Source organism: Tachypleus tridentatus, chromosome 6 (genome assembly GCF_004210375.1).
Source record: "Tachypleus tridentatus isolate NWPU-2018 chromosome 6, ASM421037v1, whole genome shotgun sequence".
NCBI lineage: Eukaryota > Metazoa > Arthropoda > Merostomata > Xiphosura > Limulidae > Tachypleus > Tachypleus tridentatus.
The window spans coordinates 136,434,713-136,576,578 of NC_134830.1; the positions used below are offsets into that span (position 1 = coordinate 136,434,713).

Here is a 141,866-nt window from a genome sequence, read left to right on the forward strand (position 1 = left end):
CATTTGTGGTAAACAATAAATCTCAAGTTTCCTTCGTGGTTGATCTTTTGTCATTTGTATAGAAAACCAAGTAAAAAACATTCAAAAAGTTCTCTCTTTTGGTACTTTACTTGTTATAATCCTAATTAACTGAACAGGGTTTATCCAATAGACCGACCCCTTACTGGAGAAGGTTTGTTAACTACAATTCAGATTTACTATATGTATTTATACAAATATTACAAACGTTTAGTAAAATGTGAAAGCCTCTTCTATACATAAAATCAGATGTGTTGTTAAAGTATTTGTAATCAAGATTAGTTGTCAATTGATAATGTTATTCGTACTCACACTTTGACAAGCAAGAATGTAAAGTGATGTTCAGTTAAAAGTGCTTTTGTGCATCAAGTAATTCGCGAAACTGCTAGAACCTCTTAGATGCATATCTATAATATCTGAAATGTTACTAAATCAGCAATGTAGAGTAGAATGAAAGATAGCTCTAACAACAATTACGTGGTACAAGAAAATACTATGTTAAAGGTCATGGAATGCACACTTTGCTTCCACCCGTAAACGTGTGGTTAACGTAAAAAATTGAACCTCCTACAAGTGTTTCTCCAGCATTTGTATTATTAACAGTCTTGACCTCTAAAGAATTTCTGACTACGACTGCAGTTAAAAATTTTCCATCCTTGAAACCCATATTCCTAATCAATAAAGATTCAATATCTTAACTACCATTTTTTACATCTTCAATATTATAAGAACCTGGTCATCAAGTGAGCTTGTTGTTGGATTGACTTTATCATCAATCACGCTGATTTTATATTAAGTTGAGGAATACAGTTGTGATTGGAGCACATAAGTCACTAACTCGAGGAAGTTTCTGGTTAGAATAAAGAATTAATTCAGAGGCTGAGGTTCAGAATAAATTTCAATGTTTAATTTAACAATTTCTGAATAAACTTACACTACTTTCTAATCTCTCATCCATATCAACAACTCTCTATTAATGTGTTAATAATCTTGGTTCATTAAATGATACATTTGGGTTACTATATGTTTCACACCAATTTCTAGTTATGTTATTCAATTCAAGAGGTAGCATTGATTATTTACATGAAGATCAAGTGATGCATAATTCTCTGGCTCTTTCAAGGGACACACTTGCATGGCTGTTCCGTACTTTATATCTCAAATTGACAATTTTTCTATGTAGACTAGTATCCTTGCAACTTCCTAAATAGTTTACATGCCAACCTGTCACTCAGCTGCCTGTTTATATGTATCTACCTCTTCTTCTGGACATCAATCCTACTTTAAAGGTTCTGACTAACCTCTTACTTGAAAGTTTTTCTTAGTTAATATAAACATCTATCATAACTTTCTCTCTGCTATATTGGTGGCAGTCTATCAATATGATTTTCATATTCAGTCTCTAATGAAATTTGGATAAACATTCTCACAAACCTTTTCTCTGCCATGATAACAATGGTTCAAACATCTCTTCCCAAGTGCATCATTTACATAATTTTCTTTCATAGTTAAGTGTCTTCAATGCATCAGCTAACTGTTGCATAACATTTCATAATAATGGGCAATTCACACCATTCTAGGCATATATTACTCTATTCTTGAAGCATTTTAAACAAAATACCTCAAAATACTATAATGCTTCAGTACTAATAAGCTGAAGTTCATCCATTATATCAACATCCACTCCACATCTTCATTTAAAAGGATATTATTATCGAATAACTTATATCCAGGGGGTGTAATTCTGCCAGTACTCCCTGGTACTAATACTGTAAGTTACTGCTTAAGATGGTACCAGTACTGGGACTTATTTAAGCTGATTTGTCATTTTTCATGTTCATGCAAATATTTTTCCTTTCTTTCAAAAACAGGGCCCACTTCACCCAGCTGAGCACCCCTATTTTTTGTTTCGACAAATTCAACCCTGCTTATATACTGAAATTTCAAAATGATTCCTAGCGTCACTGTTTAACAAATCTAATCAAGGTTTAGTGATTCCTACCAAATCACAATCTTTCAATTCATTTGGAGCCCTGAGCTCATCCATTTTGTTCTTAGTACCAAAATAGTAGCAACTAAATTTATCTTTAAGTATGTCACACTTATCTTTAAATGTATAATTTACCTTGTTATGCATTTAATCAATGGTCCATCATTTTTTTACTCACTGTGTCAGTTGATACGATAATCATCAAGCTAAACGTGAGGTATGGGCTTGTTAGAGAATAAAATTCTCATTTCTCCCAATACAGATCTGTTTATTTTTTAAATATCTAATCATAGTTCAGGCCACATGTTGGGCTGTCAGGAAACTAATGTAGTCCATGAGGCATCTACTAGGGGCTGCTGTTCTAACTTGTTTTCTAATCTTGTTGTTTGGCATTTTATGGCACAAAGCAACTAGGCAATCTGTGCCAAACAATTGGTAAGAAAATAAAATAACAGTGAAGGTATTATAAAGTGTAAAATGAAATTAAGTTAAAACAAAAACAGTGGCCCAACATTGGATAAAAATTTAAGTAGAATTAAAAAGGCCAATGGTCCTTAAAAACTAAACACATTTGTAAGGTGGACAGTGTCATTGGCAATGGTGACAGGGGTAAACCCATGGTAAAAAACGAATCTAAAATGATGTCGTTGCTCACGCTCATAAAGACGGCACAACAATAGAATGTGGGCTGTTGTGACTTGAGTGTCACACAGACTACATGTTGGTGCATCAGTCCCAGATAAAAGGAAACGATAAGTTAAAAAACTGTGACCAATGCATAGCTTAATTTGGACAACTTCCTCCTTCTGATCCTTATGGAAACAAAATGACCCAAGTCCTAAAGAAGGTTTTATCTGGAAGAGCTTGTTATCACGTTGCTCACTCCAAGTCGACTGCCAACTGGCGTGGAACTGAGCCTTGAACACAGTATCATAGTCCATGTATGGAATAGGCATAGCAGTGACAGCACCAGAGCCTACAGACTCAGCAGTAGTGTCAGTGAGCTCATTCCCATGAATACTAACGTGATCTGGTATCCAGGAAAACTGAAAAGAAGTAGATGATAAAGAGAAATGAGCCAGTCAGTTTTGAATATCAATCGATGAGAATAGGGTGATAACTAAAGTGAAACAATTCCATGGCCAACAGAGAGCTAAAATGAGTTGGTACAAATAGTACAGTTCATGTACTGTAATAACTTCTATGTGATCCAAGGCAAGAGAAATGACGTATAATTTAGTAGTGAATGTACAGACTGTAGAGGGAATCCTGTGTGCAACCATAAAATCACAACAAACCATGGCAGAGCCCACAGAGTCACCTGATTTTGAACCATCTGTATAAATGAGAATGGAAGGATGTTCAAAAGATGTTTGTCAAAAAGAAGAGGGTACTTCCAATTGGAAGTATTCGCATTCCTCAGAAGATTTAGAAAAAGGTCACACTTAGTGATGGTAAAAAGTCATAGTGGGATGGACTAACCGGTAGAGATAGCAACATCATCTAAGGACAGATCCAATTCAGCCAACTCTACCTGGATACAAAAGTTTAAAGGAAAATGGTGGACCATCTATTCTGAAAAAGTACGGTTCACTGAGGAAGGAAAAATAACCACAGGTGGGATGCTGTAGTAAGGATCAAAGATTTGAAGAAACAGTAAAGACAGCTGCAAACAACAGAGATGTAAAGGAGGTTTATGAGACTCTGTACAAATTCTAGAATGAAGAAGTGCAGAAAGCCCTTATGCAGAGCCAAAGCCCTAGATGGTGAACGGGTTTCCACATCTTCAAGATTGAGGTTCGGGCAGAGTTACAGACCAGAGACCCATAGTCCAGCTTTGATCAAATGAGAGCTCAATAGGTTTTAAGCAAATAACATCAATCTGCTCCCCAAGACTTGGAAGAGAAGACACAGTGGATGATTAGTGCCCTTGTACGCTTGATTTGTGGAAAGAAAGCTAACAGTCAAATATAAGCCCCAAGAACTTTGCCTTGGGGACTGCAGAAAGCACAATTTCACTGAGACAGAGCTCTGGATCAGAGTGGATACCCATTCAGTGGCAAAAGTGCATGCAGGCGGTTTTAGAGAGAGAAAATGTAACTGTTTGCTGCGGTCCACTTCAGTAAATGATTGAGGGCAGTCTGTAGCTGCTGCTCAATAAACCTCATGCTCGACGACTGACATGAGATGTGGAAGTCGTTGACAGAGAGTCCATTTGAAACTGTAGGGGGAATTGTCCAGTAATGGCATTTATCTTTATAAGGAAAAGTGTGACACATAAGACACAGCCTGAGGAACTACAAGTTCCTGTGGGAAAGAATGGGAAAATGTCAAACTAACACAAATTTGGAATCACCAGTTCATTGAAGATGTTTTGATAAAAATGGACAAATGGCAACGCAACTCATATGATAGTAATACCTCTATATAGTAGCATAAGTTTTCTCAAGGTTAAAACAAAATGAAACAGAAATAGCATATTGTCGCTTGAGAAAGGCTTCCCCAATTGACATTTCAAGTTGAATCGGGTAGTCTATGATGGAGTACTGTCGTCAAAACACTGGGTGGGCGAGAGAATATTGTTTGATTTGAGAAACCACACAAGATGAATATTAACCATCATCTCTGAGATCTTACATAAACAGCTTATCAAAGCAATTGGACAGTGGTTTGTAGGAATCTTATGACCCTTCTCAGGCTTGGAATAATAAAGGGCAATAGCCTGGCACCAAGCATCAGGAAAAGCACTCTCCTTCCAGATCCAGTTAAAAACAACCAGAAGAATAGCAAGAGAGGCAGGAGAGAGATGGTGCATCATCTCACAGTGAATATCATCAGGTCTGACTGATGTACTGACAGACAAACGAAAGAGCAGGCTTGAGTTCCACCAGCATAAAGGGGTGATTATAATCAAACAGATGATCAACCATAAAGGAAAGAGATGATCGCTCTGCCCAAGTCTCAATGGTTAAGAATGTAGAGAATGAAGCAGATATACTTGATGCATGAGAAAAGCTTGCACTGAGAGTATCAGCAATGCTATGAGCAACAGCAACTTCCTGGCCATTAGAGGACAGAAGTATACTGTCCACTTAACTTCCAAATCTTGTCCCATGTGACTTTGAAACTAGTAGTAGAAGAGATGCTTGTTGTGAACTTAATCCAAGATTTTTTCTGTGTATAGGCCCACTGGAAAGGAATGTTATTTAAAAGTGTGGGATATCTACAAAAGGTATCCCAAACCCGCTTTCGAGCCTTCCATACCATGTGGCAGACAGGATTGCACCACGGACAAGGATGCTGTGTAAAACAAATAAACATTTTAGGAATAGATTTAGTAGCAGCTTGGACAATACAGTCAGTTACTGCTGCCACACAGTCATTTATTGATGGCTTACAGATGATGGCAAGATTGAGTTCTGAGAGAGCAGTGAAACAGAGCCAGTTGGCCTGGTTCAGCTTCTGCCTAGGGTGGTGGGTCAAGTGGTATTGACCATGGCCAGTCTCTCTCAAAGTAATAAGAAAATTATTATGAGCCTGTGGGTTATTGTGGACCCTCCAAGAAAAGTGAAGGGGAGCAGATGGAGAAATCAATAGCAGTAAAAGACTGACTAGGTGCATAAAAAATAAGTATAAGAACCCGTACTGAAGAGAGAAGAGTTGTGATCTGAAAGCATATGCTCTACAGAATAACCACTCCCATTAATACCAGGACCACCCCAGAGGTGATTATGTCATTAAACTCCACTAGAATTAAGTAGGGAAATGGTAACTGCTCAATGAGAACATCAAGGTCTGACTGATCATAGATCTTTTCAGGAGCCAGACAGAGAGAACAAATAGTGATGGTACAACCCAGGGAAATATGGATGACTACAGTTTTCAAGGGTGTACAGAGCAGCAAAGACAGGGTGGGCATATGCTGATCAACCAGCAGTGCCACCCCTCCATGCACTCGTTCATCACACAACCTGTCATTTCTGTACAAAGAAAACTGCCAAAAGGTGACTGCATTGGCATGTTTCAGAAACGTTTCCTGTAAGGAGAGACATACAGGATGATATGAATTAATCAAATCCTTATGTCGTCTACATTCGAATGAAAACCCTGACAGTCCCACTGTATTAAAGTAGCCATTTTTATTTATTTAGAGGAGAATGGGGCAAAGATTCCTTCTGTTTTTGACCACTTTTTTCTAAACTGGATGGAGGTCTATGGACCTCCATGGATTCTGCCCTGGGTCGAGTAGGCAGGTCTCTCTCTGTGGACAAGAATTCCAACAACTGAAGATGTGAATGAATAATCATTTTGTATCTTTGGGCTGGAGAAGAAGATGAACCTGAGGAAATTCCAAAGGAAGTGGGCACTGGCAGAATCTGGAAGGAGTGGTTGGAACAGATGTGGGGGTATATGTACACTCGTCAATTCTTTTAACCATGGAGAGCAAACAACTCCTCTGAAGGCACAGAGAGATCAATCTGCACCAGTATATGTATGAGATAAGAGTAGGGAACAATGACTTCCAAGCCTCTGGGTAGGAGATATTGTTCAGTCTTCAAGCATTGCACCTCTTTCTCCTACACCAACATAGGGCAAGAACAAGAGTAAAAGAGGTGTGAACCACTATAGTTAACACAGTGTGGTTCCAGTTCAAACTCATATGCATCATGGTATTTGCCACCACATTGAGCACATGTTAAAGAACCACAACATGATATCTTCAAGAGTTCAAACTGCTGACACTGGAAGCATTAGAGAGGGTTGGTAATTTATGGCTGTATCTTACAATTCAGATAACCTGTCTTGACTGTGGCAGGTGCATGTGGTGATGTAAATATCAAAATCAAAACATTAGTAGGCACCAAAATTCCATCTTTGTGAGTGGAGATTCAGTGCACTGCAGAAACACCTTGGCTGGAGATACTAGTGAGAATCTCAGACTGAGGAATGTTCTTCAAGTCCCTCTCATAAATACTTCCTCTTGAGGAACTCAGGGTAGCATGAGGAGTTTTCTTACCTCCTCACTGTCCTAGTTATCTATCAGTTTGTTTATTTCCAATATCTCCATCTCTCTCACTGCTATTCAAACACAGTTCAAACAATTTTTAGTTTTCCTGAACACCTCACATAGCCTACTTTAAGTGGGGCCCATCTCTAGAATATTTAACACTTGTATCCTGAAAACTATGCCACTGATCCAATCGGCCTACCTGTTATTTTACTATCCTTAACCTTTCATTGAACTTCAAGATTTGGATCCTTTTAAGTATACATTCTTACATTTTGCCCAAGGGAATAACTCCAAAATGGCAATATTAATTTCTGTTTTTATAAATATCTTAATATTTTTTTTATATTTTTAAGTATGTCTTTTGACTTACAATTTCCAACAGTTGCAACTACATGCATTGCATAATGTGAATATTTTTTGATGCAAGCAATTACACTGTTAACACACTTTAATGCTGTATACGTTAGGAAATTACTAGCAAAATCTTGTTCAAGTATTTCTCTGTTCTCCATTCAAAATAACCATTCTTTATTGCAAACAGCCAAAGGTTGAAAAATATTAGATACTGAAACATGAATGTAAACTCAACCAGTCTTTGTAACCACAACTTTTTTTTTAGCTTGAGTGCACTCTTAAATTTAACACTTTCATTCTAACCCTTCCCCAAAGCAAATTTTACTGAAACTTTATCTATTCTCCATTCAAGATAACCATTCTTTATTGCAAACAGCCAAAGGTTGAAAAATATTAGATACTGAAACATGAATGTAAACTCAACCAGTCTTTGTAACCACAACTTTTTTTTAACTTGAGTGCCCTCTTAAATTTAACACTTTCATTCTAACCCTTCCCCAAAGCAAATTTTCTGAAACTTTATCTATTCTCCTAATCTGTTTTCTCCCTCTAATAACACATTTTTCCCTAAAGTAACTTCTAACTTATTAACAAGTAAGCAAAATCCAGAAGTATTATGTATTGTAATTTTCTGAGACTTCTGAGAATCACAATCAAGCTCATAATTCTCAAATGTTCAAAGACTTTAAGAGGTCATAGAAAATATTTTATTCTCTTACTACCTATTTTCTTAAGCACAAGTTTAACTACATTGGTTTTTCTATAGTTTGAAAAGAAAAAGCTTTTTTTGGTAAAATAATTGTCTTTCGTGATTATGGATTGGATTTTACAGATCATCAAAAGTTTCTTTTAAAAGATATGAAAACTTCATTGTTAGCTTTAGATGCAAATTTATAACTTATATAAATCTCTGGAATTATGTCTGAAAAAATTAATGTGACATACAGACAAGGATCCATTTTGTCCTTCAAGGATGTTGCTGCACAACCACAATAAAGTAAAACTTGAGGATCTTATGGCTGATAAATAACTTATAACCTTGAATTTCAAAATAATTCCTACTCTCACACAACATCATCGGGAATATATTTCCATAAATTTAAAGCAAATAAAAGTACTTCCTTATACTAATTATTGATAATAAGATTATTAAATGAGCAGCAAAAAACAAAATTTAAATGTTAGTATGATGACTATATACAGTTCAGCTCAATTGTGATTTTTGTAGCATTGTACTATAGCCTGTAGTACAAGTAATGTTATGCACTATTCAGTAGTTGGTACGATTAAATGATTTTTATTGATACAATTACAAGCAAAGTACGAGGACCTTTTAATACCTATATTATGGTGCTGTAGTAATTAATAGTCCAAACTTCATTGCAAAATTATGATTAAGTATGCTTTAAAGTCAAGATAAAATTTGAATTTGAAAGAATAAACGTCTTACCAAATTTCTTTTAAGTTTTGACAGAAAATAAAAACAAAAATTATGGAAAATAATAATAAACCAACTAAATTCAACTAAACATATCTAAAACTTTGAATATATGAAAAGCCTCAGAGGCCCCACGTGAACCACAATGTACGAGAAAGCAACATTTTACATGTGACCCTGAATATCCAATCACGAGTATTGTCACTTTTGCGCCATATTGTGTTCATTAGAAGCTACCTATGTATATGTGTGACATATGTTGACTGATAGTTAGGGTTAACATTTTATGTATTTTAGTAAGTTTAAAAATGACATAGGCGGTTCATTATAAAATTTAAAACAATATTTCGCCATGGAGTGACCATGACGCATCCCAATTTTGTCTCAAACGGGGCGAGTCTTGAGGACAGTCATACAAATTTCTTTGCACTGGTAAGCTTCAGTTCCTAACGTTAGAATTTTAAATGCTGTACTACGACGTTGTGTTGCTTCCTTCTAGCTCTATACTGTTCACAACTGCCACTACCTGCAAAACTACGTGCTATTACTAGTCTTTAGTAGGCTTAAGGATTAGTACTTTAATAAGCTTTTCTCTACTAGAATTAGGGCACGCTTTTCGTTAAGGTAAAAACTATATGAGTATCTTTTTTCTTTATATTTTATAAATTGGAAATAAGAGGATTCTTAGAAATTTATCAGAATAAGTCCAGTTTCGTTCTTTTAAGTTCTGTGGAAATCTACATTTGTTACATTATAATAAATAAAGGCATGCTGCATATAGAAACTTTTTTTCAGAAGTCAGTTGCTAGTCAGAAATTCATATAAAATATAACAAAAACTTAGCCGTTTAACCAAAATTTCATTTTAAAGTATTGAAAATAATAAGAGTTTTATATAATATATTAACAATGGCACACTTAAATATCTGATGGCATTTCTCCAGTGTGCAGTAACAAAATTACCATATAATTAATTTCTGTATATGAAATCTAAACACATACACAGATATAATTATTGTTTTGTGTTATATTCTTATGAGTTTAATCAATTACTTATGAAATAAATTTAATTTTTAAGTTGCTAGCTATTTTATACCCATGATTTTTTTTAGAAGTGCATTTTATTTTCTACTTGTGGTTTTTTATTTCAGTAGATTTTGGATATATTTAATAGGAATATGAAAGCTTCACTTAATTTAGGCTTGTGTTATGAAATTATTTTGTTACTTTTGACATATTGTAGTTGGTGTCACTTTAGATGATGCTTTAGTCTTATGCCAGACGTATACAATTTTGAATACTTTTTGGCACATATTGAACTAATTATTGAATTTTGTGGGGTTACTTTTTACACACATTTCATAACCGGTGAAATTCAAAACATTCTTTTTAAGGCATGAGCTGTATTAGTAGAAAGAAGGTTGATATTCTGTGTTAAATATTTATCCAGAGTTTTGTTATACTTTGGTAGTAGTGTTATTGTTACACTGAGTTTTTCATTTTTATCATAATCAACAATATGTATATATAAGTAAAATGAAACTAATAGTAATCTAAATTATTTTCACTTGTACACATTTCTTTAAACAGATAGTTATAATGCCTTATACTTGTAATTCACAATTAATTATATTTTGAAGTAAAAAGCTCCTTTATTTTCAGCTTACTAAAGATACCAATTCACATATATATTAAATTGTTTTAGATGCTGGATAATAAGATTCACAAAGAAATTAGTGTTTGTCAGTAAATTTAACAGCTGAATATCTTGGAACATCTTGTTAGCTCACAATTTGACTTGATATTATTCAAACAAATTCTGTTAGAGTTTTAAGAAAGTACCAGTTTTTCCTTTAAATTATTCATTATAAGCTGCTTTGTTGCTATCTTGTGTTTGTTAAGAAGTAGAGAAATTGTACAACTTTTGATCATAAGTGGCAATTAGAGTTTATTTTAATTCTGTAACTGTCTTTTGTTTATCAAATTTTCTTCATTCTTTGTTAGTACATATTTATATGAATATGAAAAAAAACCTAAGTTATCTTTGTTCATGTTATATATATATGTGTGTATGTATAAACACGGTTAAGAACATGTTATTTCTTACTTTTTTACATTATTCAACACTTTTAAAGTATAATATTCTTTGGTTTACCCGTTACTCAGTTTACATGCCTTTTTAATTTAATTATTTAAATGTTCTGAAAGTTTTACAAGCAAATTCTGTCAGATCCAATACTATATGACATTATTTATATCAGATTCATAAATTAAGCAATTTATTTTTCATTTTATATCAGTTTATTTCTGTAGGTATGGTTTACCATCATTGGAGCATGAAAAAAAGTTTGTAAATAGGCTTAAACCTATCTGAAATGTGTGCATGAATTTTTTATTTGCTCTATCAAGTTATATGTAACTTGATGCTTTAAAATATAGCTTGGACTTTTTTTTTGTTTGAGACCTTGTGTCATGTAATCCTATTGCATACTTGAATAACATTTTTTTTAACAGCAGGTATATTTTAAGCCTAACATAACAAATTTGTAGTTAATATTTTGCATAGAATCAAGTGCCTGATTAGTTTAAAATGAATTTTTTGTGAAACCGTACCATAAGTATCCATGTTGGCAAATAATGATATCAGGCAAAAAAAAAAGTATATAAATTATACAAACTGTTTTTTAAAACACATTCCCACCATCTTAGTTTTTTATTTATGTATATGCCTGTATGAACAATGAACATTCAGTTATCTTGGACCTAGACTGGAAAATTGTGTGTGGTTTTGTTGCCCTGACTTGAGGCACATTGAATTGTTGAAAAGTGTTCAGAGGCCACCTTTTTTTTAATATATATACACACACACACTAAGTTTCTGTTACATTGGTTTACTTCTCCAGTTGGCAATTAATCTGAGAAACAAGTTAGTGTCTAATAGTTTTGGAGGTTGAAAATTTACAAGACTGTTAAGTAATAAAGGTTAATGAATGTGTGAAGGATGATAACTAGATTTAATAATTATGTTTTCACTTTTTTAATGATTTTGGGAATAAGGGCCAAGAAGGCCTCTTTTGACCATAGTTTATAATTTAAATAATTTATAGCTGTTTAAGGTTTTTTATCCTTTCCTCTTCATACTGTTTAAGATTTGAATATAATTTTTAAAAGAAATAGACAGGATACGAGTAAATTTCATTAAGTAATTTTAAATGTATGCCAATATCTGAATTATTTTTTTAGTCTTCATTCTCATTTTTACAACATTACTTAGCTCTGTCCATGTTTTCATATTATGGCTCATTTTATTTTATTTTTACATATAAATTTAAAGCACTTTTCAATTAAACCTGTATAAAATATAACTAATTAAATATACCAAACTATGAATGTAAATTATAACAAGTTATGATGATTAACATGTGCATTGATTCATTGATTCAATCACTTTCATTAATATTTTTTGTCTTTTTTTTTTAACTTTTCTTTTTCTAAATTTTACTTGAAACAGATTTCTGAAAGTATTTTTCTAATATTTTTGTTTGTTTACTTGGATTTGTTGTAAGAAAGCCTGTCATTGTAACATTAGGCCTAATGATAATATCTGTTGTTAAAAAAAATGACATGTTTATAGCCAAGCTTAAGACTTTCATAAGCATTAGACCTATTGGTTTCTAATACTTTGCCAGTTCTCAGTGTTTTTTAAGAGTTGTGGTAAAGATACATCTGTATTTTTTGCAGTTTTTATCACAAAAACTATTATCTAAGCTTTAATTTGTTTATTTGCAACTAATGTCAGTTATTAGAAATTCTTTCAAGCTAATAAAGTACGAAATACCATTATATAACATTTTGAGGGTGAATATAATTGGAATGAAATTAATTTCAGTAGTCAAAACTAGCACAATTATAACCTAAATTTACAATACTCTTTTGAAACACAACTTTTTAAATTATTATTATTATTTGGTGAACAACAAAAAAATTGGTTTATTGAATCATTAAAATTATGCTGTTGATAGTAACAGTGTAGACTGCACACTGTAGTAATACCATTAAGTTTTAAATATAAAGGTTATCTCTGTACTGTATTTTTTGTTACATATTTCACTCAAAAACAAAAGCATATTGTGAAAAAAGAGTCTACCCTGACTGAACTCTTATCACAAAACATACTATTGTAACAAAAAGCTTATTAATGTAAAAAACTAAATTAGTTCTAAGTATTAGTTGCCAGAAATCTAGGCTGTATTGTAAAGTATATTACATTTGGAACATTTGTATTTAATTGAGGTTGAATTCCTTTTTCATACACTGCACTGAACTTTGCATTTAAGTTTACAATGTAATTGAATTTTTTATTGAGAAGATAGAAATAAAAATATATTTAATTAACTATGCTGAAGGTAGCTTGGTTTCTAGTTTCACTTTGAGTACATAGCTTTCTCTTATTGGAAGTTATTGTTTTTAAATACTAAAATACTCCTGTTGTTACTCTCATTTTGAATTGGTTTTAAATTTTTGAACCTTTAAGTAATGCAGTGTTTTTGTTTTTTTTACTTAATGATTTGATAAGGTTATTTTTATTACAAAGATGTGATTTTGTTTCATTTTTTTTCTGTTTCTTTTTTTTATGTAACTACATCATGTTGTCATTAATCACGTACTTGTATTGACTTCAAGTGTCTGTACCTTTATTATATAGAACAAGTAAGTGATTAATATTTTTCTGTGACTTAGACTGACTTGTGTGGGATAAAATGGCGACGTTTGTTTGCTGATGGAGTACTGTGTCTAGATTCGGAACCCTTGGAGGACCCAGTGCTTTCATCCTACAGTAAATGTTTAGCTGCAGGTCTTCTTTGTGTTTGGAGAAAAGTACCATCAAAGTCTGGACATTCTGAACCTCATAGGTTGAGAGATAATCAGCATAATTTTAGTAAAGAACTGTGGATTTTTTGGTATGGGGAAGAACCAGACCTATCAAACTTGGTTTCAGGATTAACAGGTACTTTTCCAAAGCACTGGTGTCACTGTTAATTTGAAATGTATGTTTTTGTAAGAAACTGTAGATAAAAATTGTCTTGCTGCTAAAGGCAAATTTTGTTTTTGATTTTTGAAATAAATAGCTTGCAACATGTCACAAACTGGAAAATATAAATAATATTTGAGTGGAAGAAAATTCTATAATCAGAGTTAACCAAAATGAGGTGAAAAGGATAAATATATCAACTGTTGGTTAGAAAAATGTGTATGTTCACATTTTTATTTTTATCCTGTCAAGAGAGTGCATGGATAGTATTTTCCAGCATCTGGTATTTTTAAAGTATACACTAAAACTTGTATCCAGCTGCAATTTTCTGAACTAGTATGGTTAACAATGATATGCATGTCTGTTAGTTGCTACCTGACTTACAAAAAATAAAATCCATTGTTCCTTTTACTTAACATTTGCAATTTCTAGCAGTGTACTTTGTCACCTGTTTAAAGTCACAAGTTGTTAGCGTGCATCAGTTAATACTTAATTTTTTATAGATATGCAGACATAGGCGAGATTTACTTTTTATGTTTGTTTAGTGAGGGCTGATTGGTTAGGCTTTGTGATTTTGTAACTTTCCTCTCACATATGGTATGTTTCTATGTAAACTTATTTTTGGAATTTTAAACACTCAATTTTTTCTAATCTGGTAAATAATTTAGTTCTGTGTTATATGTCTTTAATTAGTTTAAAGGGTTGTCTTAGTTTCTTTTTAACTCTGATGAATATTTTAGTTTTTTGTTTTATATGCATTTCAGTTATTTTTAATCTGGTGAATATTTTAGTTTTCTTTTTCATAGGTCTTTCGATTGGCTTTAATCCAGTAGATACATTTGGTGACCATGTAATGCAATTTGAATTTCCCTCTAGAAATTCTATCAAGTGCATAAAATGTGTAAACAAAGTCTACTCTGCAGAGGTGACAATTCATATACAATGTGGTGTATAAACTTTTGAGGCAGCTTGAATAGGTAGTGAAATAAAATGTTATAAATGTACATTTCAACCAGCTTATGTCATCAACATGATTTTAAGGGGCACCTCAGTCTCTTTAATATGTTGGATGAATATTTTTGTTTCATATATCTCATTTGGTTTTAAGGGGTACATTAGTCTCTCTTTTTAATGTGTTGGATGAATATTTTTGTTCTGTTAGGAATGTAAAAAAAAAATATTCATCCAACACATTAAAAAGAGGGACTATTTTTATTCTGTTATGAATGGGCCTGGTATGGCCAAGCGTGTTAAGGTGTGCAACTCGTAATCTGAGGGTCGCAGTTTTGTATCCTCGTCTCGCCAAACATGCTCACCCTTTCAGCTGTGGGGGCATTATAAAGTGATGGTCAATCCCACTATTTGTTGGTAAAAGAGTAGCACAAGAGTTGGCGGTGGGTGGTGATGACTAGCTGCCTTCCCTCTAGTCTTACACTGCTAAATTAGGGACGGCTAGCACAGATAGCCCTCGAGTAGCTTTGTGCGAAATTCAAAACAATCAATCAATCTGTTATGAATGTCTCTTTGTTTTAAGGGGCATCTCAACCTTTTCCTTTTTAATATGTTGAATTTTTGTATTTCATATCTCATTTGGTTTTAAAGGGTGCATTAGTCTCTTTTTAATATGTTGGATGAATATTTTTGTTTTGTTTCATGTATCTCATTTGGTTTTAAGGGGTGCATTAGTCTTTCATTTTAATATGTTGGATGAATGTTTTTGTTCTGTTTCATGCATCTCATTTGGTTTTAAGGGGTGCATTAGTCTCTTTTTAATATGATGGATGAATATTTTTGTTCTGTGTTTCATGTATATAATTTGGTTTTAAGGGGTGCCTTAGTCTCTTTTTAATATGTTGGATGAATATTTTTGTTCTGTGTTTCATGTATCTCATTTGGTTTTAAGGGGTGCATTAGTCTCTCTTTTTAATGTGTTGGATGAATATTTTTGTTCTGTTAGGAATGTAAAAAAAATATTCATCCAACACTTTAAAAAGAGGGACTATTTTTATTCTGTTATGAATGGGCCCAGCATGGCCAAGTGTGTTAAGGTGTGCAACTTGTAATCTGAGGGTCGCAGGTTCGTATCCCTGTCGTGCCAAACATGCTTGCCCTCTCAGCTGTGGGGTGTTATAAAGTGATGGTCAATCCCACTATTTGTTGGTAAAAGAGTAGCACAAGAGTTGACGGTGGGTGGTGATGACTAGCTGCCTTCCCTCTTGTCTTACACTGCTAAATTAGGGATGGCTAGCACAGTTAGCTCTCAAGTAGCTTTGTGCGAAATTCAAAACAATCAATCAGTTATGAATGTCTCTTTGTTTTAAGAGGCATCTCAACCTTTTCCTTTTTAATATATTGTTGAATTTTTGTATTTCATATCTCATTTGGTTTTAAAGGGTGCATGAGTCTCTTTTTTAATATGTTGGATGAATATTTTTGTTTCATGTATCTCATTTGGTTTAAGGGGTGCATTAGTCTCTTTGTAATGTGTTGGATGAATATTTTTGTTCTGTTTCATGTATCTCATTTGGTTTTAAGGGGTGCCTTAGTCTCTTTTTAATATGTTGGATGAATATTTTTGTTCTGTTTCATGTATCTCATTTGGTTTTAAGGGGTGCATTAGTCTCTCATTTTAATATGTTGGATGAATATTTTTGTTTCATGTATCTCATTTGGTTTAAGGGGTGCATTAGTCTCTTTTTAATGTGTTGGATGAATATTTTTGTTTCATGTATCTCATTTGGTTTTAAGGGGGTGCATTAGTCTCTTTTTAATGTGTTGGATGAATATTTTTGTTTCATGTATCTCATTTGGTTTTAAGGGGGTGCATTAGTCTCTCTTTTTAATATGTTGGATGAATATTTTTGTTTCATGTATCTCATTTGGTTTTAAGGGATGCCTCAGTCTTTTTTTTTTAACCTAGTGAATATTTTATTTCTGTTCCATGTCTTTTTTGATTTTAAGAAATGCCTTGGTCTTGTATGTGTGGAGAATGTTTCGTGATTTCATGTCTTTCAATTGGTTTAAAGGGATACTTCAGTCTTTATATATATGTGTGTGTGTGTACATGTATATATGTATGGGAAATATCTTGATTTGTGTTTCACGTCTTTGGATTAGTTGTAATTCTGTACATATCTGATGTGCATCTTAGTGTGAGTTTGTAATTGTCATGATTTTAAGAGATACCTCTGTCTTAGTCTGTAAGGGATTCTATGATTAAGAATTTCAGTAAGATTTATTATTCCAGCTGATTCAGTGGTAATTGTATTTTTCTTTGCATCAGGATATGATTTACAAATTTTTTATATTTTATGTAATGTGAAAGGACTTGAGAGCATACATACAACAATGAAAAAATTTTATTATAGATATGGTGAGAACAAATTAGGGGTTAACATCTAATATCTTGAATCTTTACCATGAGAATTAATTTGTTTTATATTAACTAAATTTAGGATCAGAACTTTTTGTAAATTCTGCCAGGTCTGTTTCATTAATTTATCATACTTTATAAAACTTTAATTTTCGTAATTTTGTGTATAATAACAAGGTGTGGATTAGTTTTTCTGTGAAATAGACATAAATGTCATATCAGATTCTGCCTCTATCTGTTAAGTAAATCTGGATTTGTGGCAGAAGATGACAGCATTCGCTTGGGTTTAAGTAGTTTCATAATTTAGGTGGGGCTTTGTGACTGTGGTTTACATGGTTTATTGCAAAATATGCTATATTTGTAATCTGAACTTGTAACATTATGTTCACACAATCTGACAAATCTTGTGGTTGTGAAACTGACTTTGTTGGAATATCTTATAAAATATGAATTTATTTCTGTACAGTAGATATTTCTTGCAGATAGTTTGTTGTAGTCACATTAGTGTGCAAGTGTTTCTTCTTTTGAATAAACATACACATATATATGATTTGTTGGCAACATTCCAGGATCTTTATGGTAACAAGTTGGCCACACTGTAATGAATGGTATTGTATGCATGCTTGTTCAAGTAGATAGTAGGTAAACCATACAGTATTTACTTAAGAGATAAAATAATTTGCTTACAGTGTGTTATAAACTATAAAACAAGGAAGCACATACTTTGTGTTGTTAATGTTTGTATGATGTAATGTTAACTTGCTTACATGTATTTTATTCAACATCCAATATCTAATCATTGTGATTTTTCATACAGACTATTTGCTTATTTCCCTTTTTATGAAAATTGTCATAGTTTAACAAATTTAGTGGTTATTGTTAGAAGAATAGACAGGGTTATTCATAAAGAACTATGAAACTTTCTGAAAGAAACTTCCATTTGTTGTCCATTAATTTCATACTTTTGTTAAAATGTACCTTTCTAAGTATTTGGGTTAGAAAGATAAAAATATTTAAAATAAAGATGATATAAATTCAGTGTAATAACAATATTTATTAGCATTACTTTTTGATCAAACATTTCATTAGGTATAATTGTTAGAAATAATTTGTTCTGTGGGAAAATGTCAACATTCAATCTTAATTTGAGCTTATAATGATGCAAAAGATGTTCACCAGCAGTTTGTAGTATTAATGGCATGTTTTTTATTTAGGAGAAAATTTAGGTGGGGGGAACGACAAGATTTGAAAATTTTAGGGATACCAAATTGCAATTGTAGGACGTAAATGTTTTCAGTCCAGTGTTGGATTGTTGTCTACTTTTTTGTTATTATTATTATTAAGGACTACACAGCCAACATATTCATAAATCGGTAAGTAAATTAGTGAACGGATAATGTTGTCAATATGTTAAAAAGCTGATGAGGAATGGTCTTCATTGATAATTGTAGGATTAAAACTTTCTTTTATTATGATCTAGTATTATTTCTTGTATTGTTCCTTGTTGAATAACATTAGAAACTTTTCAGGCCAAACCGCACCAAGTTTAAAACGTGAGTGAAAGTAAATAACAATGTGAACAATATGTCAGCCACACTGTGCTTCGTATGTCTACTAGTACAAGGTCTTTCGTCTTTAGGCCGGCTCGGATACGACAAACACAGTAGTGGTTGAGACACTATTTATATTATCAACTTACGTGAACAACAACCGTTATAATGTGAACTAGATTAAGTTGGTGAAGTGTGATTTTTGCCTATTTTATTTAGTCGCTTATAAATCAGAATTGAAGTCAGTAAGGCTATATAGTTTTGTTTTTTTCATATCGTTTAGACTCGTACGTTTCCCAAATGTAATTTTATAATTTAAGATGCTTTGTAGCATTTTTTCCATCATTTTTAAACGACAGTTTTCAAATATATTGAAAAAGATTGTACATATATCTGGTCAAAGAACATAAAATATGCTTCGGAGGCATTAATCTTAAAAGTTAAGAAATAGGATATTTGTGGAACTTTTCACAAATAACAGCATTAACACTGTAGGCTTAACGCCTCAGTAGCGTAGCGTTGTTTTTAAGATTCCTTTGCTTGGGAAAAGTTGTAGAAAAACTATATCTGTCTATTGTATAATGTATCTGGGTCGGTCAGCCAACTGAAAAGACCTCGCCGACTCCGTTCGTTGGTTCCTTGTCCGGATCGTTGAACTCCGCAATTCTGGCTTTGTAAAGTTAGAGAGTAGGTTATCCCTCAGGGCAAATACATGTGTTCATGAAGACACATTTGCACGTGAACGGAATAATCACCTGATTCCGGTGTGTGATATAAATAAACTGAACATTCCAAGAATTTCTGTAACTTTGTTTGCGCCGGTTTCGTATTATTATCTTTACCCTTCAAATGTTTTAAATTTCCGCTTGTTCTGTGAAAGGATAGTAATGTTTTTTGTTGTTTGTTTTTTTTACATATTTGCTATATTTAAAAGAACAACAACACGTGCAGGAGAGAACATGTTGAACCAACAGACACAGCTATAAAGTCTTTCAACAGGTGCGTCTGTCTTCTGGAAGAACAGCTTCACCTGTTGAAAACGGCAAGGCTTTATAATTGTGTTTATTATTGTTATTTCGAAATATAATTTGTCATTTGTAAGTGTCAAAGTTTAACTAGATTTCGTATTTGAAAACTTCTTATTGAAAATAAACTAACCAACCATATAGAAGAGAACTGAAAAATAGCTTATTAGTTAAAGCCAAACCCGTATAGGAAACTGACTAGACGAACTTAATGTCATATGTAGGTACTGCACGTGTACGGAAACGTATAATGAATAGAATTGCATTGACTCATCATTTGGGTAACCTCGCAGTTGGTGGTATTTTTGGCTGTAATCTCAATAAAGTTTCGTGAAGTTCGACCATCTTTGGTGATGTAGTTTGTTTTAGCCGTTAATGTAAATAGTTTCACAAGGGTGGGGAAATACTCTTCAAAACGTTGTTCAAAATCATAGGCAATAGGTTTTATTGAACTATTAAAAAAAAGAAAGTAATATGAATCTATGGTTCACACAGTTTGAGTATATTGAACAAGTACATACAATTATTTGTGGTAATGCACATCCAACAATAAAACCTGGAGGCTAAGAAAAAAAATTAAAATGAAAAAATAAAATCACATAAATCGCCTGTTCGTGAATCCTGGTGGCTAGGTGGTTCAGGCGCTCAACTTGTAATCCGAGGGTCGCGGGTTCGAATTCCCAACACAACAAACATGCTCGTCCTTTAAGCAGTGGGGACGTTATAATGTTATGTTCAATCTCACTATTCGTCGGTAAAAGAATAGCTCAAGAGTTGGCGGTGGGTGGTGATTACTAGCTGCCTTTCCTCTAGTCATATTATACTACTAATTTAGGGACTGCTAGAGCAGATAGCCCTCGAGTAGCTTTACGCGAAATTCAAAACAAACAATCGTTGAATCTACAGAAAAGCGTGGCACCAGACTTAACAGTTTTCCCAAACAACAACGATTCTCAACAAAAACAATTTTCGTTATCCTTACTATGGAGCTTTAATTAATTTGACGTCAACGATGAACGACTTCTGACATATGTCTGTTTTGTAGTAACTGGTAGATACAGAGAGTTAAGCACGTACAACGTTACGTATCAGATTAGATGTTTAATTATAAACTGTCTTTTCTTTGATATGTTATTAAATGCAACCACCCTTCTGATCCCACAGAAAAGTTTTAACGTACGACTGAGATGAGTGTTTATCTGAGACTTCATGAGAGATAAAGATGCTGGATTTATGTATTTAAAGAAATAAGAAATTAAATCTAATATATAATATGGCTCGTGAAATTCGATAATCAACTTACTTCAATATAGGGATATCTGTAATGGAATGTTGGATAATAAGTGATGCCTGTCCATATGTCTAAATTTGTATGTGTGAAAATTAAGTAGGCCATAGTATAAGCTGTAAACAAGTGTATGGAATTTATTGATGACGACCTATTTAACCTCAAAGAAAAATCAAATGTTAAATAGCCTGTTTAAAATGTTGTATTCGAACATTTTCAAGCTTACTCAACTTGTAGTATCAGTTCTTTGTAAAATAACGTTAAGAAAAATGCATTTTATCTCCTGTTATCTCGTATTTATTGTTATAACTGTGATATTTTGCGGGATTCGTAAAATATTCCTTTTCCACATTTATGTTGTAGCATTTTACTGTTGGAAAACTTTACACAGTTATAGAGAATAAGTTATGTAATGTCATTTTCTGAGAATAAATCTTAAAAGAAAACTTTTACGCCATCAAACACAACATTTTAATGTTAAAACAAGATAATTGAAAGAAAAAGAAATAGATTATAGATAGGTTCCTTAAAAAGAAAAATAGTTCATGTGTGACTTACAATAATTCAGTGTACGAATAAGATTTTTGAGCACTTTGATATCGTGTAGTGACATAGCGAGTGTAATGGTAGCGGTGTGAATCTCACACACATACACACACGTTTATTAACACTTCACATGTTCAGATAATTTCCCGAACATGTTTGTTTTTTGCACGAGAGGCTCGTGCTTGATTACTATATGTACGAATCTGTTTCGAGGAAAATGATCGTGCTTTCCATTACGTCTTATCTCTGTATTCGATTTGTATCTGGTTTGACGTTGGGTGGTTGTTCCTTTACGTCATAGTTTCGATATTACTGTTGACAAATAACATTTAATAGCGCCAACTATCGAATTAATGTTTTTGATCAAATAGCGAATGAACAAATAGTATCACATACTACTGTAAAAGTATCGTAATATTATTTTATTTGACATTAAAATCACAGTAAAGAAACTTAATGAAGAATTATCGTAATAAGTGGTGACTTTTTATTACATTTTAATCATCACACAGTTACGGACTTTTCATTTTATAATGTAAAATGGGTCAAGTTTATGTATTTGAAAATCGTTCAGAGTGCAGAAAATTTCAGGTATCTAAAGATGTGTTTTATTACTTTTTTACATATTTGTGTGCAGAGGGTTTTATATATATTATTAACGTTTTATATAGCAATTTCTCTCAAACGCCATTTGTTCAAGCTCGTTAGGGAAAGTGGGTCCCAAGCTTTCTTTAGATTTTACTTCGGGTGACTTGTGTGTTTGCTGCACGTGTCATTACCGAAAAGATGAATAGATAATCGTAAGCAATCTGTTTCGATTCTCACACACGTGCATTTTTTGCGAGAGACGCGTGCTTGATATTAGCATGAATCGGCTTTTAAAGTATTGATTGTATCATATGCGCTAGTAAAGAACTAGTTGTGACGTGTTTTGTATATAATACATTTTCATTTGCGTTCGAAGAAACCATATACATTTTATTGAAAATAATCGATATTTCAAAGCTGTTATTTTAAAAATGTCAGCGGAATTACATTCAAATGCATCTAATACGTAAAGGCATTAAAGAAAGTGTGAAAAGGTAAATTATACAAATTATGAACTGTAAAGAAAACTGATCCATATTTAAGTACATATGATTTAGTTTCGTGAAATACTGTTACTTTTTACTAGTCAAATAAAAGATGTAATGATTTCTTAGTGTATATATACATAGAATAAAATATTGAAGGCAGAAATTTTATCTTGAAAGAAAGAAAAACATTGCCCCAGCTTTAATTGTTAGTACTGTATGAATTATAATATTCGAAAATTTAACGTTGTGTGTATATTATTATGATACTTAATTTGAGAGATGGATTTTGTTGTATGCAGTTTGAAATTTGATAATATCTAATTGTTAGAATGTTTTATGTTAAGTTTTCTAATATTTCTGCCCTTGCAGAGAAACTTGTCCTTCAAGTAGTATTTATTACTAATTGCTGAAGGAAGAAATAGTTTAATTTCAAATTGACATATTTTAAAAGTACAATTTCAGAATAATAAAAATAGTGATTAAAGGAATATTTTTAAACCAACTTAAAAAAATCTATTTTATATTTATCTTAAAGTGGATTCTATATAAGTTATATAATTTTTTCTAAATTAAAAAAAATATATATAAGTACTTTGTATAAAACTGATCAGTGTTAGATATGATGTGCTTAAACAAACATGTATTAACTAAGTTACAAAATAAACCCATCATTTTCTTTCCAAGGCTTTTAGAAACAGTGTTTACCAGTTGTTGTTTTTCTTCTAAAGTGGATATCCTATTGTTTATAAAGTGACATAATACTAAATCCATGTGATACCACAAAATATTCTCCCATTCTTAAACTGTAAGAGTGTTACTAGTGGCAATCAATCCATTAGAATGGATTGACTGCCTTCACTTTGGTCAGTAGTTCAAAGTTAAGAATGGCAGCAGGTATCCTTAGTAGCTTTGCTATAAATACCAAATACTAGTTCTAGAGAAATGTTCTAGTCAGTTATCTAAATAATTGGTAGATACCAACCCTTACCCTAAAATGAGTAACAAACATAAGATTCAAGTGATACAGGTATGTTTCTGTAGTTATACTGTTATGGTTAAGCTTGGCATGGTCTAGTAGCTATAATCCTTTTGTCATTAAATTATACTTTGTACTTTAGAGCTGGAACTGTGGGTAAGTTGCAAGTAAAATAGAAATTCTACTATATGATTAGAGAAGTCTTAAGTGTCAACAGTAAATACTTATGTAGTTTTGTTTTGTAATTTAAATTTATACATGTAAACAGTCATAAAACTGACTGACTGGGGATTCTATGCTCATTTCTAATGTTCTTTTTTAAATTTACACATTGATGATAAATCTTGAATAAATTTTCTTAAATGATATGTCAATCTTCCTCATAACTGACATGCATAATCATTTGAAGTACTGTTACTAACCATGGTTTGTTGTGATGCACATGTATCTGCTAATGGTGTATCAGTATACCATAAATTAACTCTGTCATAATTACTGCAACTGTTTTTGCTCAGCATTTATTTATTCTTAAAAGTAAAAATATTTCCCACTTATTGAGGTATTAATCTTCCCTTTTTTATGTTGTATTCTGATACATATATATATAAAGTGCATACATTTTAAAAGCTTTAGCAATGTATCTGCTGGCATGAAGGGGAAAAAAAATTAGATTTTTGCTATGAAAGAATGTTCTTATGACTGTTCTAGACATATGTAACATATTATTTATCATCACTGGTTATATAGTAAGCACACTGGAGCCGTGTTAAGTGTCCTTGAATGGAAATAAATTTAACTTGCCATGCTTCAAACTGTTGTGTTCTTGTCAGATAGTAGAATAGTAACATATTCTGATTCTTCTGTCTTGTAGATTTTGCCTTCAAGCAAATTAAAACATTGTTTATATAACACAACAGAAAATTAATTGAAGCTGTATTAAAGACGTTTTCTGTTCCTAGCTTCTTGTGAATGAACAAAAGGGAAGTTTAGGGTTCATAATTTCTTTTTATGAAATTTGCCAGCTTTTAACCAAACAAAAAATTACTTTTGTTTGTAAAGTATTGTAATTATGTTAATGAAATCTGTATAACCTAAGTGGTGAGAGTTATCAGTGTCTGAGTAGAACAACAGTTTTTTTATATGAACTTTATCACCTCATAAAGAAACAAAAAGTGTCCTCATTTTGTAGAATCTTGACAAACTTATGTAAAAGAGAAGTAAATGCTGAGGTGGCTGTGATGATAGTTAGTGTAAACATAATTGTATAAAGGATAAGGATAATTAGTTTTAGTTTAAAAGAAATGGTATAGAGAAATATGAGACCTTGTTCTGTGTGAGAGTCAAATTCTGTGATATCAGTGTTTAAAACCAATACATTTTAACTTTTTTTGTTTTTGCTAAAATCAAATTTTGTAGATGTGATAAAGGTGTATACTCTTGAGATTTAATTTTGTAAGCTAGAAATTTAGTAACTCTTCAATATTTTGTCCTTTAACAAAAGAAAATTCTATTTTAACCATGCTTTATAACCTCTTGTCAAAATGTAATTAATAGCTGGTCATTATTTTCTCTATTTATATAATAACCTCCTTGCTTTGTTTTCAGGGTACAGTGCTGTTGTAGACATTTACCAACAACAAATGGACCTTATTTGTTTCTAAACTTTACCATTGTTGGAGTAAATAGTATTTGTTGTACACAGATGTTTACATTTTCATGAACCCTGTTGTCCTAACTCCTTGTCTATATAATATATTTATTCTCAGTGCTTGTAGTAAATATTTATTTTGCTCATTTTCTTTACACCGTATTTGTTCATTGTGGTATGGTCTAAAAACGTAGATCTAGATATGCTGTGAGAAACAGAAGGTAGATAGAATGCATAAATATATATTATTTTGTTTTTAAGAAGAGTGTAATTAAAGAGTTTTAGACATGCTCGTATAATGTTAATTATGTTTTCATACAACTTTTCTGAAACAACAGTGCAGTTTAAACATTTCATTGTGGTAAAATATTTTTATGCATGTTTAGTATTATTGTTTCCTTTGTTGTCTTGATGATGTCAATGGTGCTATTAAACCATTTTGTTAGGAACAGTTGAAAAAAATACAAAACGTTGTGCACATCCCTGATAATGAATTGAGCATAAATCAGGTATTTGTTTATTGTTAAAATATTTTCCCCAAAAGTTTGATGTGCTCATACATTAGATCTAGGACTCTTTCTCGACAAAACAATACAGAAGGTTAAATTCGCTTAGTGAAAGTACAATTACTTAATGTTCTAGCAAATATTCCAACAACTCAAATCCTTATTTATTGAATATTATTGTTACCTTTACCATATTAGAATAATGTATTTAAATGAAATACATCATTATTTATTCAAAATAAACTATATTTGTTAGATATAAATTTTTAACAAGAATTAGAAAAAAAAATTTTTACCTAGTCTTATCTGATGTCTTTTAATAGGTGGATAGTAAGTTAAAGTTAATTGTACATGTTTTTTTCTAATCATCAGTTTTAAAAAAATTGAAATTCTAAGATGAAAAGTAATATTTACAACCAAATCAAATAATGTAAATTTCCTAAGTCAAAACTAAATGCTTTTGTCTTAAATTTCACTTCATTTGGTTACATTTTTTTAACTCAGAGAAGGTAAAAAATGTCAGTCTGTCTCAGTGGATCAACTAAATTTGAGATACAGTGTGAATTAAGTGCTATGTTATCCCATATCATTGCCATTGCATCAGAAACTTGCAGGGTTAGTAGAGTAACTGGATCCTCTCAGTGTTCTTAGGTATTCTTCAGAAAAGATGTGCACTGAAGTAGAAAACTGTGTGTTTTTATTTTTTTATACTACTGTATTGATGAGAGAGAAAAATGTCATGGCAGATTATAAAGCATGCAACTATATATTCTATCACAACTGTCTTTTTCTTTCAGAAGGAGACCCAGGATCCTTAGAGAATGGAATGTCTTATGAATGTAGAACCTTACTTTTTAAGGCATTCCACAACTTAATCGAAAGGTAAATAAACATAGTGTCCAGAATACAATTTATTGACTATGTTACTCATTCTCAAAACCTGGGTCAGTAGATCCATTTCATTTTCATACCTTTTATATGGTAATTGTTAATTTTCTACAAACAAGTGAAATTGTATCTAGAAATTAAGTAGCTTGTAGAAAATTAAAATGTATTTCTTTTCTAAAACATTGATACAGTTTTGTTTATGTCAGGATTTTGAATGAATTGAAGTAGTAATAATAATACAATTAAAAAAAAACAGTTACATAGTTGTTCCTATTACACATTTACCACTTTATTATCAACGTTTAAGTGCACTTCTAAATCTATCAGAAGTATACTTATGACATAGAAATATGCCACAGCCAATGATTCTAGTTTTTTTCCCAGTTTATTTTGTGTCAAGTTGATGTGTGTTCTAAAGAGGCTGAATTGTTTTTTGAGTCTTATACTGTTTTACCCTATGTTATTGTTTTTCCAATACTTTTTCCTATTTTTCCAGTGTGTGCTTCATTGCAAGAACACAGAATTTCATAAATGACTTTTTTTTTTTTTTTTTTTTGTATTTATCGTTGGTAGGTTTCTGTGTTTTCACTGGAGTGGATCTTAGTGATTTGAGGGATTTCCACTAGAAATCTATGTTAAATATCTTGGCTGTGCATTTGAAGTTTACACAAAAATCTTGCAGATAAGAGGTAAATAGTAGTAGTGGTGGTGGTAGAGTTTTACTTTTCTTTCTATTGTGGTCTTCTTCAGGGAGTTTTTGGGGAAGAAATGTAGCTGTTTAAAGCAATTTATGATCTTCTAGTTTTCTGTTCTAATGGATGTCTTATTGCAAATATTTTCTGCTCTCTTATTTGGGCATTGGATTATACCACATTTTATTGAGATTGGGTGATAGGACTGGAAGAATAGGTATTTGTTCATGCAGGTGGGTTTTTATAATACAGTTGTAATTTTTATACCACAACACCACACACACACACACACACACACACACACACACACACACACACACACACACACACACACACACACACACACACACACACACACACACACACACACACACCTCCTTTCAGTATCTTTTCCTCCATTCTTTTTATGTCAACTTCAGTCGCTTATATTTTATTCAAGTCTGGTTTTTATCTGGTCCCTGGTGAGTAGCCTTATTTTTGTTCCAGTAGGATGCTTCATTTTAAACTTGTTTCAATTGACCCTTCTTCCAGGGATGTTCATTAGTGCAAGTGGAGTGTTTTCCTCTCTTAGTCTTTGGGTCATGGGTTTTCACCTGCTCAACTTGCTGTTCATTGTATTCCAAATTTTCTCAGTAAGCTTTTTGATCAGTTTTTTGTCTTCTTAGTTCTTGATTATTGGGCTGCCTTATCCCACTCTTTTAATTTTTTCAAGGTTAATCATCCACTCCAGTGTGCAGTCCTTCCAGATTGGATTGTGAATGTGATTCTTCACTGCCTTACTTTGCCACTCTTTGAACCTCTATTCTCTCATTCTATTTTTCCCTTATCTCTTTCAAGACTTATTGCCTTCTTCTATTAGCCTGTGGATGTTGGTGATTGGATTTATTTGCCATCAGCATTTCCTGTACTCTGTATCATTTGACATGTATTTTCCTTTATCTGGATTGATATTTTTTTCCCAAAAATCCTGGGGCTCAGAGCAATAGTTCTTCCTTTTCTCCAATTTCTCCTCTTTCCAGCACCCCCTTATTCTTGGTTAGACCTGAATAGGCAACTACATCATGTTCATGTTCTTTGTTGTTATGCAGCTGCATGGCTTCCTTCTGCAGTGTCTATTCCTACCTATTACTCATTCCTTGGCAGACATCCTCTGTTTGTAACCTTTTTCCTTCCACCCTGAACCAGTTTGGTTTGGCTTTTAATTTGACTGGCTTATTCTTTCTTACCTTATTCTTCCCATAATTTGTTTCAGGTGCCTTCTCATCAGATCAAGCACCTCACCTTTTCCCTGGCATTTCATCTCCATGATCTCTTGGAGGATATTCTTCAATCAGACATGTTAACTTTCCCACATACATTAACATCTTGCTCTCTGCATCATATTACTACATCTTCATATGTAAGAGGTTTTTCCAAACCAGTGGTGGTGTTCTGTACTATCCCACCACATTTTATTCCCCATTTTTCTTTCAGTGTAGCATGGGAATCCTTACCACTTAAAAATTCCAAGCTGCTAGGATGTTGGACCATGGAGGCATCATGCTGAAATTAATAATGATATATGATACAGATAATGATACAACAATTCACTTGAAAGTAAGGCAGTTGTGTTCTTATGGTGTAGATGATGCAATATCCTCCATCTCTGTATGAGTTTACCTGAGGGAGAGTAGTAGTTTTGGAGTGAGCAGAATAAATTGCAATTCACTCCTTTGACTGGGATCCCTCATCCTATCTTCACACATGTGGATTTTGGGTTCAGAGCTGAACCAATCAACATAAGTCCTCAAACATATATTATAGGTGTTTTTTCACCCAATTTTAATCTTGTTCTCTCCACCTGTGTTGAGGGACATAGTGATGGAACTTGCAGATTTATGTAATTCTTCCTCATATGCTGTCCCTCAACATTTTTCTTATATATTGAGGATGTTATTGCATTGGTGTTGGTTCCTATTGGATTGGTTTAGATTGGGAAAGTTTACATTACAGAGACATCTTTATTACACTAATCAATTGGATGTCAGGTTCCTGGATCTGTCAAACAATTTCTTACATTTCTGTCTTTTGTCCTGTTCATAGATCAGGGGGACTCCAAAATCTCCTCAAGTCTAATAAACTTGAAATGAAGACATTATTATCTGGGTTTTGGATGCAAGTGACTTGCTGTGTTCAGTCCATCATGCCTAGCCACTATACACCTAGAAGCACATCATTTTACTCACACTTGCATTGATGTATTCTCAGGGGTTGATATTCAGATATGTGGTTTGGATCACTGTCCAACCATTGTTCTCTCTCTGGGTTGTGTTTTTCCCAGTTGACCTATATCTGCAACATCTCTTTCCACACTAGATGAAGAGTATGCCTTGTCCAGAAATGGTATTGTTTTCCATATGTAATCCTCTACTGCAAGGATCTACACTCATAGTCTGTTCTTTGGACACTTTTGAAGGATGCTTCTTTCTTTCCCTTACACCTGTCCCTTAATGGAGGTTTCTAATTATTTATATGAGCAGCGATAATGTAGTGTATCGGAAGTTATAATTTTTCTTTACTGAAAATATATTTCTGATAGGTACTTACCTCCTCTCACACTTACCACCCTTCCTCCCACTGAAAACAGGTGCTTCCATTTTGTGCCAAACGTGGAAGTGATAGTTTAGTATAATTTAATAGAGAGAGTCATATGCCTTGGGAGAGTGTGCCACACACTTATTTGGGGAGTGTTGTCACACTAGGATTTGTGTGCAAGATGTATTTGAATTGCTCCCCAGTAGCATATTGGTCTGTCTGCTGACTCCTACTTCTAGAAACTGGGTTTTGATGCCCATAGTGTGCAGAGCACAGATAACCCTTTGTGTAGCTTTGTGCTTAATAACAAACAACAACAGCATCAGTATTTGAATCAGTTGATTGTAAGGTATGTGGGTGCTCAGGGTTTTTGCATGTAGAAGGCATCACTGAACAAGAATAGATATATATGTGAGAGAGGTAAGTAACTATTGGAAACATATTTTTCAGTATAAGAAAATTATAACTTTTGTGAATTGTTTGATTATTCATTTAATGTATGAAAATAGACTATGTCTTACAACTATCTTCATTGTTGTAGATGTCTTCTTTCCCGAGGCTTTACCCGATTAGGAAAATGGTTCATTCAGCCACTAGATGATCGAGACAGATTGAGTAAGAGGTAAGTTAGTTTTTGATATTCAATAAACTTTAAATTTTACTAGAAAGTTACTGGTTTGGTGAAAGAGTTAAACACAAAGTATCTGTTACAGCTGTTAAGTGCAGTTTAGGGTATTTATGTGTAGCAGTGTTGATGAAATGTTTTAACTGTCACTTAAATTATTAAAAATAAAGAATGAAACCAATGCTTTTAAAATCTTTTCATATATTTGCATGAAAGTGACTTAAAATTATTGAAATTATATTTATGTTGCACACAGACATTTCTATTATGATAAAAAAAACGTGTTAGATTGAAATAAGATTTATCAACAGTTAAAAATCCTATTTTTTTAACTGTACAGATAGTTTTTGTTCATATTATTAAAGTACCAAATATGAAGTCTTCATTTGGAGGCACTGCATATCCTCTTTGTCCCATACTGTGTGTATATATATTACTGTGTCTGTGTAAACTGCTGTACCTGATGATGACATAATCTTGTTGAAAAATTACACATTTATAATAAAGTTTTCTTCATTACACACACACTCCAGACTTTCAATATAAACTAGGTTTCCTGTGAATTTATATTTATGATTCACAAATGCATTTCTGTTGTGTAAGTTGAACAATTGGCCTGTGAATTAACTGAGTCCTGTTTTCTAAAGTTCTCTTATACACTTAATTTGTGCTTCATGTTTTATTTGTCAAAATACATTATTTTGTGACAAATTAAACTTGGGCAGCCTTGTAAAAAAGAGGAATATTTATGAATGCATTTGTGCAGGGTTAGTAGAAGACATTTTAGTTTTTGGACAACAGCTGCTGTAATGCAGTCCTACTGAGAAGATACTTCTGTTCTTCAAAACCTCTTAAATTAACTCTCCTTAACTCAAATGTATCAATCTTGAAGCTGCTCTCCCAGTGTTAGATTACTAAAGGTTCAGATTGTTACTATTAGTGCAGCAGGTGTGGATGTCATCATGTTGAGACACCGATGACTGAAAAAATAAGTTGTGAAAAAGAGGTCAAAGAAAGTTCATCTCTGAAAAGGGTAATCTTAAAAATAAATGCCCTATGCAATGAACAGTATTCACATACCGACAGGGTATCTTAAAGGGAGGTCCAGAAGAGGATCATAATCATGAAAAGAAGAAATTGAAGAAGGATTAAGAGGTAGTAAACAGTGTAGGTGAGCTGCTTACAGAGTTTAACTTGTCTAACTGGTAATCATCATCCACCACTGTTCAGCTTTAGCTTTGCATAACTCATTACTTTTACATCCTTCATCCCTTCCAACTGTAGCAAAACACTTGAACAGTTGCTCCCTTTGTCTCTCTGCAGTTTATACATACATTTCCAGATTTGTCAGGGACTTTATCTGGGTAGTAAACTATTGTAATTTTCATGGTTAAGTGAGTGATTGCTAGTTAAAAAGCAAACAAACATTGGGATTTTATGTAAATGCAGTTATTAGCAACCTTTTTACATAGTCATCAACATATAGCATTTCAGCATTTGAAATTTCATAATAAATAAAATAGTTTGAACATTGAGTCAGAAAATGGAAGAATATTTAATTCCCAATTATAACACTATTTTTCTTCATCTACCTGTTGCAAAGCCTTAGTCTTTGTAACAAACTTATCGATACTTCTGTCATTGCTGGAGCTAAAACCAGAATGAAAAGGGAATATTTTTATGGCCTAAGTATTAATAGTAGTGAATGAGAAAACTTCCTGTATTTTTAATTTATAAAAAAAAACAACTGAAACAAGGTATATTTCAGTTCACTTGTTTTACACCAATTTGTCAAGTTGAATATTACAATTTTTGGTATTGAAATATGGTTAAAAATAAAAGTTTGAAATAAGATTGAATTTGCAAATAAATGTTAGAAGTAATCTTTATGGTGAAAGGAAGAGCTGAATGAACTCTTGTATCTCAGAACAGATGGTGTGGGTATTAACATTGTTATTGATAAGCAGAGAACAATATTTCAATCTTCTTTTGTCATCTTCAACTTTTGTTATTCTAACTTCAGTACTTTTTTATGGTTTAATTTCTTTCTCCTTGATTAACTCAAAAACAAACAAGGCCAATAATAGTTGTGACTTTAAAATGTTTATAAAGCATTAAAAACATTTGAAAACAACTAAGGTGATTTTCAGATGCAAAGTCAGTTGATAAATAAGATGAACCATAATGCATACATTGAATTAGACATTTTCAGGGACTGTTTCAACTTTTTTTTTTAACAGTTGGCAGTTTTCTTTTGCTTTCAATTTTTTTGTCCATGGGGAGAGCACAGTGTGCACAAGTGTCGATGTCCGGCATCCTCCAGCTGTTTATCGTCTTGCCAAGCAACATCTACAAGCCGTTCAGACCCACCAGTCAGAGGTTACAGGTAAATGGCTAACTATTCTGTTAAAAAAAAATAATGAACAGTGTGATTTGGCCATATAGGTGAATAAAGAAACCCTAAATCAATTTTAAATATAAATTTTCACTGGATCACTAGATGCATTATTAGAAACTAAGCTGACAACAATCTCTAAAATGTGCAAAAAAAATTTAAATAGAAAAAATATTGAATCCAATCACGCTGATTACATCAATAGTGATATGACCTCTACAGAGGTGTACACATAAAGAATCAAAAAGTTTTATCAAATTCCTTGGAATTTATGAGGATGCAAATTATTATCAGTATTATTATTATTCTGAAGTAGTAATTATCAGTAGTTCTTAGTTAATTTTATATGTGATGATTGTAGTAATAGAGGATATTGGCTTTCAAATTATTTGACATTACAATAACTGATCATTTCTGCATTTCTATTCTTAAAATTAATATCTTGCAAGTGTCACCATGTGTGGACAGTTTGAAATAATTAATAACTAATCACAGATGTAAGATTTTTTAAAAAAAATTTTAATAGTTACTTAAAACATTAGTTTTAGGTTAAATTTTGCCTGTTTAAAACACATGAAATTTTTTTCTATGACAGAACATCAAATAAACCTAATTAGGTTTAGTTTATTATTGTTAATTTAAATATATTCAAACAAATAAAAGTAACTATAATATAACTTATTATTTATTGAAAATAAACTATGTATTAGATATAAAGTGATCTCAACCAAGAGTATTACTACCTTGCCTGAAAAAGATAATAGTGTTACTACATTATTTTCTGTAGAGAAAATTGTGTATTTCACTTCCAGTACCATCTTTATTCTCAAAGGAAACAAGATATTTCTTGTTTATCACATGTATTCTTTTGGTATTGTTATTAAAGCACCTAAAATTAAAAAAAACTAGAAATTTTGTACATTAGATAAGGTTAGGTTAGTTAAGATAATTAGTGGTAATAATTTCACAAGGTATGATCATGAGTAGCCTATGCCTTACATATTTTGATAGCCAAGCAATCTAAAACATCTGTGGCAGGAATACTAGCTAGACGTGATTCAAAGGGTAATAAATTTTAAATTGAGACAGATGTATACTGTTATGATATTTAAGGTATTTTGCATAAATAGATGTGGTTTCATTTTACATTTTCAAGTTATTCTAGAAAGGAATGGAGGGTAATTTAGTTTTATTTTTTTATGATGGTTATGAGATTGGTCAAATTGACCTACTTTGTATAAAGTTAGAATAGAGAAAATAAAAGTTAAAACAAAGATTTTCCTTAAGGAAAACTTCTTAAATTTATTTTAGAGGTTTGAAGTTAGAGGTTATGAAGATGAAGTATGACCATTTTCAGATAAATTATTTTAAATTTTGATATAAAAGTTACTTTGCACTCAGGTGGGAGGTCAACACTGTGTTTGTATATTAACAAAGAAACTTTAGTAAAAATAATTCATTACAAACTTTTATGTATATATACACACACACACACACACACACACACACACACAAAAAATACCCTTAATGCTTGTTGATAGCCTTGGAAAATATTTTGTGAAAATACACAGAACATAACAAAGTATAAAAGTCGATTTAGAGTTGTGAACTCAATTCGACTAAACCAGTAGTGAGAGAGTTAATTCTTTTGTATATGGTTAGTTTTTTATACAACCTCTGAATTCTGAATATTAATTACTTCTTTTTTGTAATTACTAGATGCTAATCAGATTATATCCTGTGTTTCAGTTTCAAATCCTTAAAAACCATATTCTGTGAAGCTTGACAAGGGACATAGGGATCAAGATTTAAACACTGTTTTTGTTAGGAAAGTGTGGACGTTATTCGCTTAACTTGGATCACTAACACACAACCATTACAGCTTGACTAAAGTATCTGTTTGAATGGTTTCATGATGGGCATCTGGAATTACTGAATTCTATAATGGTTGACTTTGTTATTAGTTAGTCATCTTAACATGGTAAGCAGGAGGGCACAGATACCACAACTAAAAACCATTCAGGTAGTTAATTGCATCAGGCTATAATGGTATAAGACCCAATTCAAGTGGATAGTATATATGCTTTTCTATCAAGAAGACTTGTAACTAAACCATGGCTCCTATCACCACAAATAAAGGTGGCAGTAATAATAAAACAAATTAGCAGCTAATTATTAATAGAACTGATGACTTAAGTAGTTATGACAATAGATGATATCTGATTAATGTAAATACTTAACTTTTGATAAGTGACTTTAAATTGTGTATAGTGAAATGGTCAAAGTTTTTAATTAATGAGCTGGTTTATAATTAAAATTTTTCAGTCATTCTCAGCCCATATGGGTTAGCAGGAACCCTGACAGGACAGACGTACAAAGAAAATGATCCTGAAACACAGCACCTGTTGGTCGAGTGGCAACAGTTTTATCCACTGGGTTGCGCAGAATTATACAGTGATGATGACTTACCTTGTTTAGTGGAAGTCAAAGTTGGTATGTGTGTATCATTAGGAAAATCTTTAGTATTTAAGTAAATAAAATATATCTGTGGTCTTAGACTGCTTTTAATAAGTTGTTCTTGAGTGCCATTTTTCTAGGTCTGGTTTTACTACTCCGTCATTTGAAATATTTGTTATTAGACCTATGAAATATGTCATTAAATTATTTTATTTTTAATTTGATCAAATTCACAACCTGACTTTGGTCTACAAATATTACATTTGTTTTTTATTGCAAGCGAAACATAAATGCAATATTTTCTTGTAGGATATTTTGACACTTGATTAGTTGTTGCTGACTGTCAGTATTTGAAATACTCTTGAGTATTAAGTTCATACTGTGAGTAAAACATTACACCAAGAAACTTTTACAGTGCTTTTGTTGTAATATCCTCTTTCAGTATGGGAGAGTGCATTTAAGTTTTGATATTTCAAAGCAATAAATAACTCAAGTTGTAAAATGATAGGGCTTCTGTCTGTTACAGTACACGCTAATTTCTGAAGAGAAACCTTTTTGTCAAGGTCTTTAGAATCTGTACAGGTGACAATGTATTGTATGCTTTTATTTAACTTGTTTTGTAATTAAATGAATAATTAAAAGTTATGGTGGTTTCAAAATTGTCTTTTGTTTTGCTTATTGTTTACTTAATTGTAAGTTTTACACGAATGCTAAGATTTTGAAATAATGTCACAAACATATATCCATGTATGGTAAATAAAAATATAAAATCATACACAGAAAATTTCATATTTATTAAATAGAAAGGCAGCTGTTAGAAAAAAAACTTAGAAAGCATAATTTTATGTAACAGATTTTATTTTATGGAATGGTGAAGTTTCTAAATTGTTTTTCTTGCTTGGGTAGTATGTTTAGTTTTCATAAAATTAGAAAAAGAATGGTTAGTGATTACTGAAAATAGTAGAAACTATACAGTGAAAAGTATCTGATTGCATCAATTAGCCTTAATCTGTCATTCTTTAGCTTGTCTGTTCCAAATCTTTCAGATTTTCAAAAAGTTAGAACCCTTGTTACTGATTTTTGGTTAATATGCTGTTTTTAAAACTTTCATAATAATTTATAAAGTCTTGTATGTAGAACAAGTTTTTTCACACAGCTTTATGCTATATTTCAGCATATTAAAATACTATCAATTTATGTATTGAGTGGAATAGCTTCTGCATTTGTAAGGACGAGCTGCTGACCAAAATAATATGAAAAGTTTGTCACTGAATATCCACCACTAGTAGTATTGAGGAGAAAGTTTATTCTCAAAGTATATTAAATGGAACATTCTTTGTTGGTTTTGCAGCAGTATAATTAGATATAATTATGTATGCAGATTCATATTTACTGATTCAATAACTAGAAGGTATGTTCACTTCTTTTCAATATAATTTTACAACATTTCTAGTCAGGATTGGACAAGGTCAGCTTTTGAAACTTTTCTTTGTATCAACATTTAATACCATTTTAGTTAAGTATCAAATTTATTGATGCAATGTAATGATGTGTGTATTTCTTGATAACCTGTTTAGCTGGAGTGAAAATGAAGTATCCGTCCTGTTATGTGTTTATCACTGAAAGTGATGAAGCAGTTAGGACAAATTTTTCTCAAGGAGGAGCTCCAGCTGCCAGTAATCACACCCCATCACAGCCTTTTCAGAAGTCCAGTGGCCTCATGGATATCTTGACTCCGCCCACTTCACCTTGTGACACATCTTGTTTAGCCAGTACTTTACAAATTACCCCCAATTGTGGTGTCCCTGTGCCTGGTTGCGTCACCCACATACCAAGTCACCAACTTCCTTTCTTTTCCGAAGAAACTTGTACCATCACTACACATCGACTTAAGTCTGGTGCTTGGCAGGACAATATCATGCATCATCATACTCCAGTCCAAGAAAATTCAGAACCTGAAGATTCTTGTCTTATGGGACAGTGGAATTTTAATGAACCATGTACTCAAATTGGATGTTTCTGCTTTCGGTACTTACATTGTTCATTAATCTATTCTTTTACATAAGAACTAAATATTTAAGTCATTCTTTATTAAATTGTTGGTTGTCTTCAAGGCCTTTTAAGAATTAATCACAATTAGCTCTTAAGTTTTTAGAACCCGTACTTGGTTATTTCATTTTACTGTTTCCTTCAAGTTTTGAATAAGTCATAGTTTTCTCTTGAGTTTTCAGAACCCCATACCTTATTATTTTATACTATTGTTTTCAAGGCTTTTTAACACTCCTACGAAAAGTGGGGCCTAATAGGCCCCAGAGCAACTTGAAAGGTTATTAATATTAGGCTAATAAATTTGTATTAGGCCAAATTTATTTATTATTTAATTAAATTATTATTTATTATTATTAGGCCCCACTTTTCGTAGGAGTGTTAAGAATCAGTCACGATTATCTCTTATTTTCAGAACCCATAACTTGCTATTTTATTGTACTGTTGTCATACTTATTTCTCGTTTTCTGAACTTGTGCCTTAGAGTTTTATTATACCCTCTTTCATTGGCACAGTGATATTTTTTGCAAACTTGTACCTCAAGAAACGTGGTTTCGATACCTCTGGTGGACAGAGCACAGATAGTCTTTTGTGTAGCTTTGTGCTTAATAACAAATAAACTATCTTATTATGCTGTTATCTTTAAGTCCTTTGAAGAATCCATCATGATTATCTCTCAAGTTTTCAGGCTCCAATGGTAAATGGTTTTATATTGATACTACTGGTTTTATTTTAATTGGCGAACATTGAAATTGTCTGTATATCTAGTTTACGTGAAATATAATAAAAGAAAAATGCAGTACTTCAGTGATTTAAATCAAAATTATATTTAAATCTTCATAATAAAAACAATTATATTTTATTCTGTTAATGTATCAAGAACTGTATAATAACTTGCTATATGAACTGGCAGAATAATATATTTGATTTTTTTAACCAGTTGGTAATAGTTTTGTTTTATTGAAGTCTTTTTATGGCTAAAGAAATAATTGTCTTTCAGGTGTAAAACTAAAAAGAAATCATCAAGTGGAAAATCTGGATTATGTTCAAATGTAGCAAATAATGTGTGTTCTAATTCAATAAACTCAAGTGTAAACAACTGTATGGCTTCCAACCCTACGCCTGTGTCACGCAGGGGAGACAAGGAGAAAGGACAACAACGATCGAGAGGTATTGTACCATACCATAAAAGAAATAGCCTCTCAGATCACACTGTGATTGAAAGTTTAGGCAGCCCAGCCACAGTGGTGTCCTCTGAGTTTTCAGCAATGAACTCCAGCTGTATGTTCATTGCAAAGAACACAGGTGCCATTGGAGAAGTTCCCACTACCTTACCTCAGTTACAGACATCATTAGGACAACTTGTGGCTGTAGAATCATCACATCCAGGAACTTCCTTATATCATGAAGGTATCACTTCGCAACCATCTTCTTCGGACCCAGCTATGCCTACGCTCTCTCCTCATCCACCTGTTATCAAAGATGACCCAGAAACTAAACAGCAAAATCATTATCCTCAGAGCCCTGCAGTTGGCACAGCTATAAGTTTAGGAAACACTGCAAAAGAAAAATATGCAATGGACCAGGTATCTTAAAACGTGATTATTTTATATGGCCACTGGTAAAAAAATCTGGTTGGCCAAAATAATAAAATGTATACATTTGTAGAAACTCAAATGAAAAATTTAATTCATAAGTTGTGTAGTAATTATAAGTAAACATTTTTAGAATTGCTAATTAAAGACTGATGGAAAGCTTAGTTCACTACTTTCAATATTTAGTTAGTTTCTGAATTAAAATCTTTTTATAGGAGTGATAGTAAATTAAGTAAAGTGACAAACCATGTATTGTTAACACCTAAAAACAGTAGTTTTCACTCAGACTATTGGAGGTTTTGCTTTTAAAATTGTCTGCTTACTGTTATGTGTAAATTAACTATCTCAGTGATTGATTAACACCATGTAACACAAATTTTGTTTCTGGATAGTATGTGTTATTTCTTAATTGCTTATGTTGTAAAAGTACAGAAAATGGCCATTATTCCCTTCAAACTTTGCTTTTTTGACCTGGATAGTGAAATTTAAAAATTAACCTATTTTCATGTAAAACAGGCAAATTTGCACATTTTCATTTACAAAACAACATATAAATCAAGATTTACATATGTTTATACTAAAGTTATACAAAAATGTTTCAGAAGTGAGTAGTTTTTCAAGATTTGCGACTGTGATGTAAATCACTTTCATGTATCAGCCTCCAAATATAGTCTCCCATCATGTTTTCATTATACGCTCCTTGAATGAGTGCCACTCGTTTGGGTTATGGGCAATTGCAAATGCCTTGCACATTGTGGCAGAAGAAGAGCCAATCTTGATGAGTGAAAAAGTTTGAAAAATGTTGGTGATGCTTCCTCTGACTTGCAACTTGCACACTTTCATCTAACAAATCCAACTCTTTTAGTCTAGATGTCAAATGCTCGGCATTTGCCTTTGATAGACCAAGATCTCTGATCAAGTCATTGAAGTTTCTTTGGCTGGTGTATTATGGGTTTCTCTCACCAGCTGCACCTCTGAAAGAGTAATTTGGATCTTCGAAGTCTACCTCTTCTTTTGATTTGCTGCTCTCTTCTAAGGATGGCTGCTTTCTCTCTGGCAGAGTGGGTACAGGGAGCTTAGAGCAGAGTGGTACTGGGGTGATGGATAGTGGAAAGTCCGGATACATGATAGCAGATGCATTCTTGCCAGCCCGATGTTTGGAAGGATCCACCATGTAGAAGTAGCAATTGCTTGAGTGGTCAGTGGGTTCATGCTGAATTCTTGAAACAACAAACTTCACAGCTCTCTTTTCCTTTCTGTACCATCTTTCAAAAGAGTAAAATAAAATTGTTATTATGAAAAATAAATTTATTTCATCCACAGTTAATGTGTAAGAGGTTCACATAAAATATTTTACATGTAATACTTTTTCTATGCTATTAGAAATTAAAAAATAATAATAAATTAAAAGATATTTAAATTAGTTTAAAATTTGTATAATATAAAATCTTACTATTCAAGCAAGCAAAAACTGTCCTTCTTGATGCCATCTCTGATAAAATCAAATAGGTCTATATGTTCACTTTGGCAGCTAGAACTAAACTGAATTGGTGAGTGGTGAGCCTCTCTATATATATTACTATGGAAAGTTTTAGAAAATTCTGAATGGTTCTTGAAAATTCTCATGAGTTCGAGAAAATTCTTTATCAGCTACTCAGCACTGAATCTACCTGGAATGTTCTGGAAAATGAGTAAATTTGAAAATTTCATTAACAAAGTCACAAAAGCAAAGTTTGAAGAGAAAAATAGGTCTCTTTCATTTACTTTAGGCATAAGCAATTCAGAAATAACACTTTCTGCCCAAGAACAAGAAAAAGTGAAAATGTTGTTACATAGTGTAATTTATTTTCAAGGAGATGGTGAATTTTAAAATATGTAAAAACACATGGATGCACCTTCCTATGTCATTTTTAGGTTAACCTTTTGTTCTCTACTCATCAGTAAAATTGTTAATACCCATACCAGCTGTTCCAAGATTCATTTTTGATGGGTTTTTCATCATCAAGAAACAGTTTCCTTGTCTTGCTTGGTTTTATGGTTTTTCTGTTGTTGGTCATTAGGTAACTTTAATAGCTCAAAAGGAAAAAATCTATATAGAAAGAAATAAAATAATTCCAAAGTGAATCATAAGTATAATAATTTTTTTAAGTGTTTACTTTTTACACACAAAGTTCCTTTTTTAACCCCCAGCTGGTGCTTGCTGTAGATGAAGAAAGTAATCATTTTGTTCAGCTTTTTCATAACTCTATAAATTCAGTCTCAGCAAAAATAAATTTCATTTTTTCAGGCACAATCACCCTACCACAATCCATTAGTTCAGTTTGATAATCACAGAGTATCCGAAGCGTTACCCACTACATCTTATAGTAACTTGTCTGCCGATGATCAAAAGTCAAGTCAGTCTGCATTGTTAATCTTTCCACCTCATGTATCCCCTCATCCAAAAGTTTCTGCTCAAGTCATCAAGAGACCTGTATTATCCATCCACGAGGATGAGGATATGGAAGAGGCCGAATTTCAAAGAAGGAAGTGTTTTTATGACTTCTCGAGCCTTCATAATACAACCTGGTAAGTAGTGTTTTAAACAAACAGGAATATTTTTTCACATCAACATCAGTCTGTTAATTTTAGGACTTAATTTGTGTAAACAGTTATAGAACTTGAAACAATTTCTCTCACAATTTCACTGTAGCTTCTGATAATATTTTGAAAAATTATTACATACACATTATTGCCGACAAGACAGCTGGTTTACGTGTGAAGGGTCGGTATATAGTGGCACAAACAACCCCTGGGACTGTTATCCAGGGCTTATTAATATTTTTTTGTGTGAGCTTGTATACCTGCTGTGGTTAACAGGTTGAAAATTAATGGTTTTACGTATATCTTGTATGTAATTTGTGACTACAAATGAGTTTAACTCATTTGTAAACTGAAAGTCTAGAAATAAAGTGAGATGTAAAAAAAATATGGAACGCTATTTATAAAAATCAAAATATTTTCATTAGCTCCCAACCTGTATTGCATTCTTTAAATTTATTTTTATGCTAAATGTTGTAAAAGAACAGTTGGAGATAGAAACCTCATGGCATTGTTAAGAATGGAACATTTTAGTCCTGGATCTGCAGTCTCTGGGTAGATAGACAGGAAACACCACCATATACCAGTCTGTTAATGTGTTGAAACTTGCAAACAGTGATTAGAGTTTAGTTTATTTATCCTTTTTACCATACAAATAAAGCAAAGATATGAAAAATAATAAAAATTACCTGTTTTATATAATAGTGAAGTTATTAGGGGAAAAAAAAACTTTTTGTTGTGTCTCACCCACTGGAGTATCCTGCTCTTTTTTTGGCAGTGATGACATAAAATAAAATCATTCAAAGAACATCATATTTAATAGTTGTTTTGATAAAATAAATTTGTCTGGTTATGTTGTCTGAAGCCAAGGTTGGCTGATTTGTTTTACAGGGAACCAAATGAGAAGAAGAGAAAACAGTTCGCTTGTGGTCTAGGTTCTGAAGAAGATGGTTTCTCGGGAGACAATTTTCAACAGTGCCTCAAAGGTCAACCAAAAGAGTCAGTTTCCCAGACCTCAAAGCCTAAAGACCCTTACGAGTTTAGTGATGAATTTGAAGAACAGGCTAGTCCGTCCTCAGGTGGATCAAGTTTCAGAAGTCGTGTTGATTTGTTTATTAAGGTTTGGTTTTATTTGTTTTAAGATTGTGTCTTAAAAAATGTTATTGTTGAAGTTGCATAAATAAAAAATAATATACATTAACTTTATTCCATAACCACTTGTAACTTTTGAGATGTCCTTTGTGTGCTGCTGAGAAGAAATGTATAATGTCCCTCGGAAATATTGAATATTCCTTGTTTAGTAATACTTTAGTGTTGTTATAAAGTGTTCAACTTTGTCTTTTTAGGAAGAAGAAAAGCCAAAAGAGCCAGAACTCATTCATCCTCCTCCTGTGCCCCTTTCAGGAGATCTTTCTAAACCAAGTATCATAAGTGAATGTTCTTCTATCACTTCCCCACCTACTCCACGCCTTCAGAGTACTAGTTTTACCAGAGAAGAAGACCTTCAAGTTACAGAACATGATTTGGAAAATATATTTGAAATGTCATCCTCAGAAGACAGTAATGATGAATTGGTAGGTTTGGTCACTTGGAAATATAGGTTAGAAGCCAAAATTAAGACCTGGACAGAGAGTTTTTATCCATTTCAACACACGTCAAAGGCCATGTCATCATATTTGTTGACTTGCATTAAAAAGTTTTATTGAAGTACTATTTTATGAATCTATGTCCATAAGTTTGATATCAAATTGTAGATTATAATTCAAATTTTGATTTTATACATTGGTTAATTTCTTGATTTGAATGTAAACATTTTTTTAAACAAAAAAACACTTAAATATTGAATTTTGTGTGTTGCATATTATGTTAAATGCAGCACTGTTTCAAATTATATGATTTTGATATCCGAATACATACAAAGTCTATAACATCTTACAAATAAGGAACTCAAATTATCAATATTGACAAGTTAGAATATCAAATAAGAACCTCCTGTTTTTTTCTGTTTGCCAAGATATTGCTACATTTATGAAATCAAATATAGTGGCCCCACCATCCTCTTTATATTTTTTTGAAACAACAAATTTATGCTTAATTCTGTCTATGATGTGTGAATAAGCAGTCAGAAACTAAGAAAGAATGTTCATTTCATGGCTTGCTCAGTCCTTTTGAAATATTCAGATGGCAAACTTTCTCTTTTGTGCTAGTTTTGAAATGATTAGGTAAGACTTAATTGATTTTAAAATTTCATATTTTTAGCCTCAAAAACAGCTTAGTTACTGAGTTTGATATATTATAGTGGAATTATATTATATCAATATAGTAATTTATGATTTTTGGTTATTTCATAATGTATATATAAAACCTTAAAGTATAAAATTCACATGCACAATTTGATAAGGCTTAGCAACCTATAACAAACAGCGACCTGGTATGGAGGTTATAACTAGAAGAGATAATTGTTTTCTGTTGATCTTTATTTACTGTTCTATGTTTAAGAAACTTTAAGTTTAAGAACTTCTTTGTAAATAATAATAATAACTTATTTATATATGTATAACTGAAATGTGACTGTATTTTAAAAAATACTAGTCCACTAAAACATAGCCAGGACAGGTCATTTTGTAAAGGCTAGTTTTATGTTCTTGGATACAGTTACATAAGTGCATGTGTGCCACATCATTGCAACTTCTGTAATGTTAGCATGGCACAGCTGTAAGGTCAATTTAATAAAAGTAATAAATATATATATATATATATACATACTGTTATAAGATTTTAAACTGTTTAGATTTATCATTTGTGTCTTCACATTATAATCTGTAATCATTCTAGAACACAATGCACAATGTGTATTTCCTAATTTTTTTTATGGTGGTTACAAGGTTAGTCAAATTGACCAAACCAGTACAGAGATTAGATAGTGAAAATAACAGAAAAAATATTAATTTTTTATTTTGAAAAAAAAAAAATTGATAATTATCTGGAGGTTATAATGATTTTGCATATGAAATTCAAAAATGTTTTGATGCATAAAAGTATTTTTAATCTTAAAATCAAAATTACTGGCATGAGGAAAACATTAGTTAAAAAATCTTAAAACATAATATAAAAAAATGTAATATTTTGAGTATGAAAGCCTTGCAATGTTCACTGACAGTCTGCAAAATTTTGTGAAGGTAACCTTACAAAATTAAAAGTTATAACATTAAAACTTTAACAAACAGAAAATGGTTATGAGGTCAATCCGTGTGACAAAGCTTATGCTGAAATTGCTAAAGGATAAAAATTGATATGCGTATAAATATTTTAGGAGTTCGGTAAAGTCTCCAAACTATCTCTGAATAACACCATACCAGAATATTTTATGATTATGTATTTGCTTCATTTTAATTAATATTTCATTTGCATGAAGCATTAATAATGGGATTGTTTTGCAATATTTGTCAAATTTTCAAATAAAACAGAAGTTAAATTATTTGATATACAAATAGATTTTATTGGTAATATAAAAAAAACATGATTTTATTTTTATCAAAACTTGACTTTTCTTAAATTTTCTAATTATATCTTTTCCTTTGGTAGTTTCAGCATCCAGCTACACCAAACTCTGTAAAGATGATGAATCATTATGAGGAACAACAGCCTATCGCAAAATGTAACAAAGATAATACATTGTCAGTACTTGGTAAGAATATTCAGCATTTTCCCCATTTCTAAAAACTGCTGGTAAGATATAAATAGTTTTAAGTCTTTACTATTTAAATTTGCTAAACGACCTTTCTTTTTCTGTGTTATACAATATTCATTTTTTATTTTCTGTGATATTACTAAGAAATATCTGGAGTAAGAAAAAAATAAAAGGCATGTAAAACAGCTTCTTCATCCCAATATGCTCTTGTTAGGCTTGTAAAGCTAGATTGTGTTCTGTAGTTGTATGGAACACCATGCAGATACAGAAATAATGGTCCTATGGTGAGACAGCTGCAAGTCTACAGACTCAATAAAATTTGTGGTTAGATTCTCCTTGGTAGATACAGCAGATAGTCCAGTGCTGTTTTGCTTTAAAAATACCAAATGAAAATAATGTTGAACAATAGTAAAAAAAACATTGCTTAGCAAAAAGTATTTGGACTAGTTTTACACTGCTTCTCGCTTGAAGATAATTATATATTAGGGCTTTGCAAACAAATCATATAACTTTTCATGGAAATATTTAGATTGAAATGTGCACATTGGCACTTGATATTTCTTCGGTTGAGTATATTTTAATTGTGTTCTACCATTTTAGTTTGTCTTAAAATTTACTAGCCAAAAACAGAGCTGGAAAAAAAAATACAGAATTCTTCCTCAGAACAGTAAATAGGTTACCTCTCTGGCATTTATAGGTCCATGATGTTTGACTCATATTTTCTCTTATGTCATGAGCATCAAAGATAATTTTGTGGCATGTTAAAAAAGGAAATTTTTAACAAAATGTTTGCAAACTTTGCATATGGAGAAGTACGAGTAACGTAAGAAATACATAAAATCTATGTTTGTAATAGAAAAATTGTTTACGTTGTAGTTGTGCTAAACATGAAGAATTGGTTTACATTTTTCAGTAGTGAAATATGTTTTAAAGTGCAAGTTTTTTGTTGTTTTTCTTATTATAAAGAAAACTTTTCTGACTACCATATGAAATGGCAACTACAAAGTCCATGTTATACTGTAGTTCAGTGATGTATAGGATAAAAGCAAGTATGACAGTGTTTAGTGGTATTTATTGTTGAATTCACTTTAAGAACAACATATCTAGAGTGGTTCCCTGTTTCAAAGGAGTTGGTGATCTATGCACATTTATAAAGATAAAGTGTGTGTTTATATGAACCCTAACTCCTACCAGCCTATTGGGCCAACCTCAATCAGAATTTGTGTGTAAATTCTATAAAATATGAGGAATGTCCTAAGGTGGTCAACGTATTGAATCAACCTCAAATAGTCTTGGCAGTTTGATGCTGTAGACAAAGTTGAATATTCTAAAAGGATTTAAACAAACATGGGTTTTCTATGGTCACTGAGATACAGGGTGTTCAAAGGAGGGGGATCACCTCAAAATCTTTTTTTTTGTTGATAGATGTAAAGTACAAAAGTGGTAAAAGTTTGAGATAAAGTTTATGGTCAAGATATTACTTTGAAATATATGATTGCTGTTAAACTTGCATTGTTTTAATCAAGTTTAAACATTCCCCATCCATTTACTAGTATTTTAGCATGTGTGTCATAGAACTATAATTTTCTTCTAATATATTATTGTTTTATTCTTTAGGGTCAGCAGATCTGATTAGAATGTTCCCTACACCCCCATCTTTAGAGCATCATGTGACCCCTTCCCCTTCTGGGCCTGTGGGGATTGTTGATGGCACACTAATGGATGGAAATGACTCATCAACATTTAGGGACAGAATAGATGTTTGCCCTAACTACTATGACAGCTCAGGAATGTTTGAGTCAATTAGAGTAAGTAACAACATTATTGCAGCTTGAAGTAATTGAATTCTAAACTTTTTGTGGTTTATTAGCCAACATTTCTTATATTTGTTTAATTAGAAAAGACGTTCTCATAGTTCTCATTCTATTTAATGGCTATTATGAACGTACAAACTTTGGAATGTATAAAGCTTTCAGATTAAACTACATTGTATTAATCTCTCAGTGAGTTAATTTTGTAAAATATAGAGTTAAAATTTGCAGGGGAGCATCCAGTAGCCAGAATTTTGAATAGAACTTTTTAAAACAATTGCATGTTATATCCTCTGAAATACATAGATATAGTTTGTAAATTGATACTTTGTGAAGAATGAATAATATTAAGGGAACTTTCGGTAACTTCATTTAATCCAAAACTTCTAATGTGATGTGACATATTTTTGTAACTGTGTATAAAAGGTAAAATTAAAACAGTCTTTTCAATTTAACGTAAAAGTACTCTTTCTTAGTATTAAAATGCAAGGTCAGTTGTTTAATAGTATGAATTTTATTTGGCAAAAACAAGATCAAAAATCTTCTTTAACTGTTTTATACACTGTTCTGAAGGATACATCATTATAACAAGGTTAGTGCTTGATATGTTGTAGAAATGTAACTTCAGGACACTAGAAGGATCCACAAAAACATTTTATCTTTTATTTTTGCATAATTGAAGAAATAAATTTTTGTATTCAGAATCTGTGTTCCTTAAGTAGAATGCGCATTTTTTATTATTTCAGGATTGGTCATACGTTTACAAGCCTGTAGTGCAGTACAAATTGTTGGGTTCTACGAAATATTCTTCAGTAAACAACCTCCCAAGCTCTACACTACCCCCTCTCAACTTGCCTCCAGAAATGTTGTACAAACCTTTTTTTATGCATTTAAATTCAAACACCGGAATAATGCACAGAACATGTGAAACTGTTTCAGATAAACATATTTCTAGGTAAATTCTGTTGGATTTGCTTTTAGTGTATACATTTTTGTGTGGTTAATTTTTGTCTCAAAGAATGCTTAAAATGAATAAGAACTATCACTAGTAAATAATGCATGATGTATGAGACAATTTGTTTGTGTCAGCAGTCAGAGAACCATCAAATTTGTGTAGAACTCCAACACTACTGGCTTGGAAGCATCTCACATTTATATTTGTTCCCCAGCATGTTTCACTGTTTATTTTGTATGTTGAAAGATATTGTTGTCTTCTCTACTGTTCAACAAACTAGCACTGATTATCTCCAAAATATTTGACTTCATTTGTAAAGAGCACCCTCTTATGGCTTTGCTCATCCCCATTGTCTGAAGTCTGATACCCAGTCCATCCTTTTGGTTTCTAGTGAGTTTTGGTACTCTTAATTTGAAGTGCTTGAAAAGGGGCCCTTTTGTGTGTGTGTGTTACAGTACTTGAAAATATAATAACAGAATATACTTACCTTTAATGCATGTTGTGGCATTGAAATGCAATAGTCTTTCTTTTCTTTTTGGTCTACATTGATATGTTGAACAGATAGGAGTTATAAAAAATTTCAGTGGAATGTGATTTACTTTGATGCAGATTTTAACTTCCATAAAGTGCTTGAAATTGAACTGAGCAATTCATCATGAATCGTGTTATGCACATCTTACTATTTTCTAGGTAATATTCACACCTGTACGTACAACTAGGTAATTTGCAAAATTTATACTAGATTGCTTTTTATCACATGGAGAGCGTAACTTGAATTACTTAACATGATTTGTGAAGAGTTTGAGCTTTCTGCTTTGACTGCTTCTGTTGTCTACAGTACAAGTTTTATCAACCCTTATCAGTTTCCATGCATCTCCTGTTGGAACATGAAATATTAAAATTTTACCTTGATCCATTACATGGAAGAGAGCAATCTTCACTGACTATAACTTTTGATTTCTTCAAGTTTGCCCTGTGGCATTTCTGTCCTGGAAACCTTAGTCACCACACTAATGCTGAATACAGTATAACTGTGCATTTATTGGCATCTATAATGGTTTTGCATTGTCTGATTTGTTGAATGATAGCCAGTCACAGTGTGACCTGTCAATATGAGTTGAATGATGTTAATTTTCATATGGGACTGGCCAGGAAATCTCATAATCCCTTTTATACCCACTTTATGCATTGTTTCTGTGAGTATTTCAAATATGTATATTGTTTCTTATCAAATGTAGTTGCGGTGTTGTCAAACACACTTCTTGATTCAGATGTAATTTTGATGTAATATCTTACACATTACCTACTAATATTGAATGAGTATAATGTCATAGAGGTATATTTGGTGTCATTACTAACTTCTTGAAATTTTATTTGACTATAAAATATTTTAAATTCTGGGTTGTTTTTGGTTTTGTTTTACTTCCTGAATGGTAATAAGAAAAGCAAATCATTCTGACTTACCATGTCATTTGAAGGATTTCACATCACACTGATAAAGACTAGTGATGTAGTACAAAAATGTTAACCAGTTTTTTTCATGTTTACAAAGCAGAACTATCATTAATGTGCACAAGAAAATATGCCAAAAACTGTTTTTGCACTCAGTAAAATGTTTTTCTTAGTAGCACAATCTCTGTCTGTGGTCATCTAAGTTTACTCTTTTTCTTTCTTTATAAAAACATTTGATCTCTTAACGTAATGCTTTAATACACTGCTGGCCAAAATCCTAAGGCCAATGAACATAACATAAAAATATGCATTTTGTGATGTTACACTCAACCACTTATTTGAGTAGAGCTTTGAAAGATGAAAATAAGAAAAGGGAAAATAAAACTAAAAAAAAAAGTTATCATTTAATAGGGAAAATGTGAACACTATGAAATTAGCCTAAGTACTAGCTGGTCAAAAGTTTAAGACCATACCAAAAAGAAGTCCTAAACATGGTAGAAAATGCCCAACAAGAGGACTCGGTAGTGAGTTGCACGGCTGTCATTGCGAATAACTTCAAACATTTGCTTTGGCATGGTCGATGTAAGCGTTTGCAGATGGCCGGCTGGAATGTTATTTCAAGTGGTGAAGATGGCTTCACGAAGATCATGCACTGTTTGGAATTGATGTTCATTTCTATAGACTTCCCTTGCCATCCACTCCCAAACATTTTTAATGGGTTTCAGTTCAGGTGAACACTCTGGATGGTCCAAAAGAATCACGTTATTTGCCATGAAAAAGTCCTTTGTCCTGCGGGCATTGGCATTGTGGATTGCAGCATTGTCCTGCTGAAAGATCCAGTCATTTCCAGAAAAGCGAGGGCCTTCAGTCAATAAGGATGCTCTCTTCAATATGTCAATGTAGCCAGCTGCTGTTTGACACCAGCCAAATGTATAATGTGAAGCTCCATTGTTCCATGGAAAGAGAAAGCACCCCAGATCATGATGGAACCTCCTTCACTCTGTCACATAGAAAATATCTCCAGTGGGATATCCTGATCGTGCCAGTAACATTAGAAGTTATCTGGACCATCCAGGTTCAATTTTTTCTCATCAGAGAACAAAACATTTGTCCACTTTTCTACATCCCATGTATGGTGCTTCTCAGCAAAGTTTAACTGAGTTGTTTCATGGTGTGAGAGGAGGCGTGGCCTTTGAAGACGTTTACAATTTATAAAGCCTTTCTATCGTAGATGCCGTCTTATTGTTCTTGAGCTACATTTTGCATCCATAGGGCCTTAATCTTGTTCGACAATCGGCTGGTGTCTTGTCAGACAACCCGTTGAATTCTCCTGCTCAGCGCTGGCAAAATTTTCTTTGGCCGACCACTTGAAATATTTGTTCTGTAACCCTCAGAGTCGTTTAAGAAATTTGCAACAGCAGTTTTACTATGCCCAATCTAAATAGCAATTGCACATTGAGAGAGACCTTGCTTTTGCAGCTTTACAATTCTGCTGTGTTCAAACTCTGTCAATTTTTTAACCTTTGCCATGTTTTTACCCAATGTAACACAGGAGATGTTGACAATGCTAAATGCTTGAACACAAATGACTAAATTTCATTACGTGTTTACCAATTACTGCTTCATTTCAGTATGGTCTTAAACTTTTGACCAGATAGTATTTAGGCTGATTTCATAGTGTTCACATTTTCCCTATTAAATGCTAAAAACGTTTTTTATTTTTATTTTCCCTTATTTTCATCTTTCAAAGCTCTACTCAAATAAGTGGTTTACTATAACATTGCAAAATGCATATTTTTTCTTTATGTTCATTGGCCTTAGGATTTTGGCCATCAGTGTATATTGATTTTGATTGTATGAATTAGTAGTTGTGGCAAAGCATTTGGCAGTGTTTTTTATTGCTTTTGCTCACATTTAACATGAATTGTACGTGGAGTGAAGTGAAAAACTGTTTTGTTTGAAACTGTGTTGTTTGGTTTATTACTGATATTAGAAAGAGTTATTAAAGAGCAGAATTCAATTGCTGCAACATTTGCAATCAACAAAAGTGCCAATTTTTTAGGAAATGTTTGAATCTTTTAGTATTACTACACAGAAAACAAAGTGTTGTTAGTAATTATGATAATTCTGTTTTCATAATGCAGTAAACCACGAGTGCCTTTAGAATTTCACATTTTATTGATTTAGAAATGAGATATAATTTTAAGAAGGCTATCATCATTTTTAAATGTTATTTTTATTAAAATGAAGATCTCCCCTTTTTATATTAGCTGTTAACAATATGTTATAATACTTCTGAAATGTTAATCTTACAGTGAAATACTGCATTTTCAGCTGTTAATAGTTGTGTATATAAAATATGTAAAGTAATCAGAGTTATATTTAAATGGGCTAAATGGAAAGTAACTTTGCAATAATTAAGTTGTGAGGACTAAACTAAGATTTGGTGTTTGTCTTTCATCAGTACTTTAATGATAAATGTTTTATTTGTAATATAGCTATCATCAGTCGTTGCTTCCACCTTCCGAACCCTACATGGTACTTTCTGAACACAGGTCATTTCCAATGAGTTATGAACTACAGTCACCTGCTTCTAATTCATCATCATACTTAAATAAGCATCTAGGTTCAATCGATAATAGCACATCTGCAATACCTGAAGCAAACAGTTTAGTTATAAATCTTGCTCTATCTGATTCAATGCTTAATGTTTATAAAGACCACAATTTTTCTAGTTGTACTGTATGTGTGTGTAATATGAATATTAAGGGCACAGACATGGGCCTTTACCTCTTTGACTCAATGGTACCTCAGAAGAATGATGAACATCAGTATAAGTGTACATGTGGTTTTAGTGCTGTAATAAATAGACATCTGGGTTACAATTCTGGACTTTTTTATGAAGATGAGTTAGAAATAACAGGTTATCAAAAGGAACCCATTAATCGACATCACCAACGGCTGAAAACAGCAGTAAAACAAGGGGAGATTGTCGGAGCTAGCAGCATGAGTCCAGAGCAGTTGCTTGAGAAGGTGCCTCAAGACATTTTAGACCTTGTACAATCCCAGTGCTCTGTTCTTCATCCTTCCTCCTCATGGCTATTTACAGCTCGATTGTTTGGCATGGAAAGTCAAACAGCCATGTGCAATACACTCCAGATACTTGATGGCTGTGCAGTGTGCTTACTAGCCTTAGAAGCAGGTCATCATGCTATGGATGGTGAGAACACAGCTAGGATAGAAAACAAATTTGACTGTCTTCACAGGTGGCCTTATATACCAGGTAAAAGATGAGTTTTTATCCATCTGCCTGTTTCCTAACACATACAAGCTAATCTAAATTCTTGTCAGTTTTTTTGGTAACTGTTGAGTTAAACTTGTTCTGTCTGTTTTGTCAAATTGTTGTGGCATGACAGTAGATATGTCGCTACCATGAAATACTTCTTATGACAAAAGCTAATTCAGTAAATGTTCTCACTTATGTCATAAGAAGTATTTCATGGTAGTGACATATCTGTGTTACTACACAGCAACCAGTGTAATATTAGGAAATTCATTTTGTGTTCATTTTGTAAGTTTCAATAACACATTATGAAACAATGAATACTGCATTCATTTGAATCTCTAACATCTCACTTGAAAGAAATTTGATTACTAGCTACAAATTGTATTGTGCATTAAAAATTGGCATTAATCTTTTTTATGAAGAGACTATAATTCACATGAATTTACGGTAGAGTTCATTTCTTATTATCAATATCAATGTAAGTAACCTTGTACTGCAACTCAAAACTCACTATCTAGGTTATAGCACTACATATAATTGTTTTTGCTTGTTCACCTTATAGTTTTATATTTATTACCTTGGTAATACAACTACATAACATAATTCAAGTTTTCAAACCTGCTGTCGTGTGTATTCTAACGTATCTTCATAAATATGTTTTACAGCTGTTAAGATCAGATACAATTTAATAAAATGTGGAGAAATAAACTACATGAATGAAAGGGTTGTCAGTGACTAACCAACATTTCATGAGGTAGACCAGGGCTTTTGTCTTGAGGTAGACCAGGGCTTTTGTCTTCATTTTTAAAAAGTTTTCTTTCATATGTTAAATTATGTATAAATTAAATGCTTGTTGTTATACAGAGGATAACTCTACTGTGATTGAAGTCTTTTGTTTTATAACTGTTTGAAATGTGTACACCATCGCTATAAATGACATGATGCTGTTATGAGTGTTCCCTGTTTTTAAAAATCGTTATTTTTGCCAGACTGGTAAAACAGAACTGTGACCAACCAAACTAATCCCATGACATTTCTGAGAACTTCTTCAAATGTTAACTGTTTATTAAAATCCATATAATTGAGTGTCTATAGTAGACAACAGAAATTAAAATTTAAATATGAAATATTCCAATACACTTTAAGTGATAATTTAGTTTCCACCACCCCAGGCTTTATTTTAGGTATGAAACTGGCTCACAAGTATAAAGTGGCCATACCTAAATTACTCCGACAAAAAAAGTCAAACATAATATAAAGAACTCAGTATAAATTTTTGGTCAGTTCAATCTATAATACATAGATTATATTCAATGTCTGGTCTCATTTGTTGGATTGAGCAAACTTGGCTAAATTTTGAGTTTGAGTTGTGGTTTGAAAAGTTAGAGTAGATTTAACTTAAGAGAGGAGCTTAGAAGTTTTTTCCCCAGATATGTTTAATTATTTTTCTTTTACACTAACAACAATAAACACAAAGAAATTGTTGAAAGGTTTAGTCATTTTTTTTATTCATATCCCACAGCCAAGCTTCCTGCCAGTAATTATGATATAGTGAGGTTATTTAAAGTGATTCAACCACTGTTACAAGATGCAGTGCAAAAAAAGACTATGCAAGGGATGTGGGAGGTGACCTATACTGTTTCAGGTCCTTTAACATGGAGACAGTTTCACCGCCTAGCAGGGAGAGGTATGCTTTCTAATCTCATTTAATACTTAAAACTTTTTATTTTTTATTAATTGTGTAATATAATTGTTTTATTAATCCTGAGAAGATTTTGTTATAAAAAATCATGTAGAAATTTTACAGTTTTCATTGTTGCAGAATATTTCTTGATCCTTTGTGTGTCCAGTCATATTAAGTTGATTTTACAAGTAAAAATGTTACCATTTTCTAACTGATAACACTTATAAACAAAGTCAGAATTTGTCTGTTAATGTAGACCAAAGTTTTAAGCAATGATTTGTTGTGTTTCTAATCAGTCCATAAAGTTTGGATCCTGAAAGATTCATACATGTTGTCTACTTGACCATTGTATATAAGTTTATTGGCTAGTACAGTGGCCCATCAGTTCACTTTCAGTTGGAGGTTTACAATGTATAAACCAGTCAAATTTTATTTTTTGCTCAAGATTTCTTTCCAATTTCAGTTGCTTTTTAAGTATTTTGTGTGAAATGAGTGGGTGCCTTCTGGGTGAACTTGTGTGTGTGTAGTTTCAGGTGACTTCTTGCATGTCTCTTTTTATTGATTTGGTGGATTTAATTATCTTTTTATCCATTTCTTGTACTTATGAATCTACTGATATGACCAAACAACATTATCATACGTTTATACTTTTGTTACTATACAATTCAAAAAGTTTGTTTACCATGCAGTGTGAACAGCAGTGGATTAATACATCTCAAGGCCTTGTGACAATAAATATAGCACAAGTTCTCCTCCTGCATATTATGTTTGTTTTTCAAAATAATCGTTACTTCATAGCTAAGTGTATGCCTTGGTCTATAGGTGTGTATATATTTGTAATTATACAGGGTGTTCGGAAAGTCACTGTGCACTTATATATGTATATGATTACAAAACTGCACAGTGACTTTCCGAACACCCTGTATTACATTTTTATATATGTACATTTTTGATTGTTAATCCAAGTTCAACAACATAAATAATGCTCAAAACATTATATACTTGTAACTGTAATAAAAGTAGCACCCCAAAATTTAAACCCCTCAAGATGGGTTCCTTTACATGGTGTAGTGGCTTCCCATGAATGGTTTTGTATCTTCAGTTTACTTTTTTATTTTCTGTGCATGGCATCCCATGAAGGGGGGGGGGGGGGGGAGTGGAGGATAATGGTGGTTGAAGGGTGTCACTAATGGATCATTTTATATAAGTGACTCTTTAATATACCACTTTAACTTTGAAGTCCTTTAGAAGGAGTGGCCTTGGAATGGCTCCACCAGGAGCAGTCAGCTGGTCCAGTTGGGATAAAGTCAGCAAAGTGCCAATGTTGGATAAGTTTTGTGGGCATTGTGTTTAGTGCTAGTGTTTGAGTATAGTGCTCACAAAACCCTGGTTTAGCTATGATGTCAGTGTTTGGCATTGTAGCACATTTGCTCTTAGAGTTTCATGGTCAGTGGGCACTGAATTTTCTTCATTTGGATGGATTCTGCAATCAGTGAACCAGAAGAAAAGCAATAGAAAACTCATTGATAGAAAAACAACCATGTTTGGAAGACTGAATAGCATTCATCTCCACATTTTGTTCCTGTACCTCATTTTTTTAATTCATAAGGTATTAGAGGGGCTTACTACTGGCTCTCCAAGTCACCTAAGAAGCTACATTTTGAAGACATCTTGGTGGAAACCTCGCATCACATCAGTATGCAGTGAACTCATGAAATCAAAAGCAATTAGGATTGTACCTTTTGAGGTTACTCCCCATGCTACTTTGAGCTCCTTACAAGGAGTTATCATTGAGAGGAATTTGAGAAACATTCCAGAGTTGGAGATTCTTGCTGGTTTCTCCAGTCAAGGAGTTTCTGCTGTGTATTGATGTTTACATCAAAGTGTCCATTTGTCACTTCAAAGCAAATTATCTAGACTGTAAGATACAGCCTGATATTCCTAACCCTCTTGTGTGTTTCCAATGTTAGCAGTTCGGACATTCAAAGGTATCTTCTTACGGTTCTTTGCGTGCTTGTGGTGGTGGCAAACACTTTGACACTTACAGGTGTCAACTAAACCCTTACTGTATCACTTGTGGTTACTCCCACACTTTGCACTTTCATTCTTACCCTAAATGGATAGAAGAAAAGAGAGGTATAGTGTTTACCTACTGTGAAAAAACATCTCTTATTCTGGGGCCCAGGAACTGCTGTCCCCAGTTCCATTTCAAATGTGTGCTGCTGTGCTCCATTCCTCTGCTACAATCTTTCTCTTTCTGTACTTTCATTGGGAGTTTTTCTTTCATCATGCTAAGAGCCTTTTATTATCCTCTGTAAATGCATGAGTTTACAAGTCTGTACTTACACCTGTCTCTGTCCCCACTACTGCTTTCATTGGCTGTCTGGGTTCATCTCTTTGGGCCTTGAGGTGCAGAATCATTACAGTCATGCCCTCAGTCACTGGAGTCTCCTTTTTCTGACAGAGATCTGCTGGTGCTAATATTGATGGGGGGGGGGTCATTCTGTGGAGTGTATGCTTTCAGATCACAATATTTTTTTCAGTACAGGTTTTTTTACCTATTTTCATGCACCTAGAGAGTCTTTTACTGTTATTGATTTACCTGTCTATTCACCGACACTTTTTTCATTGAGGGTTACAGTGACCCGTGGAGCAGTGATAATTTTCCCATTGTTTTGAAGGAAATTAGCCACAGTTGATGTCAGCTGACCAATGTCCCATGGAGTAAGTTTGAGCAGGCTGACTGGCATCCCTTCACTGCTCTCTTGGAATGAGATTTTGCTCTTCTTTCATCTTAACATTTATGTGGATGAAGTAACTGAATGTATAATTTAATCAGCTGTTCATTCTGTCTCCAAAACCTTTATACGTTTTCCATAGTATACTTGTCCATTGTGGTCTGCTGCCTGCCAGCTGACAGGGAAGGCTCAAAAATGGACCTGGATATCTTTTGCAGGTATTTCACCTGTTTCTTATCACAGTGTTTTCCAGCAGTCTCATGCCTATGCCTGACTGGTCATGTGTTAAAGTCAAAATGAACTTTGGATTAAATTCATCACCAGAATCTCTTCTACCACCATTTCTGTAATATTCTGGGACACAATCCAGATGGTCAGTGGGAAGTATATTTTCCATCCCTTTTCTTTCTTGTTATCCAATGACCATCAAGTTGCTTATGTAAAGAGCATCACTGATACTTTTCACACCTTTCCAACATATCTATCTCTTCTCCTGCCTTCTTGGCCATCAAGTCTTGAGTAGAGAGATTACCACTTTACATTTGGACAGATTGTCTCTGTGATTACAATCACCTGTTTATATTGGTGTAATTTAAGCTTGCTCTTCATTAATAGAGCATCCATACTAAACACTATCTTTTACCTCCCTCTTTTGCTCTTCTGATAGTTTTTAACCAGATTTAGCAAGAGAATATTTTTCCTTATGCTTGGCTAAAGGCTATTGTTCTCCCTTATTCAAAGCCTGGAAAGGATCTAAGATTCTTTCAAATTATTATCCAGTTGCTTTGACTGACTGTCTGTCAGGTTTTGGAAAGGATGGTCAATTCCTGTCTTGTTTGATTCTTTGAATCAGACAATCTCCTCTTACCCACCCAGTGTGGTTTCTGTCCACACTACTCCATAGTGGACCGTCTGATTCATCTCAAAACCTCAATCAGGTAGGTCTTCCTGCAGAGGAAGCATCTTGTTTTTATCTTTGATCTTGAGAAGACTTATGACACTATATGGAGGTTTGGGTTGTGTGACCATTTGCCTATTTTTATTTGTAGGTTTTTACATGGCAGCAGTTCCTCAGAGTTATCTTGACTGTCATTCTTTTCACTATCAAAATCAGTGGTATCATTAAACAGCTTCATCCTACTGTTGCAAACAATTTCCTTATTTCTTTTCATTCATCGAATGTGAAGTTTCATGAGTGGCAGCTTCAGACTTCTCTCACTTACTTTTTGGGGTGGACCACAGCAAATGGTTTTACCTTCTAAAATAGTTTGCATTCATTTTTTACACTAACGGGATTTATACTCTGATCTTAAGCTCTGTCTCCATGATGATTGTCTTCCTGTTATTCCTGAGACCAAATTCTTGGGGCTTTTGTTTGATTTCATGTTTACTTTTATTCCTAATATTAAGCAGCTTTATGTCAAATGTACATAGACATGGAACATCATCTGTACCCTCTCTTCCACTTTTTGGGGAGTGTATTAGTGTTCCATGCTTGAGGTCTTTTATGCCTTCATATTATCCAAGCTGTACTATGGGTCTGTAGTTCTGCCAAGCCTTCCAAAGATGTTGGACCTTGTACATCATATGAGGCTTATACTCTGCATGGGGTTTTTCTGCACTTTATCAGTCCAGAGTCTGTACACTTAGTCTCATGAATGCTTCTTCTTCATCTCTGATGTTTCCAAATTCCTTTGCAGTATCCTACCAAGCTTCAATGCATACTGTAGCATCCAACCTGGGGTTGTTTCTTCTCTTTCCTTGGTGGGCTGTGCCCTTTCAGAATGATCTACCAAAGTATGATCTCTGTGACACTCAGCTCACAATTGCTCATATTTTAGTTTTGTACCATTGTTACATTTGTGAATGGTAACACCATTTTATACAAAAATTTGGTTGCAAATTATTTCTTAATCATTTCAAAGATCAAGGAGGAAAGATATGAGGCTTTTTCCCTTCCATTATTACCATATTTTACCAAATGATTATTTAAAGACTGGTCAAATTGAGCATTCAACATGAAAACACTAGGTAGTTCTCATTTCAGGAAGTGTTCAGAACACCGTTCTTCTCTAGTTAAGACACATTTCGACTTGTTAAAAACATGATTGGTGCACTTAGACATGCATTATTAATTTATGTTCATATTTACTGTATTAGAAGGAGAGAAAGTAAAATATACAAATATTTTTGTGTATATTACCTTTTAATTGTATATTTGTTTGCAACCTATTTTGCTTTGAACATGACATTATTCTTGGAGTTTTATTGTTTTTACTTTTATCTGTTTGTTTGCAATTCACAAGAAAATAATATGCAATGTTATTTATGTTAATAGAAGTGGCATGTTATAAGACTATTAAAAGCCATGTTTTTAAATTATGGATACTCCAACACAACATATAATTAAATTATTCTCTGTAAAAAAAAAAAGTTTATCATATATTTTGTTTCTCATTCTTAAGACATTTTTCATGAAAATATGACTAAGTAGCTTGAATTGGTAAAGGATAATTCATCAAACCATGACAGGTGTAACTTTACAAAATCCTTCTTAGGCCTATGATAGGCTAACAAAGCATACTGTTTATTTGTAACTTGGCCTAAAAGTGAGATCAGCTATAGGCTAACTAATCAAAGTCTCTTTAAGCCTAAGCTAAGTGTACTTATCTGTCAAAATTAACTACAGCGAAACTAATGATATCCTCAGTTATCCTACATTCAAGTTGCATTAAATCAGGCCTAATTCCATGTTTGTCCATTAAGGATTTGGGTACAGCCTACCTACATCAGCATAACTTCAAATAAAGTGGTAAATTTCTACCACCTCACATTGGTTGTGCTGTTAATGTTTTTCAGTATCGCTGTCTGTAAAAGAAATTCAGCAATATGACATTATAAATGAACCATTTGTTCCAGAACCAACCAAAAATTTCTTGATGACAAGAAACCCACTTTAAAAATAATGTATCTCAACAGATTTAATATTCTAGCCTAAAATATTTAATACTCTGTTTGCCTCTGTGCCCTTGGACAGCAACTCCTTCTGCCTCTTAGTTTCAGAAACTTCTGTTTGTTACCATAAATTACCAGTATCTCTTCTTTGTTACTATACAGTCTGAGAGTTTCTTTTGCCATTTCATGATGTTCCAACTTGTTGTACCCTTCTCATCATCGCTAAAGCTGAAATCACTATGATAATACTGTTTAGTTTTTGTACACTCACACTTGAGCTGAAACAACTTAGTCTACACAACACACCTCTATAAATGCTTGTCTATTTGTTATTCCCCTTTGTTACTCATACACTTTTCACGTGTATGCTGTGACGTAGCCTTGTAATATTTGCAGGTGAAAGCTGCAGAGATAGCAATCCTGTTGAGAAATGTAACATTTTGTGTGGAAGTAATTTTTCATTATAATAATTTCACTTTCTCGACTTGGCTAGAAATGGGTAACAGTTTTTAACTTTTGTTATTTTGATACACTTAAAAAATATCTTCTTGAAACATATTGTATATTCCTTACACTAACATACTAACTTCATTTTTTATAAAATATCTCTTAAGACTATTGAAAAGGTTGCATCACTCATTTTATTCCTGTTTCTTTGAGGAAGGATTTTGTCATACGTAGAGTTAAGGACTTGGCTGTACTGTTGGAGATGATGTACTTAAAATTATGTGACATGACCTACTATTCAGGGAATTTAGAGCAAAAGCAAAGTTTTGAAAAAGAATTAAACTTGAAAAATAAATCCATTGTTGTCTGTCTTTTTGTAAACTATTTTTTTTCATTAATTAATCTTGTTTTGTTTAAAGACTAGTTATATTGAATAAAGTATACGAGGGCTGTTCAAAAAATATGCGGACTGTTTGAATTGCGTGGCTCCAGTTGGTTCCAGGGGAATCTGTTTGGTTTCGCTAGGTTCGCACAAATCAGCTGATTACGACGCCATTTCCCGATTGCAGATATCTTCATTTGTGTATTAGCTACGCGGTTTTAAGTGAAGTGCGATTTTTTCGTTTGGCGGATTTCAGAATGAATGACCTGAAGGAGCAACGACTTGCTGTGAAATTTTGTGTTAAACTTGGAAAATCTGCGACTGAAACTTTGCTATGCTTAACACGGCTTACAGTGATGTTGCTATGAAGCGTTACGGCATGTTTCAAGTGGCATGAACGTTTTAAGGATGGGCGACAGTCCATTGAAGATTATGAGCATCCTGGACGTCCTTCCACGTCAACTGACAACCCACACATCGACAAAATCAACACCCTGGTGCGGGCAAATCGACGTCTGACTGTCAGGGAGCTTGCTGAAGAGTGTGGGATATCAGTTGGATCTTGTTACGAGATTTTGACCGAAAAATTGAAGATGTACCACGTTGCTGCAAAATTCAGCCCTCAGAACTTGAGTTTTTGGCCAAACACTCGATCACTGTTCTTCACCACCACCCCTACTCACCTGACCTTGCTCCTTGCAATTTGTTCTTGTTCCACAAACTCAAAAGACCCTTGAAAGGAAGAAGATTTGAGACGATTCCCAAGTTTAAGGCAAATGCAACGAAGGAGCTGGAGGACATTACAAAAGAAGCGTACCAGGACTGTTTCAACAAGTGGAAACACCGTTGGGATAAGTGTGTGCGTTGGGGAGGAGAGTACTTTGAAGGGGTCCCAGACCTGTAACTTCTAAATAAAGTACATTTTGTTTTATGACGCCAGTCCGTGTATTTTTTGAACAGACCTCGTATATGGAATTATAATAAAACACAAGTACCAGTGCAATGAAGTGAAAAGTTGAAACTTTTAAGTTGTTTATTTATTTAGTATGCCCTATGATGAGTTTACATTGCAATGATGATGAAAGATTTAAATAGTGATTTGATTTGGAATACTCATCACATCATTGTGTACTTTTTAATGGATTGTGGTTCATTATAAACTTTCAGTTGGTGCAAGCACAGAAGATCAATGTGAACCACAACCAATTCCATCACTGCTAGTTGGTTATGATAAAGACTGGTTGGCTGTTTCTCCTTTTGCACTGAAACTATGGGTAAGTTTCATTTGGAACATCTATAGCACTTTAAACTTGTTAAATAAAATTATCTTGTCTCTGTGATGGATATTTAACAGTTACCTGATAATGTGAAACTATTGTTTTCCTGTATTAAAGTTCTTGTCATCTTTTTTATTGGTGGTAATTGTCATCTTAATTGTTTCTTGTATTAAAGTACCTGTCACCTTCTGTGTTTGTGCAACACTATAATTTGGTTGTGTTAGTCCTTTTATAGATTTAGTACTGTATAGCAAATGATTGAGAGTTAAGCTACAAGACACATTTGGACTTAATGACTTTTGAATGTTCATTACCTTTGTAAGAAATAATCTTAAGTTGTCGCTTAGTATCCTGCTGTGTGTTTTATAACATTTTTACACATGACAGTGAAGTTTTTAAGTAACACAATTTAACCATAATTGGTCTGGTTGTGTCATTACTTGAAGTTGAGTCATCATTCTGGTACATCATGTAGAAGTGCTTAAATTAACTTGCATTGAAGATCAGTTTATCAGAATATTGTTTCTATTTACCATTTGTTCTATAGGACAAACTGTTGCTTGAACCATACTCCTTACCTCGAGACATTGTCTATGTTGTTGTTGCTCCGGACAGTGACTTCATCTTGAATCGGGTGCGATTCTTCTTCAAAGAACTGAGCAGCATGTATGAGTTATGTCGCTTGGGTCGTCATTCTCCCATTACCAAAGTGTTAAGAGATGGAATCATGCGTGTGGGGAAGTCTGCAGCAAGAAAATTAGCTGATGAACCTGTAGATGAATGGTTTAATTTAATTGGGAATGGACCAGTAGCTTCAAAGTTGAAGCTTTATGCTCAAGTTTGTCGGCACCATCTTGGTGAGATGATGTTTCTCTGAATTTATAAAGAGAAACATTTTTGAGGAGAATGTTAAAATCATTGTTACATGTTGTTATTTTTAACCTCTTAATACCTCACATAAATTTAAAATTTTGCTAAAGAACCAAATTCTCAAGAAGTGTTTTAAAGCTTGCATATTTTTCATTGTCATAGTAAGAAATTTCTGTTTTTAACCTGTGACTTTGATAAGAAAGCAGTGAAAATTGTTATCTTGTATTCACAAACAAGACATACAATAATTTTGAGTATCACATTGTTCTTATTGGATTGTTCTATTGTACACTTTACAAGATTTTGTCTTGCTTTTTTATACAGCTCCATATCTTGCTACTCAGTTTCTGGACAAGGTCACATTTTCCAGATCTTCGTCAGTCAATTCCAAATCTCAGTCAGAAACATCTCCATTGTCATCATCATACATAGATAACCACCAGGAGAAGGAGCACTCTACCAGATCTCAAGATCCTGGTAAAAAAAAAAAAAATGTCATTTCTTCATTTAGAATATATATGTATATGTTGTACAAAGACAGGTCTTAATGAAAAGTCATACATATAAAAAAAAAATGTTCTTTGTATAAACGTTTTACTGATAGTATGGATTAGTTTTATGAAGTCTCCACTTTTCAGATAGTCTTCTGAATTGCATGGAAAATTCCATCACTTATTTAATTGGCATAGAAATGTGCTGTGTGGTGAGTTTTGTTTTGGTATCCATTGATAAAATTGCTTTGTAAAGTCAATTTTAACAGTACCAGAAGAAAGTGGAATGAGTTAGGTATAAAGTGATTTGCTGGTATTAGAACGTGTCGTTAATTTTTATTTTAATCCTAATTATTTTACCCCATCAGTGGCATGGTGGTATGCTCATAGACATTCAAGGATTACAAACTAGATTTTGATACCCATGGTGAGCAGAGCACATAAAGTTCATTGTGTAGCTTTGTGCTTAGCTTTAAACAAATAAGTCCTAAGTATTACTAATTCTTTTTTGCATAAAATTTTTGTTTAAATTATGAACATGCATATGCATACATCTGTGTGTGTGTGTATATATATATTTTTATTATTTAGGAAAAGTTAACTTGTTTAATCAGTAACTGCTTTATTAGTGTAAGGGTTGTAACATACAAATCACATTGTTAACTGCTTGTAACTACCAAAACTGATGCTGATAAAATCTCTATTTTATTTCTAACAGAAAGCCAGCAAGAAACCTCTGGGTTTGAACCATTGGAACAAGAGAATGGTCAGCAGCATCCAGCACTAGTAGTATACTTAATAGAGCCATTCACGTTTGGAAATCCAGACAGCTATTTGTATCGCCTGTCAAGTCTTGGACTCTTATTGTGTTACAGACATATGTTACATTACCTACCTGAGTCAATTTGTAATAGTATTCAAGTACAGGTATGTTATTCTTTGTGTTGTTATTAGAATTATGTATCTTTCACAGAAATATCTTCAATTGTATTCACAGTTGCATATTAGAAAAATTTATTTAGTATTTATAAAACATTGCTATTGCAAAATGGTGTTTAGTTTCACCCACTTTTCTACTACATGTATCAGAAGAGTGATGCTTTTCCATCAGTTCCAGGTATTTACTTTTTTAAAAGATCAAATTGGTCACTTTGAGATCTGTTTAAATTTGTTTATTATTAGTAGCAGTGATTGTGTAAGGTATTAAGTTCTAATATTGTTTCAAGTTACAGGGTACAATGATTATCAAAATTATTACAGTCATAAAAAAAAAAAAAAAAACCAACCAACATCATACATTTTTCCTTCTGTTGTAAATCATTTCTAGTAACATTTCTTATGTCTAGGTCATTCGGTTAGACTCCATCCTCTCCATAGGCAAACCAGAAAATTTCAGCCAGCACCAGTATGAGCTGAAAGCATTAGCATTTTCTGTGTACTCCCAGTGTCGTCGATTGCTTAATCATCCACCAGGTGTCAAGTCTTTGACAGGTTTTGGGCCTGCTGCTGCTCAGGAACAGTTTCAGAAACAGAAGAAGGTCTGTTCCATAAAAATGATCAACTTTCATCTTTTATAAAAGTAACTCTGTTGTTGTAACATACATTAGAACTTTAAAGTATGGTATATTTTCATGTGATTGCTATCTAAATGAGTATTATCATTTTAGAAAGTGGACTACAAAGTATTTATTATTTTTTATATATACACATGGACTTTGTCAGTTCTTCCATGTAAATTTTAAAAGCAAAAGTTCTGTTTTTACTTTCTATTAACTTGAATTTTTTTGCCATTGTTTTGAGATGGCATGATTCATGTCTCATAAAACATTTATTAAACTAGTAGTTACTGGTGTCTCAAACTCCATTAATTAAAAAAGGTTTGGGAATAGATCTTCAGGAAAAAATATTTTACAAATAACTTAGAGGTATTACTGAATAGTGATGAGGATGTGTCTTTTAGTTGTTGTTTTCATTCTCTCTCTCTTTTTTTCCTTGTATCTTTAGCTGAAGAAAAACTTGTAACATGTATATGTTTGCATACTAACATTATACATGTGTTGTTTTTAGGAGAAATTTTCTGTTCCAAGAAAACTCTTCTCCCCTCCCTTCATTTTGGCCTCCATGAAAGACAAACAAACTGAGCTTGGTGAGATGTTTGGAGACAGACGAGAGAAGTCCTCCATCCTTTACTGCTGCTACTGCCCTACTGAGGACCATCGATGGTTGCTAGGATGCATTACAACTGATAAAGGAGATTTGTTAGAGAATTGTTGTATCAACATTAATATTCCAGACAGGTAAAGTTGTGACCAAAGATGAATCTAAATGTAACTATGATTTTACACTTTTGTATTGACTTTATTGTTAGAAATTAGTAAAAATAACTTTTCTTTTTAATAATATGCAAAACACATTGTAGGACATTATTGAGTTTGGATGTAACTTAAATGTATAATTTAACTTTGTGACATGATGTTCCAACCATGCTATAATGAAATGTACACAATTTCTCTCTCTCAGTATTCTTTTGATATTAATTATTAAAGGAATGAAACAAAAATACAGAATATCCATAAATTATTCACTGCATTATAAGCCTTTATAAATTCTCTGTTATATGAGCTATCTTACTGCTGCAAACTAGTTTTACTACTGATTCTAAAATGGTATTGTTAACAAAGAAATCTGTTTTGTGTGGTTTATAAAACCTGACTTCTAGATGCTTGTTCAATAAAATCAAGTTATCTTGCAGAGAGATGTTACAAATAAAATAATGATTTGTTTAATACTGATTGGTTATTATTTTGTAATATTTAATGCATGGTTTTTCTTATTTTATTTCAGTAAGTGTAGATATAGTTAAGAGATACTTTATCCACAATCACAGGTGGTATGATTAAAACTGTCTTGAATTTATTTGTATTTTAAAAGTGAATCTTGTTGAAGTTAGCTATAATATTCTTTCACATAAACGTTATAAACTTTTTACTAAAATGTACCTATTAGATAAAGTTACATGTGTACTGTTTTCACTCATAAAATGAAGTAATACAAAGTTTTGTATATTTAAGACTATGTACTTGTACTTACATTGTACTTAGTTACATTTCTGTTACCACACTTTCCACTAGGCCTCATCGTAAGAAGGCTTCATCGAGAAGAACTGGTCTTCACAAGTTATTAGATTTTATTCTTGGGGTAATGTCAAACTCTTGCGAACAGTGGCGGTTAGTAGTGGGAAGGCTGGGCCGTCTAGGGCACGGAGAACTGAAAGACTGGGCCACCTTACTAAGCAGAAAGTATTTACTCCGCTACAGTCGACAGTTGAGAGAGTTATGTAGCCAGTGTGCTGTACTCAATCCCCTCGATGCTCCCAGCATTCTGTCTGCATGTCTGGTATCACTGGAACCTGATTCTTCCCTCAGAATAATGCCAGATCAGTACACCCCAGACAATCGCTTTGGAAGTAGCAGTCGTGGTTGTGAACTTAGCACCCCAGAAGATGCATCCTGTACCCAGATCTTAGTGTATCCAACGTCTGCCACTACACAGGTATTGTATTATGTTTTTTGTTAATTTTCCTGGAATTTTCTAAAGAACTAAAAGTAAAAACTTGTTACTCTAAGCATACCAGTACTGGGAGTTTTTAAAACTGTCAGCACTTATGCTCAACAACAATAAAGAAATGAAAACGGTAATATTTTAAACAGGCTTACAGTATTCCTTCATAAAATTATCATTGTGTTTGATAATACTTGTCATTATTTTTACATCACTTTCAAGCAACCAATATATTGGTGTTAAAAGTCACGTGTTTTTAGACGTAGTGTTAGATATCGTATGGAAATTTTCTTGTGATATTCAGTCTGATATACAATGGTACCATTGGTAAATGTTACGTTATAAAAAAGAGTATCTAGAATGCTGTTTGGGATGTTTACAACAGCTGTATTTCATGTGGTTTTGGTCCCAAAGGGAGTCTTTGTTTACTTGTATGGAGTATCCCAGAATGTTAGTTAATGGTTATATAAAAGACATTGGAAATCCCAAATGGAATAATTAATATTAAAATAAAACTTGGGGACAATTCTTTATTGCAATAAAATGTACATATATAATATAAACAATCCATATGAACCATACCAATACGATCTTATGCAAGAAAAAATAGTAGTAATTGACACTATTATATTCCTCATTATGGATTATGTAATTGCTACTTATTATGCTGCAACTGTTAGTATAATATTCTGTTGTATATACAAGACTGTTTAACTTATAATTTAGTGAGTTAATATTTAATTATTATGTTTTCTTAACAGTAATAATCATAATGTTATGATTCATACACTGTATATGCAGTTTATTTATTGCTACTAGACTTTAAAAATATTCTTTATCATTTTACTCGAAGCTTCCAAGTTCTAGTTGTGTAATGTTGTTGCTACTAGAGGGTTGAATATTTCTAGACTTTTTCTTTTGTATGTTATAAATACGTGCAGGTATGGCAAGTTAAGGATGATAGAAAAAGGTTAGTTAGTGAAAGACTATGTTAAGTTAGCCAGCAGGTGTTTCACAGCAGTATTGTAAATGCAGACAAGAAAAAAAATTTGTCAAGGTAATTGGATTCTAAAGTAATTGAATCAGTTTTGTTGACTTTTGACAAGAAAAGAGAATTACTTAGAATGTTAGATAAATTATGATATTATGTAAATAAAATAAAATAAAAAATTAATATATGTTTGGCTTCTTTTGGATATGGTATTTTGATACTAGTAGATAGCATGCTGTATGTTTGTCATTTGAATTTATCACCAACAAGTCACAGACACCTATTGAAGAAGAATCCCAGCCCACTTTTACTAAAACACTGACACTCTAAATGTTACGTTTCATTAGTTGTGGCTTTTATGTAATTAAATTATCTTCTTATATTGTATATGATTTTCAGTTTTAGAATTTGTGGAGAATTTTTGTATTTTGTCTATTATAACCTACCATATTTTATGCCATATTTTTTTTAAAAATAACTTGAAAAATCCCTGTGCATCTTCCAAGACAAGAGGTTAGCTTAGAGTCTGTTCAAAACAGCATCTCAAAACAGATCATAGTCTCATTACTTATCAATTACAAGTATTTTCAGTAGCATAAAACATTAAGTTTGACTAATTGTCAATATACTCCAAAGAATATGGTGTATTTGGCTGCATCAAGGTGTTGGTCACCGAGTCAAAAATTTTAATTCTTAGAATTGTCTTTCCAAAATTAGGATGCCTGTTCCACAATGTAGCATCTCACAAGGCATAAAATATGGTATATTCTTTTTATTTTAAGGTTACCTTTTTTGTATATTACATATTTAAAATCTTCATTATTTTAAGTTTTTCAGATTGTCTTTCTACTTTCTAAAAATGTTAATATTTATAAAGTTACCTGTTGTTAGTTTGAAAATCCATCTACCATATGTCAGTGTTTTCCACAGTTTTATAGTAAGAGAGCTCTAAAATAATGATAGGAAAAAAACTGAAGAATTATATAACAAAACAATCACTTTGCTCTCAAAGCTTTTTTTCTCTTGCATTTACTCCTTAAAGTTTTTTTTTTTCATTTTAAAGTATTATTAAAAGGAAGTATTGATTTTTCTATCACTTGAAAAATTATTTTAATGTGAGAGGAGGCACAACAAAAAAAAAAAACTGCTAGGTTAGGGGGTACCACTATTAGAGTTTGGAAAACAAAAATTATTTTATATTTGTTTCTTTTTGCTTTCTGTTTTCTCTCCATTGTTTATTGTGTAGTCTCACTTTCATATTATGTTTACTGTTGCAACTGAACATGAGCTGAATGAAACAGTTGGCTGGTGTGATTTATGCTGATTGAAAAAAATTAAATGTTCTTTTTTGTAAACATGTTTGCTATGAAAAATTGTGTAACATCAGTCCTTCAAGATGTTACTAGAAAATTACGTGATTAAGAACTTACTGTTTCAGTTCTTAAAAGGTGTTTAACGATCAGTGGTTTTTTTCAGTCCTCCCAGGCTACCTTTCATCAGGAGCATATAGACTCCCTGGGGCCATCATTTGGAGATGATGATTTTTTCCAAGCACTGGAGATTCCAGAAGAACAAGACATAACTGATCTAATTACATGGACAGAAAGTCCAACACACAGTCCAGTAGGTTCCCCCCGTCGTGATTTGGGAAGTCCAGGAGGTGGGGTAGGCAGACATTCCCCATTACACCATAATGGACCTATTAAGGTACAATGTAGACAGTTTTTTCTTGTTTAATATCTCTCAAGGAAACAAACAGTATTACTACAGAGTATATTAAATGAAGGTACACTATGTCCAAATTTAGAACTGATGGCACTTTTTGATTCTGTTTCTAATCTTTTGGTATCTGTTTTTTGATTATTTTAGAACTCAAGTAGAGTAACAGGTGAGCACCAGGAGGAACCATTGCAGCTTCTACAACAGCCCCTGGCTCTTGGATACTATGTGTCCACAGCCAAGACAGGTCCATTGCCTGGATGGTTTTGGTCTTCCTGTCCTCACCTAAAGGATGCTTGTCCAGTTTTTTTAAAGGTTTGTAAATTGGTGGATGTTTCATTGATTACAATAAACCCACTTGAAGTAAAAATATATTCTCAAAACAGCTGGTATGGGTATTAAAACTTTAATTCAAATAAAGTGCAAAACAATGTTTTGACCTTCTTAGGTCATCTTCAGGTTAACAAAGAGCATTTGCAAAGTTCAGAATACAAATGTTTTATCAAGTTTTATTAAAATTAAATACACCTTTAGTGGAAGACAGTTCTTGCAAAAGTCTAGCATATAATAAGAGGCTGAATCCTTTGTTATCAGTCAGAAGTATAACTGGTGAAATGTAGTGATGTTCAGAAAGATTTTATAATAATTGTTAGTGACTATTTGATAGACTAGCCTGACTGACTCAACATGTGATACTCTAATGTATAGCAAAATTAATTTTTAGTACATCAATAGAATAATAAATATTCATTAGTCTATTTTGTCATATTTTACATCAAGCGAGTACTGGGAGTGGTATTGGAAATAAAGCTGCAAAACCCTGTTGTGTTACTTTAAAAATATTTGAAAGTTGTAATATTGCTGTTGCCACCTGCTGGTAACTAAAATTGTTGTTAAAATGAATAAATATGAACATTTAGCACACTTACTTGGTTATCTTAAGTTATATAGCCAGTAACTGTGTTAATATTAGACACTTGGCAGTCAGGAGGAGACCGAAATTTAACGAAGTAATGGAATTTTTTCTACATTACAACAATGCATCTTGAAAAGCTTGAATCTTTTATGAACCTAAGCAAAGTCTATGTGAAATAAGGAATTGTATGAAAAGATGGTAAAAAATAGACTTCAAGGGTTGGTTAGGTTAGCCATCTGTTGTAAGTACAAAAAGTTATTTTAGGTTTATAGATCTTTTTTGTGTGTGAAAAATACAGACTAGAAATTTAAATAATAATAATAATTTCTAGATGATTTTTTCCTGTATATTTGATGTATTGACTTTTTATTTTTTAACTTGTATGTATGGCTAAAATTACGTTTTAATGTTTTTCATCATACTAGATCATCAAATCACTTCATACTGAAACTCAGTTCTTTTCTTATAGTCTGCCCTCCACATCCACTCAACATCTGTCCAGCAGAGCTCAGATGAACTTCTCCACAACACTCAGCATGTCCGAAATTGTCATCCGTTGGATTCAAACTTGACTACTGATGTGCTTAGGTAAGACAGAAGTCGACTGGACGAGCAGAATGTTTGGAAAGGATATTTTGTTGTTGTTTTTTTTAAAGGGATCCTTGTTTTGTTTAATAATTTCTTAATTAATTATGAATCATGATATGTTTACCAATGCATTTATATTATGAAGAACTAGTTAGATTTTAACTTGTTAAAAACCAGTTCATAAGGAACGTAAGACTAATCCTGGATTAAAGTTTTCATTTGAATAGTATTGGTTGATAAATTTCAAGAACATATTTAATGGTCAAGCAGTTTTTTAGAAAACTGTTTTGGCACATGATTTCATATGGATAAACCTAATTTATATAAAAAATTTGAATTTGGTATCCATTCCAATCTTACCTCCTTAATTTTGTGAAAGAGCAAGGAGGTGAGTAGCCAAATGTGTAAAGCTGATGCCATAAAGAATGTGCTATTGTTCCAAATTGTGGAAGAGGATGGTTCCATCTGAGCATCTTTGCAAGTTTCTAATGTTGTATAATTTATTTCTGTTTCCTCTTCAAAATCATAGTTTCATATCTAATTCAGACTTATTAACATACAATAAACGTTTGCTTCTATTTTTATAGGAATAGTTTAGTTGTAGCTTCTTTGGCATAAACTTTTATAATAAATTAATAAAACTGTTTCAGTAAGAAAGCTTGTCATGTGTTCTAACCAAACTGATCAACTATATCTTAAAAGGTGTTATACCATCTATTGATTTTGTAAGGAATGTCACAAAATTAATTTCTGTTAACAAGTGTGTTCAAGATTTTCTTCCAGAATCTGAAAACCCTTTTAATAAAATAGTTGTTCATTAGTTTAAGTGTTGAATATTAGTTTTAGCTCTTTGAGAACTAGTCATATTTTCAAAGTTCTGTGAAGCTTTTATTTCCTGAACATGCATACAAGTATTTTATTAACTGTTTTTTAAAAAAATATGAATAAAAATGAGAATGTAATTAGTGAAAAGCCCAGAATTTAAACTTTAATTATTTGTTAAACATCTAACATTTTTGTATTTATTACTTTTACACTACTTGAAACCTGCTGTTACTAAGCATGTTTTACTTAGTGTACATGTTAGTTTAGTAGAAAGAAAAAGTACACGAAGTTCTGTATTCTATCCAATCATTTCTCTTCATCTAGATATGTCTTGGAAGGTTACAATGCTCTGTCGTGGTTGTCTCTGGACCCCGTGACCCACGATCGTCAGTCGTGTCTGCCCATTCACATTCAAGTGTTGATACAACAGTACCATGTTGCTGAAGCCGTACTATGATTGCCTTGTAAACATATCGGGAAAAAAGCACTGCCATCATCCTAGCTTCGGTTTAGAGAGTAGCTCGTGCAACAATACCGTGTTTTCCAATGTTGAAGAATAACTTGTTTTTCTGTTAATGAGATGCATTTCATATATTAGAATTATTATAATTACTCACTTGTTGTCTCTGAAAACAGTTGCTACTATTTATTTTGTATATAAGATATTTGTATGTGACAGGCTGTTTGGATACACACCTTATCGTCTTATTCCAACAGCACTGTGCATATAATGAATCAAGGACTGTTAAGATTATTGCTGAAGATAGATTAAAAAAAAATATTATTACTTTTTCATGTTCATTTGTACAGAGAGTACATTATATCTGAAACAAAATGATAGTAAATCAAGTTTAAAGTTACCAGTGAATTGTGTGCAACTTTTATTAAAGTCTTTATTAAATACTGGTTACAGTTGGTGTTTCTTTGTATTTAGTTTCAGTGTATTTTTGAACACCTCATGTTAAGCTGGTATTTATGGCACAGCAACAGATTTATATTTGGAAAAAAAAACATTTTGAATTAGAGACTCGGCTCTAAAACCAGTCACATTTTACCAAAGATTGGGAAAGTAGACAGTAGTTTAGTACGACTTTGTGTTTGTATTACTGTAATTTGAATCCCCGTTGCACCAAACATGCTTGCCACTTCAGCCGTGGGTACGTTATAAAGTGACGGTCAATCCCACTATTCGTTGGTAAAAGAGTAGCCTAAGAGTTGGCAGTGAATGGTGATGACTAGCCCCCTAGTCTTACACCGCTAAATTAGGGATGGCTCGCACAGATAGTCCTCGTGTTGCTTTGCGCAAACTTAAAAAAAAACAACAAAATAACAATTACTGTAATTAAAAGGATTAAAGTTGTTTTTGTTTTTTCATGTATGCTGTTTTAGTATGCGGTTTGGGCCAAGGTTTTACCAAATGTCGGAAAAATACGGCAGTTTCGGGTCTGGGATCCCATTTAGCTTTAATGTTGTCCACGTGCAAGTCTAAATTGATACAAAAAAATCCATAGATTATAAGCGAGAAACTAGAAAATAATACAATTGAAGATTTAAGTTTTCTAATGCCTGAATAATATTATGAATAATTAAAAATGTGGAAATTACATTCATGCGGATTCTTTATAAAATTATGTTGTCATATGATTTATTGATCAATGTATAGTGACATGTAGTAGTGAATACTATTTAATTGATTTTGGTTATTTTTTTCTAAAATCTCTCAAGAGTAAATAGATAAGGCGAAGTCCTGTGTTTATTACTATTTATTTAAACGAACACAAGTTGTGTCACGAATCAGCTTCGTTTATGGACTAGACCAGTTTCTGTGGATGAAATGGTGTGCATGTCTTATTGGACAGTATATTTTACTAGTAGTGTACACACGTTTAAAAAACACTATTTTTCAAACTGATAATCTTACAAAACTGGTATAAGATGTACGTATCACTTTATAAAACTAAGATAATTGTCCTGATTTACAACGCTAATATCAGGGGTTCGATTCCCCTCGGTGGGCTCAGCAGAGGACCCGATGTAGCTTTTCTATAAGAAAAACCACACAAGATAATCGTCTTAATCTCCATCTACTGTAATTTTACTGGATCAGAAAGTAAGGGATGAAAGTGATATTTGCTCAACAGGGAACGTTTATATACGTGTAATTTTAAATTAATTTCAGAATTTATATTCTTGTATGTGATTTCAATGTTTCAGAGTCTGAGGATCTGAAGAACACATAGTTCAAAATTATTTGAAATGAATAAAAGTGTTAACTTCTTAAACCCGAGTGGATGATGCCATAACATAATCGTGAAAATCCTATTTATTTACTCATCTGAAAATGACAGTGGCCGCTAACATCTGTGTCTCTTTAGCTTAAAACTAATCCAAACTATGTTGTTATCCACAAAATTAAGAAAATTTAAATTTTATGAAATGTTATAATTATTAGGAAATCGTGAAAATAATTCTGGCGGAATTCGTAAAAAATTACGGGTTTAAAGAATCAAATTGCACGCCACGTTTCTTCGTAAACGCGTAATCATTAATCAAGATTTCAAGAAATTTGCTGATAAATTTATCTGATGATAGAAGGGAGATAAAAGGTTCACATGTTATTAACAAGTCTGAATAAATAAATTTGATTATGACAATTTGTGAAATTAAAAGCAAAAACACTAAGGAAAAACGTAAATTGAAGTCGAAATTAATTGTAGAATTAGCCATTTCAACCCCTTTGTTGAAATGGCTAACTTTACAATTAATATGATTTAAAATCACATGTAAAAAGTAAACAACTGCTGATTGATAACTTGAATATCTTGGCCAAAATCACAAAAATATATACTCTTCAAAACAAGAAACGCAAAAGGGATATTTTTGTTATTTTAAAAAGACATATATGTAATAACGTTACAAGCTCAGAGTATGTGATGTTACACGTGTTAAGGCACTGATTGTCAGACCAAAATGACAATAAAAGTTGTGCACTTTGAAAACGGAGGAAAACATCGGATTTTTCGCCAAAACGCATTCGTGTCCAATAAATTTGTTTGAGAGATCTGCAAGTGCAACATGTGCAAAATCTCTATAAAAGTGACGGGTTCTTGGTTTCCACAGCTCAGTGTTAAGTCACCGACACGCAATACAGTTACGCCAAGACTGACTGAAGCACAATGCAACAACACCATTGGTCGCCTGGAAGCAGGCGAATCTCGATCAGGTGTTGCCAGAGTTGTGAATGTCCACCCAAGCACCATCACAAGGCTATGGAATCGTCACCAAAAACATGGATCAACTCGTGACCGTCCACGATCTGGCAGACCTCGTGTGACCACGCCCGCACAAGATCGCTACATCCGGTTACGTCACCTTCGGGATAGGACCACCACTGCGACGTCTACCACCTCAACCATACCAGGGCTGCGTAGGATTTCCGATCAGACCGTACGCAACTGTCGACGAAATTCTTAGGCCCCATGTGCAACCCATCATGGTGAACGTCAACGACGTTTTTCAACATGACAACGCCCGTCCTCACACAGCCCGACTCACCACTGTCTTCTTGAGACACCACAACATCAACGTTCTTCCCTGGCCCACCAGATTTAAACCCCATCGAACATCTTTGGGACGAGTTGGACCGACGTCTGCGACGGCGACAACCTCAACCGCAGATTCTACCCCAGCTTGCAGCAGCTTTGCAGGCTGAGTGGACAGCCATTCCACAGGATGCGATTCGTCATCTCATCGCTTCCATGGGCAGGAGATGCCAAGCAGTTACTGATGCTCACGGGGGGCATACTCGTTATTGACGTTGAGTGACGTTAAACTTCAACTAGTGAGCGTGCACTTCGCCTTTGCAGACTTTGGATGTTCAGCAGTGAATGTGCAAAGTTTCACACATGTCATACAGAACTACCCGGAATAAACTTGTTAACAATTTGTCTCATATTTTGCCTTTTCCGTTTCTTTTTTTGAAGAGTATATCTTCTACAATTTAAAATTAAGAAATGTACTCAGTATTATTTGTCAAAATTGAATATATCGTAATTAAGTTGTTGAATAAATCAGGTCAAGAAGGGCTTTTTACGTGTGGAATAGAACTGCTAAAGTCAACTTGTACGAAGTAATATATTGTTTGTTTTGGAATTTCGCACAAAGCTACTCGAGGGCTATCTGTGCTAGCCGTCCCTAATTTAGTAGTGTAAGACTAGAGGGAAGGCAGCTAGTCATCACCACCCACCGCCAACTATTGGGCTACTCTTTTACCAACGAATAGTGGGATTGACCGTCACATTATAACGCCGTCACGGCTGAAAGGGCGAGCATGTTTGGCGCGACTCGGGCGCGAACCCGCGACCCTCAGATTACGAAGCGCACGCCTTAACGCGCTAGGCCATGCCAGGCCCAGAAGTAATATATAAAAATTGTAGATTCAAAAAGATAGATAATAGCGACAAAAATACGAGAATCGACAACTTGTTATCGGTATTGTTAAAAATATTTATCTTTAACAATAATAAATATCGGTACCAATTTTTTCCAGTAATATCTCCAGAAAAACGTACAAGGCCAAGTAAATAAAAAATGCAAGTTTAGCGTCGACTCCTAATTTTTCGGCGATATGTTTTTTCAATATTTTGAATTGTCGGTTTTTAATCATACAAAGGAGACTTGAATGAAAAAAATAATTTGAACATGGCTGCTTTATTTTGCCACTTGTTTTTAATTTTTATAATTTTTTTCGTGTTGGTGAAAAAACAAAACAAGCACCAATCATGAAAAAACATGGTGCAAACTTTCTTTGTTTTTAATTTCGCACAAAGCTGCTCGAGGGCAATCTGCTCTTGCCGTCCCTAATTTAGCAGTGTGAGATTAGAGGGAAGACAGCTAGTCATCACCACCCACTGCCAACTCTTGGGCTACTCTTTTACCACCTAATAGTGGGATTGGCCGTTACATTATAACGCCCCCACTGTTGAAATGGCGAGCGTGTTTGGTGCGACCGTGATTCGAACCCGTGACCCTCATATTACGAATCGAATGCCTTAACCCACCTGGCTATGCCGGGCCAAACTTTCTTTCAAAGAAGTTATTTAAGAAAAGCGATTTCTTCCTTTTTCGAAAACTTCGGGTTTGGCCTTAAAGTTAAATTATATATTAAGACCAAATTATATATTTTACTGTAAAAAAGAAAGGCCTCGAATTTCTCTGTTTAGCGCATCTTTACAATAACTTTTTATGATATGAAATTTAAATGAAATATTGACTAAAAATAACACGGTATCTCATAATTACCCAAGTTTTGTATCAAATAACATAATGAAGGCCTCAACACGAAAACTGAAATGATACGCACCATAAGTTTCGAGCAACCCCAGGGATACTTGCTAATGATGTTATCCATTCTGCTAAAATCATGCTTAAAATAATCTAAGTCTTGTTAGTGAACGTAAATAAATATATCAAGTACCAACGAGATCTTCCATTTAACAGCTATTTCATCAGTCCAGCAGGTAAGCGCTCTTTATTATCTGTAAAACTACATGATGGACTACTGTGCTGTTTCCACCTTGTCTATTGAATCCCGATTTTTAGTAGTATAAGTTCGCAGACTTGTCACTGGAAAACGAAAGAGATACTACAGTCGCATTAGTACTTGAATATCTGGTGGTGTTGGTCCGGGATGACCAATCGTGTTAAGGCGTTCGACTCGTCATCCGAGGGTTGCGGGTTCGAATCCCGGTCGCACCAAACACGCTCGGCCTTTCATCTGTGGGGGCGTTATAAGTTACGGTCAATCCCACTATTCGTTGGTAAAAGCGTAGCCCAAGAGTTGGCGGTGGGTGGTGATAACTAACTGCCTTCCCTCTAGTCTTACACTGCTAAATTAAGGACGGCTAGCGCAGATAGCCCTCGAATAGCTTTGCGCTAAATTCAAAACAAACAAACTGGTGTTGTTGTTTTTTGCTGTTAATATGTGGTTAAAAGATATTAATTTCTCTTTCTACTATTTACTACTGTATTAAATCTCCTTCCTGTTAACTATTTACATTCTTGCTCCATATTTTGTTATTATTGTTAACGTAATCGAAATCGTTGTGTTTTGATTGTTATTCCCAGCCGTGGGGGCGTATAATGTGACGGTCAATCCCACTATTCGTTGGTAAAAGAGTAGCCTAAGAGTTGGCGGTGGGTGGTGATGACTAGCTGCCTTCCCTCTTGTCTTACACTGCTAAATTAGGGACGGCTAGCACAGATAGCCCTCGAGTAGCTTTGTGCGAAATTCCGAAAACAAACAAACAGTTGATTGTTATTTTTATTTTACAAGTGACCGTTTGAAAGTAACAGTATTACTGGGGCTTTGATATGTATTTTGAAATTTCCGACTGTTTTAGTTTTCTTTATAACCTCAAACGTATATGACTTGTTTGAGTTACGTTTGTGAATAAACTAGTGTCTGAATATTCTCATAAATATCAAATTATCATGTGATAATACTAACTCTTATTTTATGAATAAAAAGTGTTAAACATTAGCCTAATATTTCCGCTTTAAATAATAATGATGTGAGATTTACCATTAGCAGGTTGCATAACTTTGATGCATGTATTCATAAATAGGTATATTCTTCAGCAACTACATTTATGTCATGTACGTAGGTAATTATAGACGTATAGATATGCTGGAAATTTAACACCATAGTTAACAGAACCAAACTGTATAAATGTGGCATCACTCAATCCAAGCTGAGTAGTTGAAAACCATGACGACACTGCATATTTGGTTACCTAGATTAAATTCTTTCAGTTGCGATGGATGATATACTCGCAGAATTGCTTTGGATGTATGCCCGAACGAAACTGATGAAAATTATTTCTAAAGTTTCATTCACATAAATATAAACGGGTCATGCATGACCTAGTAGTTATTGTACTGGAATAAAATCCCAAAGTTAGTGGTTTATGTTCACGACTTTGCAAAATCGGCCACCGCATTATTTGTTTTTAGTAGCCAAAGAGCTAGAAGTGGATTCTATTGACCTACTGACTTCTTTTCAGTCTATTAGTTCGTGTAGGTTTGCGAAGAAAGGGATTATAAATAAGAGAGATTTGATATGTGGACTAGTCATAATATATTGGTTGACAAAATCAGGGGCGATATTAATCATTCTTGAGCTCTGGGTACGATTCAATAAATAAGGTCCCACAATGATAAAAAAAACAACAACTCAGAAATAGATTAAAAGGTATAGCATACATTGGGAGCTCTTCCATGTATGGGGCCCTGGGAAATTGCTAATTTGGTTAGATAGCCTATGGGCACAGTATATAGTTTTAAATCATTAATTACAGAGTTTAATGTTTAGTAAAAATATTATGCAAACTGACACGAATTAATACATATAGTTTATTCAATTTATTGAGTCTGTTTAAGATATGTCATTTCTAAAACGATCAAGATTTCGCATTTCAAAACAGTTAGATATTACTTTTCTATGACAAGAAAAACCAATATTATTCAGATTTATTTAGAAATATAAAAAAATACATACATATTTACTTCAATTAGTTAATGCCTTTGTGAATAGGATGACGCTGTTATAAACTTGCTTTGACCGTTTTCTCAATTTAAAATTAAATGCCTCAATAAATGCTTTGCCTCCTATATTGCTTCTTCCCTAGGTACAGATTATATTTCAAGTAAAGGAGTGGTATAGAAATTTTTACATTTACTATAGATTCTGAGTTAATTTCTTCATGGATGTATGTAATGAAAATGATAACTGACAGATAATTTAGAATTGGGATACTGCATTAGGTGTTAGGTTTCCTCAAACTGTGTGACAATTCTTTCTGTCGTCGTAAACAAAATCTCACTCTTTGCCCCAATAGCCAGAGAGCTCAAAGCTATCAAGTCAGACCAGATAAAAAAAGAACAGAGCTAACATGGTTCTTTCTATTACATAAAGATTTGTATTTTGTAATACTGGTATTCATATTTTACATTTGCCATCAGGGTTCATTTAATGGTTTGGCAGGTAGATAGTTTCGAACCTACTGGACTATGGAAAAGTGATAAACTATATATTAGATTCATTTTACCAGAGAATACCACTACAGTTCTGATTTTGATATCAATACAACATTTCTAAAAGTACAAAAATCCAGTATTATTATTGTTAATAAAGCTAATGATGAATAGATTGTTTTTTGTTTTTTTTAATTTCGCGCAAAGCTACTCGAGGGCTATCTACGCTAGCCAACCCTAATTTTGCAGTGTAATACTGGAGGGAAGGCAGCTACTCATCACCACCCACCGCCAACTCTTGGGCTACTCTTTTACCAACGAATAGTGGGATTGACCGCACATAATAACGCACCCACGGCTGAAAGGGTGAGCATGTTTGTTGCGACGGGAATTCGAACACGCACCCCTCGGATTACGAGTTGAGTGCTTTAACCATCTGGCCATGCCGGTCCGCCTGATGAGTAGAGATTTGATAACTAAATGCATCATAATCCATAGATTAATTACAAATATCTGGTTCAGTTCTATTTTTACCAACTTGCACTTGATAATTATGTAATTTTCAGTAAGTCTGATTCTTGATTATTTATAATGCTAGGATTTCTGGCTCGATCCTTCGTTAGCTACATCGTAGTTAGTTCACTGTGCAGCTTAGCAATTAAAAAACAGAAACTTTGACATTTTACTTCAATTGACTGGATTTAAATTAAGTTGAAAAAAATTTGAAACTTAGAAAACATTGAATTCTTGGCAACTTTTTATGTTTGTTTATTTGGTTTGACAATTATAAAATGTTATACTAAGTAATTTTTTTAGTTGCCTTTTAAAGTTTATTCTGTACAAATTTTACTTTATTTCAAAATTTAGTCCCTCGCTGCTAAAATCAGAGATTCGATTTCCTTCAGTGGACTCAGCAGATCGTCTAATGTGGCTCTTCTAATAAAAAAAATACACACACATTAAAAATTCAAAAGGAAAATCGAGACAATACAATGAGTTGTTTATTAGTTTTGTTATCCTTTATAATTTTTTTAATTACTATAGATATACAGAATGTGTGCATAAATATACAGCTATTAATAAAATAATCATGTTCCTTTAGGAGTGACGTTCCCCATAATCAAATATGTTTATTTTAAGTAGTTTTTTTCCATTTGTACCAAATGTTTTAAGTGGGAAATATTATTTATTTCAGCTCTAAAAAATCGTTGCTGTACAACTATGGCAGTTTTCGAGTGAAAGACATTCAGTTAACTGGGATGAAACCAAAATTATTGCAAAACAAAAATTACACAAACCCAATTGTAAACATTTTGTATATCATATGGTCGTATTCATAGACGTCATACCAACTAAATTTTGAGATTAGAAGGTCGTTTCGCGGTAGTGTCTGCTTTTTAATATTAACGAGTGACAAAGATGGCTGGAATTATTCGTGGGTTGTTGTGTAAGGTAAGTTTTAGTTTATACTTTTTGTAGGGTTTTTCGTTTTAACAGTTTAGCTTTATTAGTAAATAAATTACAGTGCTTTAAAAGTTTAAGCAGCTTTGAAACTTGAACTTGGATTCTAGCCTGAAACGTGACGTTTTGAATTTTAGTTTGTTCATTGACTTTGGAAGTCTGATCTCCGTTGTATCTGAAATTTAATACCGCTATTAAAAGTAAATCAATGTGTAATTATAGCTGTGCTTAGTTGTTTGAGTCATTACTAAAGCATAAGATTACGTTTACTGGACAGTAAAGAGTTGGACCAGACCTGCAAAACTCTTATTATTAGAGTACTAATAATAATGATAGAGTTTACTCCATAGACTATCTTGTTCACAACCTGTACCAAAGAATTACATACAACTGTAGTATTATGTTTTTCATTCCTGCCCACCAGTGTCACAACGGTATGTTTGCGTACTTATACTAGCATCAGACTTTTGATATCTGTCATAACCAGAGCACGGATTTTCCATTGTGTAGCTTTATGTTTAATTTAAAACAAAACGAAAAAAGGAATTCCCGTCCCTTTCTTCTGATAGTTCCATAGCTGCATAATTTCTTACGTAATAAAACCAACTCGTTACAATAATTCTTACTTCTAGCCCTAATACTAACAGTAATATCAATAAGTACTTTAACAGTGTATGTCAGTCGAAAGTTTCCAAGTAAAACTTAACTCTTACACCCATTGGACCCTATTAATGTGAATGGTTAAATTAAATACACAGAAAGTCAGGCTAGTGTGATGACTAGAGATAAGCAGTTGACTTGATTAACTGATAAAGTTAATTAATTATAAGCATAGAATACATCAGTTGTTGTCTTCTATGATAACTGATTAGTCAAAATTGGGGTTAAATTAATTAATGTCACAAAAATAATCTATTAAACAAGCTTATTGTTTTTAATTATTGCTGTTTTGTTTTATTCCTGCTTTGAGAATAATCAGTTAGTGAGCCAAAAATATTAATTGATTATTGATTTGCACTAATAGCCCATCTCTAATGCTTACACTATTGTACTATAAGGAAACACCATCTACATATGGGCAGGATACTTGTGTAGCATGGTTTGACAAAACATTCAGTCACATGTGAAACTGAACATGCCAGCTCCTTGCAAGATGCAAGGACAACCAGGAACATGTAAGTATATTATTATCTACATTTATCTCTCATGAGCTTTGATGACTTTGGACTACTGAAACAGAGCTTTAAAAGTCACTGATTACTGTTCATACCTGATTGATGAATTTTGAAAATCAGTTAATGAGAAAAGGAGGAAATTTGACTTCAGCATATTGTGTGGAAGCTTCCTGCTGACCAACAATCTGTAATATTGCATTGAACCACACTGGTGTTGAAGAAGGGGTCATAAGGCTTAGGTACTCGTTGTTGTATTCTTGCTATATGCCATGACTATCTTCTTTTATATAATAAATTGACCACAAGCTTATACTTTTACCATTTGGACATGTAATTCTAATGAAATGTTTGGTTTTTACCAATTTTTCAAAAATGTGTGGCATTCTTGGTTATATTATTGGCAGGTTTTACACTTATTAAAAATAGAGATGGACAGGAAAAGTTTTAAATGTAAGCCTCGAAGTATTCATTAGGTAATGAAATACAGGGATATAAACAAATAGTAAGAGACGTCATGAACTAATTTCTACATTATTGGCTGCAGCGTCTTAATATTAAATAATACTTTGTTTTGTGTACAAGCTTTAGAATTTGTAGAAAATCTATTGAGATTATTATTATATGATTGCATTATTGGCAAAAGATTTTGTTTTTAGTTACCTAAATAACCTGCTTCATCAAAATGCTGTTCATAGTTTGTTCTTTTATTTAACAACACAGTTTATCTGTGGTTTAGTTTATGAGTTAATGTGTTGGGATATTTTGTTTCTGATATTCAGTTGTTCATCTATAGTTCTATACTATAAAATGGAAAATGCTGGTAAAAAAAAAATCCTAACTCAAGTAGTTTACATTATTGAAATAAAATTTCTAGTGTCATTTGAGATTATTAATTAATAATTGTATTTTGTGTGATAATATATGGATATTTTTTTCAAGACTTTCCAAACTGCAAGATGTTCAACACTGACAGGACGTATGAATAATGTCAAAACCTTTCACACTGGTAAGAAAAATCTGTTCATTAGTAACTTCCAAATGAAATACATTAGCCCATTATAGAAGTCACATAAAAATACAATGTATTTTGCACTTAGTTTTCAAAAGTAATGCATTTCATAACAACTGTCGTTTAAACTAGGCAGTTTTTTCTACTACAAATAAAAGGGTTACCTTGGAAGAACCAATCTAAACTTGGGGTTTTATGCTTGGATTTTTGTTTATTTAGATATATTAACTTGTTACTTAGCAGTGAACAAAAATTCAATGAATGTTAGTTTTATGAGGCTAGATTTTCTACTGTAAGCCTCTGACCTGTTGATGATAAAATTCAACAATAAATCCATAGCACATAATCCACATGTTTTAAGCAAATAAATCATTACACTATTGATTACCACAGTTGAATGTAGAGCTTCATGTAATTCAACCAATATCTACAAAGGCTGGTTCAGTTACTTTAGAACCCAACTGACAAGGTCTCATTTCTTCTCTTTTTATCACAATAGAATCAGTGATAAATTCTCTTGCATTACCGTATCACAGTCATATCTAGATATTTAAGTAATTCTGTTTTGTGAGAAAAGTCAACACAGGCTGGTTCAGTTACTTTTGAATTGGACTGACAAGATGAATTATTCTATTCTAACTCTGTTGTTACAATACAAACAATGAAAGTTTCACTTTAAAAGTTGCCCTTTATAGCTAAACTGACAATCACACAGTCTGTCTTCACTTTTTCTTTCACTAACTCAACCTTCACCTTGTATCTGCATGTATGTATGACTAACAACAAAAAAACCTACAAATATCTAGCCCTCTAGTAACAATATTATATGTGATGTGAACAACATAGAAGCTTTGAGTAAGATGACATTTATAATATTAGAAAAGCCTAGTACAGCAGTTAAACTACATACGCAACATAGGACTCATACCAAGTTTTGTAACAAAATTTGTCATAAATATTAATTTCAAAATAAATAACTTTTAACACTTGTTATGAAATTTAAATTAAATTTTTAATTACTAAATAAATCATGTAATAATATAATAACTATTACACTGAACAGTTGTGTATCGAACAGTGGGGGTTATATATGAACTATAACCACATAACTAAATGATTGTAAGTTTGTTTGTCAAAGCTCTGTGGTTCTTTTATAAGTGAAGTAAAAATTATACACTTGCATTATGCTTGTTTCATATTCCAGAAATAAATATTTCTGGAGCTTCTAGGTCATCATCAATTCACAGAATTTGTGCAACACATCTTTATACAGCCACTTTATTTCAAAGAGTTAAGAGAGCTGTTTAATCTATAGTATATTAAACTACTGAAGAAATTTACTCATTAAATATCTGTTAGCCAGTTTTTAATACATATCTATAGTTCTATAACATGTATTTTATAGTAGAAATAACTGTATAAAATGATTTCTACAGATATAGGAAAAGATTTTTCTTCATCAACTTTGGGCCACCAGGGTTTTTTTTTCACAGATAAAATTCTTTCATAGAATTTATTAGATACTAAACAGTAGCCGTTACTCACTCCTCTTATTAGTTGTTTTTCAGATCTGACAGGTTACTGCACTCTTTTTAGGTGATCATGTAATTCAAACATTATTTTGTTCAACTTGTTTAAATTTTGTATCATATTGATACGTATAAAATTCTTTTTTTTTATAATTTTATTTTTGTGTAAAAATTTCTAGGCATAATTTCCTATTTCAAAACTTAACAGTTTTATAAGTAGGCCCCTACTAATTTAAATTAGGTAAATTTAAACTAGCATTTTCTCAAATAAATTTGCCCAAACCTTTTATTCTCTCTGGCCAGTAAATAATTTCTGTGCTTATTTTCTTAAGTATTATCAGAATTGCATTCAAAAAAAAAAATCCAACATGTTTTAGCATCATATAGCCTTAAATGGTAAAGTGAGTTACAGTGCCTCGTATTTAATGTTTTAGGAGGTTGTCATCTAGCAGCATCAGTCCAACATCCTGCTCCTGATTTTAAAGGAACAGCTGTAGTGGACAACCAGTTTAAAGAGATCAAACTCTCAGACTATAAAGGAAAATATGTTGTTCTTCTTTTCTACCCACTAGACTTGTGAGTATAAAATACATTTATTGACACAAGCATGTACATGTGATTGTAAAGTTTTAATTTCTTGGTTTATTTAAAACCAAATACATTTTGATGTGAAAAATACTTTCTGTTAGTATCATAAATTGAAATAGTGGGAATAAATTGAGTATATGCATTCATGAAGTGAAGCAGTGAGTATGAATTGAGTATATGCATTCATGAAGTGAAGCAGTGGGTATGAATTGAGTATATGCATTCATGAAGTGAAGCAGTGAGTATGAATTGAGCGCATGCATTCATGAAGTGAAGCAGTGAGTATGAATTGAGCGCATGCATTCATGAAGTGAAGCAGTGGGTATGAATTGAGTGTATGCATTCATGAAGTGAAGCAGTGAGTATGAATTGAGTATATGCATTCATGAAGTGAAGCAGTGGGTATGAATTGAGTATATGCATTCATGAAGTGAAGCAGTGAGTATGAATTGAGCGTATGCATTCATGAAGTGAAGCAGTGAGTACGAATTGAGCGTATGCATTCATGAAGTGAAGCAGTGAGTACGAATTGAGCGTATGCATTCATGAAGTGAAGCAGTGAGTACGAATTGAGCGTATGCATTCATGAAGTGAAGCAGTGAGTATGAATTGAGCGTATGCATTCATGAAGTGAAGCAGTGAGTATGAATTGAGCGTATGCATTCATGAAGTGAAGCAGTGAGTATGAATTGAGCGTATGCATTCATGAAGTGAAGCAGTGGATATGAATTGAGCGTATGCATTCATGAAGTGAAGCAGTGAGTATGAATTGAGCGTATGTGTGATGTACGTATGTAAATACACACACACACACACACATATTATAAAGTCAAATAATGTGTCTAAATTTATCTTGATCTTAAAGATTTTCATGATTAATCAAGATTGCTTTTAGTGTCCCAGTTCAGCTGTACATTAAATGTTGTTTATGTGTGTTATTTCTGTCCCCAGCATTACTTGGTCATTTAAGTTATTTCAAGTATTTCAATGTTCTAGAAGCACACTTTCAAGTCGTAGTCACAGAAATGTTGATGGAATTTGAGTGTTTCAACTGAGGAATTAGTTTAAAGTTGTAAGTTATATAAACTTAACTTTGACTTACTCAAAAGGTTTGGTATGTCCTGGTGGTTAGGGTACTTGATTTACGATGTGCAGGTTGTGGGTTCTGATCCCTTCACTAGGTAAACCTAGTGTGGCTTTACCTAAAATTCAACAAAAAAAATTCATTCTGGAAATGCAGGAAAAAGCTAAAATCATATCCTGAAAATGTCATTGAAGAACATTAATGTTTTCTAGTAATGTCTTTCTTACGGTGTTAGTTAGTTAAGGATTCATAAAAACTTGCTTGTTTAAAGATTGAAAGCAGTTTTACAGTAAATCCACAGGTAAGAACTTAGAGTTTTGTGTGACATTTTAATCAAATTTTTCTCAAGTTTTAATATTAAAAATAAAGCTAACTTGTTTTTATTTGATTGGACACAGTGTGCATTTGCTTGACGGCTTTTTTAATAGTGTTCCATTAAAACAAAACTAACTAACTGTTCAGAGCTTCAAATGGTTTAAATAATAAATTCTAATTGAATCTATAGCATGTTACCAAGTGCACTGATGGAAAGTTAAAAAAAATCTCTTCTCATTGAACAATTATGGCCATAGTTGAATGATGGATTATAAAATTATTTTATTTTTTTCATATTATCTTTTTTGTTATTTCAATCTATAACTTTTATAAAATATTTGTTTACAAGAGTTAAGTACTTTAATAATAAGCATAACATGTAATTATTTTTAATAAAAAAAACATTTTGCCTTTCCAATTTATGGTTTAGCCTCTTTTAATAGTAATGTACCATACCCTTCTATTATTAGCATTATAACTTTTAAGTTATTGTAAAACAAGTAAAAATGCACATTATAGATTCAATTATAATTCAATTACTTGCTGTACAGTGGCAGTTCCAGGATATTTTCGTTGGGGGGGGCTGAGGTAAACTGTGGAGGGGCTTTCCAAAATGGCATCAATATGAAGTATAGATGGTAAATTATAATAATGTAAATTAAGGTACATTTTAGAACTGTGTTTTCAATGCAGTTTTCATTGGAAACTCATACTCTGATTAATAATTCATTATTACAAATTAGAAATAATCTGTTTATGAAAATGTGTATATGTAAAAGAGGAAGCTCACCTAAATTCCACCCAAGGTAATACATAATAATAAAGAAAATCAAGATTAGCTTAGATTGAACATTTAATATACCATTAAGAGTAAAGCTACAAATCAAAAGAAATATAACATAAAGACATAGTTTACATAGCAGAAACGAATTATCCCATGTGAAGTTAATACACTCTGAGGAAAAGTAAGGTCACTATCAGGCTAACTATCTTTCATCATGTTGTGTTTGTAGTCAATATTACTTCAGAACAGTGCACCCGTTCTGGTGATTGGCAACAAATATATCTATAACAGTATTAATATTGAGTTGTTTTGCCCTCCTGAAGTTTACTTATATGACAGCAAGGTTGCTTGTGCGGTTGTTACCACTGCTGTTGTGCAAGTATATCTTGAGAAGCTTCAGACATGAGAAACTTCTCTCACAGGCAGCTGAAATGATAGACAGGGTCACAGCAATGCATACAAGTTTGTGGAGATCCATGAAGGGACCCTTGTATGGCTCCAGCATGGTTGCAAGCTTTAATGGTGTGGATACTTCCTGGCAATTAGCCAGTTCAACTGGTGGACCTCCACTGCAAGGTCATCCTCTGCCACACCAGTTTGCTACCATTTCTAAGAGTGCTTGCTTGTCCAGAAATGTGGAGTGTTTGGGGTTCAATGCAGTTGCACCCATCAGAACACTGCAGGCATCAGAGGAGAATCTTCTCTTCAGCTCGTTGAGCATCCTGTCTATGATGGCATAGAAGGTGTGTCTCCTGGCATCTGGTGTTTGTTCATCTCTTTGGCCAGTACTAGATGTGATTATGAATTTGTCCAGGTGTCTGGGGGCAGATCGCTGTCCACCTTGACACACCGTCTCAGTGCATATTCCCGCTTTCTTACATATATCCTCAGCAGACACTTCCAAGACTTTCCATGCTGCTTCAGTTCTCATTTCTGAGAGACAAGAGATGACAGATTGTACTAGGTCCTCTACAGAGGCCAGCTGTAGGTCAGGTGACTGGAGGTGGTCTGATAGCTGTTGTGTCATCAACAGTAGTTTTTCTATGGCCACTAGACTGGTTATGAACTGCTGATCTAGGAGGATGCACAGGCCCTTTTATTCAGTGGCTCTGTGGACATTGTCCCCCTCCATAAGACACTTTAGGGTTGTCATAATGGCAGGGAGGGTTCTTTTCACAGCCAGACAAGCATTTGCAGGACCATCTTGTGTCTGACAGTCGCTTCAACTTTATGTGCTGGTTCACGGGTTCAAGCTCCTTCTGTACCTTCAGAAATTCTTCATTCACAACCAATGTAGAGAAGAATTTGTACAGCTTTTGAATTGTCACAAAGAACTCTGCTGCAGCCTGGACATTGTGCACACAGTCAACTAGCACAAGCTTGAGCCTGTGTTCATAGCAGTGGACATACACAGCCTGAGACATCTATCTCCTGAATCTCTCCTGTATGCCACTGATGTGCCCTGACATGACTGCAGCTCCATCATAGCACTGGCCAATGCAGCCATTACGGTCAATACCACATTTAGCCAGAGTCTCCATGATTTTCTTGAGCAATGAATTTGCATCCAGATCCTCAGCAGCTGTGAAGTCCAGGAACTCCTCAAGAAGGCTCTGTTGGTGGAGGTACCTTACCACAATGGACAGCTGTTCTTGTTTGCTCACATCCTTTGTTTCATCCACCATTAAAGCAAAATGCTCAGCTTCCATGACCTCTTTGCTGGTATCTTTTCTGCTCATTCCAGCTATAATATCAAGCAGTTTGTTTTGGATATCATGGTGCATGTACTTGGCATTGCCAGGACCACTCAGTTTCTTCTTCACAATTTCATCACACCTTGAAATCATGTCAAGAAGTTCCAGGAAATTGCCCCTGTTATCTGACTGATTACCTTCCCTGTGGCCTCTCTGGGCTTCATTCTGGCAGGCTATGTAGAGCAGTGCATCTATCACAGCTCTTATGTAATGTCGGTTTTCCTCCACAGTTTTAGAATGGCTTGCATCAAGAGCATGTTAGATCCTTGCACCCTTTGTTTTCTGCAATTTAAACTCTGCCCAAGCTTGCATGGCAAACTTGTGTCCTGCAGAGTTATCATGGAACTTCAGTGATGTGGTTGCCTTCTTCCAATTCTGGAAGCCTTCATGGGTGAAGGACTTCTCAGTTTTACTGAAGTTTGTGTGACTGAAAAGATGACATGCGAAGCAGAATGTAGCATCTTGGGTTACAGAGTACTCCAACCATGAGTGATGATCAAGCCAATTCTTGTTGGATGACTTTGACTGGCTGCTATATTCTGTAGTAGGGTATCTCTTCAAGTCTGGAAAGGTAGGACCACTATTTGGAAGCTGACTCAAGTTCTTGGGTCCTGGTGGTAGTTTTTCACCATGGGAGTGAGTGGTGCCCTCTTGCGGCTGGGGTCCCTCACCAGTCGTGTCCACATTCTCACCATCACAATCACCACTGTCCTCCTCACTTGCACCACGTGTATTTGTAGGACCATCTACTTGCTGCCTCTTCTTGAGTAGCAGGTAGTGTTGCATAATCAACACTATGTGTAGTGTGACCGGTTTATGTTTTGGTGGGTGATGTCTGACTCTTGTCTTGTGTATTAGTGTCCTTGTTTGAAAACAAGTTGCTGATTTTGATTTTTTTATTAATCCAAACTGAGTGTGTGTTCCAGTGTGAGGTCAAGTACCAGAGAGAGCGAGAGCCATGTAAACAAACATATCTTCCTTTTATACAGAGCGAGTGAACGTCAAAGTGACCCCAGAGCCAGCTGCTACTAGTACCACTTACTTCCAAGTTGTGTTAGTTTGTATGAAACGAATGGGAATTTCTCTCCTTATATTGGCATTAGGGCTTAAAGGATGTTCATTTTAAACATTGAAATCTAAGGAAAAAGATGATATACATACTATTGGGACATTGCATGAATAAGGAAAGTTAACAATTAAACGTAGTTCAACATTACAAACAACTGCTCTACGGCATTGAAATCACCAAATTATATTAATAGTACATGAAAATCCAGAACATATCCGTGAAACACTGTTAGAGAAAGTGTTTATCTTTAACCATATAGCACAAGTACTTAATTAGAGGGGTTGTGATAATGTAAAATTACAGGGCTAATTAGGGAACACAAACACAGCTTTGATAGGGCATGTTGTAAAACTGTGGGCAGCTAATAGGAGTAAGCGGGGTGGGAGGCGTGCAGATGGCATCTGGATCTCGATTGGGTTGAGCCAATTGTTAGCCATGGTCAGCGGCTCGGTGATCATACGCTTAAGGCATTCGAGGTGGGAATCGATGGTGCAGATGGCATCTGGATCTCGATTGGGTTGAGCCAATTGTTAGCCATGGTCAGCGGCTCGGTGATCATACGCTTAAGGTATTTGAGGTGGGAATCGATGGTGCAGATGGCATCTGGATCTCGATTGGGTTGAGCCAATTGTTAGCCATGGTCAGCGGCTCGGTGATCATGAGGAGGCTTCTCTCATCTGGGGGGCTCAACCCCCTTGGCACCGCCACTGCTGCTGTACAATTTGTGTGTTTTCAAAAAATCACTTTCTTCCTTGCAATAGATATTGAGGTTTGATTTAAAAAAAAAAACTGCTCTTTTTATGGATATTTTAATACATTTTTATTTTCCAAAATGTAGATCTACTGATCAGATTTGAATATTTCATGTTTGTTGTCATTTCTTTATTTTTAGCACATTTGTTTGTCCAACTGAGATTATAGCCTTCAGTGAGAAAGCAGATGAATTTAAAGGGTTACGCACTGAAGTTATAGCCATCTCGACAGACTCGCACTTTAGTCATTTAGCTTGGATCAACACGCCAAGAAAGGTGTGTGTGTGTGTGTGTGTGTTGTATATATTTTTTTCTGTTACAAATTTAGCTTGTAACAACACACCAAAGAAGGTACATATATTTATATTCTGTCAAAACTGAATTCATATATTAGAAATTAGTCATTGAGATTAGTTATGTTTGCTTTCAGTTGTTTTTTTTACATTTTTACAGCTAACGTGCTGAACATTTAAATCAATTTCAATATTTGTTAGCTTTGGTATATGAAGGAACAATCATTAAACATTAGCTGTCTAAGGGTTGTTTCATTATTGTGAAAGATTAACACAGCACTGTTTACTTTGTCAGAATTATTACAGTTGAGTCTAGTGGAAATTAAGATGTGTATATATTTATTGGATGAGTAGCTTTTGTGTGTCTGCAAAAGATGGTCTGGAAGTTAGATTTGTAAGGTTAAAATTGTCTATTTAGAAACATATTAGTAGCCAGTATTGTAAACATTTTAACTACAGAGATTGTGTACATCACTTTTGTTTTGATGCTGTATCCACTAGTGCCTTGCAAAGAAATTTCAATACTAATATCTAAGAATATTACTTTAACATATGTTTAAAATTGTTTAAAAAAGTTCAATTCCAACAGGAGTAAAGGTTGGAATACAAACTGTAATATTAAGGATTAAATGTTGAAGCTTTAAAAATCCAGATGCTGATTTGCCTCTTGGGAAAAATTATTTTTTTGGTTAAAATTACTAGCCTTGTGAATGGCTTGCCTGAAGAATTAATTAGAATGTTTTTAAATCACTACTAGCTAAGTGCAATAAACTATATATTTATTTAATATTATAGTTTGCGAGAGGTAACTGTGATGTCTTTCATAATGAAAATTGAACACATCATGGATTGGTAGATAGTTATAAAAATATCTGTTGTCACTCTGTAGGTTAAATAACAATCTCTGTTTATATTATTTGTTGCCAAGTTTAATTTTATTGTAAAGAAGGAAGTCTGATGGACTGAAAATATAACAAATGTCATGAAATTTTCAGCAAGGAGGACTTGGGCAGATGAATATTCCTTTATTATCTGATTTCAACAAGACCATAGCAAGAGATTATGGAGTTTTAATTGAAGATGCAGGAGTTGCTTTGAGGTATAAGATGGAGTTTCTATAAATTTATCAGTAGATTTTTGTAGATGTATTAAGTTGTAGACTTGATTGTTATTTTCAGGAATTTTATGAATAGAAAAGACCCACATGAAGACATTTATTTATATATATCATTTGAATATTTTTGTTAAGTATTTGTTAAATCCTAGTGTACATGTACTGTATAATTCTTGTAGGTTTTAAGAGGTGGTGATTTATGTACTGGTTTAAGAAACGCACGATCACATCTTTAGAAAGTTACTTTAACTTAAAATCCATCTCTTTGTAATTGTACTTAGCCATTTGAATCTTTATTTTGTTCATTTATGGACTTTTCAAGTCACGCACACATCCTCAACTGAAGGTTCATGTTGTTTCTTGTAGAGGACTTTTCATCATAGATCCTAACGGAGTCATCAAGCAAGTTACTGTTAATGATCTGCCTGTGGGGAGGTGCGTAAATGAAACTTTAAGGCTCATCAAGGCTTTCCAGTTTGTAGAAAAGCATGGAGAAGGTAAGGTCACCAGTGAAGCTCATGTACTTCTTAGTTTGTAGAAAAGCATGGAGAAGGAAAAGGTCACCAGTGAAGCTCCTGTACTTCTTAGTTTGTAGAAAAGCATGGGGAAGGTAAGGTCACCAGTGAAGCTCATGTACTTCTTAGTTTGTAGAAAAGCATGGAGAAGGAAAAGGTCACCAGTGAAGCTCATGTACTTCTTAGTTTGTAGAAAAGCATGGAGAAGGTAAGGTCACCAGTGAAGCTCATGTACTTCTTAGTTTGTAGAAAAGCATGGAGAAGGTAAGGTCACCAGTGAAGCTCATGTACTTCTTAGTTTGTAGAAAAGCATGGAGAAGATAAGGTCACCAGTGACGCTCATGCACTTCTTAGTTTGTAGAAAAGCATGGAGAAGGTCACCAGTGACGCTCATGCACTTCTTAGTTTGTAGAAAAGCATGGAGAAGGTCACCAGTGATGCTCATGCACTTCTTAGTTTGTAGAAAAGCATGGAGAAGGTCACCAGTGACGCTCATGCACTTCTTAGTTTGTAGAAAAGCATGGAGAAGGTCACCAGTGAAGCTCATGTACTTCTTAGTTTGTAGAAAAGCATGGAGAAGGTAAGGTCACCAGTGAAGCTCATGTACTTCTTAGTTTGTAGAAAAGCATGGAGAAGGTCACCAGTGATGCTCATGCACTTCTTAGTTTGTAGAAAAGCATGGAGAAGGTAAGGTCACCAGTGAAGCTCATGTAATACTTAGTTTGTAGAAAAACATGGAGAAGGTAAGGTCACCAGTGAAGCTCATGTACTTCTTAGTTTGTAGAAAAGCAGAGAAGGTGAGGTCACCAGTGAAGCTCATGTACTTCTTAGTTTGTAGAAAAGCATGGAGAAGATAAGGTCACCAGTGAAGCTCATGCACTTCTTAGTTTGTAGAAAAGCATGGAGAAGGTCACCAGTGATGCTCATGCACTTCTTAGTTTGTAGAAAAGCATGGAGAAGGTAAGGTCACCAGTGAAGCTCATGTACTTCTTAGTTTGTAGAAAAGCAGAGAAGGTGAGGTCACCAGTGAAGCTCATGCACTTCTTAGTTTGTAGAAAAGCATGGAGAAGGTAAGGTCACCAGTGAAGCTCATGTACTTCTTAGTTTGTAGAAAAGCATGGAGAAGGTAAGGTCACCAGTGAAGCTCATGTACTTCTTAGTTTGTAGAAAAGCATGGAGAAGGTAAGGTCACCAGTGAAGCTCATGTACTTCTTAGTTTGTAGAAAAGCATGGAGAAGGTAAGGTCACCAGTGAAGCTCATGTACTACTTAGTTTGTAGAAAAACATGGAGAAGGTAAGGTCACCAGTGAAGCTCATGTACTTCTTAGTTTGTAGAAAAGCATGGAGAAGGTAAGGTCACCAGTGAAGCTCATGTACTACTTAGTTTGTAGAAAAACATGGAGAAGGTAAGGTCACCAGTGAAGCTCATGTACTACTTAGTTTGTAGAAAAACATGGAGAAGGTAAGGTCACCAGTGAAGCTCATGCACTTCTTAGTTTGTAGAAGAGCATGGAGAAGGTAAGGTCACCAGTGACGCTCATGCACTTCTTAGTTTGTAGAAGAGCATGGAGAAGGTAAGGTCACCATGTTTATTTACTTGTAACATTACAGTTTGAAATTTCACAAAGGGTTTATCTGCAGTAAACATCCAGAAAACATTTTGGTTTTCATTCTGCCAATAAATGATGTATGCTGCAGCTTCTACTGCATTATAAAGAAATTATATCATTCATTCATTCTTTTTACCCTCCAGATATAGGTCACAGAATGTCATTCTCATGTCCATTTTTAAGTTATTTTTTTCTGTGTTGCTAATATTTTTACATTGAAGAAAAAAAACATTTCAAGAAACTAAATAGAGCTGTGCAGTTCAGAATATTTATTTTTTTCTGTTTCTTTATAATCATATCGGACTTGTATAAAAAATTTTATTCATGTTTATTTATAAGTAAGTGTGTTCTAGGTTATTTATAATGTTTTATTATATTCAGAATTTTATTTTTTTCCTGCATAATTGAATTGTCCTTTCTTTATATTATAAAAGTATGACTCAATTTCTTGTGTATCGATGAGTTTAATTTCTTTTATCTGTAGTAATCAAAATTAAAGAATTGTAAGTGTAATTCATTCATCAAAGTTGAAGATGTTTAGTAATTTTGGTATAATTTTAAATGTTGAATTAAATTCTTTAGTTATATGTCATGGAATTTAATTAATAAAAATAATATATTCTTCAAAACAAGAAATGCAAAAGGGATATTTTTTTATTTTAAAGAGAAATATATGTAATAACGTTACAAGCTCAGAGTATGTGATGTTACACGTGTTAAGGCACAGATTGTCAGACCAAAATGACAATAAACGTTATGCACTTTGAAAACGGAGGATTTTTTGCCAAAACGCATTCGTGTCCAATACATTTGTTTGAGAGATCTGCAAGTGCAACATGTGCAAAATCCCTATAAAAGTGATGGGTTCTCGGTTTCCATAAATCAGTGTTAAGCCACCGACACGAATTACAGTTACGCCAAGACTGACTGAAGCACAACGCAACAACGTCATTGGTTGCTTGGAAGCAGGCGAATCTTGATCAGATGTTGCCAGAGCTGTGAATGTCCACCCAAGCACCATCACAAGGCTATGGAATCGTCACCAACAACATGGATCAACTCGTGACCGTTCACGATCTGGCAGACCTCGTGTGACCACGCCCGCACAAAATCGCTACATCCTGTTACGTCACCTTCGGGATAGGACCACCACTGCGACGTCTACTGACTGCCTCAACTATACCAGGGCTGCGTAGGATTTCCAATCAGACCGTACGCAACCGTCTACGAGATTCAGGAATCCGACTTTGACGTCCAGTCAGATGCATCATCCTCACTCAGCAACATCGACAAGCACGGCTGCAGTGGACTCGGGCACATCGTGTATGGCCTCATCGACGATGGAGGCATGTTTGGTTCAACGATGAATCACGTTTTATGCTTTGTAGGCAGGATGGAAGGACCCGTGTTTACCGTCGCCGAGGTGAACGTTTTGCAGCAAACTGTGTGCAGGATGTTGACAGATTTGGTAGTGGCAGCGTCATGATGTAGACTGCCATTGCCTGTAATGCTAGAACAGACCTTTTACCGATTCGAGGGAATCTTACGGCTCAACGATACGTCGACGAGATTCTTAGGCCCCATGTGCAACCCATCATGGTGAACGTCAACAACGTTTTTCAACATGACAACACCCGTCCTTACACAGCCCGACTCACCACTGTCTTCTTGAGACACCACAACATCAACATTCTTCCCTGGCCTTCCAGATCACCAGATATAAACCCCATCGAACATCTTTGGGACGAGTTGGACCGACGTCTGCGACGGTGACAACATCAACCGCAGATTCTACCTCAGCTTGCAGCAACTTTGCAGGCTGAGTGGACAGCCATTCCACAGGATGTGATTCGTCATCTCATCGCTTCCATGGGCAGGAGATGCCAAGCAGTTATTGATGCTCACGGGGGGTATACTCGTTATTGACGTTGAGTGACGTTAAACTTCACCTATTAAGCGTGGACTTCGCCTTTGCAGACTTTGGACGTTCAGCACTGAATGTGCAAAGTTTCACACATGTCATACAGAACTACCCGAATAAACTTGTTAACAATTTGTCTCAAATTTTGCCTTTTGCATTTCTTTTTTTGAAGAGTATACATTTTTTAAACCACAGTCATTTATTACTGCAAAATATCTTTATTTTGCAATAATGATAATTATGATTTGAAAAGTGTATTATTTTTATTAATTAAACTTTAATTAATTGGTTAATTTAGTCTTCTCATTCCATATATTTGTTTAAATAAAGTATTCATGTTCATTGAATGATTATAATTATTTTAATGATTATATATGTAACAGAATTTTAAACAATCACAATGATGGTTTATGATTTGTTACTATGAGTAGTGTCATATTTTTTGATCTTTGTGATGCATCTAATGGTACTTCCATTTTCTGATACATCTTTTGGTTGTATTTAATATTTACCATGGTTTATGCTCTACAGGCTATGAAGCATATTGACAACAAACCTCCAAAGTTGCATGGGCACAAATTTACTTTTCCCCTATCAACATTGAATAAATAGCTTTAATTTTAACTAGAAAATTTATCTCATGCTTAATGCTGGAAAGCTTTATATTTCATTTTTTGAAACTTTTTAAATTTCTTGGCTTCTCAAGGTTTACCAAAGATTTATCGTAGTAAATATGTTTTCTTAAGATATGGTATTTGGTGTTGGTATAGTAATTTGGATGTATTTCTACCTTTGACAAATGATGGCTATTTTTTACTTACATTTATGTAATTATGAATATTTAGTTAATCACTGAATTTTCATCCTCTTTTAACAGTATGTCCTGCTGGATGGCAACCTGACTCACTTTCAATAAAACCTGATCCTAAAGGATCTCTAGAGTATTTCCAGAAAGTTAATTAATATAGTAGAAGAGCATGGAATATAGAGCATTTAAAAGTAAAAGGTGGTTTCTTTAACAGTAAATTTTCATATTATGATTAGCTCTTTGAACAGTTTGTTTGTAAGTGAATGTTACTTCAAAGATTTGACAAATAAAAACTGTAATATTGTGGTGTGTGTATATATATATATATATGGTGTGTGTGTGTGTTTTACTAAATATTATTAAATGTTAGGACACATCAATACATCAAAAGGAATTATAAATTGAAGGACAGTAATCAAATATGCCCAAGAATTATGAAAATATATCATTCTAAAAGTTAAAAAACATTCAAACACAAAATGGAAAAACAAAACAAAATATCGGGCCTTGAGGTATAATTTTCCTGCTCATTTAATTACTCTGAAGATTCTATAAATTATTGCTATCATATATGGTTAGAAAAATTTCAGTGTCTTGTTTATGCACGTATTTTGTTTATTACAACTACCTTATTTTATAGAAATTATAAGTTCCATTGTTGTCGGTAGCTGGCTTCACAACCTTTCTTTAAGATATTTTCCAAAAAAATTAAACCCAAAATGTTGGTTTTTTCCCAGGAAAATTAATTTGCATTATACATAAATTTTTGTTAATCTAACTGTATACATAACACTAATATAGTAGCATGTAGTGTTCCTCGTGAAAGTAAATCTGTAGTTTTTGAAAGCTTAATCTAAGTAAGCAATTCGTTATCTTGTACAGAACACATTGTCCAATCAAATATTCTGAACTATGCTGGTTCTTTGAAAATTAGCATTGATACTCTAAGTTAATAAATAAATTAATTGAAACATTTTAAGAGTGACGCAGAAGATCTTTGCCGTGTTATACACCCACAATGTGTCCGACAATTTCAAGTTCAAATATTTTTTATTTTTAAACTCGTATAACAATTTTTTAAAGTGTGAAATATAAACATCTACATATTGAACATTTATCAGTTATTATATGAAAAGAACTACAGTTTAGTTGGACAATTTTAATTGTTTTATAAGTCTCTTGGCAACGAATTAATTTTTGTATTTCACACGTACAACAAATTGTTCGAGCCCGATATGGACAGGTGGGTTAAGGCGTTCAACTCGTAAGCTGAGGATCGGGGGTTCGTATCCCCGTCATACCAAACAAGCTCCCTCTTCCAGTAAATTCCACTATTCGTTGATAAAAGAGTTGGCGGTCGGTGGTGATGACTAGCTGCTTTCCCTCTAGTCTTACAGTGCTAGGACGACTAGTACAGATAGCCCTCGTGTAGCTCAGCGCGAAATGAAATAATAAAAACAAATTACACGAGATCGAAGACAATAAAAGATACTAACCCTGATATTTTTATTCTAAGTGAAACCCTGATTTATCCCAAGAATAGATTCAAAATCTGTAACTATACGTCAATAAGAAAAGATAGAACAAATAATCAAGACACCAACAGCGGAATTATGCTACTATATTAAAAACATTTCCGTTACTGAAATCAAAATGAATATTAATAACGAAAATATAATGGTAGATATCTTCATATAAAACCACTCAATAATAACAGTAGCAGGTATTTATTGTTCTCCACCTAAATGCATTGGCATAAACCTAATCCACAACATCTTTTCCCACAACCAAAATACAATTATAATATGAATAGTAAACATAAGAAGTTTGGATGTAAATCCACACACTCCAATGGCAGACACCTATTACAATTCCTAGATGATAATAACATAACTCTTATTAACGATAGTAAACCTACGCATATTACCTATGCGACAAATTCATATGATATCTCCGACATCTGCTTCACCTCTTTTAATGTTAGACAAAAGCTAATAAATTTTAATGTGGGAAAAGATGTTGACAACGATCATCTTCCAATATGGCAACAAGAAATAAAAATAAAAACAAATTAACAACATTAGAAATAATATTAGAGCAGAAATTAAACAGCTAAAACAAGAAAAATGGGATAACTTCTGCTCCCAACTAAATGGACAAACCGACTGGAGAAAGTTCTGGTGACTCCTAAAATGATTCAGAAATGAACCCACTACAAGATAATACTCAACACTGGAATATAACAACACCTTAGTGCAAACCAACAAAGAAAAAGCAGAAGCCTTCAGACATCAACTACAAAACACATAATGACCTAGACATGAACAACTATTACTACAACAAAGTAAACAATCATGTAACAAATAACAGAATTATACAAACATTTTCCAATCAATATTATTAACAGTACCACTAATAACACATATGACTATAACACCATGTTGCTTACCAAAAAAATCACACTAACTGAACTCAAACAAGCAATCAAGAACTCAAAAAACAAATCATCAGGAAATGATGGCATACAAGCACTTCTCAAAAAAGGCACTCCGAAATTATGTGACCACCTTTAATTTATCTTTTTACTCTTAATGCATCCCAGTTTCTTAAAAGCAAGCTAATATATTAATGTTCCATAAAGAGGGTAAACCAGCTAATAAACCAAATAGTTATCGACCAATCAGCCTGACCAGTTGTGTAGGTAAAATTCTTGAACGAATAATAAGTAATAGACTCTCTACATTTTTGGAGATTAATTCAAAATTACCAGAACAACAAAACGGTTTTAGAAAATTTAGACAAACGACAGATCATTTAATTAGGTTAACTGAAACGATAATAAATAGCTTTAATAAAAATGAATGCACTGTCGCTTGCTTCCTCGATATCGATAAAGCATTCAACACTGTATGGCACAATGGTCTCCGATTCCGTATGAATGAAATGGGACTACCGTGTAGAATTATTCACTGGTTATCTAACTTTTTGGAAAATAGAAAATGCAGAGTAAATGTAGAGGAAATTTTCTCTGAGTTCTTCACTCCAGAATCTGGCGTCGCTCGAGGAGGGGTGGTTAGTCCTATTCTCTTCATCATGTATGTAAATAATACGCCACTTAAAGATCCACATCATGGATACTCGTAACAGTTCGCTGATAATATAGCAATTTGGAAAAGTACCCCAACATCAGAAATAGCAGCCACTAATATACAAACACAACTTAACAGAATAAGTGAATACTGCTCAAAATATAAAATCAAAATAAATACAGCAAATACACAATTTGTGATATTTTCAAAATCAACAAAAAGCACAACTGCAGATTTACATGAACGGAGTACTTCTCCAGACTCAAAAATCTTCAAACTTTTTAGGATTAACTTTCGATTCAAAACTTACCTGGACAAAACATGTAAATAACATAAAAACTATGCTAGGAGTCTAACTGGAAGAAATCATGGAACAAAACCTGAAAAGATCCTTAAAATATACAAAACATATATAAAGCCACTAGTAGACTATGCAGCTCCTGCATGGATTAACGTAAATAAAAAAACAACTGCAAACCAAACTACAAATATACTCTTCAAAAAAAGAAACGGAAATGGGATATTTTTTTTATTTTAAAGAGAAATATATGTAATAACGTTACAAGCTCAGAGTATGTGATGTTACACGTGTTAGGGCACTGATTGTCAGAACAAAATGACAATAAAAGTTGTGCACTTTGAAAACTGAGGAAAACATCGGATTTTTCGCCAAAACGCATTCGTGTCCAATAAATTTGTTTGAGAGATCTGCAAGTGCAACATGTGCAAAAATCCCTATAAAAGTGACGGGTTCTCGGTTTCCATAGCTCAGTGTTAAGCTAGCGACACGCAATACAGTTACGCCAAGACTGACTGAAGCACAATACAACAACGCCATTGGTCGCTTGGAAGCAGGCGAATCTCGATCAGATGTTGCCAGAGCTGTGAATGTCCACCCAAGCACCATCATAAGGCTATGGAATCGTCACCAAAAACATGGATCAACTCGTAACCGTCCACGATCTGGCAGACCTCGTGTGACCACGCCCGCATAAGATCGCTACATCCGGTTACATCACCTTCGGGATAAGACCACCACTGCGACGTGTACTGCCTCAACCATACCAGGGCTGCGTAGGATTTCCGATCAGACCGTACGCAACCGTCGACGAGATTCTTAGGCCCCATCTGCAACCCATCATGGTGAACGTCAACGACGTTTTTCAACATGACAACACACGTCCTCACACAGCCCGACTCACCACTGTCTTCTTGAGACACCACAACATCAACGTTCTTCCCTGGCCCTCCAGATCACCAGATTTAAACCCCATCGAACATCTTTGGGACGAGTTAGACCGACGTCTGCGACGACGACAACCACAACCTCAACCGCAGACTCTACCTCAGCTTGCAGCAGCTTTGCAGACTGAGTGGACAGTCATTCCACAGGATGCGATTCGTCATCTCATCGCTTCCATGGGCAGGAGATGCCAAGCAGTTATTGATGCTCACGGGGAGCATACTCGTTATTGACGTTGAGTGACGTTAAACTTCAACTAGTGAGCGTGCACTTCGCCTTTGCAGACTTTGTATGTTCAGCAGTGAATGTGCAAAGTTTCACACATGTCATACAGAACTACCCGAAATAAACTTGTTAACAATTTGTCTCAAATTTTACCTTTTGCGTTTCTTTTTTTGAAGAGTATATTACAAAATACATTAATTACAACAGCATATAGAGTATCTAAAACCACTTCCTCAAAGTTTACACATAAATACTCTAATACACAAACAATACCAGATAGACTTCTACACAGTACGTTAAAATATTTCGATACAAATTGGAGAAAAAATGAGCTGTTATGCGAACGAGACAGGTATTGCATATATGACGAAGAGAGTCCTAAGTACCTCTCCCCGATTAATCTATACATTAGATCATTAAGTTCAAACTAGTTTTAATATATATATATTTATAGCATTATTAAATAAATAATTATAATAAAAAAATAATAAGTGCTAAAATAAAACAGGCCACCTATGACCTAGACTTAGATAATCTGATATTACAATATACATGGACATTGCCCTGAAAAGGACCTGAGTAATGCTCATCACTCTGGCCCTCAAGTACAATAAACATACCAAGCAGTCCACCCTAACAATGAAAAGAAAGAGGTCTAGTGAACCTGACCCTCCCCCTTATACAAAACTTATATACCAAAGTGACTGCTTCCATTAAAACTTGCTCTGCTAACACTAGAATAATTTAAGGAAACCTTAGTTCTTTATAAATTTTTTACTTGGGATCAAGAAATACAGAAGAATATTTTTTCAACGGCAGTTGATAGCCAGTGATATAAAAATTAATGCTGACACTATTTGTTTTAATAAGATAAATTCACTTAGTAATACTTAACTAGTTTCAGACATCTAAAATAAAACCTTAGAGTTGAGGTGGTACTTGTTATCACTTCACGAACTACTTTATATATCGGGAATCTTAAGTCATGCGTCTATGACGTTCATGTTTCTCGGTTTCGTATGTTGTTGGACGTAAAAAGATTATGTACAATTTTGGCCTTGAACGGGTATAGTTTCCCTCTAACGTTTTTCTTACGATTTGTTCAGACATCGAAAATTAGCCTACACTTTTCGGTCACATTTAAAAAGGTTAAGAGGTGCAGTATTTAAGACTCAAAGCTGTTTCATTTGTCAGGGGTGTGGTTTCTTAATACGAACCTAAACGTATAGGTTGTTTGTTGGAAAATTATGTTAAATTGTTATTGATACTTATTTTAGAATGAAAATCAAATTAAAACACATACTTTCCATAGTCTACAGTGGTGTAGACTAAAGTAGACATAAAATAAAAACAAAAAAAGCAGGAGAATGCATGAAATTTAATTCAAAAGCCAAGATCTTCCATGGCTCGTTCCAGTATGTAGACGCATTTCCACACTTCGCTCGATCAAAAAACCTTCCACGCTTTTAATTTGCCTCCCGAATTTCTCGTCCACCCATCCATCATTGCATAAGCACTGATAATGGCAAAGTATTTCAATAGCAGAAATTTGGGCTCGTGTCTCTGTGAGCGCCACCTTTAAACAGTATAATTTTTAATATTTGTCATATTGTACTCATAAAAAAGCATACTGAAAACTGAAACAGTTTAAAGGTGGCGTTTGTATTTAAACATAAAATAGCTTTTAACTTAACAAAACTTTACAAATAAGTTACTATGTTTCGATACACATACAGAATACGAGAATGTATCAGCGTCATATCTGAAATTATACCATACGGTAGTACCGTTAGTAGTAGAAATACTTCGATGATAAATACATTTTTTATCCGTTACAACTAGGTACTCTATTTTTAATAAACTGACGCACCTACTGCTATAAAGAATATCGTTATACTTTCAGTGACTCAACTTTTGTTAGTAAAGCATATCATTATATTAAGAAAAATGAAAAACACAACAAATCTATTATACATTTAGTTTTGGTTATTTCAAAAATCACACACGAATTTGCAGAATATCAGTCGGTCTATTGGATAATCATATTAAGAAACAAAAAGTCTGAAACTAATCATAAAAATACGTTTTAGATTATTTTTTTAAATTCTGGTGAATTCTATAATTAGCACGATACCTTATAACTTAGTTTTAAGCCTACATTCTTAATAAATTAAGATCACCTCTTTAAATTCTACTCTTTATATGTTAATTAATTTCAACAATTTTTCCTTGCTAATCAATTAGAATTCAGGAGAAATAAACATAATACCACAACTCTAAACACTTTTTAAAGCCAAAATATTAGATAAGAACATCGCCTTGCGAAAAATAAATATATCAATGTTTTTTGAAGAACTATTCTTGTCAACAGCTTTCTCGAAATAAGTGTTGATGGTTTTAGCTTTATCTAGTAACGAGAAAGCATAAGTCTGCTGTTTGTTGAATCCATACGAATGTAAGCCGTTATTTTGAGTAAGCCTTGAACTGATTATCATAAACTGTTATGATAAGTTAGGTTCTATGGATACCATAGAACTTAAGACACATAGCAGACTGCTTGGGAATATAGGATTACACGTAAACAGGACAAGCATTTTACTAATACTTTTGAGTTTGGAAGTTGGGTTTGCATTCTTACGGTTTCATGGTGTTTCAATTCCAGGCTGGATTTTACGTTTCTTATTATAGCCTACATGGACCAAGCTGAATTTCAATCTTTGTTTAATATTATTTAACGAAGAGGTCTGATTTAATTTTTCTGTAACCTAAGCCTTTGAATCATAGAACATTCAGAAATCATGACGAATGTTTGTTATGACATATGCGGTGTTCCCTGTTATGTGGCTTTCCCGCAGAGTAGATAGTTAGGGCTCGCTAACCAGGTTGTACGCCTTCTGATATTTAAGTGAGATCGTTGAGAAGAAAGAGTCTAATCCAGAAGATGCAAACAAAAATATATTTATTTACAGTAACAAATAGACAAAAAAAATACAAAAATCAACGGCACATGTATTGTGGTAGATACGAGACTGGTAAGATGCTTTGGTAAAAAAAATTAATTTACTTTAACACCTTGGTGTGTATCCCCATCCTTTTAGACCAATTCATAACACTAAACTTAAAATGTAACCTTATTGTTAATACTGAAATAAATCCACTATCACAGTTTAAAATATCGGTCATCATTTTGAAGTTTGAAGGAAGCTACGAAACATAATAATTTCAAAAAAGCAAAATTAAAGGTAGTAATATTTACCAAAGTGAAAATCAAATATTGCTTATTAATGTTAAACAAACGGGTAAAGTTTCAGAAAAAGCGAAAGTTAAAAGTTATTATTACAATTTCCTCGAAATTTCGCACATCTTTTACACTTCACTTACTCGTATATATTATATATTGTTAAGAGATTCCAACTTACTATGTTACGTATATTATGTATTATGATTTCAAATACCCGGACGTTTGAATTTGAATTTATAAGTTAATTAATTGTTAATATGCATCAAATTTATGATATTTGCTAACAAGAGTGATACACACAATTTTCTTTCTTAACACAAATATAAACTATTCAAAAAAAGAAACGCAAAAGGCAAAATTTGAGACAAATTGTTAACAAGTTTATTCCGGGTAGTTCTGTATGACATGTGTGAAACTTTGCACATTCACTGCTGAACATCCAAAGTCTGCAAAGGCGAAGTCCATGCTCACTAGTTGAAGTTTAACGTCACTCAACGTCAATAACGAGTATGCCCCCCGTGAGCATCAATAACTTCTTGGCATCTCCTGCCCATGGAAGCGATGAGATGACGAATCACACCCTGTGGAATGGCTGTCCACTCAGCCTGCAAAGCTGCTGCAAGCTGAGGTAGAGTCTGCGGTTGAGGTTGTCGCCGTCGCAGACGTCGGTCCAACTCGTCCCAAAGATGTTCGATGGGGTTTAAATCTGGTGATCTGGAGGGCCAGGGAAGAACGTTGATGTTGTGGTGTCTCAAGAAGACAGTGGTGAGTCGGGCTGTGTAAGGACGGGCGTTGTCATGTTGAAAAACGTCGTTGACGTTCACCATGAGGGGTTGCACATGGGGCCTAAGAATCTCGTCGACGTATCGTTGAGCCGTAAGATTCCCTCGAATGGACAAAAGGTCTGTTCTGGCATTGTAGGTAATGGCAGCCCACATCATGACGCTGCCACCACCAAATCTATCAACATCCTGCACACAGTTTGCTGCAAAACGTTCACCTCGGCGATGGTAAACACGGGTCCTTCCATCCTGCCCACAAAGCATAAAACGTGGTTCATCGATGAACCAAACATGCCTCCATCGTCGATGAGGCCATACCCGATGTGCCCGAGACAATGCAGCCGTGCTTGACGATGTTGCTGAGTGAGGATGACATGTCTGACTGGACGTCAAGGTCGAATTCCTGCATCTCGTAGACGGTTGCATACGGTCTGATTGGAAATCCTACGCAGCTCTGGTATGGTTGAGGCAGTACACGTCGCAGTGGTGGTCTTATCCCGAAGGTGACGTAACCGGATGTAGCGATCTTATGCGGGCGTGGTCACACGAGGTCTGCCAGATCGTGGACGGTCACGAGTTGATCCATGTTGTTGGTGACGATTCCATAGCCTTGTGATGGTGCTCGGGTGGACATTCACAGCTCTGGCAACATCTGATCGAGATTCGCCTGCTTCCAAGCGACCAATGGCGTTGTTGTGTTGTGCTTCAGTCAGTCTTGGCGTAACTGTAATTCGTGTCGGTGGCTTAACACTGATCTATGGAAACCGAGAACCCATCACTTTTATAGGGATTTTGCACATGTTGCATTTGCAGAACATGCAGATCTCTCAAACAAATTTATTGGACACGAATGCGTTTTGGCGAAAAATCCGATGTTTTTCTCCGTTTTCAAAGTGCACAACTTTTATTGTCATTTTGGTCTGAAAATCACTGCCTTAACACGTGTAACATCACATACTCTGAGCTTGTAACGTTATTACATATATTTCTCGTTAAAATAAAAAAAATATCCCTTTTGCGTTTCTTGTTTTGAAGAGTATATTTTAATATACAAAAATATAAAATTATAATAACAGTTGGTACAAATAACTATTTATAAACAAAATTTTACAAACTCACAAACAATAGAGAATTTTCTATCTGGTATGGAACTTAATATTTTATAAATGGTCCAGGTGGCGCAAATTACTTTTATGTTGATACGCAGATACACTTCACTGTACGGAAATGCTGGCTAGCTTTATTTTTTACACGAGAATTTTTTTTTTCTGCTGAAGTTATGGGCCCGGCATGGCCAAGCGTATAAAGGCGTGCGACTCGTAATCTGATGGTCGTGGGTTCGCATCCCGGTCGCGCCAAACATGCTCGCCCCTTTTAGCCGTGGGGGCGTTATAATGTGACGGTCAATCCCACTAGTCGTTGGTAAAAGAGTAGCCCAAGAGTTGGCGGTGGGTGGTGATGACTAGCTGCCTTCCCTCTAGTCTTACACTGCTAAATTAGGGACGGCTAGCACAGATAGCCCTCGAGTAGCTTTGTGCGAAATTCCGAAACAAACAAAACAAGCTAAAGTTATGAGATGACTTCGTGGTAATACTAACGTCCGGAGTTAATCCTCTGAAGTTGAACGGCTCATAATATTCGAAATCTATAAACGTTCCTGGTCAAATATTTGTACTTTTCCAATCAATAAGCATTAATCGTAATAATAGCTTCCGAGGCTTATAGTGTACTGACTGTAGCGATCAAACCATATTCTATTCCTGTCTCTTGGCACGTCGATTAAATACTTTAAGGCGAGATCCTCGAAAGTTCGACAATATTCGAAAATATGCTAGTGTTTTCGTAAAACGTTATTGCTGATTCTTACACTCGTGAATCTTCTACAAATTTAGGAAACAGGCGGAACTTGTGCAAAATAAATCCAACAATATACGTCACATACAAAAAATACAAATATTGAAATAAGTATATAATAGCAAATCCGTTACAATATATGCCCAAAAGTATGTGGACACCTGACCATCACACCCATATACGCTTGATGAATATCTCATTCCAAAACCATGGGTATTAATATGTAGTTGGTCCCCCCTTTACTGCTATAACAGCCTCCACGCTTCTGGGAAGGCTTTTCACTAGATTTCGGAACATGGCTGCAGGAATTCGCTCCTATTCAGCCACCAAAGCATTAGTGAGGTTCGGCAAGAATGCCTGGCTCACAGTTCGCGTTCCAATTCATTCCAAACGTGTTTGATGGGGTTGATGTCAGAGCTCTGTGCAGGCCAGTCAAGCTCTTCCACACCAAACTCGGCAAACCATGTCTTTATGGACCTTGCTTTGTGCATGGGAACATTGTCATGTGGAAACAAAACAGGGCCTTTCACAAAGCTGATGCCATAAAGTTGGAAGCACACAATTCTCTAAAATGTTATTGTATGCTGTAATATTAAGATTTCCTTTCCCTGGAACGAAAGAACCTAGCCCAAACCATGAAAAAACAACCCCAGACCGTTATTCCTTCTCCACAAAACTTCAGTTGGTACTATGCATTCAGGTAGGTAGCTTTCTTCTGGCATCTGCCAAAGCCAGGTTCGTCCGTCAGACTGCTAGCCATTGAAGCGTAATACATCGCTCCAGAGAACACGTTTTCACTGCTCCAGAGTCCAGTGGCAGTGCACTCTACACCATTCTAGCCAATACTTAGCATTGCACATGGTGAGATATCTTAGGCTTGTGTGCAGCTGTTCGGCCATGGAAACCCATTTCAAGAAGCTTCCAACGAACAGTTCTTGTACTGACGTTGCTTTCAGAGGCAGTTTGGAACTTACAGTTGACGAAGGCAGCTCTAGCAGGGTAGAAATTTGACGAACTGACTTGTTGGAAAGATGGCATCCTATGACAATGCCATGTTGAAAGTCACTGAGCTCTTCAGTACGACCCATTCTACTACCAATATTTGTCTATGGAGATTGCATTCTTGATTTTATACACCTGTTAGCATTGGGTGTGGCTAAAATAGTTGAATCCACTAATTAGAATGGGTGTCCACATACTTCTGGTTATGTAGTTTATATACATTTATATAACCCCCCTTAGAAGAGCAAACACTACTTTAAATATAAAACATATTAGCACAAACAATCCTTGCCCACTGTGAACTGGGTGGTAGGGTACGGCAGCCCCTGCTTATTATCTGATTCGTTTATAGAGAAGACACTTCATATTTCTGGACGTTAAAACACACAAGCTATATTCTCTGTAAGTTATTGCTTTCTTAATATAAATCTAAACAAACAATGGGACATATGCATTCTGTCCATTACAGGAATCAAAGCCAGATGTTTAGCATTTTAAGTCTGTAAACTCACCACAGACCCATTGTGGAACTTTTCTGCAAGAAATTTGGTTAATTGTTAATTAGTGAAGTTGCATCTTGTATGCATCATCGTAAAGAGAAATGAAGTGTGAAAACTAGAAACTGAAAAATACAATAATTTCACAGGAAATTTTAACTCACGATTAGCAAACATGTGGTACTGTCCCATTCTACTGCGGCCCGGCATGGTCAGGTGGGTTAAGGCGTTCGACTCGTAATCTGAGGGTCGCGAATTCGAATCCCTGTCGCACCAAACATGCTCACCCTTTCAGCTGTGGGGGCATTATAATGTTACGGTCAATCCCACTATTTGTTGATAAGAGTAGCCCAAGAGTTGGCGATGGTTGGTGACGACTAGCTGCCTTTATTCTAGTCTTACACTGCTAAATTAGGGACGGCTAGCGCAGGTAGCCTTTGAGTAGCTTTGTGCACAATTCAAAAACACATAAACAGTCCCATTCTACTAATTTACAAACTGTTTAATACCTCATTATCTGTTTCAACACAAAAAACATCCATAACGTAACTTCATTAAATTTATCAGGTAGGCACTAGCAATTTATAGATAGCTCGGATTTTTCATCAAAATGGTATCTTAAATATCTGCACAATAGGTCATTAAAACAAACCAAACCACTACATCAGATTTTGTTCAGTTGAGCTCGGTGACGATTCATAAGTGAATTAATGAAATTATGCAACGTGAGTAATGCTATGTTACTATATTTTATCGCATTCATAAGATATATAGTATTCTACTGTTTGAGATAAAGTAGAACTTTCAGTTATTTTTTATTTCATTTAAGCATAGTTTTATATTAGGTCGCTTCCCCTAACGTCTCTTCCATATTGGAAACAAAATGAGTAGTACGAAGAAATGTTGCGAATCTCGATAAGTGTGAGGAGACGCCAATAAGTTGTTTATTATTAAACATTTTAATGGATCACTAGTCGTTACAACTGATGTTATAAAGTACAATCATGAAATTCTAGATCATATACAAATGGAAATGAATAATATAATACTGCTACTAATATTTTAATAGCTATTAGGCTTAACTAATACTTTAACAGATATTAGGCTTACATCATTATTTCAGTTTTCGAATTGTGTTAATGCTAATGCAATCTTTCTCATTTCTGACATTTTCTTTTTATTGTTTACCATTAGTACTTATTATATTTTTAAATACAGTTTTTTAACAGCATTTATCATTAAATAGCACATAAACACATAAAACCTTTACTTTTACAATCCTCCAGTGATTATCCAATAAAAAATTTGAAGGAAAGTCCCAAAGTTCACAGTTGCAACCACACCTACCTTTATATTTCATTATATGTTTCTGTTTATAACACATAAAACCAATTTAAAATATTTTTGTGGATGTTAAGATATCTTCCTGTTCGTGGTACGTTAAACAGTTTCTTGATAAAGTTTCTATAAACTGTTTGTTTCTTATATTGTTAGTTAATTTTGAAAACAAGAACACAATTTTGTTTTCATATTTGACCAATTTCAGTTTGATAAATTTATTGGTCTTTAAGATTTTATTTGTAATTGCTTTTCATAAATGCTGTTATCTTTCAAGTGAGTATTAAAACAAATTTCAATGCTAAATTTATTTCACTAGATAGCTCAAACTCGCAGTTTTTACATGCGCATCCTCAGTGACAGAAAATTTTACTTCAAATACAAGGACAACCTCTTTTAAGTATAATATTAAACGACAGTTTTTGGTTTTTACTTCATATAGTTTGAACACAAACCGAAGCACAGACGCAAGCAAGCTAGAAATACAAAGGCTGATAACGTTATATTAGATAGAAAGATACAGATAGCCGATATAAGGTCGCTGTAAAACGGAATGTATCAGAACTATATTCTGACATTGTTTGGCGTTTGTAGATGGTATGATGTCATCGAAAAATGAATGATGTGTAAGAGGCCTTTCCAACACAAAATATTCTTATACTTAAGAGCATAAAGTGTGTTCAAATTTGGAACCTAGAATTTCCAACACAGGGATATATATATCCCTTATATATATATATAATTGTAATAATAAACACAAAAATATGGGTCAGCTTCGGGTAACAAGAAGGAGGCCTGCAATAAGTCGTACTCCAGCCATGGTACTTTTACGTCTTGTAAGAAGTGAGATTTCACGAATACAGAGATTAGTAATAATAATCATTTACGTTTCCCAGGCAACATAAAAGACAAAAATATTTTTTGTCTGAAAATAAGGCCAATAAGGTATGAATTCACTAAGATATATCTTCCAGTCATACCTCTTATTGAACTGTCACATACATCAAGCAACTGGAGAATGAGACACGTATTCATGCTATTCCGTATGAAGACACACCAGTCAAGTCGCCAGATGCAGCGCCTATTGATTTTTTATGTGATCGTACTGTTGAAATGGACACTAGAAACGTGTTGCCCTGAAAAGTCTACGGGAAGTAACTTTATTCTTTGAACACGATAGTACTAAGTCGAAGCCTTTACTATGGAAACTACATTGCAGGATTATTGTCAAGATGCACAGTAGTCAGAAAGAGCACGACTGAACGTGTTAACATGAACTGTAATAACGTAGTGAGGATGCTAGACCGTTTTAATATAATGTATTTCTATAAAGGAGACAAATATCCTATACGTTGTCTGTTAATGGGAGGAGGTCTTCGTTTTAAAACGTTTGGAAGCTTTTATTAGTATCTGTTAATTAATAATAATGATTATTTATCTTACAATGAATAAATAAAAGTCACAACAGTGTATTTTGTAAATATCTAAATAAACAAACAAGTGTCTTTGTTTTATTACAAATAAAATAGAAAAAAATCAAATAAACATTTTTTGGGATGTATTACTTGGCCTAGTATGGACAGGTGGTTAAGGCACTTGACTCATAATCCGAGGGGCACGGTTTCGAATCCCCCTCACATCAAACATGCTTGCCCTTTTAGCCGTGGGGGCATCATAATGTGACGCTTAATCCCGCTATTCGTTGGTAAAAGAGTAGCCCATGAGTTGGCGGTGAGTGGTTGATGACTAGCTATCTTCCCTCCAGCATTACACAAAATTAGGGATGACTAGCGCAAATAACGCTCGAGTAGATTAGCTCAAAATTCAAACCAATCGTGTGTATTTTTCAGTAACGCCCTCTATGCGATAGAAGGGATGATGAATATTTTGCTAAGTTTACACGTTTTGTTTTCCAAAAAATACGAAATATTTTCGAACCTGTTCAGCGATTTGGTGTACCAGGGTTGATTAATTTCAACGCATATGAATAGGCTAGATTTAAAACAAATCATCTAGGTTATAATGTAATGTAATTCTTGATGACGAGAACTTCGCTTGAAATAAAAATGTATCTCAGAACGGCTGGTATGGATATTAACACTTTAATTACTATTAATACCCATACAATCCCTTCTGAGATACATATAATGTAATATTCACGAAAAGCTAGTTCACAGATGTGCCTGTTTATTGATAACGGAAAATGTGTTGTTTCTTTGTTTTGTAGATGTTTCAAGCAAACTTACACAAGGGCTGTCTGTGCTTAACCCTCCCTAATTTTGAAGCGATAAACTAGAGGGAAGCCAACTTGTTAACATCGCCAACTGTTGTCTCAAATATAAAGTTGGAATTGAATGTTACTGTTATCGAGTACCACAATTTTTATGGAAACGGAGCGCGAACCGTGAACCTTTGGACTCACAGTATGGGGACGCTAACAAAAACATATAAACAACAATATTTTATAAACCCAACGAATTACAGCCATAATTTGTAACGTAAAAAATCTGGTATAAAGCGGTTATTTCTCTTGTCAATGTAACTTTTGTCAGTTAAAAACAAACAAATATAACACGCAATCATTTATTTTTCTAACATACAACTTTAATTACTATTTTAGAAGATACTGACTGTTATATGGGTAAGTCTTGAAAACAACAAAGTAGGGGTAGTGGGTATTGGTACCTGTACAAAGTTATCCGAGTTAAACCTACTTACAGAATAAACGTTACTAATGCCTGATTACAACTGAACTTCAAGCAGATAAGTAAGCCGTCATATAAAAAGACACTGGATATAATAATAATATTGTTTTTCTTTATTTGTTTGGTAAACTAGAATGGTACAAATCTAAAGCGAATAAAACACATTTATCTCAGCTCACAATTTTATTATTATTATGTTGGATTATTAAAGCTTCAGCTGAGTTTTAATCTTTTTCCCTATTTCCGTCCGAAACAGGAAACGGCGTTAAAAGCACACTGCTTCCAGTAAGATCGCTTCCGCTGGAGGTCGCTGATGTCTAGATTTTTACTGAGACGTCTTATCATTTGACGGGCGAACAAGTAGTTGATCAAAGCTGTGTCCAGAGTTCCGTCATCATTTAATAGCTAAAATAAATTCGAACACATTGGATTAAACTAAAGGTTCTGTTTTAAAAAAAATTCTAAAATTTTGATTACTTTCTAAACTTTCGACCTTTTCAGTCTGGAAGAAGAATGATGTACAAACAATATTTATTTAAAATAATTTCTTAGATACAATGACCTCTGACGGAAAGATGAGGCTTAATCAAATTATTTCAGTAGCGATTAAATTTAGATATTTATGTCAGACTTTTATTCGAGCCTGGTAAAGGACTCGTAATCCGAGGGTCGTAGGTTCGCATCCCCGTCGCACCAAACATGCTCGTCCTTTCAGCCGTGGGGGAGTTATAATGTTACGGTCAATCCCACTATTCGTTGGTAAAAGAGTAGCCCAACTCTTGGGATTACTAGCTGCCTTCTCCCTAGTCTTACCCTGTTAAATTATGAACGGCTAACGCAGATAGCCCTCGTGTAGCTTTGAACGAAATTCAAACCAAACCAATTTAACTGAGCCCTGGTGACAAAAATCGTCACAGCTCTCTTCTACAACTTTAAAACTAGCGCGAACTAGATTTTTACTTAATCTTTATTTGATGAATACAAATAAGCCTATAGCTAGATTTGATTTATCACATTTATATGAAAATGTAACGTTTTCATGCAAGTCATGACACTAATTGTCCCGCTGTATTAATATTGCCGCTTATTACGCAAATACTTATGTATGTACGGGCCGATGGAGGGCCGAGAAGGACGTTGTTGACCCTTTTGTCTTTTACCGAAAAAGCCACGGTTGGACTTACTATTTGTCCCCCATTGGTACAGCGGTAAGGCTACCGATTTACAACTTTAAACTCAGGCAGTTCGATTTCCCTTGGTGGACTCAGCAGATAGCCCCATATGGCTTTGTTATAAGGAAAACACAAACACTTACAAATTATGATTATATCGAGAAGTTTCCCCAAAACTTTATATCTGTGTTGCTGTACCGAATTGTACATAAAAGTATTTGTGTGTGAAATAGAATTAATTTCACTGTTAAGATATAATCGTTTAAAAACATAATATTCAAGGAGAAAGATAAATTCATTTTGTCTTCCTGCAAACCGAAAAACGACAACAGCAAAATCCATGTTATCGCAATCAAATTTGAATTAATTATTTAACATGATTATTTAACACGATTATTTCATACTTCCAGGTAAAAGCTACTCAAATTTAAAAACTACATTTTTAAATGTATACTGACCTTCTTCCCTCTGTAGTAGTTCAGAGAAAACATTTGTAAGGATATACTGACCTTCTTCCATCTGTAGTAGTTCAGAGAACATTTGTAATAGTATACTGACCTTTTTCCATCTGTAGACGTTCAGAAACAATATTTCCAAAAGTATACCGACGTTCTTCCATCTGTAGTAGTTCAAAAACAACATTTTTAAATGTATACTGACCTTCGTCCATCTGTAGTAGTTCAGAAACAACATTTTTAACAGTATACCGACGTTCTTCCATCTGTAGTAGTTCAAAAACAACATTTTTAAAAGTATACTGACCTTCTTCCATCTGTAGTAGTTCAGAGAACATTTGTAATAGTATACTTACCTTCTTCCATCTCTAGTTGTTCAGAGAAAACATTTGTAATAGTATACTTACCTTCTTCCATCTCTAGTTGTTCAGAGAAAACATTTGTAATAGTATACTGACCTTCTTCCATCTGTAGTAGTTCAGAGAAAACATTTGTAATAGTATACTGACCTTCTTCCATCTGTAGTAGTTCAGAGAACATTTGTAATAGTATACTGACCTTCTTCCATCTGTAGTAGTTCAGAGAACATTTGTAATAGTATACTGACCTTCTTCCATCTGTAGTAGTTCAGAAACAACATTTTTAAACGTATACTGACCTTCTTCCATCTGTAGTAGTTCAGAGAACATTTGTAATAGTATACTGACCTTCTTCCATCTGTAGTAGTTCAGAGAAAACATTTGTAATAGTATACTGACCTTCTTCCATCTGTAGTAGTTCAGAGAAATATTTGTAATAGTATACCGACGTTCTTCCATCTGTAGTAGTTCAGAAACAACATTTTTAAACGTATACTGACCTTCTTCCCTCTGTAGTACTTCAGAGACAACATTTGTAATAATATACTGACCTTCTTTCATCTGTAGTAGTTCAGAGAACATTTGTAATAGTATACTGACCTTCTTTCATCTGTAGTAGTTCAGAGAACATTTGTAATAGTATACTGACCTTCTTCCATCTGTAGTACTTCAGAGACAACATTTGTAATAGTATACTGACCTTCTTCTCTGTGGTAGTTTCTTTTTTGAATTTCAACCATTGAAAACAAATTGTTACTTTAAGGCGTAAATTATTTTTTTAGCAGTTTAATAAATTATGTTTAAAAACATAAGTTGAAATTTTATATCAAATATATTTGTTCGGAAAAAGAAATAAATAGAATAAAGGAAACGCACTGAAAATTATTCTCACAACTCGCAAAGAAGATAAGATAAAAATCTCAATATATTTACTTATAAAGAGTCAAAAGAAAATACAATAATGGAACTATTCATTAGCCTAGTTCAGTCAAACCCACTAGATGAAGCAACAATTTGAAACCAATATTTTTAGCATGTAGGTACACAATGGTTTCGCGCTGCACATCGCAGGGAATCGATCCCTAAACTTGTAAGTCAGCGGAATTACCGTTGATCCATCACGGGACATGAATATGTCGTCATATAGTTCTTTAGCTTTAATCGTTCAGATTTGAGTTAAGTGTTTAAATATATCTCATCCAAATCCTGTACCTGAGTGGGTTGCAGTATAAATCGAGAAACTTGCTATACAGACAAGCTTCTGAAACGTACCTGAGCGACACCACAGTTTTAAAACTCACTTCGACGTGTTATGAAGCTGATAATAAGTCAATACGGAAGAAGCTTTTACTTACAAAAATAGGCGCTATATTTCTGAATTTTGGTTTGTTGGGAACAGTTTCCTTCCGGAGACATGACTTTAAAATCAGTGTCGATTTGGGTTATAATGCCTTATTCTAGTCTTTAGAATATTGATAAGAAATTATATTAGCCCTATTAACAGCCTGGCTGGAAACTTCTTACATTATTTTACTGTACAGTATAGTGCAAGCAATAATGTTGATTTTGGGGAAGGGGGTTACTGTGTGGAAGAGGGGAAGGAGAGACGCGATTAGATCATGTTACAAACAAGAAACTAAGATTGTTGAAAGTTAAAGGATGCTATAAGGCTCAAAGATCTCTTGAGGGAACAACGACTAAATCGAAGGTCTACCTGTGGTTTATTGCGTATTTTGCCAGTAAACAAGTTTGTGTTGATATTTGATAACTGCATTAGCTTTACGTCCTTAATTCAGCGACTCAATCAACAAGTAAGATAAGTCTTCTGTGTTTAATAATTGAGAGCGTAATTTTATAATTATAAATTATAAAAATCATTTATAATTTTGACTTCAACGAAAAATAAGCCATTTTAGATAGTAAGTATACTGGCCAGCACAAGTTTTGGAATCTTTTGCGTTTCGATTTACGTAACCAAATATGTCGAAAATATTCCATATCACAAATTTGAAGCTCTCCAAGACTTCGTATTTCCTGTCTCAACTTTACGAAAATAATGCTGCTTCCTTGAAGACTTTTGTTTTGGAAAAACTTATTTTCTTTTCTACTAAAGGTGAAATTGAAAAGAGAATCTGCAATGTAGTAGTTTTATGTATTCCTTGATTGGTCGCATCCTCTGCTGTGGATTGTAGTTTTCTTTAATTAAAGGCTAACTTACACAACTTTAGTAAGCAAACCAAAAAGATACAGTTAGGCAAAATATAATTGTAAAGTGTATATGATATTTATTGGATTCAAAATCCGTTTTAATCCACCACGCATTCATAGACTTTCTTCTAAATTTTATTTTTGATGAAAATGAAAAGAAACATTTAACACATATATATAATCATTAAACTGTTAATCCATTGATGTTTCAAATAATGAATTAGGCATAATGTCATAGCATTATTCACATACCTGAAATAATTTAGGTAACTGTATGGTAGATTAAAAAGGACTAAAAACCCTCTAAATATTGCTTTCTTTATACGTGCCTATAAGCTTACGTAAATGAAGCACTAACACCAAGTAATCACGTACAAAAATAAAGCAGTTATATTGCTTTCATGTTATCGAAATTTGAGTTTACCAGAAAATAAATCATCTCTCCCTTCTTGTGAGTTAGTTTTTATCAAGCATAATCTAGATAAATGCTCTACTGTTCTTTATATATCCACTCTCTGTGAATCAAGTACACGGCTTTCTTTTTACGTAAATTTAAATTATGTTAACTAAATACACATTATTATTATTACCTACGTTTATATATAACTTAGATCAACCAGGCACACGTTTTCATTATTACCTACGTTTATATATAACTTAGATCAACCAGACACACGTTCTTATTATTACCTACGTTTATATATAACGTAGATCAACCAGACACACGTTCTTATTATCACCTACGTTTATATATAACTTAGATCAACCAGACACACGTTCTTATTATTACCTACGTTTCTATCTACCTTGGATCAACAAGGCACGTTTTTATTATTACGTACGTCTACATTTAGCTTAGATAATCTGGGAGCTCGGGTTTATTGTTGTTTCGTCTACAATAATTACAATTCCATTGGTACTTACGTCTAAATCTGAAGGATAAAATGTATTTTCTTTCTCCCCAGTACTTTTGGCCTCAGTTGTGGTCAAAAGAAATACCGAAATGATCAAGAAAGTACAGAATTTCATCATGGTAGCCATTTTGTGTCGATGATAACTAGTTAGAAAACAAAATTGTTTAAGCATGTAAAAATTGTCTATAAGTAGCTGTGAAGCCCATAACACGAGGGCACTTTGTCAGTTTGACAATGAAATACACAATGATTAAACGTCACGATAAAAAAAATCAGTCATTAGAATTATATAAGATATATAGTCTTCCCTTGGTTAACTTTAGTATTGGTTTTAGTGGTACAACCTTTCATGCTACTTTGAATAAACGAAAAAAAAAACATTAACACAATAATACAACATTACATTCATAAACCTCATCTATAACTCTCTTATTTTAAATATTAAAGATAAACCTATTATTCAATTCCCATTGTCTAAGATAGGTTTATCTTTATTAGAAATTCTCTACTTTCTGGGATGTTTATATCAAAGAATTAAAATATGATAAGGAAACCCACATTTTTTAGACAATAAAGGTTTGAAGACGGCTTGACTGGGTAATAAAGAAAACTTTTGTAATACTAACTGGAGCACCCGTCCCCATGGACAGAAGTTATGTATATTCATGAATAACGAAAGGCTATCTTACGACATAAATAATTACTTCCTTTATATGCAATTGTGAGAAAAATGTCAAACTGAAGTCTTGTTTATATCTTTCCATGGACCCAACAAACCTTCATGCCAAATTTGGTGAAGATCCATCAACAGGAGGAAAAGTAATGATAAAAAAGTGAAAATGCAAAAACGTCACAAAACGCAAAACTAAAACTTTGTAAGTATTTCCGCGTGGACCAAATGAACCTCTATAACAATGTTGGTGAAGATTTATCCACGCCATGTAAAGTAGTTATATGAACATACAACAGACCGTACTGTTGTATTTATGTAGATAAATGACCTTTTGACAAAATTATATTGTCTTCAGGTGCAAGTGGTTTACAGATACAAATGAATATATATACAATATGCAACAAAGAGGTCACATTGTACACTTATAATAAAGTTGTTCATTATCCAGTCAAATCACCTTCAAACTTTTATTTTCTACCAATGAAATTTCTGTAGCATAGAAAACTACTCTATCTAAATATAGCTACACTGCTAAACTCGTGCACTGTAGAAAAAATACTTTTATAGGAGCAAAAACCGATATATTTTTCTTATCTTCCAGTTGTTACTTTAAAACTATATTACTTTATAAATAATTTGAATAATTAATTATTATACTAATAATTAATTAGTAGGGAATTATACTTATAATTAATTTATAATAATAATAATAAGAGTGTTTTCGCTAACTTGTTTTCTTTAACTAAACAAAAGGATGTTGTCACCTTGATGAAATATTCTTATATTTGACAGTAACATTTTCATTTTGAAAAGTTACTAAAGACAATAAAAGTGGTGAAATGTTTAACACAAGCCACAGAACAATGACATAAAATAACTTTATAACACAAGTCACAGAACAATGACATAAAATAATTTTATAATAAAAGTCACAGAACAATGACATAAAATAATTTTATAATAAAAGTCACAGAACAATGACATGAAAATGATTTTTATGATATAAGTCGCTGAAAAATAGCATGAAAAGGAATCTTACAATACAAGTCACGGAACAATATAAAAAAGAATCTTTATACAAGTCACGAAACAATGACAAAATTTATCTTCATAAAACAAGTAACAGAACAATGGCATAAAAATAAATATTTACAACATAATTCAAGTAAAATATATGATTTTTAAGATACAGTTCAAATATGCAAACGTTTCGCAAAAATAATTACAAATATAGAGTAAATGTGAACATTTTCCTTCGAATTCAGTTTTTTTTCAAAGGAAGTGAATACAATAAGGAATTCTACGAGTCCCACTTGCAAACCGATGTAACAGGTTAATTCCAAATTAAGGTTTTAAATGTTTGCAGAAATAGAAAATTAGGCGTTAACAGTGTATTTTAAAGAAAAATGAGAATAGTTTTGATATTTGATGTTAATTACACCATCGTTTGAAACAAGTAACATTACAACATATATTTTAAAGCAAAAATGATGTGTTCCACTTGGTGTATTTTCGCTGGTAACGAAGAAAACAAAATATTTTATTGAAGTTTTTTTGTTTTTTTTTGAGAAAGCTTCAAAAAACGTTACAAGTTTATAAGAGCATACTTATAACGACTGAGATAAAACCGGATGAAATACATCGTGTACGTATTCACACTATAGCATATACAAGAAATAAAACAAAATTACAATGTCTGTATGACTTACTTCACTTGTCTTCTTTGGTTTCGGCAAGTCACTGGTATCCCAGAGAAAGGGTTTTCCTTGCTTTTAAATACCTCTCGTTAACACAGTTATCACGGCGCATGCTCTCTTCCTACTAGAATGCTACGTAGTATAGGTGGGAACTATTTTTCAATCGCGCTGATATATGTAAAAGGAATAACGAAACCTTTGTTAAAGAGCGATTCGTGAGAAACAGAACGAGAGAGCCGAGATGTGGGCGGGTACCATACAAGAATAAATCTGTTTGTCTATCTGGCTATTCAAATATCTAACCTTCGTGTCTTTCCATAAAGTCTAATCAAATATAAATGTTGAATAAGATTTTATCTGTCTCATGGAATTCTTTTCTTGTTGTTAACTGAAACTTTAAGGGATTATTGTCCAATAGATTGCAAAAATCAGTCAGTGGGTGTAGGGAATCCTCTTTCTTCTTATAAACGTATAGGTTATAAAACTGACAGCTGGTGTAGGATATTCCTTCCTTTCTAATGTTTATAGATTCCAAAACGGACAGAGAAGTCCGATGAAACAAAACACAGAGATCCATTTACACCACGTTTTAACTTGTAAAGAAAAGCAGTTGCCCACATAGTTTTAAAGACTTCGATTATTTTCTAAGTTCATTTTCATTATTGTTTTTCGCATATACATGAGAAAGTATTGTAAATCATAACTGTTCACTGACATTACATTCAAATTATTAGAAGCAACGATTTTCAAAGACCAAAAACAAACAATGAAGTGTTGTTTGTAAAGATTATGTTTACCAAACAACCTATATTAGTATTGAAAAAAAATGTCATTAGAATAAGTAAATTGCAGATAAAGTGCGCACCATATATCGTAAAACTGTATTAAAATAGTACAGAGGGGTTTGGCTGTTTTTTAAGTCTCTCCAATGACACAACGTTATGGTTGAGGACTTAAAACACTAGGAACTGGGTTTCGATAGTGGACGGAGCGTAGATAGTCCATTCTTTAGCTTTGTGTTTAACTTCAAGAAAGTAAACAAACTGTTGTTTAGTGTAATATCACAAGATGGACTCTGCTCACCGCGGGTATCGAAATCTGATGTTTAGCGTTTGTAAGTCCTTACACTTACTTCTGAGACATTCGGAGCCGTAGAGGGGAAAAAAAGAAAAAAATACATATTAGAAACGAAGTAAGTATCAATTGTCAAGATAAGCAAAATTATTATGTAATCGGTGAGGTGGGCACATGTCGTCTTGAAAATATATATAAAAATTTTCTGTGTATTAAAACTTGTTATTTTGTTCACTTTACGCTCATAATCAGAAAATAGGAAACAGTATGGAATGTTATCCAGACTTATCCATGTCCTCCTCTTCTTCCGACCAAATCCCTTAACTACAAAGAGTAGAATAATGTAATTAAGAAGAATAGCAAGTTGTGTTAAAACATTCTCGTTATAACAGTTATTTTAAGAATCACTGTTCTTAGTGCACTAAAATGCTACTGAACAATCATCACTGATTTACCCTCCGCCCCAGTGTCACAACGGTAAATCTCTAGGCGTATATTGTTAAAAGCCGGGTTTGTATACTCTTGGTGAACAGAGCAGATAGCCCGTTGTAGCTTTGTACTTAACAACAAATAAACAACATGATTTACGCAAATTAAAATCTTGATCGCCGAGCTCTGCCCAATTTGTTTGTTTGTTTGACTGGAGGGAAGACAGCTACTCATCACCACCCACCGCCAACTTTTGGGCTACTCTTTTACCAACGAATAGTGGGATTGAACGTACCATTATAACACCCCCACGACTTAAATGGCAAGCATGTTTGGTGCAACGAGGATTCGAACCCGCGACCATCAGATTACGAGTCAAATGCCTTAACCCATCTGGCCATGCCGGGGTCCCAAGTTGGACTTCAGTAACTGTCATTATATGTAGTTGGCTAGAATATTAAAAGTTTTCCTGGTACTATATTGTAGTTTTATTCTGTGAATGTGAGCACAAGGATATTTATTACAGTGAAAGAACAACGACTGTAGACATTATTATATATTAATCATAGTTTGAAATGAAAAGTTTTATTTGATTTTATGTTCAAACACGTTTTATCTATACAAAAGAGTTTTATAATACTTCCTTTTCTTTCGGATATACATATCGTAAAGCTACATAAAAAGCTTTCCGTTCTAGCCATCTCTAATTTTGAACTGACGAATCTGGGGAAGGCAGTTAGTCATCAGTACACACTGTCCATCCTTTGGCTGTGTTAGTCTGAACGAATGATGAGATTGGATCATCACTGTTATAACGCGACCTCGACGGAGCGAGTTTTTAAAGCAACGGGGTGGGAACCAAGAACTTAGGGAACGCTAGCTCCTAGTTAATCCTAACGTAAAGAAAAAAAATCTTATTTATATAAAATATAACGTACAAAATACTTTTATATATTTGTTTCATGATATTAGCTTGCGGATCTAGTTTCACTATCACCAGCTCTACTAATTCTGTTTGTTTATAAACTATTTGTGGTGTGTGTGTATATATACATTTTTCTTCTAAAATAAGTCAATTTACATGCTTTAAAATAAAATAATATTTAGATTTTTCCTGTTGGATTAGTCCACTTTTACTAATGAAATGATCGAAATAATTTGAGATCGGCATTTTGAGGTTTCAGCTAAAAGGATTTGAATATAAAAAACACAAAATGATTTTTTCCCTCAGCCTACATGAGTTAAAATAGATCACGTTCATTAGGAAAATAGAATTTTAATAACAGAAAATTCAATAATAAAAATACTCCATATTAACGTATAAAAGTTAAATATAAGTGTTTTAATTTTCCCATCTTGTTCCTTTTCGCTAACCGCTTTACAGTTATCTACACCATGAAAAATCTTACACTGACAGGCGCGTTTTACATACCAATCAAACGCCTAGTAAACAAGGTATTATGGAAATAACCACATGTTCACGAATATAATAAAAAATGTTTGTTTTAATGATTGTAAGCAAAGTAATTAATTGGCAAAGTAATTAATTGATTTGAATAAGGAACTAGTTCGTTTATTTTAATCAAGTTGTGATATCTTCTAAACTTGTATGATATATATGTTCTATAATCTAATATGTATTGTATTTAAATTTATGGCCTATGGTGATAATGTTGCTCTTATTCTCTTGCATTTCTTAGAGATGTGTACATCATTATTTTCTGTGTCTAATTATTTCAGTTCCAGTGAAATTAACTTATCTCTTTCCAAGAAAGTTACACATTATACTTCCGGTAACAACGTATAACATTAGTTTGTTTTTGTTTTTTTTAATTTCGCGCAAAGCTACTTGAGGGCTATCTGCGCTAGCCATCTCTAATTTAGCAGTGGAAGACTAGAGGAAAGGCAGCTAGTCATCGCCACCCACAGCCAACTCTTGGGCTACTCTTTTACCAACGAACAGTGGGATTGACCGTCACATTATAATGCCCCCACGGCTGTAAAGGCGAGCATGTTTGGTGCGACGGGGATGCGAACCCACAACCCTCAGATTACAAGTCGCACGCCTTAACCCACCTGGCCATGCCGGGCCCTATAACGTTAATGGAGTCTGAAGTTGGTTTAATAAAATTATTTAACGAAAAAGTTAGAAGACAGCCAAAGTAGCTAAGTTGGAATAGCAACTAATTTGAAATTATGGTAAACTTTCTAATGATGTACAACTGAAATGTTTAGAAAATTTATCCACTATTATATTTCAAAATGGCTGTTAGAAGTTTATCAGAAATGTATGTTGTGTTTATCAAAACGAGTGTTAAGGCGTGCGACTCGTAATCTGAGGGTCGCGGATTCGCATCCCGTCACGCCAAACATACTCGCCATTTCAGCCGTGGGGGCGTTATAATGTTACGATCAGTCCCACTATTCGTTGGTAAAAGAGTAGCCCAAGAGTTGGCGGTGAATGCTGATGATTAGCTTTTCTTCCCTCTAATCTTACACTGCTAATTTAGGGACGGCTAGCACAGATAACCCTTGAGTAGCTTCGTGCGAAATTCAAAAGCAAACAAAAAAACATAAAACGGGTTTGCATTGCATTAAAGTAGAATTTGCTGGTAACATATTCATATGTATTTATTATATTGTTTTCACCACGTTTTGAATGCTAGATAAAACGTTTCTAAAAAAATTACAAAAGACTTAGAAATTGTACGAAGTGATTAGAAATGAAATATTTAAACTGCAATTACTAGTGAAAATGTTCTTCTTAAAATGCGTTAATGATTGGTTAAAAAGGTTCCTCAACTTGTGAGCAGCCAGGGCTTTTCACCCATGTAGACGTTTGCTACTGTTTGCTGAATTTTGCGAAAAAGCTACTCGAAGTGTATCTGGGCTAGCCGTCCCTAATTCAGAATATATGATATAAATGATAAAACTTAAAAGGGCGAGCATATTTGATAACGAGATTCCTGAGCGACAGATTGTAAATCGAGTACCCTAATTGCGAGACCATGCTAAGCCTACATTTACTGTCAATTCAGAAATGTTCCCTAGTTTGTTTTTCTTATCAACGATGGGTAATACGGAAATAAATTGGTGCATTGTTTATAAATCTGTTCTGAATAATTGTTATATATATTTCACGCTATGTGACTGTTCTTTTTAAACTAGCAACATAATACAGCATTAACTGTTATTAAGAAGAGTATCGTGATTTTATGGCCATGTTTTCTTTAAATTTTGTAAAATAGGCATTTACATTCACTTTTAAGTTGGAATTCAAATTTAATGAAGTTCTAGATAAAACATTTACATAACTTTCTTGTGAATTACAAACCGCCTAATATTCTTGGAACTTATACTTGTTCTTATAGTATTTTTTATACAATAAACTTCTGAAATTAACATCAAGTGAAGTTTGAGAAATTATTTTAGTCTTGAGAATTTACACTTAGAAACTGCGTTTTTGAGCACATGTACTAATATAGGACTAATGAATTAATAATACCAGTTCATGTTCTATGAAGAAACATGTTACAACAAAATTTTAAGAACACGCATTTAAAGTTTTGAAAAAAATCCCAACTTTTCTACCAAGTTTAAACTTACAGGCTTGAAAAAATTAATAAGTTAGGCCTATTTTAAAGTTTAACTTCAGAAACATTACTTTGTATTGAAATTAATTTTATTTTTGAATTTGCGTTTAATTAGCGTAATCAAATCATAAACATGGAAATATTTTTCCTTTCGATAACTTAGCAATTAGTAGAACCCAATCTTAAATGCAGTTTTAAAATAATTTCATTTAGATATATTTTGTTGCCCTCTTGTCATTATTTTGTGTTTTATATAAAACAATCTGAAATATTAGTCAACTGACAGGGAATGTTTAAACATAATTAAAACTATGTAACTTTAACAATAATCATATATTATCAAAGCAATAACTTAAATGTAAATGTATCTCAAAAATATTTAACTTATAACAAAGCTTCTTCCTACAGAACATTCGAGGTTTGCTGTATATCCACCAACAAATAAAGATTTTGAGGTGATTCCACCATCCTACATCTCACTGACCATGAATAAACCATGGTTTGTTTGAGAAACCTTTTATAATATTCGACATTGTCTGAAGCATCACCCAGTCAAGAGTGTTTGAAATTGACTCAGTAAGCCTAGGAATAAATAACTAATAGGCTCACAAAATAGAAATGGTGTTAAGTTCAGTTTTTGACCCCCTTAGGACACTGCTCATAGTTCGTAGCGTTTACATATACATTTTGGTTGAGATTAGCCTTATAGATTCGGATAATTTAGAAGAAAAGAGAAACACATTCTTTTTTACGTCTCTCTCTCATATTAATTTCCTGCACTTTCTCTTGATTAATTCGACTTTTACTTCTAAATATAATGCTGAATGTGTGTGTGTTTTTGTAAGTTTAGAATTTTTCACTCTGAAAAATAGTTCTTTAAGTAGCATAAATATTTGTTTTTGTTATAAGTTCATCAGTAACATTTTAATTGACTGAGTGGTAGATACTGAAGGGGAAACAATGTGGGAAGATTCACGCCCACATCTGTTTCTGAGTTTAAAGATAATATTCGAAATGAGAGGTTTGTATGTTCTAATGATATGATGTTATTCTGGTGTGCATTTCAAAGTAAAACTTAATGCAAACAGAAGAATCTAGAAGATTATTGTCTTGTTATCGTTGTTATCAGTGATTAAATCTTTTTATAGGCGTAGATTTCTGTTCCATACACATTTTTCCAAATAATATCATAAGCCTATTATTACACTAAAATAGAATAACTATTGAAGGATATACCTTGGTTCATTTACTGCTAAATCAGTTATGCATTGAAAATTGAAAATACTTCTCTCAAAATGAATAATCGATGTTTATGTAGTAATTTTAGTAACGAGTTTCATACTCAATCCTTTTTTTTTTAATTTTGCTTTATTTTGTAATAATTCAAATACTTAATTTATGTTGTATAGGAAGCCATACTAGAATACCTCGATTAGTTTACTCTGGTAGACAATGAGTTGCCGTAATTTAAGTTTTCTTTCATTTAGAATTGAGTGTGTGTGTTTTCTTATAGCAAAGCCACATTGGGCTGAGCTCACCGAGGGAAAACGAACCGCTGATTTTAGCGTTGTAAATCCGGAAACATACCGCTGTACTAGCGGGGGGCATTTAGAATTGAAACCTCAAATGAACAAACATCAAGAAAAAGAGAAAATCAAACGAACATCTATGAATATTTTTTATTTTGTTACTTATACATCCATATTAATTTTATGACAATATTTTATAACAATGTTGTATGGAAATATTTTAAAGCGATATTGTGTAGATATATATTAAAGTAATATTGTATGGAACTAATGCATGAGATGTTTGTTTGTTTGTTTTGAATTTCGCACAAAGCTACTCGAGGGCTATCTGTGCTAGCCGTCCCTAATTTAGCAGTGTAAGACTAGAGGGAAGGCAGCTAGTCATCACCACCCACCACCAACTCTTGGGCTACTCTTTTACCAACAAATAGTGGGATTGACCGTGACATTATAACGCCCCCACGGCTGGGAGGGCGAGCATGTTTAGCGCGACGCGGGCGCGAACCCGCGACCCTCGGATTACGAGTCGCACGCCTTACGCGCTCGGCCATGCCAGGCCAATGCATGAGAAAAGTTCAGATAAAATTGGTCACCTGACGACAAGCATGCAGTTGTTCGTAGAACTCAAAACTCAGAAGCGACACGTAGTGTCATCGACTAGGAATTGCGAAAAAATGAATCGGGACAAATTAATTTGTCGGAACGAGTGCGGCTAAATGAGATACGAATGTCTAGTTAGAATTCAGGAATAGAGGGAAGTATTTTGGTGAGAGGTCGTTTTAAAGTACCATGTTTTATAAGCATCATACACAGTATCGAATGAAACATCTTCTGCTAAAGAATGCAAACATGCATTGTTGACCCACAGTAGAAACTACAACTTTTTGTTCACTTTCTTGTTAAGCCAACGTCTGGTTCCTGTTATAGCTGTCGTTATAGTTGTGGAATCAGATGGTGTCATATCTATGGTATATTAACGTCTAACTTCTGTCATATCTGACGCTTGACTTAGCTTGGTTCACAAACAGTTCGTGACAAATAATCTCTTTTCACTAGGCAACGCCATCAGACGTGTATTCGACGTAAATATGCTGTAAATACACTTATGGTATCATAATCTAGGTGATATTCAATCTGATGACCCTGGATATTGTTGTTTCATGTCGTGAAGTCATGAGTTACTGTAGTCCGTACGGAATGATATGGACGAAATGTTTTTTTTGACTATAGTGTAAAGAAGGTTCATTGAATTTGAGGGTTTTGATATGTGAAGATAAACTCGAAAATCAGTATTTTTTGCAGCTTATGTCGTGGGGTTGTCTTCATACAATGTTTGTAGAATAACATAAAACACACTTTGAATAATTCGCAGTACTAATACTGCCACATCTCAAAACCGTTAAGGGTTATCTACTTAACAGTACTAATACTGCCACATCTCAAAACCGTTAAGGGTTATCTACTTAACAGTACTAATACTGCCACGTCTCAAAACCGTTAAGGGTTATCTACTTAACAGTACTAATACTGCCACATCTCAAAACCGTTAAGAGTTATAGACTTAACAGTACTGATATTGCCAAATCTGAAAACCTCTAAGGGTTATCGACTTATCCGAATCGCATTCCTCGTGGTTTTTTCATATAAAACTTACCAACGGACATATCATATACTCAAATATTTGATTAGGCTAAAAACAATCACATTTTTTACTTTCCTTTATGGACTAGTAAAAGTTCAGTAGTGTAATTGGTTGTTAATCACTGATGCTACTCATGGAAAATCAAGCACCTTATACAAGCATTACGGTACAGTGACTCGGTCTTCCCGAATTTCGCGCAAATCTACGCGAGAGCTGTCTATGTTAACCGTCCCTAATTTAGAAGTAATAGAATAAAGAGAGTGTAGATTGCAAACATCATCCGCCACCAACTAGTTAGATACTCTTTATCAACGAAAAGTTGGACCGGCTGTCACATTATAAAAACCTAATAGCTGAAGGTGTTCGCACTTTCAATGACAAGTGCGACCTCCATATTATACATCCAGTACTCCTAACCATTAGGCCATGCGAACCCTTAAAGTATCTACATAAATAATCGTGTAAATTAAAAAGTGTTAAGAATCGCACTGCTTGTTTAAATTGGAAATATAACAAAAATAAAATATTCTGATTGGATTCGAAGATGATTAAACTGAAATGGCTCAAACAAAATGGCGGAAGGATATTTGTTCTGAGATGCTTTGCACTGTTTGGTTGGACACGCTATCTTTCTAAACAAACGAATTTGTTAATCTAATATGACTGTATAAGCTCAAAACATATATTATCAAAAAAAAAATCTGGAAAATATGTTTAAAAAATAAATCAATGGATATGATTGAGATTTGTGTCTTGTGACATTGCAAACTCTTGTTTCCTGTAATTGACTTTATAAAGAACTTTAAAGTAATTCTGTTTTCGGTCTGTAATCATTCTACACTGATGGTGAATGAAAATCGACCAAAAATGGAAGTAAAAAAAACTTAAACATCAATTAATCATTCATCAAAAGGTTTAGCTGTAAACACATGAATAAAAATACGTTGGACATTTAAAAGTTCAAGGTGTTAATAAAAATACCGGACACAGTGTTAACAGTAACTTACATAGGAGGAGCAAGTCCCCGACATTCTTTTGGACACTTAAAAGTACAAAGTGTTAAAACTGGATCTCAATAAAAATACCGGACACAGTGTCAACAGTAACTTACACAGGAGGGGACAAGTCCTTGATATTCCTAATCTTGAACTCCAAAACTGTCATAAGAAAATGCCAAAGGCTGTTAAAAGATAGGCCTGGTTTGCTGTAAGTTATTGGAGAGAAAAATATTTTAGCTTCAAAATGAAAGGAACACAAAGACTTATATGTCTCTACAGTAAATAATAAAAATAATTGTGATGTTTTAGCTGTTAATATACAAGAATTGCCATTTAGTTTTAGATTTTTAAAATATTCATAAAACCAGCTCAATACGTTTAAAAGAAGACCTACTTTCTTCTTTATTTTTTACCACATATGTACCAGAAGCAGTTCGTAGTCTCTCTTACACCCCTACCCTCCAATGAAAGACAGTTTCTCTATGATGCTTGAAAAATGTTTTTCCTTTATCAATGAGATCCTGTTCGTTTAATGACCTCTGTACATACTGTATGTTAAAGTTGGACCTCAGGAATGACTTACGTGCAGAACCTGAAACTCAGGTAAATATCTTCTCATTCTGAGTACCGCAAGAAATTCTATATTTATTCTAGACGTGGAGCATAATAAAGCGTTATATGTATATATGAAAAAAGACTGGTCCACAAAGTATTACTATAAGTACCTTGCGAACGTTCTAGGCGCACTGAAGGAATATTGACTCTGTAGTATACGTCATCGATCTCACACAACTCTCGTGGTAGTTAATAAACAGCTCCCCCTTACAGTGTGATCTCCCTCCTCCACTAACCACCATTTGTAATCCGAAGCGCCCATTTTTAGCAAGCTGTAAAGAAGTTTAATGTTTTTAGAACTTGACGCTTCCTACTTGTGACTGGAGCTAACGAGAATATGAGAAAATAATAAGTCTATAGATGCAGTTTGTGACGTAGATAAGTATATAACAACAACAGATTGTGGTTTAGGCTTAACAAGCGTCATTACTTTCAAGTGCTTTACATTAAGTAGTCTGTAATCGTTCTTGTTTACTTTTTCTCATCCTTTAAAAAGTTACTTCACTTGATGCACGAGATTGTAGATTAGGGCCTACAAATACACCTTGTGGAAAACGTTGACAGTTAAAATTTGTTGTAATTAAGAAGTACAGTGAAGTAGTATAACCATATTCTAATTAAAATATTAAGGGCCCAGCGAAAAGTGAGCTGGGCAATACAAGCGTAATGAATGACCCTATATGCGTCATTCATGACACGCTACTTCAAACATAACTTAGGTATTTCAAAATCTTGTCTATCTAATAACAGAATACTGTAAAATATATATATTGTCATTTTAGGTCCATAACTCAACGCCATAATTAGTTTTAACTCTTCGTGTATTAAGTAGTTTCTCGTAAATTTATTTTTATTTTTCCTGAAAAGCTCACGTTTCAAAAGATCATTTACACTGCTAACACAAGATGTGTTGATTTATAATTTGTGGTACATACAATTCAGTTTACATGGCTTCTCAGAGATGGATCGGATCACATTTTATTGTCCTTTAGTTCGCTTTCTTTTCGTTTCAGTTAATTAAATCCATTGTACAGGATACCATACCTGGCCTTAAAGTGCCTTCAGTTATCCATTATATAAGTGTTGTTCTCTGAAAGACAAGAGTCTCACTAACATTGATAATGGATGGTTTTATTATTGTATGTTAATTCACGTTGTGTGTCTTTAAATTTGATTCTGAACTACTGCCACAGGTTTGGAGCTAAGTGGCCCAAATTTTAGATAAACTTGGGGTAGGCTGACGGATGTCTTTAATTATATAATGTACCCCCCTCCAACCAAGGAGTAAAATGGGGACTGCGAAGTATCAGGAAGACCATTCAGGCATGGTGGCCCCTGGTAATAGGTTTTCATAGTTACCGAATTCTAATCTGGTATGAAGCTTGTACCAGATCTGTAGACGACACGATTGCGGGATTCACATCTACAGAACACACTTAATTTTTCAACCACATTAACTCTATACATCCCAACATCAACTTCACATGTGAACAGGAAGAAAGCAATCAAATATCATTTGTTAACCTCAAAATTACAAAAACCGATACACAGATTAAAACAGGAATCCTCCAAAAAATCACCCATACTGGACTATACATTCCTTGGGACTCAGCACATGAAACAAAACAAAAACTCAACATACTAAGAAACCAAATAAACACAGCCATAAAACAATGCTCACCGGATAAAATTAACGATGAATTAGACAAAATAAAACAATACTTCATCAACATCAATAAGTTTCCTTCACAAACCGTAGAAAACACTATACGCACACACCTAAACAAAAAGCAAAATCAACTAACAAAACTAAATATATCCCACGAATTAAAAATCACGAAACCATACACTGCTGCATACCATATATTCCCGACATTGGCAGAAAAATAACCAACATTTGGCAAAAACTAGCAACAAAATACGACATTCCAGTTAATACCAAATTTATTCAAAAACCAGACACAAAACTGAGGTCTATACTATGTAAAAACTACACTGACAAACACAACACCAACATTATTTATAAAATACAATGTGATAACTGCCACGACTTTTACGAGGGCTGTTCAAAAAATACGCGGACTGACGTCATAAAACAAAATGTACTTTATTTAGAAGTTACAGGTCTGGGACCCCTTCAAAGTACTCTCCTCCCCAACGCACACACTTATCCCAACGGTGTTTCCACTTGTTGAAACAGTCCTGGTAGGCTTCTTTTGTAATGTCCTCCAGCTCCTTCGTCGCATTTGCCTTAATCTCGGGAATCGTCTCAAATCTTCTTCCTTTCAAGGGTCATTTGAGTTTGGGGAACAAGAAAAAATCGCAAAGAGCAAGGTCAGGTGAGTAGGGGGGTGGGGAAGAACAGTGATCGAGTGTTTGGCCAAAAACTCACGTGTTCTGAGGCACAAATTTCGCAGCAACGCAGTGCATCTTCAATTTTTCGGTCAAAATCTCGTAACAAGATTCAACTGATATCCCACACTCTTCAGCAAGCTCCCTGATAGTCAGACGTCGATTTGCCCGCACCAGGGTGTTGATTTTGTCGACGTGTGGGTCGTCAGTTGACGTGGAAGGACGTCCAGGACGCTCATCATCTTCAATGGACTGTCGATCATCCTTAAAACGTTCATGCCACTTGAAACATGCCGTACGCTTCATTGCAACATCACCGTAAGCCGTGTTAAGCATAGCAAAAGTTTCAGTCGCAGATTTTTCAAGTTTAACACAAAATTTCACAGCAAGTCGTTGCTCCTTCAGGTCATTCATTCTGAAATTCGCCAAACGAAAAAATCGCACTTCACTTAAAATCGCGTAGCTAATACACAAATGAAGATATCTGCAATCGGGAAATGGCGTCGTAATCAGCTGATTTGTGCGAACCTAGCGACAGCAAGCGGATTCCCCTGGAACCAACTGGAGCCGCGCAATTCAAACAGTCCGCGTATTTTTTGAACAGACCTAGTATATTGGAGAAACAACTAGAAAAATAGAAACCAGATTCAAAGAACACAGAAAGTTCACCTTCACACGTTTTCGAACACTGAAAATCAAACAAACGCAACATAACCATAGAAAACACCCAAATACTAAATAAAGAAACAAACATAAACAAACGCAAAATTAAAGACGCATTACTTATACAACAACTCAAGCCCAAAATAAACCAATACAAAGAACACCTTTATACCTATATTAAAATATATGTCCAACATCTAAGAACGCCCTCTACATTCCTACACTCAATTACACAACCGTCTTCATACATGTGGTCAGCTACCGGTGAGTAACTTTTTCTTTCTTTGTGTATCTGACGATGGCCGAAGAAGGTCGAAAGGTTGTTCGCTCCTCTGCTAGTGCCTTCTCAATCCATACCAGCCGTTTTTAAATGTATAAACTAAATTTTAAGACTTTCTAGTTTTGTGTTAAATTACAATTTTGCATTATTCAACATCGACTTTTTGTCTTTAATCTTAAGATAGAGCTAAAAATAATAGGCTTAGTGACCCAATGGTTAATGCGCTGGATTAAGAACCCTAACTTTCACAGTTTGTAACTGGTTGCCCTTAAATGACAAACACTACAGTTTAAGGTTGTGAGTGCATTAGTCGATTAGATTAGCCGAGGGTTGGCGGGGAAGCTGTTGACAAGCCTTCTTTGCCGTATGCCCGGCTAGCCAGGTGGTTAAGGCACTCGACTCCTAAGGCGTGCGACTCGTGCGTGCGTCTGAGGGTCGCGGGTTTGAATCTCCGTCGCACCAAACATGTTCGCCATTTCAGCCGTGGGGGCGTTATAATGTGACGGTGAATTCCACTATTCATTGGTAAAGGAGTAGCCCAAGAGGTGGATGGTGATGACTAGCTGACTTCCCTCTAGACTTACACTGCTAAATTAGGGACGGCTAGCGTAGATAGCCCTCGTGTAGCTTTGCGCGAAATTCAAAACAAACCAATTTACATGTGTTGATCACTTGACATACAGTTAGAACTACTAAATGGTTTAATTTAAGGGTAAGGGTACAATCCTATATAATTTAAACATTCTTACCATATCCCTCACTGCGACTGCGTAGAATATGTCAGAACTTTGATCAATTAGTACACAGAACGCGTAATACTCTACTAATGGGAAAACTAGGTTCAATCAGAGACGAATACGTGTAATATTCTGCTGATAGAATGTTATATTTTGATCAATCCTATACAGAACGTGGAATATTCTACTTATAGAATACGTCAGATCTAGGATCCATCAGTATACAGAATGTAGAGTATTTTACTAATAGAAAACTAGGTTCAATCAGTGCAGATTGATGCTAATGGAATATGCCAGAACTTCGGTCAATCAGTGCACAGAAGGCGTAATATTCTACTTGTGGAATATGTCAGAACTTGGAATAATCTACTAATAGAATATAACTGTTTCTGCATTGATTACAAGAAATTGTTTTCGGTGTTAGCTTCAGTATTGCGTATTCTAATATATATATTCTGTATTTATTTAGATAACACATACAAATTGTTTGGTGTATTTGTCAATATATATATATATATTCTGTATTTATTTAGATAACACATACAAATTGTTTGGTGTATTTGTCGATTGCCGCAGGTACACAATTAGATCATATTTTACAGAGTTCGACTTTATCCTAATTGTTGTAAGTCATGCTCATGGTTAGTTTAACTTACGGCTCAAAGGAAAGACATTTTGGGAGCATTAACAGCTGTTAATAATAAAAAAAACACTTTAAACCCAACAAAGGCGGTTAGGGCTCTCGACTTGTAATCTGAGGGTCGCGGGTTCGAATCTCCGTCACACCAAAGATTCTCACCATTTAATTCGTGGAGGCGTTATAATGGACGGTCAATTCCACTATATTTGTTGGTTTAAGAGTTGGTGGTGAATAGCTGCCTTCCCACAGCAGCTAAATTAGGGACGGCTAGCGCAGATAGCCCTCGCGTAGTTTTCCGCTAAATTCAAAACAGAACAACAGACAAACAATCAAATCAACCAACGTAGATGACAATATTTTCGTCGTTGTACGATGGTTGAGAACACACATATGTACATTAACACTAGCTTGGTCCTTTCCATATTCACCCGTGGCTGATGTGGTCACAGAAGGAAGACACTTTTAGATAACTTTAAGAAAGGGAAGCGTTCTATAAATTATCATAACACCACCAAAAACAAAAACGTTTTCATTGAAGATAATAAAAATGACTGTACGTTTCTCGTTAAACCGTTTTGTTCATATTGTCACAACTTATCATCCGTTAAAGTCGTCTTTACTTCATAGAACCGGTCTTAGAAAGAAGCAATCTAGTTAGTCACTTCTTTTGAAGATTGGAATACGATAAAATATTCTGAAACAGCTAGTTATGTTAGCGTGTAACTTGTAAAAGAGAGCGCCATTAGCTACTCTGCTTTTAATCTTTTCAAGTTCTAGGACTATTTCGTTTATTCACTTAAAATTAATGTTCTGGTGCTCCCCAGTGACACATCTGCAGACGTGGAACGCTAAAAACTGGGTTTATATACCCCTGGTAGACAGAATATGGGTAGCCATTCTGTCGCTTTGTGGGTAACTTCAAGCAAATATAATTGTATATCAGTCTGGACGTCCACAGAAATTTCTTCCTGGGTGGGGATGGGGAGGTGAAATCTGAAAGAACATTATCTACGTGCATCGAATGAATAAAGAAAGATATATGTTCCTCGTTTCCCAAGTCAACCTCTTCCTTTCATAATACACAATTAGAATGTGTCGAACATTTATATTATTGCACCAAATCAATGTGCCTTAATATATAATTCATACTAATATGTTGTGAAACGAAGGGTCATGCTGCTTTACACTTTAAATGAAGATGCTTTATAATACTCACCATTATTCTGTTAAAGAATTTGACGGAGCCCTTGTGGTGGCGGATAGTATTCTAGTTTAAAACTGCTAGCCAACCATGCGTGTTACCACTTCACCAAGTTCAGATGGGTGCCATACTCTATTGCGTAATTTGGTTATATGTGTTAATTAGACCTGACAAGAAACACCTCAAAGAAAGTGCCGCTTGGGGTTCCCATCAGAATTTCAGGTCATGGCTGACCCATCGCCCCCAGAACGACCATGGCAGCAAACACATATATTCTGACCTTTATTTATGCACTCTCTCGCGCGTAAACTTCTCGCAGTATTCTTCCTTTGACCACGCCTCGTAAATTTACGTATGTCTTCTGGCCAAAAACTCCTAATTTTATGTAAATAGTTTTAAACCTTTTGAATCACTCGACACTTTTTTCTTACGGTTAAGTTCCTAATTTTGTGTGAAATGGGTTCGTACTTATAATGAAACAAACATGGGGGAATCCTAAATAGCTGCACTACTTCAAACTCTTTCAGGCAGTAAATTAATATACGAGACCATCTTTCCCTTTCTAGTAACCATATTTTTGTGTGCCAGCAATACCAAGTGTGGTGTCCGCGTATATCTGACTTAATATCATTATTCATCAGGTTCTATACCAGCTTACCCTCAAACTGAAATTCTTTTAGGCAGGCTTATTAGAGACCTACGAGACTTTTGTCGTAGTCAAATACATCAGTCGAAAGGTGTTGTCGTCCCGAGTCCAAAACTATAGATCTCAAACCAGATAAGAGATAACACAACAATAACAACAAAGAAACTCAGAACCGTTCTACGAGCCGTTCAACCGCAGCTAATAAAAGCTTGATCACGTGTGTTTTGTAATACAAATTGAAGATGGCATTTCTTTAAACTAAAACTGGTTTGTTTGTTATAAGTTTCGCGCAAAGCTACACGAGGTCTATCTGCACTAACCGTCCCTAATTTTGCAGTGTAAGACTAGAGCTAATCATCACCACCCACCGCTAACTCTTGGGCTACTCTTTTACCAACGTATAGTGGGACTGACCGTCACATTATAACGCCTCCATGACTGAAATGTTTGGTGCGACGGGGATTCGAACCCGCGAATTACGAGTCGAGTGCCTTAACAACCTGGCCATGCCGGCCCCAAACCAAAACTAACCAGAATCGCTTTAAAAGAGACATGACAATTGTAGACAAAAATAAAAAAGAAACTGACACCATATCACAGATTTGTAGAGCGAGGTTGGTTGGTGTCGATAATACGTCATAATAAAAGTGAACTTGTTAATCAGAGGCTGGGCGTGGCTTAGTGATTAATGTACTCTACCGTGAAACTGAGAATACACAGTTCTTGCCCCGTTGTCATAAAATCGTGTCTCGCACTTTAGGGTCGTGGGTACGTTATAAAAGTGACAGTAAGATTCTTGTATTTTATTGAAGCGGCCGAAGAGTTTACAGTGGGTGCTGTAGTCTATCAGTTCAAAATTAATAACGGCTAAGAATATCCGAAATGAACGAATTTGAACCAAAGTTTTATTTAAGTTAAGCTGAAATGTTATGTAACTCTGTACCTATTTACTAATGTGTGTGTGTTTTTCTGATAGGAAAGCCACATCGGGCTATCTGCTCAGCCCACCGCGGGGAATCGAACCACTAATTTTAGCGTTGTAAATCCGGAGACATACCGCTGTACTGGCGGGGAGCATATATTTACTAATTTTGCAGGACGTAAAGTGATTTCAAAGTGTATTTACTGAATTATTTAGTTTCTCGGAAGACAACGTATATATATACATTTATTTATATAATATAGGTGGACAGATACATACAGCTAGGAAATGAAACGTTGAAATTTCCTGCACGAGGTAATACGAAATTTAAGATTTGCTCATTATTTATCTTTAAAAGTTTTCTTGTTTTTTCGGCTTCATCTAGGGCACAAGTACAACTTTCCAACTTTACGAAGGTTTTCTGAAATTTGCTTAGTTCCAAAGTATACATTGCCTGCAATAAAGAAGGCTAGATCTACACCACTCCCGGCGATTCCTTGACCCAAACAAACGTTAGATAATTCATTTCTTTTTTATATATTTAATGGTATCTTCTTAGCTGTCACTCCTTTTACGGCTATCGTTTTATTATTTTTTTGTTGTCCATTCTGTTTTCACTCTTTACACGCTTGTCACATAATCGAACATGTTGAAAGCTATTTTTCCTTCTTCCTACAATTTTTATATTAATGTTATGATCTATATTTGTATATCAATTGCTTGGGTATGTTATTTCTTAGCTCAAAACTTCAAAACGGCCAATCTGCTTTCTGTTCACCGCGAGAAATCGAACCTCAGATTTTAACGTTGTAAGTCCTTAAACATACCACTGACCCATCAGGGACCTTTTATATTAATTCGTTGCTCATTAATATGGTTATTAATTAAAAATGTAAATACCGTCAAAATCCGGAAACCCCCAGTGGCACAGCGGCATGTGTCTGCGGACATGTACTGTTGGAAACAGGGTTTCGATACCCATGGTAGGCAGAGCACAGATAGCCCATTGCATAGCTTTGTGCTTCATTCCAAACTATTACTATTTTTAATAACTGAAAGTTCAGTTTAGTGCTAATGCATTACGTCTGACTTTGCTTTCTACAAAAAATAAGTTATACGTTTTTCACTCTTACATATCTTACTGTACTTGTGGACAGAATTGCCTCTCGTTTTATTTTCGTCTCTGTTCTGTTATAGAAATGCTGTTTACAAATTACGTTTGTTTAATACAAATAATTAAGGTACAAACATCTGAAATCTCTTGAGTGTATTTGCATTCCGTGTAATACTCAGGTTTATTTATATAACGTATAATACTTTTCTATGAAAATAAACAAGTTTGTTTCTTTCTTTATTCTAAAACATTTCTAAGAACATAAAATTCCCATAGGTCTTGCTTGTTATCGCATACAAGGTTTTAAGTCGTATCATGTTGTCATTTAATAATTTCAGCAACCAGTTTGTATTGTTTGTTTTTGAAATTCGCGCAAAGCTACACGAGGGCTATCTGCACTAGCCATCCCTAATTTAGCAGTGTAAGACTAGAGGGAAGGCAGCTAGTCATCACCACCCACTGCCAACTCTTGGGCTATTCTTTTACAAACGAATAGTGGGTCTGACCGTCACATTATAACACCCACACGGTGTGACGGGGATTCGAACTCGCGATCCTCGGATTACGAGTCGAGTGCCTTAACCACTGGGCCACCAGTTTGTAACCACCTCAGTAACCAGTTTGCAATGACTTCAGTAAATCAATATGTAATTATCTTGGTAACCAGCTTGTAATTGGTTTCGTTACAAACGCTAGTCCTGACAGGCAGCCTGTTTACACACAGCTCGTATAAGGAAGAGATTTCTGACCACTAAAACAACGTTGACGGGCACATCAATCCCTAGCCAGAGCACTTTTTGTAATGCCCAACCGAAGGCATTTTTACACAATTAACTTCCAGTCAAATTTCACTACCTATTTATAGATAAACTAAAAATCAACTAGTTAATAAGTATAGCTAATTAAATACATTTTTCTCACGTTCTTATTTGTAAATTTTAGAATTCAATTGTTTTAAGCTGGGTACCCTCACTGTTAACATCTTACAGCATTGTACCACCTCAGTATATTTAGAAAATCATAAATACCTATATTCTCAGCTAATAATAGAAAACAATTTATTATAAAAGTATAATAATAAAAAGTTAGATATCATAAACCGATATATATTGAACATTATATCCATTAGTGCTGATTATATTTTACTTAACAACAACAAGAACGTCACTTATAACAGCGAATAAAATCGTACAAATTAACGTCTTGACAAATGTGGAGATCCACAAGGTTCACCCCAATACAACGTTATTATATCGTTCTTACCTTATACCAATACAACGTTATTATATCGTTCTTACCTTATACCAATACAACGTTATTATATCGTTCTTACCTTATACCAATACAACGTTATTATATCGTTCTTACCTTATACCAATACAACGTTTTATACCGTTCTTACCTTATACCAATACAACGTTTTATACCGTTCTTACCTTATACCAATACAACGTTTTATACCGTTCTTACCTTATACCAATACAACGTTATTATACCGTTCTTACCTTATACCAATACAACGTTTTATACCATTCTTACCTTATACCAATACAACGTTTTATACCATTCTTACCTTATACCAATACAACGTTTTATACCGTTTTTACCTTATACCAATACAACGTTTTATACCGTTCTTACCTTATACCAATACAACGTTTTATACCGTTCTTACCTTATACCAATACAACGTTTTATACCGTTCTTACCTTATACCAATACAAGGTTATTATACCGTTCTTACCTTATACCAATACAACGTTTTATACCGTTCTTACCTTATACCAATACAAGGTTATTATACCGTTCTTACCTTATACCAATACAACGTTATTATACCG

The 141,866-nt window shown here is 33.9% G+C and overlaps 3 protein-coding genes across 4 annotated transcripts; 2 read left to right on the forward strand and 1 right to left on the reverse strand.

Moving 5' to 3' along the window:
• Window positions 1-9,020: 9,020 nt before the first annotated feature.
• LOC143253770 (mediator of RNA polymerase II transcription subunit 13-like) lies at window positions 9,021-73,229 on the forward strand. 2 transcript variants are annotated; one of them, XM_076508118.1, is made up of 27 exons: window positions 9,021-9,243; window positions 13,551-13,818; window positions 26,628-26,712; window positions 30,526-30,606; window positions 32,850-32,995; window positions 35,330-35,497; window positions 37,039-37,489; window positions 38,508-39,093; window positions 41,390-41,670; window positions 42,574-42,802; window positions 43,029-43,256; window positions 45,268-45,370; window positions 46,991-47,181; window positions 47,931-48,139; window positions 52,090-52,874; window positions 54,400-54,564; window positions 62,251-62,357; window positions 62,908-63,217; window positions 63,555-63,707; window positions 64,440-64,648; window positions 65,068-65,259; window positions 65,789-66,018; window positions 66,853-67,273; window positions 69,750-69,980; window positions 70,143-70,307; window positions 71,378-71,496; window positions 72,646-73,229. In XM_076508118.1, the coding sequence occupies exons 1-27, from the start codon at window positions 9,175-9,177 to the stop codon at window positions 72,776-72,778; spliced, it is 6,315 nt and encodes a 2,104-aa protein (XP_076364233.1). In that variant the 5' UTR covers window positions 9,021-9,174; the 3' UTR covers window positions 72,779-73,229. The 2 variants fall into 2 exon arrangements, with proteins under 2 accessions (XP_076364233.1, XP_076364234.1); XM_076508119.1 differs by lacking the exon at window positions 9,021-9,243 and adding an exon at window positions 9,296-9,435.
• An 8,341-nt stretch (window positions 73,230-81,570) lies between these two features.
• On the forward strand, window positions 81,571-98,447 carry LOC143253771 (peroxiredoxin-like). The gene is made up of 7 exons (XM_076508120.1): window positions 81,571-81,807; window positions 83,931-83,997; window positions 85,964-86,105; window positions 92,016-92,151; window positions 93,164-93,267; window positions 93,649-93,779; window positions 98,206-98,447. Exons 1-7 carry the CDS (start codon window positions 81,775-81,777, stop codon window positions 98,289-98,291), a joined length of 699 nt encoding a protein of 232 aa, XP_076364235.1. The 5' UTR covers window positions 81,571-81,774; the 3' UTR covers window positions 98,292-98,447.
• A 15,576-nt stretch (window positions 98,448-114,023) lies between these two features.
• On the reverse strand, window positions 114,024-121,713 carry LOC143251470 (prohormone-1-like). Its single transcript, XM_076502768.1, has 3 exons — window positions 121,603-121,713; window positions 119,231-119,363; window positions 114,024-114,517 (listed from the first exon to the last, which is right to left on the reverse strand). Exons 2-3 carry the CDS (start codon window positions 119,345-119,347, stop codon window positions 114,350-114,352), a joined length of 285 nt encoding a protein of 94 aa, XP_076358883.1. The 5' UTR covers window positions 119,348-119,363; window positions 121,603-121,713; the 3' UTR covers window positions 114,024-114,349.
• Window positions 121,714-141,866: the final 20,153 nt, after the last annotated feature.

Bases quoted from the DNA above. Each gene is read 5' to 3' on its own strand.
- LOC143253770 (XM_076508118.1), top strand. From the start codon at position 9,175: ATGACGCATCCCAATTTTGTCTCAAACGGGGCGAGTCTTGAGGACAGT. The intron at 9,244-13,550 runs GTAAGCTTCAGT...TCTGTGACTTAG, and splicing joins ATACAAATTTCTTTGCACTG to ACTGACTTGTGTGGGATAAA. The intron at 70,308-71,377 runs GTTTGTAAATTG...CTTTTCTTATAG, and splicing joins CTTGTCCAGTTTTTTTAAAG to TCTGCCCTCCACATCCACTC.
- LOC143253771 (XM_076508120.1), top strand. From the start codon at position 81,775: ATGGCTGGAATTATTCGTGGGTTGTTGTGTAAG. The intron at 93,268-93,648 runs GTATAAGATGGA...TGTTTCTTGTAG, and splicing joins GATGCAGGAGTTGCTTTGAG to AGGACTTTTCATCATAGATC. The intron at 93,780-98,205 runs GTAAGGTCACCA...CTCTTTTAACAG, and splicing joins TGTAGAAAAGCATGGAGAAG to TATGTCCTGCTGGATGGCAA.
- LOC143251470 (XM_076502768.1), bottom strand. From the start codon at position 119,347: ATGGCTACCATGATGAAATTCTGTACTTTCTTGATCATTTCGGTATTT. The intron at 114,518-119,230 runs GTAAGTACCAAT...AATTTATTTTAG, and splicing joins TTTATCCTTCAGATTTAGAC to CTATTAAATGATGACGGAAC.